The sequence below is a fragment of the Triticum urartu genome, chromosome 5A (genome assembly GCF_056163025.1).
Source record: "Triticum urartu cultivar PI428250 chromosome 5A, HENAU_Tu73, whole genome shotgun sequence".
Classification (NCBI taxonomy): Eukaryota; Viridiplantae; Streptophyta; class Magnoliopsida; order Poales; family Poaceae; genus Triticum; species Triticum urartu.
Genome location: NC_141877.1, coordinates 38,518,211 through 38,660,671, shown reverse-complemented (window position 1 = coordinate 38,660,671; position 142,461 = coordinate 38,518,211). Strand labels below are relative to the sequence as shown.

Here is a 142,461-nt window from a genome sequence, read left to right as displayed (position 1 = left end):
CGCCGGGAACCCTGGCGTCTGGCCCTGGAGTCCGAGAAGGACTCTTGCCTTTCGGGTGAAACCGACTTTGTGGAGGCTTTTACTCCAATTTTCGACCCCAAGGCTCAACATATAAATAGAGGGGTAGGGCTAGCACCCAAGAGACATCAAGAAACACCAAGCCGTGTGCCGGCAACCCTGTCCCCTCTAGTTTATCCTCCGTCCAAGTTTTCGTAGTGCTTAGGCGAAGCCCTGCGGAGATTGTTCTTCACCAACACTATCACCACGCCATCGTGCTGCCGGAACTCATCTACTACTTCACCCCTCTTGCTGGATCGAGAAGGCGAGGACGTCACCGAGCCGAACGTGTGCAGAACTCGGAGGTGTTGTGCTTTCGGTACTTGGATCGGTCGGATCGTGAAGACGTACGACTACATCAACCGCGTTGATATAACGCTTCCGCGAACGGTCTACGAGGGTACGTAGACAACACTCTCCCCTCTCGTTGCTATGCATCACCATGATCTTGCGTGTGGGTAGGATTGAAATTACTATGTTCCCCAACAATCTTTGTCTGGTGTTTGATCAGGCTACACCACTTAGATTATTATGGTGTTGTGCAGAGGAAAGAGAGTAAAGAAAATCCAAGTTTTGCATGGTTTGATGTTGCTTAACATTTGGCCTGGTACAAATCTATCTACACAGAGAAATAAAGAGCATCCATGCATGCATATTACTCCACCCCAAATCCCAAAATGACGCACGTTCAATCAGGGCAACCTTGCTGCGAATGCTTTCCAGGATAGACTGAGGATCTGCCGTGTCTTCTAATTTCTCTGTTTCTCGTTTTAAAAATGCTCTAGATATTGGGTGAATCTGCATGTCAAGCAAAGATTACAGATTGATAGTAAATGGATCAAATTTTTCATTAAATGTGTCAAGCACCTAGATCTACTGTAAATGGTTAAAAATCATTCTGCATAGAGAAACAATTCATGCATGCATCTTGCTACACCCCAAATCTCATTAGATATTACACTTCTGCTGGGTTTGGAACAACTCTCAGGTGTACACTTCTGTATCTGCGTACCGCTCCAAACTCATTGGTTCTGTCGCCCTCTTCAGATTTGACAAGCCTAGGTCGAGCTAAGTGCCACTTCTTCATGTGGCTTTAGCTTCATGCAACAGTTGGCGGTGCGTGGAATTTCCCAAAATGGCGCCCGCAACCTCTGTGCTATCTCTATGTGGCTACTTGTTGCAGATTAGTCAAATAATCCAGCTGTTGGGGAACGTAGTAATTTCAAAAAAATTCCTACACACACGCAAGATCATGGTGATGCATAGCAACAAGAGGGGAGAGTGTTGTCCATGTACCCTCGTAGACTGAAAGCGGAAGCGTTAGCACAACGCGGTTGATGTAGTCGCACGTCCTCACGATCCGACTGATCAAGTACCGAACGTACGGCACCTCCGAGTTCAGCACATGTTCAGCCCGATGACGTCCCTTGAACTCCGATCCAGCCGAGTGTTGGGGGAGAGTTCCGTCAGCACGACGGCGTGGTGACGATGATGATGTTCTACCAACGCGGGGCTTCGCCTAAGCACCGCTACAGTATTATCGAGGTGGACTATGGTGGAGGGGGGCAACGCACACGGCTAAAAGATCAAAACGATCAATTGTTGTGTCTATGGGGTGCCCCCTGCCCCCGTATATAAAGGAGCAAGGGGGTGCGGTCGGCCAGGGAGAGGGGGTGCCAGGAGGAGTCCTACTCCCACCGGGAGTAGGACTTCCCCCCTTTCCTAGTTGGAATAGGATTCGGGAGAAGGAAAGAGAGATGGGAAGAAGGAAAGAGGGGCCGGCCCCCCTTGCCCTAAACCAAATCGGTTTGGGCCTTGGGGAGGCGCCCCACACTCCCCTTGCTTCCCTCTATTTCCACTAAGGCCCATGTAGGCCCATTAAGCCCCCGGGGGTTCCGGTAACCTCCGGTACTCAGGTAAAATCCCGATTTCACCCGGAACACTTCAGACATCCAAATATAGGCTTTCAATATATCAATCTTTATGTCTCGACCATTTTGAGAATCCTCGTCATGTCCTTGATCACATCCGGGTCTCCGAACAACCTTCGGTACATCTAAACATATAAACTCATAATATAACTGTCATCGTAAGCGTGCAGACCCTACGAGTTCGAGAACTATGTAGACATGACTGAGACACGTCTCCGGTCAATAACCAATAGCGGAACCTGGATGCTCATATTGGCTCCTACATATTCTACGAAGATCTTTATCGATCAAACCGCATAACAACATACGTTGTTCCCTTTGTCATCGGTATGTTACTTGCCCGAGATTCGATGTCGGTATCTCAATACCTAGTTCAATCTCGTTACCGGCAAGTCTCTTTACTCGTTCCGTAATACATCATCCCGCAACTAACTCATTAGTTGCAATCCTTGCAAGGCTTATAGTGATGTGCATTACCGAGTGGGCCCAGAGATACCTCTCCGACAATCGGAGTGACAAATCCTAATCTCGAAATACGCCAACCCAACAAGTACCTTTGGAGACACCTGTAGAGCACCATTATAATCACCCAGTTATGTTGTGACGTTTGGTAGCACACAAAGTGTTCCTCCGATAAACGGGAGTTGCATAATCTCATAGTCATAGGAACATGTATAAGTCATGAAGAAAGCAATAGCAACAAACTAAACGATCAATTGCTAAGCTAACGAAATGGGTCAAGTCAATCACATCATTCTCCTAATGATGTGATCCCGTTAATCAAATGACAACCCATGTCAATGGTTAGGAAACTTAACCATCTTTGATCAACGAGCTAGTCAAGTAGAGGCATACTAGTGACACTCTGTTTGTCTTATGTATTCACACATGTATTATGTTTCCGGTTAATACAATTCTAGCATGAACAATAAACATTTATCATGATATAAGGAAATAAATAATAACTTTATTATTGTCTCTACACCATATTTCCTTCAGTCTCCCACTTGCACTAGAGTCAATAATCTAGATTACATAGTGATGATTCTAACACCCATGGAGCCTTGGTGCTGATCATGTTTTGCTCATGGAAGAGGCTTAGTCAACGGGTCTGCAACATTCAGATCCGTATGTATCTTTCAAATTTCTATGTCTCCCACCTGGACTAAATCCCCGGATGGAATTCAAGTGTCTCTTGATGTGCTTGGTTCTCTTGTGAAATCTGGATTCCTTCGCCAAGGCAATAGCTCCAGTATTGTCACAAAAGATTTTCATTGGACCCGATGCACTAGGTATGACACCTAGATCGGATATGAACTCCTTCATCCAGACTCCTTCATTTGCTGCTTCTGAAGCATCTATGTACTCTACTTCACATGTAGATCCCGCCACAACGCTTTATTTAGAACTGCACCAACTGACAGCTCCACCGTTCAATGTAAACACGTATCCGGTTTGCGATTTAGAATCGTCCGGATCAGTGTCAAAGCTTGCATCAACGTAACCGTTTACAATGATCTCTTTGTCACCTCCATAAATGAGAAACATATCCTTAGTCCTTTTCAGTTGTTTCAGGATGTTTTTGACCGCTGTCCAGTGATCCACTCCTGGATTACTTTGGTACCTCCCTGCTAGACTTATCGCAAGGCACACATCAGGTCTGGTACACAGCATTGCATACATGATAGAGCCTATGGTTGAAGCATAGGGAACATCTTTCATTTTCTCTCTATCTTCTGCAGTGGTCGGGCATTGAGTCTTACTCAACTTCACACCTTGTAACACAGGCAAGAACCCTTTCTTTGCTTGATCCATTTTGAACTTCGTCAAAACTTTGTCAAGGTATGTGCTTTGTGGAAGTCCAATTAAGCGTCTTGATCTATCTCTATAGATCTTGATGCCCAATATGTAAGCAGCTTCACCGAGGTCTTTCTTTGAAAAACTCTTATTCAAGTATCCCTTTGTGCTATCCAGAAATTCTATATCATTTCCAATCAACAATATGTCATCCACATATAATATTAGAAATGCTACAGAGCTCCCACTCACTTTCTTGTAAATACAGGCTTCTCCAAAAGTCTGTACAAAACCAAATGCTTTGATCACACTATCAAAGCGTTTATTCCAACTCCGAGAGGCTTGCACCAGTCCATAAATGGATCGCTGGAGCTTGCACACTTTGTTAGCTCCCTTTGGATCGACAAAACCTTCCGGTTGCATCATATACAACTCTTCTTCCAGAAATCCATTCAGGAATGCAGTTTTGACATCCATTTGCCAAATTTCATAATCATAAAATGCGGCAATTGATAACATGATTCAGACAGACTTAAGCATCGCTACAGGTGAGAAAGTCTCATCGTAGTCAATCCCTTGAACTTGTCGAAAACCTTTCGCAACAAGTCGAGCTTTGTAGACAGTAACATTACCGTCAGTGTCAGTCTTCTTCTTGAAGATCCATTTATTCTCAATTGCTTCCCGATCATCGAGCAAGTCAACCAAAGTCCATACTTTGTTCTCATACATGGATCCCATCTCAGATTTCATGGCCTTAAGCCATTTTGCGGAATTTGGGCTCACCATCACTTCTTCATAGTTCGTAGGTTCATCATGATCTAGTAGCATGACTTCCAGAACAGGATTACCGTACCACACTGGTGCGGATCTTACTCTGGTTGATCTATGAGGTTCAATAACAACTTGATCTGAAGTTTCATGATCATCATCATTAACTTCCTCACTAATTGGTGTAGGTGTCGTAGAAACTATTTTCTGTGATGAAATACTTTCCAATAAGGGAGCAGGTACGGTTACCTCATCAAGTTCTACTTTCCTCCCACTCACTTCTTTCGAGAGAAACTCCTTCTCCAGAAATGTTCCGAATTTAGCGACAAAAGTCTTGCCTTCGGATCTATGATAGAAGGTGTACCCAATAGTCTTCTTTGGGTATCCTATGAAGACACATTTCTCCGATTTAGGTTCGAGCTTATCAGGTTGAAGCTTTTTCACACAAGCATCGCAGCCCCAAACTTTAAGAAACGACAACTTTGGTTTCTTGCCAAACCACAGTTCATAAGGTGTCGTCTCAACGGATTTCGATGGTGCCCTATTTAACGTGAATGCGGCCGTCTCTAAAGCATAACCCCAAAATGATAGCGGTAAATCAGTAAGAGACATCATAGATCGCACCATATCTAGTAAAGTACAATTACGACGTTCGGACACACCATTACGTTGTGGTGTTCCGGGTGGCGTGAGTTGCGAAACTATTCCGCATTGTTTCAAATGAAGACCAAACTCATAACTCAAATATTCTCCTCCACGATCTGATCGTAGAAACTTTATTTTCTTGTTATGATGATTTTCAACTTCACTCTGAAATTCTTTGAACTTTTCAAATGTTTCAGACTTATATTTCATTAAGTAGATATACCCATATCTGCTTAAATCATCTGTGAAGGTGAGAAAATAACGATATCCGCCACGAGCTTCAATATTCATCGGACCACATACATCTGTATGTATGATCTCCAACAAATCTGTTGCTCTCTCCATAGTTCCATAGAACGGTGTTTCAGTCATCTTGCCCATGAGGCACGGTTCGCAAGTACCAAGTGATTCATAATCAAGTGGTTCCAAAAGTCCATCAGTATGGAGTTTCTTCATGCGCTTTACACCGATCTGACCTAAACGGCAGTGCCACAAATAAGTTGCACTATCATTATCAACTCTGCATCTTTTGGTTTCAATATTATGAATATGTGTATCACCACTATCGAGATTTAGCAAAAATAGACCACTCTTCAAGGGTGCATGACCATAAAAGATATTACTCATATAAATAGGACAGCCATTATTCTCTGATTTAAATGAATAACCATCTCGCATCAAACAAGATCCAGATATAATGTTCATGCTCAACGCTGGCACCAAATAACAATTATTTAGGTCTAATACTAATCCCAAGGTAGATGTAGAGGTAGCGTGTCGACCGCGATCACATCGACTTTGGAACCATTTCCCACGCGCATCGTCACCTTGTCCTTAGCCAATCTTCGCTTAATCCGTAGCCCCTGTTTTGAGTTGCAAATATTAGCAACAGAACCAATATCAAATACTCAGGTGCTACTGCGAGCATTAGTAAGGTACACATCAATAACATATATATCACATATACCTTTGTTCACGTTGCCATCCTTCTTATCCGCCAAATACTTGGGCCAGTTCCGTGTAGCGACCTGACCCGAATGGATCACGTCTGCTGTGCTACGGTGTCATCCCTGGATCAGTAATGCTGACACCACACAGTACATCGAGGTTTTATAACAGAGTTGCAATCACACACTTATTACATCGATGGCTCAAAAAGAACTTATTACAATAAATATGGCTGAAGGCCATCTAATAATGATAATAGCGGAAGACTTGGAAGATAAATGGGTCCATCAACTCCAGCGGCATCACTGAGTATAGGGCCACAACCTAAACGCACCTCAATCGTCGTCTGAAAAGTCTGCAACATTAACGTTGCAGCCCGAAAACGGGTCAGCACATGGAATATGCTGGCAAAGTAACACATAGAGAGTAATGGAATGAAACAGCTATACTATATGCATATATGGCTGGTGGAAAGCTCTATGGTTACAATTTTGCGTAAAGCCAATTTTTCCCTACTGCAAAGGAATAAATTTATTTAACTATTATGGTGGTTGTGAAACATTGAGAATGGTTGACAGCATTCTCAATCCCAATTAAGAATAATTAAAACCCAACAACATTAATTAGAAGTAACATGTTGAGATTCACAATGATATTCAAGTACTAGATATTCAAGTTGTCCATAACCGGGGACACGGCTAATCATGATTAGTTTGTACACTCTGCAGAGGTTTGCGCACTTTTCCCCACAAGACTCGATCGCCTCCGTTTGGTTTCTCGCACTACACGGTGTTTGAGAAGACTGATGACCGAGACACAGTCTTTCAGAAGCGCTAGCACCTTACATGTGGGGTAGACCGTACCACCTACAACCCCTACATCTGCTAGTCCACCCCGTAAGAGTTCGCACAACTTAGTCAACTATGCCAGAGCCCATAATGGCTTGTGGCTGCACACGGAAGTTTCTAGCATGAAAGATCTTATGATCCCTTTGAGCCTGGGTGGCGGTCCGAAAAAAAACAGGCAAGTCCTGATAGACATCAAGTGCCTCAATCCACCCAGATGTGTGTTTAAGTTGCCACCTTAGATAAACCATTAAAATTATCAACTCACATCTGTCATGGATATCACTCACCCAATCCACGTCTACTAGCATAGCATGGCATAATAAGCAAACGTAGAAGTAACTCCCAAAGGTTTCATAGTAATACAGGTGATAGGTACTACCTCATCTACTTCCCATCCCACAATTTAATTAGATCCTAATCATGCAATGTGAGAGGATTGATCTAATGCAATAAAACATGGGTTGTAGAAAAGGTATGATCAAAGTGTTACTTGCCTTGCTGATGATCCGCGAGTCCTAGGGTTTCGAAGTAACAAGCGGCGCAATCCGGGTAATCTATCGCAGACAAACAACAAGCATACAATAAGTACTCATCTAATGCACAGGTAAAACTCAAACAAGAGAACGAACCAGAAAGTTCAATTTAAGAACTCCGGTTGCAAAGAAAGAACGAATCGAACAAAGAAACAGAAAACAAACGGCAGAAGAAAACAACTCGGTTCTAGCAAGTTGAAACTAGGTCAAATTTTACCGGGGCAAAAACTTGTTTAAGTTGATTAGACGGAACGGCGGTTTCGAAACGAAACTCCAGGTGCTTGAATCACCTGATTCCGATAAACGAGCGAAAAGAAAGACTAGAAAGAAGATCGGATCTGAGATCGCGATCGCGGAAAAGACGCGGAATAAATCCGACGAGAAGAAGAAGAAGAACAGTTAAACGAACGGACGTTCGTTAACCTAGAAGAATCCGGTGATCACGTTCATTAAGACGAACGGTCCGGCGAACGGTCCAAAGGCAACTAAATCGGAGAAGAAAACGAATCCGATCTAGGGTTTCGGAGAAGAAAACCGAAACGAAAAACCGATCTAGAACACCGGAACGGTTTGGCGAAGAACCGGAAAGAAAACGAATCGGAAAAGAAGAATCGGAATGATTAGAAGAAAACGATCTGATGAAAAGAATAGATGTAGCGCGGGGCTACCTCCGGCGAGGGGCTCCGGCGGCGTGGGCGTGGGGCGGCGCGGCAAGGTGCGGCGGCGGCTAGGTGTAGCGGCTAAGGCGGCGGCGGCGGCGTAGGGCGCGGGCGGCGGCTTAGGGCGCGGGGTGCGGTGGAGTGCTTGGGGTTGAGAGAGGCTTGGAATTTGATGTGTTTAGAGGGGGGGTGCTTGGGTATTTATATTGGGGAGGGGAGGGGAGGGGTTTACTTGGGGTAGAGGGCAAGGAATTAGACTAGGAATAGGAATAGAAAATAGGGAAGGAAAAGATCTAGAAATAGAAAAGGAATATACGGAAGTAGGACCAAAGTCCTACTAGGATTCGGTACAGGAGAGAGGCGGTGGCGGCCTCCTGCGCCTGCGCCTGGCGCGCGGCTAGCGATGGCCTTGGCCGGCTGCTTGGCTTGCGGCGGCTTGCGCCTTTGGCCCGGCTGGCCTGCGAATAGTTTTTTTTTAACGGTTCAGTGCGCAGAGAAAAAAAAAGAGATCTAAACGAACTCCGAAAAATCTAAAGTAATTTTTTCCCGACTCCTAAAAATGAGCCGAACAAAATGAACTTTTCTCCGGACCTAAAATGCAATTTTCGAAAACGTGCATTTTTCCCTATCCAAATAAAATGCAAATAAAACTACGGCAAACAAAAATTGATCTATTTATTAAATCTTCATTTTCCTAAATTTTGGGAAAGTCATATTATTCCCTCTCTCATATTTTGACACCGGAAAATTTATTGAAGATAAAACAAATAAATCAAACGATCCTCTTTTCAAAATTTGAGAAACTCTCAAATATGAAAATAACGAAATCTCCAACTCTCTCCGGAGGTCCTTGAGTTGCGTGAAATTTCTAGGATCAACCAAAATGCAAGAAAATATGCTATGCATGATGATCTAGTGTATAACATTCCAAATTGGAAATTTGGGATGTTACATTCCGCTTCCAGTGACCAGTCTGTTTGTAGTAGAAGCACTCAGTCTCAGGCTTAGGTCTAGACTTGGGTTTCTTCTCCTGAGCAGCAACTTGTTTGCTATTCTTCTTGAAGTTCCCCTTCTTCTTCCCTTTGCCCTTTTTCTTGAAACTAGTGGTCTTTTGACCATCAACACTTGATGCTCCTTCTTGATGTCTACCTCCGCGGCCTTTAGCATCGCGAAGAGCTCGGGAATAGTCTTATTCATTCCTTGCATGTTATAGTTCATCACGAAGCTTTTGTAGCTTGGTGGCAGTGATTCAAGAACTCTTTCAATGACACTATCAACAGGAAGATTAACTCCCAGTTGAGTCAAGTGATTATGATACCCAGACATTTTGAGTATATGTTCACTGACAGAACTATTATCCTCCATCTTGCAGCTATAGAACTTATTGGAGACTTCATATCTCTCTATCCGGGCATTTGCTTGAAATATTAACTTCAACTCCTGGAACATCTCATATGCTCCATGACGTTCAAAACGTCGTTGAAGACCCGGTTCTAAGCCGTAAAGCATGGCACACTGAACTATCGAGTAGTCATCAGCTTTGCTCTGCCAGACGTTCATAACATCTGGTGTTGCTCCTGCAGCAGGCTTGGCACTTAGCGGTGCTTCCAGGACGTAATTCTTCTATGCAGCAATGAGGATAATCCTCAAGTTACGGACCCAGTCCGTGTAATTGCTACCATCATCTTTCAACTTTGCTTTCTCATGGAACGCATTAAAATTCAATTGAACAACATCACTGGCCATCTATCTACAATCAACATAGACAAGCAAGATACTATCAGGTACTAAGTTCATGATAAATTTAAGTTCAATTAATCATATTACCTAAGAACTCCCACTTAGATAGACATCCCTCTAATCCTCTAAGTGATCACGTGATCCAAATCAACTCAACCATGTCCGATCATCACGTGAGATGGAGTAGTTTCAATGGTGAACATCACTATGTTGATCATATCTACTATATGATTCACGCTCGACCTTTCGGTCTCCGTGTTCCGAGGCCATATCTGTTATATGGTAGGCTCGTCAAGTTTAACCTGAGTATTCCGTGTGTGCAACTGTTTTGCACCCGTTGTATTTGTACGTAGAGCCTATCACACCCGATCATCACATGGTGTCTTAGCACGAAGAACTTTTGCAACGGTGCATACTCAGGGAGAACACTTCTACCTTGATAATTTAGTGAGAGATCATCTTATAATGCTACCGTCAATCAAAGCAAGATAAGATGCATAAAAGATAAACATCACATGCAATCAATATAAGTGATATGATATGGACATCATCATCTTGTGCTTGTGATCTCCATCTTCGAAGCACCGTCATGATCATCATCATCACCGGCGCGACACCTTGATCTACATCGTAGCATCGTTGTCGTCTCGCCAATCTTATGCTTCCACGACTATCACTACCGCTTAGTGATAATGTAAAGCATTACAGGGTGCTCGCATTGCTTACAATAAAGCGACAACCATATGGCTCCTGCCAGTTGCCGATAACTCGGTTACAAAACATGATCATCTCATACAATAAAATTTAGCATCATGTCTTGACCATATCACATCACAACATGCCCTGCAAAAACAAGTTAGACGTCCTCTACTTTGTTGTTGCAAGTTTTACGTGGCTGCTACGGGCTTAGCAAGAACCGTTCTTACCTACGCATCAAAACCACAACGATAGTTTGTCAAGTTGGTGCTGTTTTAACCTTCGCAAGGACCGGGCGTAGCCACACTTGGTTCAACTAGAGTTGGAGAAACTGACACCCGCCAACCACCTGTGTGCAAAGCACGTCGGTAGAACCAGTCTCGCGTAAGCGTACGCGTAATGTCGGTCCGGGCCGCTTCATCCAACAATACCGCCGAACCAAAGTATGACATGCTGGTAAGCAGTATGACTTATATCACCCACAACTCACTTGTGTTCTACTCGTGCATATGACATCTACACATAAAACCTGGCTCGGATGCCACTGTTGGGAACGTAGTAATTTCAAAAAAATTCCTACGCACACGCAAGATCATGGTGATGCATAGCAACGAGAGGGGAGACCGAAAGCGGAAGCATTAGCACAACGCGGTTGATGTAGTCACACGTCCTCACGATCCGACTGATCAAGTACCGAACGTACGGCACCTCCGAGTTCAGCACATGTTCAGCCCGATGACGTCCCTTGAACTCCGGTCCAGCCGAGTGTTGGGGGAGAGTTTCGTCAGCACGACGGCGTGGTGACGATGATGATGTTCTACCGACGCAGGGCTTCGCCTAAGCACCGCTACAGTATTATCGAGGTGGACTATGGTGGAGGGGGCAACGCACACGGCTAAAAGATCAAAACGATCAATTGTTGTGTCTATGGGGTGCCCCCTGCCCCCGTATATAAAGGAGCAAGGGGGGGTGTGGCCGGCCAGGGAGAGGGCGTGCCAGGAGGAGTCCTACTCCCACCGGGAGTAGGACTTCCCCCCTTTCCTAGTTGGAATAAGATTCGGGAGAAGGAAAGAGAGATGGGAAGAAGGAAAGAGGGGCCGGCCCCCCTTGCCCTAAACCAATTCGGTTTGTGCCTTGGGGGGCGCGCCCCACACTCCCCTTTCTTCCGTCTATTTCCACTAAGGCCCATGTAGGCCCATTAAGTCCCCGGGGGGTTCCGGTAACCTCCCGGTACTCCGGTAAAATCCCGATTTCACCCGGAACACTTCCGACATCCAAATATAGGCTTCCAATATATCAATTTTTTATGTATCGACCATTTTGAGACTCCTCGTCATGTCCTTGATCACATCCTGGACTTCGAACAACCTCCGGTACATCAAAACATATAAACTCATAATATAATTGTCATCGTAACGTTAAGCGTGCGCACCCTACGGGTTCGAGAACTATGTAGACATGACTGAGACACGTCTCCGGTCAATAACCAATAGCGGAACCTGGATGCTCATATTGGCTCCTACATATTCTACGAAGATCTTTATCGGTCAAACCGCATAACAACATACGTTGTTCCCTTTGTCATCGGTATGTTACTTGCCCGAGATTCGATCGTAGGTATCTCAATACCTAGTTAAATCTCGTTACCGGCAAGTCTCTTTACTCATTCCATAATAAATCATCTTGCAACTAACTCATTAGCTGCAATGCTTGCAAGGCTTATGTGATGTGCATTACCGAGAGGGCCCAGAGATACCTCTTCGACAATCGGAGTGACAAATCCTAATCTCGAAATACGCCAACCCAACAAGTACCTTTGGAGACACCTGTAGAGCACCTTTATAATCACTCAGTTACGTTGTGACGTTTGGTAGCACACAAAGTGTTCCTCCGGTAAACGGGAGTTGCATAATCTCATAGTCATAGGAACATGTATAAGTCATGAAGAAAACAATAGCAACAAACTAAAAGATAAATTGTTAAGCTAACGGAATGGGTCAAGTCAATCACATCATTCTCCTAATGATGTGATCCCGTTAATCAAATGACAACCCATGTCAATGGTTAGGAAACTTAACCATCTTTGATCAACGAGCTAGTCAAGTAGAGGCATACTAGTGACACTCTGTTTGTCTTATGTATTCACACATGTATTATGTTTCCGGTTAATACAATTCTAGCACGAATAATAAACATTTATCATGATATAAGGAAATAAATAATAACTTTATTATTGCCTCTAGGGAATATTTCTTCACCAGCTGCACTGGCGGCTCACGCACAAGAGGCTATCTCTATCAAACAGTGGTGGAATGAGATGAACGCACTTGCATCATGGACAGAAAGGCTGTTGTTGTAGAAATCTACGCGGCTTGGAATCCATTGAAAGAGCCAATGTATTTTCTCATTTTTTGCCATGCATGCGTGCAATAAAACTAAGAACAACTCTAGCCGATCCCCTAAAAATAGAGAAGGAAACAGCGGAGTAAACTTTATCGGAGTATATTAACTCCGCTAGATATGGTCATTGAGTAAAAATCAAATTTAAATGTAAATGAACAAAGATTTGATAAACCACTCAAGCATAGTTTAATGATCACGGAAGCATAGTCTAATTCGACACATAATTTACATCTTAAACCACCGAAGCATAGTCTAAAACCTTAAACCACTTAGAGGGCGAGTTACTCCACCCGCGAAATCCCACCGTCCATGGGGTCTGGCCTTGTGTCGCCGTCGCCATAGTCGGGGAAGATCCTCGTCGGCGCCGCCGTCCTCCTTGCCGCTTGAGACGTCGATGACCCCCCCCCCCTACCTCTGTTGCATGCTCCCTGAAGATCTTGCGCTCCGCCACCGCGAGCTCGGGTACTGGTGGCGAAGGTCTGCCATGTACTCCTCGTCGGCGGCTCTGTCGCGTTCCGCTCCCTCGCCTCCCGGTCCTCCTTAGCCAGCGACGCACTCACCAGCCTTGAAATCGAGCTTTTTATAATAGATGAACCGACCAGTATCAAACTTTATTTACCTTGCAGTATTGGCTGCTGATATATGTAGATACGTGCTCAGCTGAAGATCTTCCTCCCCAAGCTGACACTGCTGCCTCGTCTTCCCCAGCACTGAAAGAGGTTCAGTTGAAGGTTCTTGCCTTCTGTTAGCTATTGCAGCAGATTTGTGAGTTGTAGAGAAATTGAGGCACCGTCATTTACCATAGGTTTTAACTTGTAAGTTCATATCCCCCCTGCAGAGTGTTAAAAAACATGTAAATTTAAATACTAGTTTTGAATTCAGTTTGTTCAGTGAAAGATCAATGTATTTCGTGTGCATTGGCCATCTTGCAATGCTGGCATTTTGCTGTGGGATCTTTGTCTGGTGATTGATCAGGGTACAACACTTAGATTATCATGTTGTTGTGCAGAGGAAACAGAGTAAAGAAAATCCAAGTTTTGCATGGTTTGATGTTGCTTCAAATTTGGGCTGGTACAAATCTTTCCTCACAGAGAAACAAAGAGCATTCATGCATGCATCTTACTCCACCCCAAATCCCAAAACGACGCACGTTTAGTCAGGGCAACCTTGCTGAGAATGCTTTCCAGGATAGACTCAGGATCTGCCGTGTCTTCTAATTTCTCTGTTTCTCTCTGGATATTGGGTGAATCTACATGTCAAGCAAAGATTACAGATTGATAGTAAATGGATCAAATTTGTGATTAAATGTGTCAAACACCTAGATCTACTAGATTGTTACAAATCATTCTGCACAGAGAAACAATTCATGCATGCATCTTGCTACACCCCAAATCCCGTCAGATATTACACTTCTGCTGGGTTTGGAACAACTCTCAGGTGTACACTTCTGTAACTGCGTACCGCTCCCAACTCATTGGTTCTGTCGCCCTCTTCAGATTTGACAAGCCTAGGTCGAGCTTGGCGGTGCGTGGAATTCCCCAAAATGGCGCCTGCAACCTCTGTGACCAATGCCCTCGCGCTATCTCTGTCTGGCTACTTGTTGCAGATTGGTCTGATAATCCAGCTGCACTTACCACTCACGCACAAGAGGCTATCTCTATCAGAGAGTGGTGGAATGAGATGAACGCACTTGCATCATGGACAGAAAGGTTGTTGCTGCACAAATCTACGCCTACGCAGCCAACTCTAGCTGATCCCTTAAAAATAGAGAAGGAAAACAGACAGAGTAAACTTTAATGAACTATATTTACTCCGCTAAATTTTGTCGGTTCTAGCCGATCTCCTATATTTAACAGAGTAAAAATCAAATTTAAAATATAAATGAACAAAGATTCGATAAACCGCCGAAGCATAGTCTAATTTGACACATAATTTACATCTTAAACCACCGAAGCATAGTCTCAAACCTCAATCTTCGGACTTGTAGAGGGCGAGCTACTCCACCCGCGAAATCCCACCACCCACGGGGTCCGGCCCTGTGCCATCGTCGCCACAGTCAGGGAAGATCCTCATCGGCGCCGCCGTCCTCCTTGCCGCTTGAGACGTCGATGACCACCCCCCCTCCCCCTTCCGTTGCGCGTTCCCTGAAGATCTTGTGCTCCGCCTCCACGAGCTCGGGTACTGGCGGCGAAGGTCCGCCATGTACTCCTCGTTGACGGTTCTGCCGTGATCCGCTCCCTCGCCTCCCGGTCCTCCCTATCCAGCAACGCACTCACTAGCCCTGGCGGCGGCCCCTTGCCCCACGAGAACTTGAGTCGAGGACGCGCCAGCGGTTCGCTCGTGGCGGCGCGGATCCGCGCTGCGGATGGGTGTCGGGGACCGGCGGCCATGAGATCCGGCCATTGGGGAGGAGGGGGGCGAGGTTGTTGCCGACAGCATGGAGGAGGGAGGAGGAGAGGCAGAGGAGGGTGGGGGTATTTACTCCGCCGACTAGCGGTGGAGTTAATATAGACGCGGATAAGCGATGGAGAAAAAATTATCCTCTATGGGTTTTAGGGGTTCGGCTAGGTCCTGATTAGAGGAGTATAATCAGATTTTTACTCCTCTAACCGGTTATAGGGGATCGGCTAGAGTTGGTCTAAGAAGAGTAAATCGATGTCATGGGTGCGTGCAATAAATTAGGAGCAATTAATTGAAGAGATCAAATGCAATTGATGTCGCTTGAATTTGGGCCGTTGGATTTGGTGACAGACCACGAAAGTCAAATGGACTCTTCGATACGATTAAATGCATTAGATCGTAGGGCGATGGTTGTCTTGTGCACACTAAATTTAATGGCTTAATAGAATTACAACTGGCGCTTTTATAAGCAATAATAAGTATAAATATAAATGTAAGTAAATAATACAAAAACATACTACTCCCTTCGTTCCTAAATATAAGTCTTTTTAGAGATTCCATCACAAACTACATACGGATATATATAGACATATTTTAGAGTATAGATTCATTCATTTTGCTCCGTATGTAATCCATAGTGTAATCCCTAGAAAAGACTTATATTTAGGAACGGAGGGAGTATTTATTAACATAAATTGAGTGGGGGATGACAGCCGTGAGATGTCTGATACTGGGGGAATGACAGCCGTGAGATTGAAATTGGATGGCTGATACTGGGGGGATGACAGCCGTGAGATTGAACTTGGATGGCTGATATCGCTGCTACCAAGGTGAGTGCAGAGGACATGGAGATAGCGTGGCGCCGCCGCCACCGTCGCCCTCCCTCGCAAACTTGGCAACAGGGAGAATCACAGACAAACCGTAATCGCCAAGGAAGACAACCGCCACCGGTCTCAACATATATATAGGGATAGGGCATACATACATAGCAACGCAGGTCCGCAGGCAGGGAAGCAACATACGGAGTAGCACACAACTTCTTCAGGATCTTCGTCTTCTCCATCTCCGGCGGCGGCGGCGGGTACGTATCTCTTCCTACTTACCCCGCTCCTCTCCTTGTACTCACATATGCATATGCTCTCCGATAAATCCGCTGAGGAACACATGGACTGGCTGGTATTCTGGGCGAGCAGAGAGAGCATGCCAAACTCGTGCACACCGAGTTGGACTTCGAGTGAATCTGATGATATTCAGTTTGGGTTTAGAAAAAAAAAACCGAATCACTTTCATGGTGATTAATCTGATGGACATGTGGTAATCTATTGTGTTTTGCTTTGTTATGACATTTTTACTCCCTGTAGCGAGTGCTCCAAATCATTCAGTTTCTTGCAAACTTTGCAGGGATGAAGAAATCAGTGTGTTCAAATTTGTTTTTTTTTTACGAAAAGAAATCAGTGTGTTCATTTATTTATTTCGGTGTTTTTGCGAAAACAATCAGTGTGCTCATTGAATATCCAGAATTAATTCCAGATTCGCAACTTGAAAAATCAAATCTCAATCGATGATGAAGAAATAAGTGTGTTCATTGATCATGCTTCATGCATGTGTATCCAGAATAAATTCCAACCTCTCAACTGATTGATGCCTGCAGGTGGTTGAAGGCAGCCCCCCTTCTGAACCGAATCGCGTGCTCTCCATCAAAAAAGGCTTCTCAAGATGTTCATCGTAGAAGACAAGGGCAGTGCCATTGCTCTCATGTGTGCCGCCCTCCTCTTCTTGGGCACATGGCCAGCATTGCTCACCCTCTTGGAGCGCAGGGGGCGGCTGCCGCAGCACACGTACCTCGATTACTCGATCACCAACCTCCTCGCCGCGGTCCTCATTGCGCTCACCTTGGGCCAGCTTGGGGAGAGCAAGCAAGACATGCCCAATTTCTTCACCCAGCTCAGTCAGGTTAGCTTAGCTTTCATTTATTTCCAGGAAATAAATAATCATTCATTTATTTATTTATGCAACAACTTCCTGATGATACAGATAATTTTTCATTCGGTTTGCTGACTCTGAATGTTTTTTTATGAAGGATAACTGGCCTTCGGTGCTGTTTGCAATGGCAGGGGGCCTTGTGCTCAGTATTGGGAACCTTTCTACACAATATGCTTGGGCATATGTGGGTCTCTCAGTTACTGAGGTTATCTGCGCAAGCATGGTTGTTGTAATAGGTAAGTTTGTGAACAGACTTGAAGATATGAGTACAGCTGGTATCTGAAAAAGAACATTTACGGTTAACTAAACCGATGCACCAATTTATCTGCGCAATCATCCTGTATCCTCAAAGAATTCCGCTCATTTTTAACGCGTGTTGTATTTTCAGGCACAACACTGAATTATTTCCTGGACAACCGCATCAACAGGGCAGATATTCTTTTCACTGGAGTGGCTTGCTTCCTTGTTGCAGTCATCCTTGGGACTGCTGTACACGCTTCCAATGCAGCTGATAATGAAGAGAAACTAAGTGAATCCACAAATGGCTACAACCTTGGGTAACATCTCACTTTCTTGCACATTTTTTCCGTCAGACCGAGTCAAATTATATCAGCTACATGCATTAGGCGTCAATATTTGGTAAACCATTTTACGTCTTTATGGTTGCTTCTCTGACCATTATTATAATGTCTAATTCAACAGGACAAATGGAGGTATGGAGCCAAGCAAACAAGGTATACATGATGCACTAGAGGTGGACATAGAGAATGGAGCTTGTGCAGAAGAGGTCACCAGAGCTGAAGCAGGAACTGCAGAGTACCTGATTGAGCTCGAAGGCCGGCGTTCGGTTAAGGTAAAATCGTACTAGGTGTCGCAAGTCATTTGAGAGAGCAAAAAAAATCAGATAGTATTGGATGGATTTTTGCAACACCAATGAAGTGAAGTGAAGTGATCTAATCAAACTTGTTCATCATTTTCCAGGTGTTTGGATCGAGCACCCTCAAGGGGCTTGGGCTGGTTTTCTTTGCCGGGGTGTGCCTCTCACTCTTCTCCCCGGCACTCAACCTCGCCACCAATGACCAGTGGCACACCCTGAAAGGCGGCGTCCCGCATCTGGTTGTGTACACCGCCTTCTTCTACTTCTCCATGTCGTGTTTTGTCATCGGTGTCGGGCTCAACATCTTGTTCCTCTACCGCCCGATGGCCGGCGTGCCAAAGTCGTCCTTCAAGGCCTATCTGAGTGACTGGGAAGGCAGGCAGTGGGCTCTCCTCGCCGGCTTGCTTTGTGGTTTTGGCAATGGCTTCCAGTTCATGGGTGGTCAGGCTGCTGGTTATGCTGCTGCTGATGCTGTTGAGGTTTGTTTGTTCAATCAATCTCTGCTCCTTTCTTATATGCACATGCTCGCATCCAGCACCGTAAAAAAAAACATGTTTACATTCTGTATATGATTCAAGATGTTAAAAAGAATACTATCCTGTGGTAGATAATAGTTTTAACTTTTAAATAAGATGCTAGCAACTTACAAGAAGGATATTCAGAGAGAAGAGGGCACTATGAATATGAATCTAACTGTTTCTGCATTTGTTCAATATCAGGCATTGCCACTTGTGAGCACATTCTGGGGCATCGTGCTATTCGGGGAGTACCGCAGGTCGTCCAAGAAAACCTACACTCTGCTCGTGTTGATGCTGCTCATGTTCGTCGCGGCTGTAGCAACGCTCATGGCTTCATCAGGTCGCAGGAGCACAAAGTGATCATTCTGGGGCATCTTGCTATTTTGGATCATGGAGTAGTGAAAGTTCGCTCTGCTCGTCGAGTTCATGCTGCTCATGTTGGCCGCCGGCTGTAGCCACGCTCATGACTTCATCTGGTCAAAGGCGCACAAAGTGATCGGCTATCTGTTCTTCTAGTTTGGTACTCCTCCTGCCACAAGGCATGGGAATGAAGGAAGACGGGGTGGCAAGGGAATTGATTCATCCGGGAAGCAGCAGGGCCTGCCATGACAAAGTGGATTTTATTCCTGATGTTTTTGTCTGAATGGAGTTGTTAGATGTAGCCGTACATAACCTGAAACAAGAGGTTTTTGCAGTTCAAAGAGAATTTGTAGGAATTTTGGAGCATTGGAATCATAGAAATACTTTCTGTAATCCATTTTGTATTGCAAAATTCCAATGAGTCCAATGAATCCATATTGTGCTTTGAGTTATTATATGATTTCGGCATGCCATATAGTTTTCTTATTGCTACTTTTTAACTCGTCTGCCAACCAAACCGCCGAAGGTAATCCTAGTTGGTGTTGATGCAAAACCATACAAAGGTAACTTTCCATAACACCATGAAAGACCGTTGCCAAATTATTATGTTTGATTCCATGTGAAATCAGAAGACAACACAATATATGATATGTTACTATGAATTTAAACAATCTATATACATGATAGCATATGCTACAAAAATAATCTGATGTTCCTAAACCTTAAGCCTCATGTGGCTCCCATCAATTGATCAGGTGGCATAGGCCACACCTGGTTTTTTTTGTGACCTTGTAATGTGATTATGTGATACTCGTTGGCCCTGTTGCTTGAATGGGATTGTACATTTGTTGACACAAGATTTTGACATGAAAAAAAGGAGCTAAGATGTTCTTCAAATCGCCGAAACGAACAACTTTGATATTTGGGTCATCTCCATCCGAAATCATATGCAACCTCGGAGGCCAAAAGAGTGTTGTGGAGCAGAGAAAACAACCCAGTCTAACCGGATCCGTTTTCCTAGTATAACTGGATCAAATCCGAGAAGAGCTAGATGTTAGCCCACTGTAACTGGGCCAGACCGGAGAAGATCCGACTGTTAGCTAGAATAACCGGGCCCAGCCCGTGAGTGGCCGATATATCGGCTGTTTCAACCGGGATTCTGTCCAATTTGTCCCAAAAATTTACATTGCCATCATGGGGCATTTTTCGGCATGGACGACCTCAAATTTAGCGGTAATGCTGGTGTATTTGCTTGTGTAGAAAACACTAAGCTAACTTTACCTATTTCTTCACTGTCCCCATGTTGTTCAATTTTAATCCTAACCAGATCAATCAAGTTACGGTTGCACCTACATTCCCTAGTCCTAGTATGAGTGTGCTTAATTTGTCACACCACCCATAAGCACAAGCATGTTTAGTCATCTATCAAATTATGGATCGGTGTCCACACCATAAGGTGTACCCTATCTAGTACTCATGTCGCTCCTATGCCATCACCAAGCATCTTTGTCTACCTCATTTTCAATTTTAGCCAAATTAAAGAAGAATTTGCACAAAATGTTTCGAGAAACTTTTTGAAACGAGCTGAAAGTAAGGAATCACGTGTATCAAAAGCTTTATCCGAACGATTCAATGCAGTTTTGTACCCTCAAGGTTATAAAATCCTTGATTTTAATAAATTTAGTGGTGAGGGTATAAATAACTTGGAACACATTAGTCAATATCTAGTACAGTTGGCTAAAACAAGTTCCATAAATGAATTGAAAGTATGTTCGTTTCTTTATTAAAGTAGTTGTCCTCTTTACACCTGGCTACTCAGCATCTACCGTAGGCATGATAACTGGCGCACCAGAGGTGCGACCTTCCCGGTCATCTCGTGCCAGGGAAAGGTCATGTTAGTCAGGGGTAATCCTCGTGCCATCCGGACCTCATATCCGACGTCACCCATCGACAAAATCGAGAAAGACCACATGATCTGCCGTCCTCGCACCTCTTCCCAAGCTTCATGCAAACCATCCTATCCTACGAGCCAACACCACCACCATGGGCAACAACCATCAGCCATCCCCGAACACAAACCACACTGCTCATCAACCACGATTATGGAGGCAACAAATATAAAGACTTTGAGTTTGTGCATCACCTTGACAACCTTGTTTCATAAACATTTTGTGGCCATCAATATGACGAATTTGCTAAAGTTCCTCTTAAAAGACAGCGCAATATGACGGTGGAGATGGAGAGGCCGGTTATAGTTTGTCCTTAACATGGGTTTTATGGCAAAATCGTACGATTACTGAAGATCCTAGCAAAAAGGCTACATTTACCTGCCTTGACGTACCAAAGTCGTCCTTCAAGGCCTATCTGAGTGACTGTGAAGGCAGGCAATGGGCTCTCCTCGCCGGCTTGCTTTGTGGCTTCGGCAATGGCTTCCAGTTCATGGGTGGCTGGTTATGCTGCTGCTGATGCTGTTGAGGTTTGATTGCTGAATCAATCTCTAGCCCTTTCTTATATGCATGCTAGCATCCAGCACCGTAAAAAAACATGTTTGCATTCTGTGTGATTCAGTCAAGATGTTAAATTAATATTATTGAATCTCTAAAAAATATCTTATCCTGTGGTGGATATAACTTTTAACTTTTAATTGATGTTAGCAACTTACAAGAAGGAAATTCAGAGAGACGAGGCACTATGAATATGAATCTAACTGTTTCTGCATTGTTGGCTGTTCATCAGGCATTGCCACTTGTGAGCACATTCTGGGGAATCGTGCTATTCAGCGAGTACCGCAAGTCGTCCAAGAATACGTACACTCTGCTCATTTTGATGCTGCTCATGTTCGTCGCGGCTGTAGCAACGCTCATGGCTTCAGCAGGTCGCAGGAGCACAAAGTGATCATTCTGGGCATCTTGCTATTCTGGATCATGGAGTAGCGAAAGTTCGCTCTGCTCGTCGAGTTCATGCTGCTCATGTTGGTCGCCGGCTGTAGCCATGCTCATGGCTTCGTCCGGTGAAAGGCGCACAAAGTGATCGGCTGTCCCATACTTTCATCTCTTCTTCTAGTTTGGAACTCCTCCTGCCACATGGCATAGGAATGAAGAGGGGAAGGCAAGTGACATTGATCCATCCGGGAAGCAAGCCATGCCATGACAAAGTGGATTTTATTCCTGATGTTTTGGTCTGAATGGAGTTGTTAGATGTAGCCGTACATAACCTGAAACAAGAGGTTTTGTAGTTGAAAGAGAATTTGTAGGAATTTTGGAGGATTGGAATCATACTTTCTACAATGCACTTTGTATTGCAAAATTCCAATGAGTCCAACCTCATGGAAACTCTTGTAGTCCCACCAAATGTTTTTGTGTTAGTTATTATAAGATTTCAACATGCCATATACTTTTCTTATTGCTACTTTTTTAATATGCGTAACACCAAACCACCAAAGGTAATCCTATTTAGAGTTGATGCAAAACCATACAAAGGTGACTCTCCATAACACCATGAAAGATCGTTGCCAAGTTATTATGTTTGATTCCATGTGAAATCAGAAGACAACACAATATTTGATTCTGTTACTGAAAATTAAAAATTCTATACAGGATAGTATATACTACAAAAATAATATGATTTTCCTAAACCTCAAGCCTCATTTGGCCCCCAATTGATCAGGTGGATCCTCATCATAATTTACCTTGGGTTGGAAGTACATATCTTTTATGGAGGACTAGATGATCTATCTAAGCGATGTAGATTTTGCATTCGGAGGAGCTTTTAGGAATATATTGTTACCTCACATGCTAATTGTGTCGGCCTCATGTGCAACCGCGCGCCCAACCTCATGCGGGAAAGGTAGTTACGTCGAGGACATGGCTCGCCCTTGCACGCCTACACACGCTAATGCTGGAACAGGTCACTATCCCTAAAACTATAATGGTCGCTAAATAGTCGTGTCTAAAATTTATATGCTACATAGAAACAAAGTCTGTCATGGGGTGTTAGAACAACTCTAGCAGAAGGATGACTAACTACAAGCATGTGAGCAATCAGAAGGGTGGGGTGCTAGGGGTGCTATAAGAGAAGGACGGAAGAAGCCAATGGAAGGAAAGCTACTAAGAGAGGATTCAGGTGACGGTGGAGTTGGTGTGGTTATCAGAGACCATAGAGGTGAGTGCATCAGTTGTGCCCCAATGCCATCTTTCGCATGTTGTCCATGCAGTCATGGCTAAAGCATTTGCTTTCGCTGAAAAAGGCTTTTGCCCCATTTTATATATAAAGCACCAAACAACAGCACCTGGTACAACGCACGCTCCCACAACACACACACCCAAGGCAGGATACATAGGCACCAAGGAAGCGCAACAACACCAACACTAGCACTATGTGAAGAGGTGAAGCCATATATGACGAACCGTGGGCTCCTAGGCGGTGCCTTCAGGAAGGGGACGACACCGGAGCGCCGCCACCGCCCGATCCAAGGATCAGAGTTTCCCATGGAGCAACACAATGGGCAATGAGGGCCGCGGCGACGCCTTCAGGAAGGGAACGAGCTTCGCCGCCGCCGGTCCGTCCGAAGATAGAGCAGGTTTTTACCCCGGCCACCATTCACCACCACCGAACGCCACACCCCGACTAACACGCCGTCCACACGGCCATGGCAACCGGGCAGCACCAAGCCACGGGCTCTGCCCATGAGCACCGCGGACCCACCACCAGGGTCGCCGCCCCCGCATCCAAGACCTTGACACCACCTCATCCGAGATCCGCCGCTACCCCAATCAAAGCCATGAGTGGAAAGGACCCGTCTTTCGCACCCCTAGGCTGCCCCCAGTGCCGAGGCCCGATAGGCCGGCCGAAACTGGCCTCCATCACCTCGTCCTGCGGCACCGGGCGCGAGACGAGCTCGGTCCTGCTACCGGGCATGAGATGAGCATGGTCCTGCTGTCGGGCGCGAGACGAGCTCAGTCCTGCTGCCGGGCGCGAGACAAGGTCGGTCCTGCTGCCGGGCGCGAGACGAGCTCGGTCCTGCTGCCGGGTGCGAGACGAGTGATGGATCGCAGCTGGGGAGGGCCAATCATTCGACGAAGGTTGCGCCCAGATGACGAGGAGAGAGCTCGAAGGTCGCAACGGGCCGCCTACAGACGAGCCGACACCAGAGATCCAGCCGTCGCCGTAACCGACCCGCCAAGGGCAGCATCCCCGCCGGGCCACTGCCCACCCGGCGAGCTCCAAACATCGGAGCTGCCGGGCACGCACCGCCGCACTACCACGCCGCTGCTACCTCCACCGAGCTGCGAGGAGGAAATAGCCGACCGTGGCCTAGGCCAAGCGCAGCCCGTGGCACCAAGGAACTCAGCCTGCAGCAAGAAACGCCTTCCGCTGCCGCCCCAGTCCACCCCACCACCACCGCCACCACAACTTACCCCTACCGGCGACTGGAGAGGCCGGCCGTGGCCAAAGCCGCCCACAGCCCCCGCCGAAGGACAAGCCGCCGGCGCCGAATCCGGATCTGGGCCGGGCCGCCCCACGCGCCACCACTTGGAGAAGATGACCCACCGCAGCCGCCGCGCGCCGTCCAGGCCCCAGGTCGCCGGTGCGCCGCCGCCGTCCCGCGCTCCCAGCGCCGCGCCAATAGGCCCGCGGCCACCCGACCCCCCCCCCCCCCCCCCCCCCCCCCCCCCGCGCGCTACGCACTATCCCGCGGCAGCAGCCGACCACGTCGAGGGGGAGAAACTCCCCGCCGCCACCCACGCCGGCCGGGCTTTGCCCGGCGGCTTGTCGCGGTGGCGGCGGGGGAGGGAGGCCGGGAGGAGGGGACGGGGAGGAGGCGGCTAGGGTTGCCCCCGAGGTCGCTCGCAGGAGCGGCTTGGGGAAGAGGCCAAGAGAATTTCCTTTCGCACTGTGGTCGCATCCGCGACAAGTAAATTCTGCATCAAAGCATTTGCTTTCAGAGAGGGTTTGCAAATTGCATGGCAAATAGATATCAACTCTTCCATAATTCACACTGATTGTGTTCGGGTCATTCTAACCATTAATGATAGAGGTTTCTCGGCTACTATGAGAAGTGCAATTTACACTGATTGTAATATTCTTTTCATTGGTTTTGATAATGTTTTTGTGGAATATTGTAATAGGGAGACCAATGTACGGGCTCATGAACTAGCTAGGAATGTCATGGCTATGTCCAAAACTTGTATTTGGCACGGTGATCCCCTAACTTTATTTTTGCGAGTTTGGTAAATGATGTAACTCTTTTATCTAATCAATAAAGCTTTTCATGATAGTTTTCACTAAAAAACTCGAGCAAAGTCGCCGTGTTGACCGAAAAGACACAAGCACCATACATGTCAGAATCGTCGTAATTTATGGAGTGCCCTTCATATCTGGCCTCCCAGCCTCCATATTTAACGTCTCAAGGCTAACTTAGGGCATGTACAATGATGGCATATGGATACATATGCCCCATGATAAAAAGTAATTTGAGGCATCCATATTTATTTTTTCTCCCCAATGCAAGCTACCACTAGTGGGCCTCATTAAAAAATAAAAAATAAAAACTTTAGTACACATGCATCTCTATTTTTCATTCCAACCTTTTCAGCTTTTGTCATTAGACCACACGTTTTCTCTTCAAGCACCCGTCTCCTGGAGAGGATCCAGCTTCCTTATCCGAACCTACTTTACGTCATATCCGATCCTACATGGCATGCGAGGCATCACCTTAAGGTTATGCATTATACACGCCCTTATGAAGTACAGTTTATATGACAGTTGCATGGGGCGAGAAGGAAGCTTCACGTGTTCCCCCCCTCACATGGGATGCCTGAGAGATTGAGGAAAAGGGAAGCCCCCATGGACAAGTGCGTACCACGTTTTTTGGGTAATCATGTATGTCATTAAACTAAAGTAACATTACATGAGCACACACACAAAGAAACTACTAGACATAGAGAGACATGACAGACCTGGAAACTTTGTGAAGAAGCCCATGAAGGAATAAAACTATTAAAAAATCCATTAAGCCTCTGCACAAACCAAAACCGTCGACCGTCTCGAACCCCCAACACCGTCGAGGCAATCGCCGAAGAGAGAGGAGAAGCGCCTCGTCTGTCGCCGTAGCTGGGAGAGCATCATCGCTGCCAGGGCTTTGTGAACCAAAGACCAGGTCTGTTGCACGCGCCAGGACACATAAACTAGTTATATGCTTTCAACAGTTATCCACTCCGCACCTAGGTACCCAACGTTTACCTAGGACACGATAACTGATACACAAAAGGTGCGTCCTTTCCGGTCCTCTCGTGTCGGAGAAAGGTCATGTCAGCCGAGGGTCATCCTCATGCCATCCGGACCTCATATCCAGCGTCACCCATCAACAAAATTGAGAAAGACCACATGATATGCCGTCCTCCCGCCTTTTCGCAAACTTCATGCAAACTATCTTATCCTACGAGCCAACATCACACCACCATGCCAGCATCCATCAGCCATCCTCGAACACGAACCACACTGCTCCTCAACCACGATTATGGAGTAAGCAAATATGAAGACTTCGAGTTTGTGCACCATCTCGACAATCTTGCTCTATAAGTATTTGGTGGCTATCAATATGACGACTTTTCTAGAGTTGCTCTTAAAAAGACAGCAAGACGATGGTGGGGCAAGAGTTGAAAGATGGAGAAGCCCAAATGGGTTTTACATGCGCTGCCCTGACGCTGTGACCCCACACAGCCTGCTCCGGCTCGTCGACCAGTGACCTGCCGCCCGCCGGCGGCACCCTCCGGCCATTTGCCGATCGCTTTCCTAACCACCAAACGCATTTCCTCCCGCGCACGCGAGCGGGCGCCATGGCTGGGCACCTAACCAAAAACCCATTGCTCCTCCTCGTCCAGCCCCGCCGCCTCTGCACCGCCGCCGCATCCTCCTCGGCCGCCGCGGGAGAACTCGCCCCCTCGCCCGTCGTCAAGGAGATACCCCACGACGATGACCTCGTGGAGGAGTCGCGCAGCCGCCTCGTGCGCGACACCTGCAAGCTGTTCGAGCTCCGCGGCTCGTGGACCCCGAAGCTGGAGGCGCAGCTCCGGAACCTGCTCCGGGTGATCTCCCCGCCGCAGGTCCGCGCCGTGCTCCGCGCGCAGGCGCAGACGGACGCCCGCGCCGCGTTCGAGTTCTTCCGCTGGGCCGACCGCCAGTGGTGCTACCGGCACGCCCCGGAGGTGTTCGACGAAATGCTGAGCCTCCTCGGCCGCACCAGGCTCCACGACCCCGCCCGACGCGTCATGCGCCTCATGATCCACCGCCGCATGAGGCGCGGGACGCAGCAGTTCGCGCATCTCATGCTCTCGTACAGCCGCGCGGGGAAGCTCCGCTCCGCCATGCGCGTGCTCCAGCTCATGCAGAAGGACGGGTGCGCACCTGACATATCAATATGTAACGTGGCAGTGAATGTGCTTGTTTTTGCCGGGCGCATTGACAAGGCGCTTGAGTTTAGCGACCGGATGCGACGTGTCGGGGTCGAGCCGGATGTAGTCACATACAATTGCCTTATTAAGGGGTTATGTAGCGTGCGGAGGGTTGTTGAGGCGCTAGAGATGATCGGTGTGATGCTGCAAAATGGGTGTCCACCTGATAAGATTACCTATTATACAGTGATGGGCTTCTTGTGCAAGGAGAAGAGGGTGGCAGAGGTGCGGGGTTTGCTTGGGAGGATGAGGAATGATGCGGGTCTATTTCCAGATCAGGTCACCTATAACATGCTCATCCATGTGTTTGCAAAGCATGGGCATGCAGATGAGGCGTTGGAGTTCTTGAGGGAGTTAGAGGGGAAAAGATTTCGTGTTGATGAGGTTGGATATAGTGCAGGTGTGCACTCTTTCTGCTTGAATGGGAGGATGGCCGAGGCAAAGGAGATTGTAGGTGAGATGATTTCAAAAGAATGTCACCCTGATGTTGTGACATACAGTGCAGTGGTGGATGGGTTCTGTCGGATCGAGGAAATTGATCAAGCAAGAAAGATGATGAAGCATATGCTGGAATTTAGTCTATATTGGAGGCAGCCCAATAACTATTTCAGAAATTTCTAATAAATCCTAGAGGCCTACTTAGCTCATTTGTACAAAGAAAGGGATACTACTAAAGTTTAGTCCCATATTACTAGTTTAGTGGGAGTTGGACCTCCTTATAAGGGAGGTTCTTTCCCCACTTGTATGAGCATGAGAACAAGAGGAACATCCACGCGCGCTCCTCCTCCGCCGCCCGCCGCACCGGGTTGCGGGAATGAGCCGAGCTGATGTCTAAATTTTTGCCATGCACTACGGCTATACGAAAGGTCACTCAGGAGCCGGAAAGTTTTTGTTGTAATGGATATTGAATACGAACGCTGCACCCTTCGGCTGCTGTCTGTTCGTTTCATCTCCCGCGTTCCCTTCAGCTCCCGGCGCAGCCTCTCGCCTCATTCTCTTGCGCCTATAAAAGGAAGGTCGTTCCTCTCAGAGAGACGCACCAGAACTTCTCCTTCCTCTCGCCACCGGTTCCAATCTCTGAGCTGCTGCTATCTTCCTCATCCCGGCTTGCGGCGTGCACCGCAGGTCGGGACAGTAGGCCTCCGAAACCGCACCTCTTTGAGTCCTGTACGGGAGAAGGGTGATAAGGTTTTTGGGGAGCGCTCTGCGTGACTACTGACTGACTCCTTCGTCACGGACGCCCCGGACTTCGACGACTACTTCCCCGACGACGACTTCTTCCCCGACGTCGACAACCTCCTCGACGACATGGCTGGCGAGGACACCGACCCCAAGTCCAGTGCTACTGCTGCTTTGTCCAGTATGTGTTCTTCTTTCTGTTGGATATCCTGCCACAGTTTCTCGTACTAGTACTTGCCCTAAATATGTTAGGTTCTATCTCATATATGCAACTAATTCTACTGTTTGCTATAGATATGATAGGCTACGGTTCATATATACAGAAGCTATTTACCTTCTCTCTGTCAGAACGTATGACTTGTTTTATCTCTACTATATTAGTCATGCTTTCTCTAGTATTTCTGTTAATAAAATCATTTGGTAAATTGCTCATATTTCCAACAGCATATGTATAAGAATGGCTGCAAGCCAAACATAGTCACGCATACTGCACTGTTAAATGGTCTCTGCAAAGCTGGGAAAACTTCAGAGGCTTTGGAATTGCTAAACAACAGTGGAGAGGAATGGTGGACTCCAAGTGATATCACATACAGTGTTGTAATGCATGGGTTTAGAAGAGAAGGGAAACTAAAGGAATCATGTGATGTCGTTGCCCAGATGTTGCAGAAGGGTTTCTTTCCCACTACTGTGGAGATTAACTTACTGATCCATGCGTTATGTAAGGAAGGAAAGCCGGCAGAGGCCAAAGACTTCATGGAGCAGTGCCAAAGCAAAGGCTGTACCATTAATGTTATTAACTTCACTACTGTAATTACGGCAGGGGGATTTGGAATCAGCGCTGTCTTTGTTGGATGACTTGTATCTCAGTAACAGGCATCCAGATGTTGTAACTTATACTGTTGTTGTCAATGCTTTGGGAAAGAAAGGTCGGCTGAAAGAAGCGACAGAGCTTGTGAAGAAAATGCTTAATAGAGGAATTGTCCCTACACTCGTTACATACAGGACAGTGATACATAGATACTGTGAGAAGGGTACAGTGGAAGAATTACTCGATCTGCTGGATAAGATGTTAGCGAGACAAGAGCTTAAGAGTGTATACAATCAGGTCAGAAGCTATGTGCATTAGGTAAAATAAATGAAGCTTACAGTCTCCTCAGCAAGGTACTGAGAACTGCCTCGCAGAGAGACGCTCAGACATGCCACATTCTGATGGAGAGTTTTCTTAATAGAGGTCTCGCAGTTCAGTCATACAATGTGGCGTGCCAGATGTTTCAGAGAAATTTAATTCCTGATATTAAATTGTGTCGAAAAGTTGACAATCAGCTGACCTTAGAGAAACAACCAGCTGCTGGGAAGCTTATAGTTAAGTTTGTAGAAAGAGGTCTTCTGAAACGTTGATGTATCATGTATTTATTGGCAAGAATGTTTAAGATTTGATCTGATTGTTAGAAACAGATACATTACATACTAGAAAGCTTACTCACTTTCTTCTACCTAAAACTGACAGATTTTAGTTTTGTGTTCAGATGGTAACGTTTGCTTCATGCTCATACCCCTGCACCTGTCACCAACTTATTCACAGCCAGCCAATAGACTGGTAGGTATGGAACCTGAAGGTTAGTTAGCTGCAACTACTGAACAGTACACATGTTTATGCATATATCAGCATCACAAGGGCTTGGTCCATAATGAACTAGACTGAGTGAAACACTTAAGTGGAGGAGACAATGAAGGGAGATGGCGACGCTGCGACGGTGCCGTTGCTGGACTTCATCGATGACCAGTCAGCCGCCTCGGAGGAGCTGCTGCGGCGGGAACCGGTGCCATTTGACGTGCTTTTTTTTTCCAACCGGGCTCGCACCCCTTTTCATTAATTTTACAATCAACAGAAATACAATGTTCCAGTAGTTTTATCAAGACAACCACACCCAAAATAAGACTGAAAGAGAAGGAGCGAGCTGGAGCATCGACAGGAAACCCACCGCAAGAGGACCCTAAAACAGATCAACTGCCATGGAACGAAAACCTGACGACACCGACTAGCCACTACCCTAACCATCAGCGAAAATAGTGCACAACCTGATAGACTACATAGTCTACTCAGGGTAGAAAGAAGTAACTCTCCAAAAGCACATAAGACTCCAGAACGGGCATCAAACCTCAGTGGACTGCAAACCAAGCAGATTAGCCGATCTGGATCCCCTCTCCATCATTCAGTCGCATCACACCTCGCGAGTGAGTCCTGTCCGCCAGAGCTGCTGCCACATACGCCAATCTCTTCACGCCCGCCTGAAACTTTGACCTATCTTCTTCTTTCAGTGGTCCTGCCCAGTACAACATAAAAGAATATGCACTGGAAACAGCCTCCAGCGGAGAACGAGCATTATAATTGTCAAAAATAACTTTGTTTCGAAGACACCATATCCCCCAACACAAAGCAGCAATGATCATCATGTAAAATTGTTTTCCACCAGGGAAAAACTTATACAACCACGCCCAGCTTTGCCAGAGGGATCGCGGGCAACAGGACGCTCCAGCCGTAAGTCCCAGGGTCCCCCAGACTGTTCGAGCAAGAGGACATGTAAAGAATAGATGGTTCGCAGTTTCCATGTTCGTGCAGAAAGAGCAAACAGGATTCCCGGGCCAATTCCTCTTCCTCAAATTATCCCGGGTAAGCACCGCATTTTGGAATAGCTGCCACAAGAATATTTTGATTTTCAATGGGATGCTAGCTTTCCAGATCCACTTATAGTTAGGACCAGCTAAATCCCTCTCCAACCACTTATACACTGATTTAGTGGTAAGTCTCTTGTTCTTGCACAGCTTCCAAGACACTGTATCAGGTATATTGTTCAAAGCATATTTTCTTGCCTCAGAAACTACCCACTCCCATTGATCATTGATCTCCCCAAACAGCCTGCGCCTGAAACCCAAGCTATAGTTTTTCGCCACAAAATCTGCAATAGTCCCATCCTGATCCTGACAAATACTGAACAGGATAGGGAATTTTTCGCATAGTGGCACAGCAGCTATCCATGGGTCATGCCAGACCCTAGCCAAGTTACCACTATTAACCTTAACGGCCCTCCCAGCCATATATGTCTCTTTAACTTTCATAATCGCTTTCCAACTAGGGGAGTCTGAAAAACGACTACGAATATTGGCCACCGTTTTATTCTTGAAATATCTGGCCCGAATAATTTGTTGCCACAACCCATCTTTAGTTTCAAGCTTCCACCACCACTTGGTTAACAGACTAATGTTCTGCTTGTGGAGGTCTTTGATCCCCAGCCCACCGATTCTTTTGGACCTACAAACCCTAGTCCATTTCACCATATGATACGCCCGTTTATTGTTCTTCCTTTTCCAGAAAAATCTTCTCCGGTGTTTATCCATTTTCTCAATAAAAGTCTTGTTGAATAGGAACATAGACATAAGATAAGAAGGTATTCCATCTAGGCTCGAGCCTAACAGGGTAAGCCTAGCACCAGAAGAGGCTGCATAGGCTATCCAGGCGTCTAATTTTTTAACCATCTTAGCATCCAGAAATTCCAACTCAACATTTTTTAAAGTGGAATAAGATATCGGTGTACCAAGATATTTCATAGGTAAAGATGAAGGAAATATGCCCTAGAGGCAATAATAAAGTTATTATTTATTTCCTTATATCATGATAAATGTTTATTATTCATGCTAGAATTGTATTAACCGGAAACATAATACATGTGTGAATACATAGACAAACAGAGTGTCACTAGTATGCCTCTACTTGACTGGCTCGTTAATCAAAGATGGTTATGTTTCCTAACCATGGACAAAGAGTTGTTATTTGATTAAAGGGATCACATCATTAGTTGAATGATGTGATTGACATGACCCATTCCATTAGCTTAGCACCCGATCGTTTAGTATGTTGCTATTGCTTTCTTCATGACTTATACATGTTCCTATGACTATGAGATTATGCAACTCCCGTTTGCCGGAGGAACACTTTGTGTGCTACCAAACGTCACAACGTAACTGGGTGATTATAAAGGAGCTCTACAGGTGTCTCCAAAGGTACATGTTGGGTTGGCGTATTTCGAGATTAGGATTTGTCACTCCGTTTGACGGAGAGATATCTCTGGGCCCTCTCGGTAATACACATCACATAAGCCTTGCAAGCATTGCAACTAATGTGTTAGTTGTGAGATGATGTATTACGGAACGAGTAAAGAGACTTGCCGATAACGAGATTGAACTAGGTATTGGATACCGACGATCGAATCTCGGGCAAGTAACATACCGATGACAAAGGGAACAACGTATGTAGTTATGCGGTCTGACCGATAAAGATCATCGTAGAATATGTAGGAGCCAATATGGGCATCCAGGTCCCGCTATTGGTTATTGACCGGAGACGTGTCTCGGTCATGTCTACATTGTTCTCGAACCGTAGGGTCCGCACGCTTAAAGTTACGATGACAGTTTCATTATGAGTTTATGCATTTTGATGTACCGAAGGTTGTTCAGAGTCCCGGATGTGATCACGGACATGACGAGGAGTCTCGAAATGGTCGAGACATAAAGATCGATATATTGGACGACTATATTCGAACACCGGAATTGTTCCGGGTGATTTCGGATAAAACCGGAGTGCCGGAGGGGTTACCGGAACCCCCCGGGGAAGTAATAGGCCTTATTGGGCCTGAGGGGAGAGAGAGGGCAGCAGCCCAGGAGGTGGCGCCCCCCCCCTCATGGGGAGTCCGAATAGGACTAGGAAGGGGGGCGCGGCCCCCTCTCCCTCTCTTTCCTTCCCCCTCCCTATTCCTAGTTGGACTAGGAAAGGGGAGTCCTACTCCCACTAGGAGAAGGACTCCCCCCCCTCTCCTTGGCGCACCCAAGGGCCGGCCGGCCTCCCCCTTGCTCCTTTATATACGGGGGCAGGGGGGCACCCTAGAACACACAAGTTGATCTTCATGATCATTCCTTAGCCGTGTGCGGTGCCCCCCTCCACGATATTACACCTCGATCATATTGTAGTGGTGCTTAGGCGAAGCCCTGCGATAGTTGAACATCAAGATCGTCACCACGCCGTCGTGCTGACGAAACTCCTCCCCGAAGCTTTGCTGGATCGGAGCCCGGGGTGCGTCATCGAGCTGTACGTGTGTCAAGAACTCGGAGGTGCCGGAGTAACGGTACTTGGATCGGTTGGACCGGGAAGACGTACGACTACTTCCTCTACGTTGCGTCAATGCTTCCGCTTCGGTCTACGAGGGTACGTAGACAACACTCTCCCCTCTCGTTGCTATGCATCACCATGATCTTGCGTGTGCGTAGGAAATTTTTTGAAATTACTACGTTCCCCAACAGTGGCATCCGAGCCTAGGTTTTATGTGTTGATGTTATATGCACGAGTAGAACACAAGTGAGTTGTGGGCGATATAAGTCATACTTGTTGGGGAACGTAGTAATTTCAAAAAATTTCCTACGCACACGCAAGATCATGGTGATGCACAGCAACGAGAGGGGAGAGTGTTGTCTACGTACCCACGCAGACCGACTGCGGAAGCGATCACACAACGTAGAGGAAGTAGTCGTACGTCTTCCCGATCCGACCGATCCAAGCACCGTTACTCCAGCACCTCCGAGTTCTTAGCACACGTACAGCTCGATGACGATCCCCGGGCTCCGATCCAGCAAAGCGTCGGGGAAGAGTTCCGTCAGCACGACGGCGTGGTGACGATCTTGATGTTCTGCCGTCGCAGGGCTTCGCCTAAGCACCGCTACAATATGATCGAGGTAGAATATGGTGGCAGGGGGCACCGCACACGGCTAAGGAACGATCTCAAGGATCAACTTGTGTGTTTAGGGGTGTCCCCTGCCTCAGTATATAAAGGAGCCAAGGGGGAGGGGTGCGGCCAGCCCTATGGAGGCGCAGGAGGAGTCCTACTCCTACCGGGAGTAGGACTCCCCCCCCAATCCTAGTTGGAATAGGAATCCTCGAGTGGGGAGAGAGAGAAGGGGGGCCGGCCAACTCTCCTAGTCCTAATAGGACTAGGGGAGGGGGGAGGCGCATAGCCCACCTTGGGCTGCCCCTTTCATCTTTCCACTAAAGCCCACTAAGGCCCATATGGTTTCCGCAGGGTTCCGGTAACCTCCCGGTACTCCGGTAAAATCCCGATTTCACCCGGAACACTTCCGATATCCAAACATAGGCTTCCAATATATCAATCTTTATGTCTCGACCATTTCGAGACTCCTCATCATGTCCGTGATCACATCCGGGACTCCGAACAACCTTCGGTACATCAAAATGCATAAACTCATAATAACTATCATCGTAACGTTAAGCGTGTGGACCCTACGGTTGGAGAACAATGTAGACATGACTGAGACACATCTCCGGTCAATAACCAATAGCGGGACCTGGATGCCCATATTGGCTCCTACATATTCTACAAAGATCTTTATCGGTCAGACCGCATAACAACATACGTTGTTCCCTTTGTCATCGGTATGTTACTTGCCCGAGATTTGATCGTCGGTATGCAATACCTAGTTCAATCTCGTTACTGGCAAGTCTCTTTACTCGTTCTGTAATACATCATCCCACAACTAACTCATTAGTTGCATTGCTTGCAAGGCTTATGTGATGTGCATTACCGAGAGGGCCCAGAGATACCTCTCCGACAATTGGAGTGACAAATCCTAATCTCGAAATACGCCAACCCAACATCTACCATTGAAGACACCTGTAGAGCTCCTTTATAATCACCCAGTTACGTTGTGACGTTTGGTAGCACACAAAGTGTTCCTCCGGCAAGCGGGAGTTGCATAATCTCATAGTCATAGGAACATGTATAAGTCATGAAGAAAGCAATAGCAACATACTAAACGATCGGGTGCTATGCTAATGGAATGGGTCATGTCAATCAGATCATTCAACTAATGATGTGACCTCGTTAATCAAATAACAACTCTTTGTTCATGGTTAGGAAACATAACCATCTTTGATTAACGAGCTAGTCAAGTAGAGGCATACTAGTGACACTCTGTTTGTCTATGTATTCACACATGTATTATGTTTCCGGTTAATACAATTCTAGCATGAATAATAAACATTTATCATGATATAAGGAAATAAATAATAACTTTATTATTGCCTCTAGGGCATATTTCCTTCAGTCTCCCACTTGCACTAGAGTCAATAATCTAGATTACACTGTAATGATCCTAACACCCATGGAGTCTTGGTGTTGATCATGTTTTGCTCGTGGAAGAGGCTTAGTCAACGGGTCTGCAACATTCAGATCCGTATGTATCTTGCAAATCTCTATGTCTCCCACCTGGACTAGATTCCGGATGGAATTGAAGCGTCTCTTGATGTGTTTGGTTCTTTTGTGAAATCTAGATTCCTTTGCCAAGGCAATTGCACCAGTATTGTCACAAAAGATTTTTCATTGGACCCGATGCACTAGGTATGACACCTAGATTGGATATGAACTCCTTCATCCAGACTCCTTCGTTCGCTGCTTCCGAAGCAGCTATGTACTCCGCTTCACATGTAGATCCCGCTACGACGCTTTGTTTAAAGCTGCACCAACTGACAGCTCCACCGTTTAATGTAAACACGTATCCGGTTTGCGATTTAGAATCGTCCGGATCAGTATCAAAGCTTGCATCAACGTAACCTCTTACGGTGAGCTCTTTGTCACCTCCATATACGAGAAACATATCCTTAGTCCTTTTCAGGTATTTCAGGATGTTCTTGACCGCTGTCCAGTGATCCACTCCTGGATTACTTTGGTACCTCCCTGCTAAACTTATAGCAAGGCACACATCAGGTCTGGTACACAGCATTGCATACATGATAGAGCCTATGGCTGAAGCATAGGGAACATCTTTCATTTTCTCTCTATCTTCTGCAGTGGTCGGGCATTGAGTCTGACTCAACTTCACACCTTGTAACACAGGCAAGAACCCTTTCTTTGCTTGATCCATTTTGAACTTCTTCAAAATCTTGTCAAGGTATGTGCTTTGTGAAAGTCCAATTAAGCGTCTTGATCTATCTCTATATATCTTTATGCCTAATATGTAAGCAGCTTCACCGAGGTCTTTCATTGAAAAACTCTTATTCAAGTATCCCTTTATGCTATCCAGAAATTCTATATCATTTCCAATCAGTAATATGTCATCCACATATAATATCCGAAATGCTACAGAGCTCCCACTCACTTTCTTGTAAATACAGGCTTCTCCGAAAGTCTGTATAAAACCAAATGCTTTGATCACACTATCAAAGCGTTTATTCCAACTCCGAGATGCTTGCACCAGTCCATAAATGGATCGCTGGAGCTTGCACACTTTGTTAGCTCCCTTTGGATCGACAAAACCTTCCGGTTGCATCATATACAACTCTTCTTCCAGAAATCCATTCAGGAATGCAGTTTTGACATCCATCTGCCAAATTTCATAATCATAAAATGCGGCAATTGCTAACATGATTCGGACAGACTTAAGCATCGCTATGGGTGAGAAGGTATCATCGTAGTCAACCCCTTGAACTTGTCGAAAACCTTTCGCGACAAGTCGAGCTTTGTAGACAATAACATTACCATCAGCGTCAGTCTTCTTCTTGAAGATCCATTTATTCTCAATTGCTTGCCGATCATCGGGCAAGTCAACCAAAGTCCATACTTTGTTCTCATACATGGATCCCATCTCAGATTTCATGGCTTCAAGCCATTTTGCGGAATCTGGGCTCACCATCGCTTCTTCATAGTTCGTAGGTTCATCATGATCTAGTAGAATGATTTCCAGAACAGGATTACCGTACCACTCTGGTGCGGATCTCGCTCTGGTTGATCTACGAGGTTCAGTAGTATCTTTTTGGGTTCGAGCTTATCAGGTTCGTAGGTTCAAAAAATTTCCTACGCACACGCAAGATCATGGTGATGCACAGCAACGAGAGGGGAGAGTGTTGTCTACGTACCCACGCAGACCGACTGCGGAAGCGATCACACAACGTAGAGGAAGTAGTCGTACGTCTTCCCGATCCGACCGACCCAAGCACCATTACTCCGGCACCTCCGAGTTCTTAGCACACATACAGCTCGATGACGATCCCCGGGCTCCGATCCAGCAAAGCGTCGGGGAAGAGTTCCGTCAGCACGACGGCGTGGTGACGATCTTGATGTTCTGCCGTGAAAGTGCAACTATCCCTAGGTGGTTTTGGTAATTCATAACAACATATAGCTCATTGAGCTAATGCTATTCCAAGATGATTATTTCAGGAAAGCTCAATGATTGGCATGGCATGGATGTGAAAGTGGAACCCTCAAAATGCTAAGGACAAAGAATTGGCTCAAGCTCAAAAGTTCAAGACTCTTCATTTTATATTTTAGTGATCCAAGATCACATTGAGTCTTTAGGAAAAGCCAATACTATCAAGGAGGGATGAGGTGTTGCTTAATGAGCCTCTTGCTTTATGTGCTTGGTGATATGCTCCAAAATCCTCAACCACTTTTTCATAGCCACAAATGACCTAAACCCTAAGCCCAACTCGGTCATACCGATTCTGCCAATCCGGCGCCACCGAGTTTCACTTGTCATTTGCCACTGCCAAACCCTAGCAATTCGGTCCTACCGATAAGGATCTCGGTCTCACCGAGATGGGGTTGCAAACTCTCTGTTTCCCTTTCGTAACTTTTCGGTCTCACCGAAAGGGCGAATCGGTCCCACCGAGTTTGCAATGTAAACTCTCTGTTTCCTTCTTGTAACTTTTCGGTCTCACCGAAAGAGCGAGTCGGTCCCACCGAGTTTACCTGACCAACTCTCTGGTTAGCAAATTGCCAAATTCGGTCTCACCGAGTTTGTGCAATCGGTCTCACCGAGATTACGTTATGCCCAAACCCTAACCGAATCGGTCCTACCGAGTTGCATGTCAGTCCCACCGAAATTCCTAACGGTCACTAGGTTTACTATTTCGGTCAGACCGAGTTTTCTGATTCGGTCCCACCGAGATTGGTAAATTGTGTGTAACGGTTGGATTTTGTGTGGAGGCTATAAATACCCCTCCACCTTCTCTTCATTCATGGAGAGAGCCATCAGAACACATACATCATTCCAACTCATATGTTCTGAGAGAGAACCACCTACTCGTGTGTTGAGACCAAGACATTCCATTCCTACCATATGAATCTTGATCTCTAGCCTTCCCCAAGTTGCTTTCCACTCAAATCTTCTTTCCATCAGATCCAAATCCTATGAGAGAGAGTTGAGTGTTGGGGAGACTATCATTTGAAGCACAAGAGCAAGGAGTTCATTACCTACACACCATTTGTTACTTCTTGGAGAGTGGTGTCTCCTAGATTGGCTAGGTGTCACTTGAGAGCCTCCGACAAGATTGTGGAGTTGAACCAAGGAGTTTGTAAGGGCAAGGAGATCGCCTACTTCATGAAGATCTACCGCTAGTGAGGCAAGTCCTTCGTGGGTGATGGCCATGGTGGGATAGACAAGGTTGCTTCTTCGTGGACCCTTCATGGGTGGAGCCCTCCGTGGACTCGCGCAACCGTTACCCTTCGTGGGTTGAAGTCTCCATCAACGTGGATGTAGGATAGCACCACCTATCCGAACCACGGGAAAAACGTCCGTGTCTCCAATTGCGTTTGAATCCTCCAAACCCTTCCCTTTACATTCTTGCAAGTTGCATGCTTTACTTTCCGCTTCCAATAAACTCTTTGCATACTTGCTTGAATTGTGTGATGATTGCTTGACTTGTCCTAAGATAGCTAAAATCTGCCAAGAACTAAAATTGGGAAAAGGCTAAGTTTTTATTTGGTCAAGTAGTCTAATCACCCCCCCTCTAGACATACTTTCGATCCTACAAGTGGTATCAGAGCTTTGGTCTCCATTTGCCTTGATCTCCATAGCTTTTGGTGGTCATAGCCTTGGTTTCACAACCTAGGAGAGTATGGCGTCTAGCGAGGGAAATTATCACCGTAGAGGTCCTTACTTTGATGGCACTAATTTTGCTAGTTGGAAGCATAAAATGAAAATGCATATTCTTGGACATAACCCAGCCGTATGGGCTATTGTTTGTGTTGGTTTGCAAGGTGAGTTCTTTGATGGGAGAGAACCAAACTGTGAAGCTACCGCGGATGAGTTGAAGATGTTGCAATACAATGCTCAAGCTTGTGATATTCTCTTCAACGGATTGTGCCCCGAAGAATTCAACAAAATCAGCCGCCTTGAGAATGCAAAGGAAATTTGGGACACTTTGATTGATATGCACGAAGGTACCGACTCCGTCAAGAAATCCAAGTTGGATGTGCTCCAAAGTCAACTTGACAAGTTCAAGATGAAGGATGGTGAAGGTGTCGCTGAAATGTACTCTAGGCTTGCTCTCATCACAAATGAGATTGCCGGCTTAGGAAGTGAAGAGATGACCGATAGATTCATCATCAAGATCCTAAGAGCCTTGGATGGGAAATATGATACCGTGTGCACATTAATCCAAATGATTCCCAATTACAAAGATCTCAAACCAACGGAAGTGATTGGAAGGATTGTTGCTCATGAGATGTCACTCAAGGATAAAGAGGAACTTCACAACAAATCAAGTGGTGCCTACAAAGCCTCATGTGAAGTCCCCACATCATCAAGTGAGAAACAAAACTTCAATGAAGAATTGAGCTTAATGGTGAAGAACTTCAACAAGTTCTACAAGAGTAGAAACAAAGATAGAAGCTTCATGTCAAGGTCCTACAATGACAAAAGATCTTCTAGTCGAGAGCGAAACTGCTACAATTGTGGAAGACCCGGACACTATTCCAATGAGTGTACGGCTCCCTACAAGAGAAGAGAAGATTCTCCAAAAAGAAGAAGCAAAGAATCACCACCAAGAGAGAGAAGGAGTAGAGATGATCGTTATGAACGGAGATACTCACGGAGAAGCAAGGATTCGGAAAGGAAGGAAAAATCATCCAGGAGCTACACAAAGCGAAGACATCAAGCTCATGTTGGTGAATGGGTATCCGGCTCCGACTCCGACAGCCACTCCGAGAGAAGTTATCACTCCGACTCCGAAGATACTCAAGATGAAGGTGTTGCCGGTCTAGCACTTGTGTCAACCAACTCCTACGACATATTTGACTCACCAAATGAAGGAATTGGAAGATGCTTCATGGCCAAAGGTCCTAAGGTAACACACCCCGAGTATGTTGACTTTAATAGTGATGAAGATGACTTGTTAGGTGATGATGATTTGCTTGTTGACAACTCTAGTGATGAATATTATGGTGAAATATCAATTAATCATGCTAAAACGAATGACAATGATAAGGAGAAGATTGAGGCTCTAACTAAAGAACTAAACATTCTTAAGTTAGCCCATGAAACTATCTTCGAAGATCATCGAGAACTTTTAAGAGCTCATGAGAAATTACGCTTTGAAAAGCTTAATCTTGAGCAAGAGCATGAGTTCTTAAAAGCAATCAATGATGATCTCCGCAAGAAAAGTTCTTCTCACATTGCCAAGCATTTACTTTTATCCACTTACATGCCTCAAGTCAAGACTAGTAACAAGAATAAGACAGATTCTTCCTCTAGTAGTAACAATGATCATGCTAAATCCAATGTTGTTGCTTCTAGTAGTTCTCTTGATTCCACTAATGATTCTCTTAGCCAAGTTACACTTGAGCAAGAAAATAGCTTATTGAAGGGAATTATAGAGAAAGGGGTGTACAAAAGCCTTGCCGGGAGTAAGCAATTCGAGGAAATTGTGCGCAAGCAAGGAATGCACCGGAAGAATCAAGGTGTTGGTTTTGAACGAAAGTTCAATGCCAATGGAGTTGAATGGGAAGAAGATCAATACCCCAAGACAAAGTTTGTTCCTCAACAAGAGAAGTATGACCCTTCCTTCAAAGGAACACAAGCCCAAGATGATCTTCCACCACAAGACTACAAGCAAAAAGGCAAGGACAAGCTTCAAGAGGAGATTGATGCATTTGAAGAAGCTCCTAAGACCTTAGTCAAGTGGATTCCCAAGACTACTTCAAGTTCCACTACATCAAGTATGACTACAACTCCAAGGATTCCCATCAAGATGGTGTGGATCCAAAAGAAGAAGAACTAGAGAGTTCTCGAGGGTGACTCCGCCAACATACCTCACTCTTATCATTTTGGCAAGAACAAGTGCAATCAACTTCCACATCTTGCACTAGTTCAAGGAGTCACAAACCCTCTTGTTGGTAAGACAAGGGACAAGGTAACCTAAAGTTTTCATGGACATCATCTTGTGTGTGCATCACTCTATGTCTATGGATATCCTTGTTTGTTCCTTGTGGGACTAACCCATGTAGGTATTGAAAGTGCAATTCACTCAAATGGATAGCTCCAAGTGATCTACATCAACATTGAGCATCCACATCTTCAACATCTACATGAAGTCATCATCGACAAAACCCAAGGTTAGTTCATCCCTCTTAGGGGGGATATCACATCTAGGGGGAGCTTTACTCTAAGACTTGAGCTAAAGCAACTCTAAAAGATGTGAGTACAACAATGCTTTATGTAAAAGTGGTAACCCCACTCGAGCTTAAACGATGAGTATGACCTACGATCAAGTGTTCTCACTTGACTCCTAAGTCAATATACTCATATATAGATGACCTAGTCATCGCAAATTGCTTGATAGATGCTAGAATTGGTTGTGCATGCTTTGCCACATATTTCATTTGCCATCTTATTGTGTGAGCATGTTGGTTGCATATTTTACTCATTCTAGGACATCCACTTGTTGTTTTGATTGTTTGGCTTCCTTCTTTCACCAAGTGGATGGACAAGAATGCCTAAGTACCTCCTCTAGCTATCTATGCTTTTCTCGTCTCAAACTCTATTCATGCTGCATCACAAAATTTGATCAAGTCAGATTCGAACCACTCTGTGTGAGGAGCGCTCGGAGTCCCCGATTCGTCATAGACTTAAACTTCCAAAACCTCTTTATGAATCTCGGTCTGACCGATACTCCACTTTCGGTCCTACCGAGTTCATTAAGCTGATCTAGGTTTTCGATCTCGGTGCAACCGATTTGAACTTTTCGGTCACACCGAGTTGCAATAACTGCACACAGTTTTGCATCTCGGTGCCACCGAGTTGTTCCACTCGGTCACACCGACAGGGTCGGGCTATATATAGTGACGGGCAAAATTTTGGAAATTTCTCCGAAACCTCTTCGCCCGCGCATAGCTCGCTCTGCCTCCTGGGTCTCCGGATCGTCTTCTCGCCGCCAGCAGCCTCTAGTCGCTGGTCTCCGTCGCCGTCAACGGGAATTCTGCCCCGCCGTTGCCGCCGTAGCGAGTCTCCGCCGAACTAGGGTATGGACTCGATCTTTGTGCTATTCTCCAATCCGATTCCTAGCACATTGTGATCATCATGATTCTTGCCACGTTTGATAAACTCCTATCCATTCAATGAACTCGTAGATTAGGTTTAATTCGAAAATTTTAGGGTTAGGTTTCCGCCGAAACCATCTCGGACCCACCGAGTTGAAAAACTCGGTCCCACCAATCTGGCTTATGCCATTGCACAAGTGAAACTCGATCTGACCGAGAGTCACTTATCGGTGCGACCGATTTTGGAATTCTGTGAAACCCTAGCAGTCTCGGTGCCACCGAACTGTAACTCGGTCTGACCGAGTTCACTAGTTCTGGTGCCAAAACTGCTTCGGTGTCACCGAGTTTGAAAATCGGTAGACCCGAGATGATTTCAGTGGGAAACTAAAACTAAGTTTTTGAATTAATCTTTTGCAAAAATCTCTGCTTTTTGTGATGCTCATCCACTCTATCTCATCTATAATCTATTCACAGGGTCAGCAGTCAGTTTGCAACATGTCTGATCAAAGTGATAGCCAGAATTTGTCTGAGCAGCAAGTTGTGATGAGTGAGGGCACTAGTCCCTCAAGTTCTTCAGATGATGGCAGCAGGAGTACCCCTAGCAATCTGCCTAAGGCTGCCACACGTCAAAGGAAGAAAAGAACTTCTGATTCTGAAGATGAGGACTATGTGGCAGAGGAAGAGGCCACATCAAAAAGAGTTGAGCCAGCTCAAGGCACAAAGCCAGGGCTAAAAGTCAAAAGGCCAGCAGGCAGGCAGCCCATGTCAAAGGCAAGGGTTTCAACTGAGAAGCCTGCACCTGCTCCCATTGAGCCCATTGCTGCTGAAGGCAAAAAGAGGAAAGAGAGGGTGAAGAAGACTGTGGCTAGAGTCCTTGGCAAGGCCTCCATCATGGAAGATGAGGAGGAAGAAGAAGAGGTTGCTGCACCAGCACCTAAGGCAGCCAAACTTATGGGAGATGCCATAAGGTCAGGAACAGCTGCATCTAAGCCCAAGGAAGCACCCAAGGCTGCATCTAAGCCAAAGAGTGCACCCAAGAGAAATACAAGGAGTATACCTGCTGCAGAAAAGAACAAGGCCCCAGTGCCTGAAACTACTGAAGAAGAGGAAGAGAGTGTCCTTAGAAAGCTCAAGCCCAAGATCCCATACCACAACGATGCTCATCCTGTGGCTGAGGATATGAAGCTTAGGAGAGATTCAGGGCTGAGGAAGTGGAGAGAAGCAGATCCGTATGCTTCTAGGAGAAGGACTGCCGTGGATTACAGATTTCACACCAAGGAGCAGCAAGATTTCTATGAGACTGTTTTGCTTGACAAGAAGCCAATAGTCTGTGACATGAGATGGGTCGAATGGACCTACATGAAGGAACATGAAGAGTACTTCCCCGAAGTGTACGACAGCTTTAGTGCGTGTGGAGTTGCAGACTTTGTTGGGCAGAAGCTCACAAAGTGGAACGAGGAGCTAATCATGCAATTCTACTCCACAGCACACTTCTACCCAGATGGGAGGATCACATGGATGTCTGAAGGTACAAGGTACCAATCCACTGTTGAGGAATGGGCGAAGTTGATCAATGCCCCAGAGGAACAAGCAGATGACTTGGACATTTATGCCAAGAAGAAGATGGATCATAACTCAATGTCCAACATGTACAAGGAGATCCCGAATGAAGTGCTCGACACGTTCAAGTTTGGCTTAGTGCATTACCTTCTCTCAGGACTGCCCACTATCAATTGGATACTAAGGCACACTCTGTTGCCTAAGTTTGGAGATCACAAGATGATCAGAGGTCACGCGATCAACTTGCTTCATGTCTTTGACGTGCCTCGGAAATTTAAGGTCATGAGCCTTATAGTGGAAACAATCAAGAGGACTGCAGCAGACCAGAAGAGGAGCTGTGGATATGCACCTCAGATTCAGGAGCTCATCAACTCAAAGATGGGCATGGGCGTATATTTATTGGATAAGGAACACATGCCCATCCGTCCAGATTTTGAAGATAACCAAGTGGTTATGACTGAGAATGAGCCCTCATCTGCCCATGCACAAGCTAAGAAGGAGAAGGCGAAGAAGGAGAAAGCTGCCAGGATGCCTACTCAAGAGGAGGCATCTGAATATTTTCTGAAAACCAAACAAGAGCAGCTTGGTTACCTGATTGCGTCCACCCTGCGGATTGAGCAAGGACTAGCCACCCTGACTCAGAACCAGGCAAGCTTGGAGAGAATCATGGAACAGAGGTTCTATGACTTGGACATCAAGGTGACTGAGATACAGACTGCCGTGGAGCAGCTCCAGGATGACATGAACGAGAGGAGAGGCAGGACCACGACTGATGCTTTTGCCAGGGTGCCACGAGGTCCGAGGTCGTCTGCACTGCCAGTTGCTGACACCAAAGCTACAACGTCTGCACCAGCTACAGCCTCAGTTCCACCAGCTCCAGCATCCACTTCAGCCTCAACTCCTACCACATCTACTGAAAGCTTCGTCCTTGGCGTGCTCCGGACTCCACCACCACCTGAAGATCAAGCCTGAGCGTCGACTTAGCACTATGCATTTTCTAGGAACTTTTTGGTAACTTGTTGCCAAAGGGGGAGAAAATGTATAGATCATAGGCTTCGAGAGAGAGTGTTGTTTTTTTTCTCTCTTGTTTTATTTGGTGGTTCTTCGAACTTTGTTTGCTTGTTTGTGAGATACTACGTCCTTATGCCTGTGAGACATCGATGATCATGTGTTTGATCATAAGCTACACTTAATGTTTGCTTAATGCTTGCTTAATGTTATCATTCCATCTATCTCTTGTGATCATTCACTATTCTTGGTGATGGGTGCATGTATTTCATTCTTATCATTTTAAGCGCTCCACCAAGATGTATGTGACATGGAAGAGTAACCCATAATTCTAACTCCTTGTGCATTTGCAGTCCAAAGCAAATTTTAAATATGCACAAATTTAGGGGGAGCTCTTACTTGTCACATACTTCTCAAAGCGACGATGTACTTCATGATTATTATAATTTGTCGAAGCTTTGATCTATATGTTGTCATCAATTACCAAAAAGGGGGAGATTGAAAGTGCAACTATCCCTAGGTGGTTTTGGTAATTCATAACAACATATAGCTCATTGAGCTAATGCTATTCCAAGATGATTATTTCAGGAAAGCTCAATGATTGGCATGGCATGGATGTGAAAGTGGAACCCTCAAAATGCTAAGGACAAAGAATTGGCTCAAGCTCAAAAGTTCAAGACTCTTCATTTTATATTTTAGTGATCCAAGATCACATTGAGTCTTTAGGAAAAGCCAATACTATCAAGGAGGGATGAGGTGTTGCTTAATGAGCCTCTTGCTTTATGTGCTTGGTGATATGCTCCAAAATCCTCAACCACTTTTTCATAGCCACAAATGACCTAAACCCTAAGCCCAACTCGGTCATACCGATTCTGCCAATCCGGCGCCACCGAGTTTCACTTGTCATTTGCCACTGCCAAACCCTAGCAATTCGGTCCTACCGATAAGGATCTCAGTCTCACCGAGATGGGGTTGCAAACTCTCTGTTTCCCTTTCGTAACTTTTCGGTCTCACCGAAAGAGCGAATCGGTCCCACCGAGTTTGCAACGTAAACTCTCTGTTTCCTTCTTGTAACTTTTCGGTCTCACCGAAAGAGCGAGTCGGTCCCACCGAGTTTACCTGACCAACTCTCTGGTTAGCAAATTGCCAAATTCGGTCTCACCGAGTTTGTGCAATCGGTCTCACCGAGATTACGTTATGCCCAAACCCTAACCGAATCGGTCCTACCGAGTTGCATGTCAGTCCCACCGAAATTCCTAACGGTCACTAGGTTTACTATTTCGGTCAGACCGAGTTTTCTGATTCGGTCCCACCGAGATTGGTAAATTGTGTGTAACGGTTGGATTTTTTGTGGAGGCTATAAATACCCCTCCACCTTCTCTTCATTCGTGGAGAGAGCCATCAGAACACATACATCATTCCAACTCATATGTTCTGAGAGAGAACCACCTACTCGTGTGTTGAGACCAAGACATTCCATTCCTACCATATGAATCTTGATCTCTAGCCTTCCCCAAGTTGCTTTCCACTCAAATCTTCTTTCCATCAGATCCAAATCCTATGAGAGAGAGTTGAGTGTTGGGGAGACTATCATTTGAAGCACAAGAGCAAGGAGTTCATTACCTACACACCATTTGTTACTTCTTGGAGAGTGGTGTCTCCTAGATTGGCTAGGTGTCACTTGGGAGCCTCCGACAAGATTGTGGAGTTGAACCAAGGAGTTTGTAAGGGCAAGGAGATCGCCTACTTCATGAAGATCTACCGCTAGTGAGGCAAGTCCTTCGTGGGCGATGGCCATGGTGGGATAGACAAGGTTGCTTCTTCGTGGACCCTTCGTGGGTGGAGCCCTCCGTGGACTCACGCAACCGTTACCCTTCGTGGGTTGAAGTCTCCATCAACGTGGATGTAGGATAGCACCACCTATCCAAACCACGGGAAAAACATCCGTGTCTCCAATTGCGTTTGAATCCTCCAAACCCTTCCCTTTACATTCTTGCAAGTTGCATGCTTTACTTTCCGCTGCCAATAAACTCTTTGCACGCTTGCTTGAATTGTGTGATGATTGCTTGACTTGTCCTGAGATAGCTAAAATCTGCCAAGAACTAAAATTGGGAAAAGGCTAAGTTTTTATTTGGTCAAGTAGTCTAATCACCCCCCCCTCTAGACATACTTTCGATCCTACATGCCGTCGCAGGGCTTCGCCTAAGCACCGCTACAATATGATCGAGGTGGAATATGGTGGCAGGGGGCACCGCACACGGCTAAGGAACGATCTCAAGGATCAACTTGTGTGTTTAGGGGTGTCCCCTGCCTCAGTATATAAAGGAGCCAAGGGGGAGGGGTGCGGCCAGCCCTATGGAGGCGCAGGAGGAGTCCTACTCCTACCAGGAGTAGGACTCCCCCCCCAATCCTAGTTGGAATAGGAATCCTCGAGTGGGGAGAGAGAGAAGGGGGGCCGGCCAACTCTCCTAGTCCTAATAGGACTAGGGGAGGGGGGAGGCGCATAGCCCACCTTGTGCTGCCCCTTTCATCTTTCCACTAAAGCCCACTAAGGCCCATATGGTTCCCGGGGGGTTCCGGTAACCTCCCGGTACTCCGGTAAAATCCTGATTTCACCCGGAACACTTCCGATATCCAAACATAGGCTTCCAATATATCAATCTTTATGTCTCGACCATTTCGATACTCCTCGTCATGTCCGTGATCACATCCGGGACTCCGAACAACCTTCGGTACATCAAAATGCATAAACTCATAATAACTGTCATCGTAACGTTAAGCATGCGGACCCTACGGTTCGAGAACAATGTAGACATGACTGAGACACATCTCCGGTCAATAACCAATAGCGGGACCTGGATGCCCATATTGGCTCCTACATATTCTACGAAGATCTTTATCGGTCAGACCGCATAACAACATACGTTTTTCCCTTTGTCATCGGTATGTTACTTGCCCGAGATTCGATCGTCGGTATCCAATACCTAGTTCAATCTCGTTACTGGCAAGTCTCTTTACTCGTTCTGTAATACATCATCCCGCAACTAACTCATTAGTTGCATTGCTTGCAAGGCTTATGTGATGTGCATTACCGAGAGGGCCCAGAGATACCTCTCCGACAATCGGAGTGACAAATCCTAATCTCGAAATACGCCAACCCAACATCTACCATTGGAGACACCTGTAGAGCTCCTTTATAATCACCCAGTTACGTTGTGACATTTGGTAGCACACAAAGTGTTCCTCCGGCAAACGGGAGTTGCATAATCTCATAGTCATAGGAACATGTATAAGTCATGAAGAAAGCAATAGCAACATACTAAACAATCAGGTGCTAAGCTAATGGAATGGGTCATGTCAATCAGATCATTCAACTAGTGATGTGACCTCGTTAATCAAATAACAACTCTTTGTTCATGGTTAGGAAACATAACCATCTTTGATTAACGAGCTAGTCAAGTAGAGGCATAGTAGTGACACTCTGTTTGTCTATGTATTCACACATGTATTATGTTTCCGGTTAATACAACTCTAGCATGAATAATAAACATTTATCATGATATAAGGAAATAAATAATAACTTTATTATTGCCTCTAGGGCATATTTCCTTCAATGCTGCTTACCAGCATGTCATACTTTGGTTCGGCGGTATTGTTGGACGAAGCGGCCCAGACCGACATTACGCGTACGCTTACGCGAGACCGGTTCTCCCGACGTGCTTTGCACATAGGTGGCTTGCGGGTGACAGTTTCTCCAACTTTAGTTGAACTGAGTGTGGCTACGCCCGGTCCTTGCGAAGGTTAAAACAGCACCAACTTGACAAACTATCATTGTGGTTTTGATGCGTAGGTAAGATTGGTTCTTGCTTAAGCCCGTAGCAGCCACGTAAAACTTGCAACAACAAAGTAGAGGACGTCTAACTTGTTTTTGCAGGGCATGTTGTGATGTGATATGGTCAAGACATGATGCTGAATTTTATTGTATGAGATGATCATGTTTTGTAACCAAGTTATCGGCAACTGGCAGGAGCCATATGGTTGTTGCTTTATTGTATGCAATGCAATCGCGCTGTAATGCTTTACTTTATCACTAAGCGGTAGCGATAGTCGTGGAATCATAAGATTGGCGAGACGACAACGATGCTACGATGGAGATCAAGGTGTCGCGCCGGTGACGATGGTGATCATGACGGTGCTTCGGAGATGGAGGTCACAGGCACAAGATGATGATGGCCATATCATATCACTTATATTGATTGCATGTGATGTTTATCTTTTATGCATATTATCTTGCTTTGATTGACGGTAGCATTTTAAGATGATCTCTCACTAATTATCAAGAAGTGTTCTCCCTGAGTATGCACCGTTGCAAAAGTTCTTCATGCTGAGACACCACGTTATGATCGGGTGTGATAGGCTCTACGTTCAAATACAACGGGTGCAAAACAGTTGCACACGCGGAATACTCAGGTTATACTTGACGAGCCAAGCATATACAGATATGGTCTCGGAACACGGAGACCGAAAGGTCGAGCGTGAATCATATAGTAGATATGATCAACATAGCGATGTTCACCAATGAAACTACTCCATCTCACGTGATGATCGGACATGGTTTAGTTGATTTGGATCACGTAATCACTTAGAGGATTAGAGGGATGTCTATCTAAGTGGGAGTTCTTAAGTAATATGATTAATTGAACTTAAATATATCATGAACTTAGTCCTGGTAGTATTTTGCAAATTAGGTTGTAGATCAATAGCTCGCGTTGTTGCTTCCCTGTGTTTATTTTGATATGTTCCTAGAGAAAATTGTGTTGGAAGATGTTAGTAGCAATGATGCGGATTGGATCCGTGATCTGAGGTTTATCCTCATTGCTGCACAGAAGAATTATGTCCTTGATGCACCGCTAGGTGACAGACCTATTGCAGGAGCAGATGCAGACGTTATGAACGTTTGGCTAGCTCAATATGATGACTACTTGATAGTTTAGTGCACCATGCTTAATGGCTTAGAATCGGGACTTCAAAGACGTTTTGAACATCATGGACCATATGAGATGTTCCAGGAGTTGAAGTTAATATTTCAAGCAAATACCCGAGTTGAGAGATATGGAGTCTCCAACAAGTTCTATAGCTAAAAGATGGAGGAGAATCGCTCAACTAGTGAGCATGTGCTTAGATTGTCTGGGTACTACAATCGCTTGAATCAAGTGGGAGTTAATCTTCCAGATAAAATAGTGATTGACAGAATTCTCTAGTCACCATCACCAAGTTAGTAGAACTTCGTGATGAACTATAATATGCAAGGGATAACGAAAGTAATTCCCAAGCTCTTCGTGATGCTGAAATCGACGAAGGTAGAAATCAAGAAAAACATCAAGTGTTGATGGTTAACAAGACCACTAGTTTCAAAAAAGGGCAAAGGGAAGAAGGGGAACTTCAAGAAGAACGGCAAGCAAGTTGCTGCTCAAGTGAAGAAGCCCAAGTCTGGTCCTAAGCCTGAGACTAAGTGCTTCTACTGCAAAGGGACTGGTCACTGGAAGTGGAACTGCCCCAAGTATTTGGCAGATAAGAAGGATGGCAAGGTAAACAAAGGTATATTGGATATACGTGTTATTGATGTGTACTTTACTAGTGTTTATAGCAACCCCTCGGCATTTGCTACTGGTTCAGTTGCTAAGATTAGTAACTCGAAACAGGAGTTGCAGAATAAACAGAGACTAGTTAAGGGTGAAGTGACGATGTGTGTTGGAAGTGGTTCCAAGATTGATACGATCATCATCGCACACTCCCTATAATTTCGGGATTAGTGTTGAACCTAAATAAGTGTTATTTGGTGTTTGCGTTGAGCATGAATATGATTTGATCATGTTTATTGTAATATGGTTACTCATTTAAGTAAGAGAATAAATTGTTGTTCTATTTACATGAATAAAACCTTATATGGTTACACACCCAATGAAAATAGTTCATTGGATCTCGATCGTAGTGATACACATAATCATAATATTGAACCAAAAGATGCAAAGTTAATAATGATAGTGCAACTTATTTGTGGCACTGCCATTTAGGTCATATTGGTGTAAAGCGCATGAAGAAACTCCATGCTGATGGGATTTTGGAATCACTTGATTATGAATCACTTGATGCTTGCGAACCATGCCTCATGGGCAAGATGACTAAGACTCCGTTCTCCGGAGCGAGCAACTGACTTATTGGAAATAATACATATTGATGTATGCGGTCCGATGAGTGTTAAGGCTCACGGCAAGTATCGTTATTTTCTGAACTTCACAGATGATTTGAGCAGATATGGGTATATCTACTTGATGAAACATAAGTCTGAAACATTTGAAAAGTTCAAAGAATTTCAGAGTGAAGTGGAAAATCATCGTGACAAGAAAATAAAGTACTACGATCTGATCGCGGAGACAAATATTTGAGTTACGAGTTTGGTCTTCAATTAAAACAATGTGGAATAGTTTCACAAACTCATGCCACCTGGAACACCACAGCATAATCGTGTGTCCGAATGTCATAACCGTACTTTATTAGATATGGTGCGATCTATGATGTCTCTTACCGATCTACCACTATCGTTTTGGGGATATGCATTAGAGACAGCTGCATTCACGTAAAATAGGGCACCATCTAAGTCCATTGAGACGACACAATCTGAATTGTGGTTTGGCAAGAAACCAAAGTTGTCGTTTCTTAAAGTTTGGGGTTGTGATGCTTATATGAAAAAGTTTCATCCTAATAAGCTCAAACCCAAATCGGAGAAATATGTCTTCATAGGATACCCAAAGGAGATTGTTGGGTACACCTTCTATCACAAATCCGAAGGCAAGACTTTTGTTGCTAAATTCGGAGTTTTTCTAGAGAAGGAGTTTCTCTCGAAAGAAGTGAGTGGGAGGAAAGTAGAACTTGATGAGGTAACTGTACCTGCTCCCTTATTGGAAAGTAGTTCGTCACAGAAATCTGTTCCTGTGACTACTACACCAATTAGTGAGGAAGCTAATGATGATGATCATGTAACTTCAGATCAAGTTACTACCAAATCTCGTAGGTAAACCAGAGTGAGATCCGCACCAGAGTGGTACGGTAATCCTATTCTGGAAGTCATGTTACTAGACCATGACGAACTTGCGAACTATGAGGAAGCGATGATGAGCCCAGATTCCGCGAAATGGTTTGAGGCCATGAAATCTGAGATCTGATCCATGTATGAGAACAAAGTATGGACTTTGATGGATTTTCCCGATGATCGGCAAGCCATAGAAAATAAATGGATCTTCAAGAGGAAGACGGACGCTGATAGTAGTGTTACTATCTACAAAGCTGGAATTGTCGCAAAAGGTTTTCGACAAGTTCAAGGTGTTGACTACGATGAGATTTTCTCACTCGTATCTATGCTTAAAGTCTGTCCGAATCATGTTAGCAATTGCAGCATTTTATGAAATCTGGCAAATGGATAAACAAAACTGCATTCCTTAATGGATTTACTAAAGAAGAGTTGTATACGATGCAACTAGAAGGTTTTGTCGATCCTAAAGGTGTTAACAAAATATGCAAGCTCCAGCGATCCATCTATGGACTGGTGCAAGAATCTCAGAGTTGGAATATACGCTTTGATAAGTTGATTAAAGCATATAGTTTTATACAGACTTGTGGTGAAGCCTGTATTTACAAGAAAGTGAGTGGGAGCACTACAGCATTTCTGATAAGTATATGTGTATGACATACTGTTGATCGGAAATAATGTAGAATTACTCTGCAAAGCATAAAGGAGTGTTTCAAGGAGTTTTTCAAAGAAAGACCTCGGTGAAGTTGCTTACATATTGAGCATCAAGATCTATAGAGATAGATCAAGACGCTTGATAAGTTTTTTCAATAAATACATACCTTGACAAGATTTTGAAGTAGTTCAAAATGGAACAGTCAAAGAAAGAGTTTCTTGCCTATGTTACAAGGTGTGAAATTGAGTAAGACTCAAAGCCCGACCACGGTAGAAGATAGAAAGCGAATGAATGTCATTCCCTATGCCTTGGCCATAGGTTCTATAAAGTATGTCATGTTGTGTACCAGATCTATTGTATACCCTACCACTAAGTTTGGCAAGGGAGTACAATAGTGATCTAGGAGTAGATCACTGGACAGCGGTCAAAATTATCCTTAGTGGAATAAGGATATGTTTCTCGATTACGGAGGTGACAAAAGGTTCATCGTAAAGGGTTACGTCGATGCAAGTTTTGACACTGATCCAGATGATTCTAAGTCTCAATCTGGATACATATTGAAAGTGGGAGCAATTAGCTAGAGTAGCTTCGTGTAGAGCATTGTAGACATAGAACTTGCAAAATACTTACGGATCTGAATGTGACAGACCTGTTGACTAAAATTATCTCACAAGCAAAACATGATCACACCTTAGTACTCTTTGGGTGTTAATCACATAGATATGTGAACTAGATTACTGACTCTAGTAAACCCTTTGAGTGTTGGTCACATGACGATGTGAACTATGGGTGTTAATCACATGGTGATGTGAACTATTGCTGTTAAATCACATGGCGATGTGAACTAGATTATTGACTCTAGTGCAAGTGGGAGACTGAAGGAAATATGCCCTAGAGGCAATAATAAAGTTATTATTTATTTCCTTATATCATGATAAATGTTTATTATTCATGCTAGAATTGTATTAACCGGAAACATAATACATGTGTGAATATATAGACAAACAGCGTGTCACTAGTATGCCTCTACTTGACTAGCTCGTTAATCAAAGATGGTTATGTTTCCTAACCATGGACAAAGAGTTGTTATTTGATTAACGGGATCACATCATTAGTTGAATGATGTGATTGACATGACCCATTCCATTAGCTTAGCACCCGATCGTTTAGTATGTTGCTATTGCTTTCTTCATGACTTATACATGTTCCTATGACTATGAGATTATGCAACTCCCGTTTGCCGGAGGAACACTTTGTGTGCTACCAAACGTCACAACGTAACTGGGTGATTATAAAGGAGCTCTACAGGTGTCTCCAAAGGTACATGTTGGGTTGGCGTATTTCGAGATTAGGATTTGTCACTCCGTTTGACAGAGAGGTATCTCTAGGCCCTCTCGGTAATACACATCACATAAGCCTTGCAAGCATTGCAACTAATGTGTTAGTTGTGAGATGATGTATTACGGAACGAGTAAAGAGACTTGCCGATAACGAGATTGAACTAGGTATTGGATACCAACGATCGAATCTCGGGCAAGTAACATACCGATGACAAAGGGAACAACGTATGTAGTTATGCAGTCTGACCGATAAAGATCTTCGTAGAATATGTAGGAGCCAATATGGGCATCCAGGTCCCGCTATTGGTTATTGACCGGAGACGTGTCTCGGTCATGTCTACATTGTTCTCGAACCTTAGGGTCCGCACGCTTAAAGTTACGATGACAGTTTCATTATGAGTTTATGCATTTTGATGTACCGAAGGTTGTTCGGAGTCCCGGATGTGATCACGGACATGACGAGGAGTCTCGAAATGGTCGAGACATAAAGATCGATATATTGGACGACTATATTCAGACACCGGAATTGTTCCGGGTGATTTCGGATAAAACCGGAGTGCCGGAGGGGTTACCGGAACCCCCCGGGGAAGTAATGGGCCTTATTGGGCCTGAGGGGAGAGAGAGGGCAGCAGCCCAGGAGGTGGCGCCCCCCTCCCCCTCATGGGGATTCCGAATAGGACTAGGAAGGGGGCGCGGCCCCCTTTCCCTCTCCCTCTCTTTCCTTCCCCCTCCCTATTCCTAGTTCGACTAGGAAAGGGGAGTCCTACTCCCACTAGGAGAAGGACTCCCCCCCTCTCCTTGGCGCACCCAAGGGACGGCCGGCCTCCCCCTTGCTCCTTTATATACGGGGGCAGGGGGCACCCTAGAACACACAAGTTGATCTTCGTGATCGTTCCTTAGCCGTGTACGGTGCCCCCCTCCACGATATTACACCTCAATCATATTGTAGTGGTGCTTAGGCGAAGCCCTGCGACAGTTGAACATCAAGATCGTCACCACGCCATCGTGCTGACGAAAATCCTCCCCGAAGCTTTGCTGGATCGGAGCCCGGGGTGCGTCATCGAGCTGTACGTGTGTCAAGAACTCGGAGGTGCCGAAGTAACGGTGCTTGGATCGGTTGGACCGGGAAGACGTACGACTACTTCCTCTATGTTGTGTCAACGCTTCCGCTTCGATCTACGAGGGTACGTAGACAACACTCTCCCCTCTCGTTGCTATGCATCACCATGATCTTGCGTGTGCGTAGGAATTTTTTTGAAATTACTACGTTCCCCAACAAAAGAACCCACCTGACACCCAAACATGTCAGCATATGCTATATCAGTCTCATTATCCCCTCCTATAATAATAATTTCGCTCTTGTCGAAATTGATTTTCAATCCGGACATGAGTTCAAACAAATAAAGCAGTAGTTTCACATTAACTGCTTTATCAATATCATGCTCGAAACAAATGACAGTATCATCTGCATATTGCAAGACCCCAACTCCGTCCTTTATAAGATCAGACGCCAACCCTTTGACGAGGCCATTTTTCTGGGCCGAGGTCATCATCTTAGCTAGGCATTCTGCCGCAAGATTAAACAGGAACGGAGAATGTGGATCGCCTTGCCTTACCCCTTTAGCACTTTGTATATAAGGTCCCATCTCGTCGTTGATTTTCACACTGACCGTCCCATTTCTCAGGATCTGGTTTACCCAACCACACCACTTTTGGTTAAAACCACGTTTAACATGACATTCTACTAAGAAGTCCCAACTGACTTTGTCATATGCCTTCTCAAAGTCAAGTTTGAGTATCACCCCTTTTTGTTTTTTGACATGAGTATAATGCATAATCTCATGCAAGGATAAAATGTTGTTTACTATATGCCTCCCTTTGATAAAAGCATTTTGCTGTATGCTAAACAGTTTATGTGCATATTTTCCAGCCTTGAGGTCCATGACCTTGGTAATAAGTTTGTATGGACAGTGTAGTAAAAAAATGGGTCTATATTGCTGTATCCTACTAGCATCATTTGATTTGGGCAGTAGGGTAATAATGCCATAGTTCAGCCTTTGTACATCTAGTTTTCCCTCATAGAATCATTCAAACATAGCAAATAAATCTGGAGCTACGACCTCCCAGCAATGTTGATAAAACTCAACCGGGATATTATCAGGCCCAGGTGCCCGATTAGATTTCATATCAAATAGAGCTTTTTTAATTTCTTCAATACAAAAAGGTTTAGTCAGTTCCTCATTGTCTTCAGAGGAAATATTTTCTTCAAGTGGACACAGATCCCCATCAATCTGACAAAGGTTTCCAGGAGCAGGTTGTAACGCCCTCGATGCGGCTATATCTCCTACGTGTCGAAGCACGACTTAGAGGCATAACCGCATTGAAAGCAATGTCGCAAGCAAGGTAATCTTCACAACAACCCATGTAAATAGATAAATAATAAGGGGAAAGGTACATAGTTGGCTTACACTCGCCACGTCACACAAAGTACATAAATAGCATTACATCAACCAATACACTCATGGTCCGACTACGGTACCAAAATAAAAGATCAACCCCAACATGCGACATGGTCCCGATCGCCCCAACTGGGCACCACTACTGATCATCAGGGAAAGACACATAGTAACGGCGTGATTCTTCGCCGAACTCCCACTTGAGCTCAAGCGCATCATCTGGAACGGAGTCATCGGGCCCTGCCACTAGTGCAGAACCGGGCAATAGCACCGGTTCGTAAGGCCCTTTAGTGCCGGTTCCATAACCGGCACTAAAGTGTGGGCACTAAAGCCCCCCCTTTAGTACCGGTTCAGCACGAACCGGTGCTAAAGGGAAACCACGTGGCACGAGCCAGCTCCGGGGGCCGGGAGCCCTTTAGTACCGGTTGGTAACACCAACCGGTACTAAATGTTTGTGGGTTTTTGTTTTATTTTGTATTTTTCAATTAAATTTGTGTTATCAATTTAATTTAGTATTGTTTTACGTTATAATGAGTTGTAGTCGTCATCATCATCATCATCATCATCATCGCATATTAATAAATAAACAAACTCTAGCTAGCTAAAAATCATCGTAGTCGTCTAATTACCACTATTTAATCATCATAGTCATTACCGCTAGCTATCTAATCATCACCAACACTTGCTAGCTTAAAGAGGAAACATTCACTTTGTAACAGAAGCAAAGATATCATCGAGTTCAACATAATCATCACCAACATCGAAGTTCAGGACACGGACATGAGACACTAATTAAGAGCATGAACTAGTGCTGCTCCCTCTCAGGTAGAATAGCATAGAACATGTATAGCTCTCTTGATTCATCATACTGGAGCATGCAGATGAATCTGTCTCCTAATCTTGGGTTGCGCTTCTCCTTGCTGCCCCCTAGTACTTCTCTACGATCGTTAACAATTTTGCTCCAATCATTCACTATTAAACATTCTTCGCTTTCAGAAATCCTGAATGCACTCATGTGCAATGTAGGATATCTTGGTCGTAAGCTAACCATTGACATGTCACCTTTAGTCTCGATCCACTGAGGCACAACTGTCATCGGAAGTCCCTGTTGAAGAACATCGTATAGTAATTAATATACTAAGCAATGAAAGTTTAGCTTAAAAAATAATGTATGCAAAAGATGCACTAATTAAGGACAAATAGTTAAAATCTTACCATCTTTCGATTATAGATGTGACCGTAGTTCAATACGATCACCATTGGTCGCACGTTTTGAGTACTAACATTTCTAAGTTCAGGAAAAAAAATTTGTCTTGACAGTATTAAGATCCTCAAGCCATGAAACATAATGACTTATCTCCTCGCAGTTTAGTTGAGCCCCGGGGCAGTATTTGGTCCTGTCTACCAAGCGTCGGACATGTTTGCTTGAACTGAAATAAGCTGACAATACAAATTAGTTGTCAACTATTTTTGAATAAACTGTATCAAAGACATAAACATATGCATGCATGGTTGAGAAAAACTCACATAATGGTAGAACTGGAGGCGTTTGCACATCGACCCAGATGTCTATATTACCTTCAATGTCATCTTCCGGACGAATATCAAAGGTGACAACCATAGCAGGCTCAAATGCATAAGCCTTGCATAGTCCTTGCCAAGTTTTGCATTCAAAATGGGTGTATGTGTCTCCATTATATAATTTGACGTTGAAAGTATACCCATGCTCCGTCTTCAAGTAAACTCTCTTTACCTCTATATCATCTATAGCACTAAAACCTATCTTATCCAAGACAAAAATTCTTGCATGGCAGGGGATGCGCTAGTAGAATAGTGAAAATTTAAAATTATAAGTTGAAGCAAATAAAGCATAAGTTTTGCATTCAAATAATAATTGACAAAGTGACTTACTGTATCAACTTCGAATGTCTCATCCAGCTTGATGTTGAAGCGCCTACCATCAACAAGGAAATTTCCGTCGCACAGGCCGTGCTGGTCTTCACAGTGTTCGCACATAATGAAATCTTTTTTGTCGTCAGATGACATTTCCTATGTTCATATAGGTGAAACATTAAACACCTATTACTATCTAACATTAATTAATATCTAGCCAAATATATATTCATCTAACATTTGACATTAATATATCTAACTATATTCATCTCTAACAATTGACATTACTATATATTTAACTTTTCTATCTAATTCATCTAACATTCGACATTAATCTAACATTTATATAAACTCAAAATATATAAAAAATTAAATAAACAGAAAAACTCATTAACAAATAATATTTTAATTAGATCATCAAATCTCAGATACCTAAATTTTCTTACTAAAAATAAACTAGTTATATTAATTATTGAACTAGTTCAAATCTCATATACCTAAATAAACTAGTTCGACAATTTTCTTACTAAAAATAAACTAGTTATATTAATTATTGAACTAGTTCAAATCTCATATACCTAAATAAACTAGTTCGATAATTTTCTTACTAAAAATAAACTAGTTATATTAATTATTCAACTAGTTCAAATCTCTAGTTCGACAATTTTCTATCTAGCTAATTCATCTAACATTCGACATTAATCAAACATTCGATCATCTAATTAACTTTTCTAAAAAAATAGAAAATAAGTAAAAAAAAATGTGTGTGTGTGTATGTGTGTGTAGTGTGTACGTATATATCCATGTGTGTGTATGTGTGTATGTGTGCGGCCCCGTACGCCGCCGCCCCGTACGTACGAGCGGGGGCGCCGGCGTACGTACGGGCGGGGGCGCCGTCGTATGGGCCGGGTGCGACGACGACGGACGGCGGCGCGGCGGGTATACGCGAGAGAGAGAGAGAGACGTACGGGACCGTGGCGGGACGACGACGGACGGCGGCGCGCGGCGTTCGGGGCGGCGGCGCGAGACGGCAACGACGACAGGCGGCGGCGGGGACAGCGACGACGACGACGGACGACGGGCGACGGGCGGCGAGGACGGGTTCGAGCGGCGCGCGAGAGGTTGGAGACGAAAGAAGTGAGGAGATCTAACTGAATTTTCGTAAGTGTTGTATATATAGGAGAGGCCTTTAGTACCAGTTGGAGCCACCAACCGGTACTAAAGGCCAACTTTAGCCAGGCCAAGAGGTGGGAAGAGCAGGCCTTTAGTACCGGTTGATGGTTCCAACCGGTACTAAAGGGTGGTCTTTAGTACCGGTTGGAGCCACCAACCGGTACTAAATGCCTCGCGCTGCCACCCCAAAGTTTAGTCCCACCTCGCTGGGCGAAGGGCAGCCGCACTGGTTTATAAACCCAGCCGCGGCTACCTCTTCGAACTCCCCTATATAGCAGGCTTCTGGGCCTAATTAATTAGGGCACGTTGCCCTGTGAGCCTGCTGGCCCTTCTGGGCCTGCATTTGCACACCCTAGGTCTGGCAGGCCCACTGGGCAGCGCACCAACAAATTTTTTATATAGTTTTTTCTTTTCTGCATTATTTATTTTCTTCTATTTATTTTTGAGTAGTTTTTTATATAGTTTTTTATTTTCTGCATTATTTATTTTCTTCTATTTATTTTTGAGTAATTTTTTTGTATAGTTTTTTTATTTTCTGCATTATTTCTTTTGTTCTATTTATTTTCTTCTGGAAATTGAATGCTACATACTGAACAATTAGGTAAATGACCGAAAAACAACAAATGATGTCAGAACATGTTGGAAATTGATGACATCGCTTTGAATGCTGCATACTGAACACAAAAGAAGTCCGGAGTTCAAATAAGTTATTAAAAATAAAAAAGAGGTGCAATGCTGGTTAATTTGCTTCAAGCCATTCGGAATAGTGTAGACTGCACTGCACATAGCTCAGTGCAATCTATGCTATTCCGCAAGGCTTGAAGCTAATCAACATGTAGGTGAGCATTGCAACTCTTCGTCATTGTCTGTGCACTCACGGCTTATAAACCGCTCATACTGCCTCTCTCTTGGCGAGGTGGGACTAAAAATCAGCTTACAAAGAAACTCTAGTACCGGTTCATGGCATGAACCGGTACTAAAGGTCTTCGTGGGGGCCCCAGACTGACCATAGCCTGACACAGCCTCATTAGTACCGGTTCGTGGCATGAACCGGTACTAAAGGTTACCCACGAACCGGTACTAATGATACCCGCCCGCCTAGCCGTTGGAACCGGCACTAATGGTCACATTAGTGCCGGCTCAAATTCAAACCGGCACTAATGTGCTTCACATTTGACCCTTTTTCTACTAGTGTGCATCTGGTTTGGAAGTAATCTGTGAGCCACGGGGACTCAGCAATCTCGCACCCTCGCGATCAACACTATTTAAGCTTATAGGTAAAGCAATGTAATATGTGGAGCTGCAGCAAGCGACTAGCATATATGGTGGCTAACCTGTTCGCAAAAGAGAGCGAGAAGAGAAGGCAAAGCGCGAACGAAGAACTAAAGAACAACCTACAGCAAACATTACTCCAACACCGTGTTCACTTCCCGGACTCTGCCGAGAAGAGACCATCACGGTTACACACACAATTGATTCATTTTAATTAAGTTAAGGTTCAAGTTATCTACAACCGGACATTAACAAATTCCCATCTGCCCATAACCGTGGGCACGGCTTTCGAAAGTTCAAATCCCTGCAGGGGAGTCCCAACTTAGCCCATGACAAGCTCTCACGGTCAACGAAGGATATACCTTCTCCCGAGATATTCCGATCAGACTCGGTCCCGGTTCTACAAGACAACTTCGACAAGTTAAAACAAATCCAGCAACACCGTCTGAATGTGCCGACAAATCCCGATAGGAGCTGCACATATCTCATTCTCAGGGCACACTCAGATTGTCTAAACTTCCGGTAGGCCAGCCCAGAGTTGCCCCTGGTGGCCACTGGTGGCTGACGAGGTGGACCAACACTCAGAGGAGCACTGGCCCGGGGGGTTTCAATAAGATGACCCTTGAGTCCGCGGAACCCAAGGGAAAAAGAGGCTAGGTGGCAAATGGTAAAACCAATGTTGGGCATTGCTGGAAGAGTTTTATTCAAGGCGAACTGTCAAGGGGTTCCCATTATCACCCAACCGCGTAAGGAACGCAAAATCCGGGAACATAACACCGATATGACGGAAACTATGGCGGCAAGAGTGGAACAAAACACTAGGCAAAAGGCCGAGCCTTCCACCCTTTACCAAGTATATAGATGCATTAATTAAACAAGAGATATTGTGATATCCCAACAAGTAAACATGTTCCAACAAGGAACAACATCTCCATGTTCCAACAAGGAACAAACTTTATCTTCACCTGCAACTAACAACGCTATAAGAGGGGATGAGCAAAGCGGTAACATAGCCAATCAACGGTTTGCTAGGACCAGGAGGGTTAGAGGTTTGACATGGCAATTTGGGAGGCATGATAAGCAAGTGGTAGGCATCGTAGCATAGGCATAGCAAAAGAGCGAGCATCTAGCAAGCAAAGATAGAAGTGATTTTGAGGGTATGATCATCTTGCCTGAAATCCCGCAAGGGAGAAGAACGAGTCCATGAAGAAGACAAACGGACGTTGTCGAACGAATCCTCACAACACCACGTTACCGGATTACCGAGAAGAAGTACACCGAAAAGAAAGCAAACAGCATAGTAAACAACCACCACATAAGCATGGCACGATGCGCAAACAAGTATGATGCATGTCCAGTTTAATGAGGCATGGCATGGCAAAGTGCACAAACAATCCTACAAATTAAGTGGAGCTCATTATGCAACAGAGTTGCATATTGAAGAAAACACCACATTCAAGTTATTTAGTTCGATCTTGTTTATGTACCCAACAATATTAAATGTTGTTAAACATGGCAAGAGGGTGAAGCAAAGTAAAACTACCTATCTAGTCAAGTTTAAATGAGGCCGGAAGCAACGAACAACAATTCCGGTAAATCCCCATATGCATATATTAGGTTTGGTACTGTTCTGCCCTAAACCATATTTTATAGTTATTAAACATGCAAGATGATGCCACCATGTTAAACTAGGCAAAATTCTACCCCATTTACATATAAAGTTTATTAAATTCGGAGTTACGGTTATTTAGTTATAAATTAAAGCATTTTAACATGGCATAGGAGCAAATTTAAACAAACATCATTTTAAATATTTTAAACCTGGATGAAAACGACAAATTATTAAACTAGATGAAAAACTAAGCAAGTTTCATATTAAGTTTGTTTTAATCCGATGCACGGCTGGGGAGTTATAAAATGCATGATGTTTAGGGGCTATACTATAAAACTGGCAAAACTCTGGGAAATTAGACAAATTCGCAATAGGGAAAAAATAGTCACGGGCCGAAACTACCTAGCCCAAACAAACACAGGAGAGAGGCTGTGCCCTGCAAACATGGGCCAAGGCCCGGTTCGGTGCTGGGCTGGATGCGGTAGGCGGCTGGGCCGGTCGCTGCAGGCTGAGGAGGCTCGCTGGGCCTTGTGCAAGGAGGCCCAGGCGCGGGCGAGGTGGAGGTCCAGCGGGAGCCGATGCAGGCCGAGGCGAGGCCGGCCCAGGCGAATGCAATGCAAGCGGGCGAGGCGCTCGATCTGTTGTAGGGGAAGCACAGGCCGTCGACGACGTGGACTTGCGGCGGCGCCGAGCTGCAGCGAGGTCATGGGGGCGCGGGACTTGGACGCGGGGCTCCGGGGCGGCACGTCGGGGGATCCAGGCGTGGGGAAGGAGGCAGGGGCGCGCGGCTCATCTGCTCGTCTCACCGGCGAGAGGATGCATCGACTGCTGCTGTGGACTGAAGAAAAGAGAGAGAGGTTCAGAGAAGGTTCAGGGGAAGGAAGCAAAGAGAGACGGCGGACAGGGGACTCCGGCGGGCAGGTGATGGTGACGAGGTGCAGCAGCGCCGCTCGCATAGCCTCCTCATGGTCGCGGGGTCTGAGCGAACCAGGGGCACGGGGACGAGGGGCTCCGTGGGCAGGAGCTGCGGCTTCGAAGGCTCCAACCAGCGAGGAGGCAGGAGGGAAGTGGGTGGAATTTTTTTTGATCTGGCTGGTGTTGTGTGGTTGGCTCGATGTGGACTCCGAGGAGGATTTAGAGAGAGGGTGGCGGCGGAAGAAGTGGATGGATGGGACAACTCTCCTCAAAATTAGGGTTGTTATCTATATATATGTTGTTGGATTAGGTTAGGGGGGCATTCGGTCCGTCCGATCATAATCGGGCAGTCGAGAATAAATCGGTTAGGGAGTCCAAATAACAAAACGGAGACGTTTTGTAGATGTTTGGGGATGATCCGGATCCAACGGTGACAACTGTTCGGGTCGGGTCCGGGACAATTTCGGACACGCATGCGAGAGGTCTATTGGAACTTGTGGGTTGTGCAGAAGGGCTCGAGCTGAGAGAAGAGAAGAGAGAGAGGCCTGGCGACTATTTCCGGAGACCGAAAACGTCCGACGTCTGCCCGGCTATAATGCCGCTATAGTTTAACGGTTGGGCTATCAAACGAACTCCGAATGCGATGAAACTTGACAGGCGGTCTATCTACACCATAATAAGACCACACGTCAACTCTCATCCCATTCCGAGAACATTCTCCGGCCACTTATAAAATACTATTTCGGACATGCCGCGGGCACGTGCAAGTGTGGTTGGGCTCAGAACGGACAACGGAGAGAACTCGGAGAACCCGGACGAATGCAAGTTTTAAAACATGATGATGCAATGCACATGATGACATGACAAGATGCAACACGCAAGCAAATGACATGGCAACGACGGCGAATAACTGGAAGACACCTGGCACACCGGTCTCGGGGCGTCACACAGGTCCGAAGAGATTTTTGTAATATTTAGTGGCATGCGCCAAGAGGTTTTTGGTCCCTTCAATAGTGACTGCACCGCACTCCAGTGAGATCATAGAATTTTTCCTCCGACGGCCATTTGCTACTTTATGGAAAAAGTTAGTATTATTATCACCTTTCAGAAGCCATCTCTAAGTAGAGAATTGGTGCCAATACAATTCCTCCTCCACATACATGTTATTGAGCTCTAACAAAATTTCCGGTTTCCTGGTATAGGCCTGTCCACATAATCCAACAGTCTCCTCAAGCCCTTCCAGCTCTTGCAGTTCGAACTTAATATTTTCTCTCCTAATCTTGTTGTGCCCAAAAATATTTGACCCCCACCCTTTAAAAAATTTCTTTATTCTCTTCAGTTTTATGTTCAGGATGTCAATAGGGTCTTTGGTATATACAGGTCTCGACCAAATATCAGCAACCAGAGGTAAAAACTCTGGATTATTAAGCCAATTGTTATCAAACCTAAAGCACCTACTACCTGATGCTCTAGAGGAAGACAAACCTCCATTCAAAAGCAAAGGATTATGATCTGATAATTCTCTCACTAGCTTACTAACTGAAACAAGAGGATACAAGTCCTCCCAGTCAGATGACATCAGTATCATGTCCAATTTCTCCAGGGTAGGGTTTTCCTGCTTGTTAGACCAGGTATAACATCCACATGACATACTGATCTCTCTCAGACCAAGTAGGTGGATGACATAATTGAATACCTCAGAAAAATGGGACATGGGAGTTTTCTTGTTCTTCTCTCTACTGTGTCTAAGGATATTAAAGTCTCCTCCCACCAAATAAGGAATGTGGGTACTATTACACATATTAGACAGTTTTGCAATAAATTCTGGTTTGTTTTCATCCTGGGCTGCTCCATACACAACCAGCAGAGCCCAGTTGCATTTCTTACCTTTATCAAAAAGATCCATTTGAAGGATATATTTTCCATGTTTAACATTAATAAGATCAAATTTGTCTGTATTGATACCGCCCAAAATACCCCCTGATTTACCCCTAGAAGGAATCCAATCCCATTTGAATTTACCTTCAGGGTCCAATTTCCTAAAATAGGAAGGATTATAAGTTTTTTTCATAGTTTCTTGAAGACCAATAAAGTCCACATTATTGGCACAAATGATATCAGTGAGGCAGGTAGACATGCCTTTCTTGCCTGCCCCCCTACAATTCCAAAGCAATCCTACCATTTATATCTTGCAGGTTTCCCCCTCTCCCTAGTAGGTCTGCCAGGATTCAGGGCAGACTTACCCTCCTTATTTTTCATCTGACTTCTCGTGACAGGTCTGTCCACATCGTGAGGGGACAGGACCTTCACTTTTTTTCGTTGTTGGGCATGTTTCTTTTTTTGACTAGACTGTACCAAGATATAAGGTTCATCATCGTCCACATTTCCATTATCCCAGGTTAATAACAAGGGAATATCATTACCCAGTCCATCATTTACAGTAATAGGAGCAGTGTTAGTTTCAACCCTCTTATCATGTAACAAGGTCCTAGATACCTTTAATTCCCGCAAAATATCTATCGTATCAAAGCTATCATCAGGAATATGCACTCCCATCATAGCAGCCCGAGCAATAATAGCAGTATCATCCAGTGCAGAAAATTGATTATTCGAGTAAGACATATTTTTACCTTCAGCATCGCGCTTCTTCAGTCTGTTGGTTGCCATCTCCTCCACACGCTCCAATTTTAGAAATTGCCTGCGTGAAGCCCGCCCTTCAGGAGCCATTTTTTCATGCATTGGCGATCCATAGGGTGATTCAACAGTGTAAACACTGCGATTATCCCCTCCTTCAGTTGACCCTTCATCAAGAGGCACAATATGAGGCAGAGATGGCCACACCACATAATCTGACAAGGGAGGAAATTTTTCTCCATAAGATTTATCAGCATGTTGCATAAACATCGGAGATGGAGGAATAGGAGTTTGGATAATATCCCAAGCACCTTTTTTCATGTTGCCAGCCGCAATAGGAGACCTCTCCATCTCACTTCCTGATATCTTATCATTTTTTTCCTCATGATCTTTTTCCACAGGTGATTCAGAATAAGTCATTTTATCAGTTGCATATTCCCTGGCCATAGATTCGAGCAAAAGCTCTGTATGATTCCCCTCATCACTTTCCCCTTCCTCCTCACTCTCAGCCACTGCAGATAATCTCTGCGACCCCTTATCATAGTTTTGAGAAGAAAAATTTCCCATCACAGATGCACTGGTTTCCCCTTGTCCATCAGAAGAGGCAGGATAGGAATTCATCCTGGCTTTCTTCGGAAAGGAAGGAGATACACTGCTATCCACAGTGACAGAGGTCTGATTTTTCTCTCCTCCCCCCGTCACAATTTTTTCAACCTCATAATAAAAATCATAGAACTGTTCTCCCAACATGCCCTCAGCGGTAGGGGGAATTTTTCTCACCTTCCTACAACCCAAGATAATTTTAACGTACTCAGGTTTATGCAGGGTAGATTCATCAATCTCAAGAGTGATGCCCACCAGTGCTCCTGCATATGCAGCATGTTCAGCACATCTCTTCTCTAAAGGAATATTACTAACTCTAACCCAAGCTTTTTCCATTTCCCCCTTAGCACCAACAGATGCAGACCAGGGTTTTAAATTGACCACCGCAGCCCCATCCTTCACAGGTAGGCGTTTCCCATAGCAACAGGCCCTCTCCACCTCACTAGCATTAGGAAATCTCATAACAAACTGATTATGGCCTATGGGACGAGCAGTACAACTCCATTTTTTCTTTCCGGGCTTATGAGCAAAGAACCCATTAAATTCAGATTCAATTTCTTTAGCTGTGGCACTCCCCTCCACAATAGTAATCACTACACTGTTCGTTTTCTCACTCTTCCTAGCAGCACACAGATCAGAGATATAGAAAAAACCCTACCCAGGAGATTGGAAACCACACATAAAAGGAATGCATTCCCATGGCCTCAGATTTTGACAAAGTTGCGCCATATGTCCTAGCTTATTGCATTTTTCACAGCGGATAGTAAGGCAGCGAGGAGCAAAATGACCTGGGAGATTGCAGTTGAGGCAGAGCTCGTCGTTGTCCTTGGCCGCTGGATCTGGAGTATCCACCGCAGCCGATGAAGCCGTCTGGGCCATCGACGTCGTCGTGTTCGCCCACGCCTTGGCATCTCCGCCCATCGCCCTTGCTGCAGCTTCCCATCGGTCGTCAGCACCTCCGCCAGATCTGGCTCCCCCAGATGGTGGCGGCGACGGATCTGGGCGCTGCACACCATGTGGCGAGAGGAAGTCGCCTGCGCCGTCTTGCGCCCCCGCCGAACCCACCGCGCGTCGAAGAATCGCGCCACCCGCCAGATCTGCCTCCTCCTCGATCCCCCATCGATGTGGATGAGGCACCGTGCCCACGCAAGCGAGTCCCCGCCACCTGAGCGAACGAGCGCTCATCGCCGCCCACCTTGCCTCGCCACCACCTGAAGGAATCTCGTGTAGGAGGAGAAGAGGAACGACAAACCCTAGATTTCTCCCATAGAGCCCGAAGAGCGGAGCGAGATGAGAATCGCAGCTCTCAATAATGGGGGTAGGTGGGGGTGGGGGATATGATGCATCTGCTCCCTCTCCGCACCCCGCGGCCCCTCCCTGATCTCTGGGCCCGCTATGGCGGTGAGACCGCCATGGATCCGCCTCTCCCGTGCTGCCAGATGTACCGCATCCAACCGCTGCATGGCTCCTCCCCTCCCCCACCGGCCTGCATGCCCGCACCTCGCGAGTCTCCGTGCATGGCGCACTATTCACCCTAGCTCGATGACACGGGAATGGAATTACCCGATCTGGCTCGATGCGCTTCCCCTCGTGTAGATATCGTGCATCCACCGTCACCCCCCGCGTGTCGACCAGTATCATCCAGAGCGCGCCGTGCCGGAGGACGATCTCGCCGGCGGCGGTGGTGAGAATGCGTGTCGCGACAAGGTCAGCAACGTATGTGACACGCTAGCGTGTCTCATGAGCCATTCGACGTGCTGTCGCGGCTGGCATTGTGGGAAGCCGGCAACCTGTGGCGCATCTCATGGGCGTCCATCCTCATCACACTCTTCAGCTTCACTCTTAGCCTCGTCACGCAGATGTTCGTTGGCCACCTTGGTGAGCTCGAGCTCGCCGGGGCCTCCATCACCAACATCGGCATCCAGGGCCTAGCCTACGACATCATGGTAACTAGCTGCGTTCGTTCTTGCACTATGTAGTATAGTCCTTTGTGCTGCTTAGAAACAACGTCTTCTCACTTTTATGCGGAATGCAGCTCGGCATGTCGACTGCAGTACAGACGGTGTGCGGCCAGGCCTACGGTGCGAGGAGGTACAGGGCGATGGGCGTTGTTTGCCAGAGAGCGCTCGTCCTCCAGTTCGTGACAGCCGTCGCCATCGCCTTCTTCTACTGGTACCAGTGGCGGAGCTTGGTGGGCGCCAACCTGGGCCATGGCCCCCCAGCTCATAAGAATTTTTTTGTATATAGCTTAGTATTGGGCCTGTTTGTCCCCTAAAAATCACCTCAAAACAATTACGTTTGCCCCTCCAACCCATGGCCCCCCCATGATTCCGTCTCAAGCTCCGCCACTGACTGGTACTCTGGCCCATTCCTGCGGCTCATTGGGCAGGCTGAGGACGTGGCTGTGGCGGGGCAGCTGTATGCTCGTGGGCTGGTGCCGCAGCTGCTCGCGTTTGCACTCTTCTGCCCGATGCAGAGGTTCCTGCAGGCTCAGAACATCGTCAACCCCGTGGCGTACATGGTGCTTGATGTGCTCGTCTTCCACATCCTCATCTCGTGGCTCGCTGTGTTCGTTCTCAGCTTTGGCCTTCTCGGCGCGGCTCTGACGCTGAGCTTCTCTTGGTGGGTGCTTGTGGCGTTGACATGGGCGTACATCATCTGGAGCCCGGCTTGTAAGGAGACGTGGACCGGGCTGTCCATGCTCGCTTTCAAAGGCCTCTGGGGATATGCCAAGCTCGCCTTCGCGTCGGCTGTTATGCTAGCGTGAGTAAATTTATCAGCCATTTCTAGTTAACTGTTTGGGTGTGAGTTGGGAGAGTTACCCTTCTCTTACCTGGGGATTCCAATCCATCATCGTAGGCTGACAAACAGAGAGTGGAAGTGTATCGAGGACCGATTTGAGAAGAAAATGAGTTGCTGGAAGGGTAAGCTCATGTCATACGTAGGCCGATTAATCCTGATTAATTCGGTGCTCACGAGTATGCCAATGTTTCTCCTATCGTTCTTTGAGGTCCCAGTTGGTGTTAGGAAGAGACCGGACTTCTATCGATCGCGTTTCTTTTGGCAGGGTGATGAGCTTAAAAGAAAATATCGGCTTGCCAAATGGGATATCATCTGTAGACCGAAAGACCAAGGGGGTCTAGGTATTGAGAATCTAGAAGTTAAGAATAAATGCCTTCTTAGCAAGTGGCTGTGGAAGCTCTCATCGGAGAATGATGCTATGTGGGCTCAAATCCTTCGCAGCAAGTACCTCCAGACAAAAACTTTGTCCCAGGTTACAGTCAGACCGACCGATTCACCTTTCTGGAAAGGCCTGATGAAAGTCAAACAGTCCTTGTTTAATAGGACGAAGTTTGTTATTGGAAACGACACGAGTACACGTTTCTGGGAGGATATTTGGCTCGGCGAGACACCCTTGGCCATCCAATATCCGTTTTTATACCGCATTGTTCAACGACGTGAGGTGTTCGTCGCATCGGTCTTTCAATCTACCCCCCTTAATATTCAGTTCTGACGAACGCTAGCGGGCAATCGTTGGGAAGAATGGCTCCGTCTAGTTAGGAGACTGATGGAGGTCCAGCTTTCACAACAACCCGATGAATTACGCTGGAAATTGACTAAGTCTGGAGTATTCACGGTTAAATCAATGTATATTGATGTTATTAATTCGAACTCCATTCCTACGTCCAAGCATATTTGGGATGTCAAAGTTCCTTTGAAAATAAAAGTGTTTATGTGGTTTGTCCATAAACAAGTTATTTTAACTAAGGACAACTTGATAAAGCGTAATTGGACAGGACCTACTAGGTGTAGTTTCTGCGATCGGGATGAGACTATCAAACACCTCTTTTTTGATTGCCCGTTGGCCAAGGTACTTTGGGATGGTCCACATTGCTTTTAATATCAATCCACCGAATTTTGTTAATGCGTTATTTGGGACATGGCTTAATGGGATTGAGCCTGACTTAGCGAGACATATTCGGGTTGGAGTTTGTGCTTTGCTGTGGACTATCTGTACTTGCAGAAATGATTTGGTTTTTAACAGAATATCATGTATACATTTTTTGCAGGTCATATTCCGAACTACGGCTCTGATCCGTTCATGGTCGCTACTCACCCAGACGGAGGCCAGGGAGCATTTGGTTACTGGGTCTTTCCGCTGGGAGATGGTAACTCGGGATATCTTCAACCGGTTTGGATGGCGGTCATGTAATAGGATAGGCAATTAGTTTCCCTATCTAGTTTTAGCCAGCCGGTTGTGGCGTCTTTTCTTGGCTAGTTGGTGTTTCTAGCCCTTATTGGCTTTGTGTGAGCTTTTTGTGCTTTTTTATTACTTTTGGAGACCTTTGAAACCATGTTGGCACTACTTTATTTGGTTAATAAGATGGCCGTATGCATCTTTCTGATGCAGAGGCCGGGGAATCCCCTTTTCAAAAAAAAAATTCTAGTTAACTGTTTGGTAGTTCTTGCTTGTTTATGTCTTGCATCGTTGTGTTCTTGCTCAGATTGGAGGTCTGGTGTACGTGCAAGGATTTGTGCTTCTGACTGGCTTCCTCCCCAACTCAGAGATTGCTCTTGATTCGCTCTCTATCTGGTACGCCACACCATGATTTAGCCCATGTTATAGTTACACACTGGTTGGAAGTTCTAATGTCTGATCGTATCTTCATATTCACACATAAGACATAACATGCATCGCTATCTCTTTGACTTGTTCCAGCATCAACTACTGGAACTGGGACTTCCAAATCATGCTTGGTTTAAGCTATGCGGCCAGGTCAGTGCAAACGACCGATACCTAGCAAGATGTAGACCAATTTCCGCTTGCTGATCAAACGTTTGCACACGCAGTATCCGTGTCGGCAACGAGCTTGGCGCTGGCCATCCAAAGGTGGCGAGGTTGTCGGTCCTGGTGGTCGTCACGGCGAGCATCGCCTTCAGCATTCTCGCCACGATCGTCGTCATGGCCCTCAGGTACCCGCTGAGCACCCTCTACACGAGTAGCACGACGGTGATTGAGGCCGTCATTGCACTGATGCCGTTGCTGGCCATCAGCATCTTCTTGAATGGGATCCAGCCAATCCTCTCAGGTACACGCGACGCTTGGCAGTAACACAACGTGCCTAGTTTGCACTGAACCAATTGACCTGAAATTTCTGCAGGAGTCGCCGTCGGGAGCGGGTGGCAAATCATAGTTGCCTATGTCAACGTTGGGGCTTACTACATCATCGGGCTGCCAATCGGATGCGTTCTGGGGTTCAAAACAAGCCTGGGAGCAGCTGTAAGTCAATTAGCTTCCCGCGCTAATTTCATCTTCAGTTAACCTCTATCTTGCAACATTTTGCCGGAGGTCTGATGATCATCTCTTTGTGGTAATTCAGGGGATCTGGCGGGGCTTGATCATAGGGGTGGCGGTGCAGACGGTGGCTCTGATCGTCATCACGGCCAGGACCAACTGAGACAGCGAGGTGAGCTCGCCCTTTTCCCATTCACGCGTGATCTCGGCTGAATCTTCTGCTCAGTTTCTGTTTGTCGTGATGCTCATGGAGACACGGCTATGTCATGTATGTGTGCAGGTGGAGAAGGCGATCCAGCGGCTGCGGCACACTGCCGCAGACGAGGGTGGCATGGTGGTTGACGGCGACGCCTAATGACCGGGCCCATGGATGTGTCTGGGGCTCTATTCAGTAAAAGTAATGCTACATGTACAAACAAGTTATAAGGTTTTATAAAGAGGGTTATTTGATTGGTCAATAGATGGGGAGGTGGCCCATCCCCCTGAAAATCAGGGGGGGGACAAGTTTATAATTGGTTAGTAGATGAAAAAAAATCCTAGTCAGTGTGTAATTGCGTGTAACTCTTTGTATGTTTAGCATTATTGATTGAGTAATGCTACACGTACAAATGGGTTACAAGGTTTTACAAAAAGAGTTAATTTGATTGGTCAATAGGTGGAGAGGCGGCCCACCCCTGAAAATCAGAGGGGGGACAAGTTTATGATTGGTTAGTAGATGAAGAAAATCCTAGTCAGCGTGTAATTGCATGTAACTCTTTGTATATCTAGTATTATTGGGCTCTATTTGGTGGCCCGTTGTTTGCTTTGCTAGGAGCACTCCCCATGAGGGAAGTAGTAGCTGGTGCCGAACTTTATTATCAAGAGGCTATGGTGCCTTTGGGTTTGTGCAATAAGTTGAAGTGAGATGATGGAAAGTTAAGCTTGGCTGCTGGACTAGAAATGGTTTGATTTCTTGAGCTCTTACGCTTTGAATTCTTTTTATAGAAGCTCTTACTCTTTGATGATGCCCCTAAATTAGTGTGGTCGAGGTGGGCCATGCTGGTCAGCGTGAGGTTGCGCCATGGGCCCGTTTGTCAACCCCAACAAATTATTATGGGTACATACATGATGCCTATTGCTTCAACGGCCTCCCGAGTTCAAAGCTAGGAAGCAATATACTGTAGATCAAAGCCTTCAAGCTTCTCGACCAGTTCAAAAATCCCATGTGTGTCCTAAAGCTACCAAAAGCTGGTCTTCAATAGTTTCCATTATGTTGCAGAAAATAAGAAAACGGTTAATTAACTGAACAAAAAATAGCACACCAGACTAGCATGTGTTCTATAGCTTCTGCAAAGAAACCTTAAATAAGGCACTTCCTACTCACATTTAACCATACAAGAAGAATTGATCAACGAAAGCACAACGTGAGCGGGTGAAGGAAATGAGAACGACAAACAAAAATGACAGTTAGATGTTACGGTTCGTGGAGGTGCCAAATGATGCTAGCATAAACAACATGGAGAGACAGGTTATCTTGGATACATCAAAAGTGGCAAGTTCATTGGTTACGCACTAGCCACTAGGCATACCATTCAACTGATTCCTGGACCAGGTTTGAATAGCATACATCGCAAAATGGCACAATTTGGCATCTTAATCAATCCACAGGTAAGTGACGTCTTCAGATACCGTGTGCTAGAAAACCCCATAACTTCACCATAAATTATTGAGGATTCATGTGCCAGAAAACCCATAACTTCACCAACCCATTTTATGCTTATAAAACAATTAGGTGTAGAGTTCTTAAAAAAGACTTCCCAACCCATTTTTTCTTATATTATTAGGATAAATAAAGAGCAGCATAAACATAGAGCTACCATTGATAATAAAATGTTGATTGTGCTCAGATATATAAGAGAAGTCCATAATCATCTCTCTAAAACTGAATTGTGTTTATCAAATGATGTCCAAACTGAAACAGAAAAGACATCCATTTCCGATGTTCAATCCATGTGTGTCCCAGTGAACCAAACTAGATGGATCGGATCAGAGCACCCCCCAGACCAAACCAAACTAGCTAGGGGAACATTAGAGCGCTGGAAAGCAAGGAAAAGAGGAAGTAAGGGTCGTCTTCTTACCACCGCCGTAGAACTTTTGATGTTGTAGTAGCCGACTTGGTGCTACTCGTGGTGAAGGGGCATGAGCTCGCCATCTCCATGGTCGTACGACATCTACAATATCTGATTTTCACTACCTCCGATGGTGCTGATGCTGGGCGGAGAAGAACCCCAAGCAGGCACGAGGCCGACCTTAGTGAGGCAGAGAATGGTGCTGATGTTGGTCCTGGATCCATCCACACGTGGCACGCCTCCTCTGCTGCTCGCAATAAAAGGAGTTATCAACTATATCAAATAACCATTTTTTTAGAAAATGTAGATAAACCAAGCTTCGGTTGAAACATAGCCAATTTGTTTTGAAGTAAATATGAGCTATAAACCAGTACCAGATTGGAAGGAAAATCAACTTTGCTATACCCATTAGAAGATTATATGTTAGAGTCAAGCCCACGGTTTCATTCACTCATCCCTTGAGACAACTAAATCCTCCGTATTCTTCTCTACAAATATAACAACCAGCACAAGTTTTTCATTTTCTGAAGCATATATAAAATATACTAGAGACAATAGGGGTGGGCATCTCATATTTTAAATGACTATAATAATGACCTTGCTTTTCTGGATGGAAAAGGTTGTCCATTTTAGATTGGCGATACAGACCTAAGAATCTTAGATATGGACGCAAACAACAATTCCAGTTTTTTCCTTGAACATCCTAACCGGTGATGTAAATGTATTTTTACATCAATTGGGTCACCCTAACGAAAAATTCTGACTACGCCACTGTCTCTAGCATATCTTCACTCAACGGCTTTAATACCAATAACCCACAGGGATATCAAGTCTGCTAATATACTTTTGGATGATACTCTAATAGCTAAGGCAACAGACTTTGGATCATCAAGGTACATTCCATTAGACAAATCAGGTTTAACAACAATGGCGCAAGGTACATTAGAATATTTGTATCATATGTACTTCTACACCAAGTGACTCATAGAGAAAAGTGATATTTACAACTTTGATGTTATGCTCATAGAATTGATGACTAAAAAGAAGTCGTTTTCCTATATGGATTCTGAAGGCGATGGCCTTGTGCACATTTTGCTACCATGTGTTGCTGAAGGCAATTTGTTATAGATATTAGATCCACGAGTTATTAACAAGGGTGGGGGGCAAAATTGAAGAAATTGCTGCAATTACAATAGCATGTATGGAATTAAGAGGGGAGGAACGCCCAACCATGAGACAAGTGGAATTGAGGCCGGAAGGAGCTCCAATTACATGTGGACCATGTTGCAGCAGTAGTGGAAGAATTTTATGGGAATGGCATTGTGATAAATTCTCAAGTAAATAGAGATGGAATAAGCCACCAAGAAGGCCTTACTAGGCATTATGGCATGGAAGAAGATTTCAAATTATCCATGGTGGTTGTGCTTACCTGTGAGCTAGCCACCGTTGGTTTCCGGCAATTTATGTGCATTCAGTTACATCGGTAAAGCTAAGTGGACAATGGCTAAGTTGTAAGGGCTTTGGTTGTGCTCGAATGCACCGATACGGATACGAGTATCAGTATCGGGCCAATACGGATACGTAAATTCGTCATTTTCAAAAAGTGTCAATATGGATACATTGTAGGTACTCAAAGCCATCTGGAGGAGATGAGAATGATAGATCTTCAGAGATCAGAGAAGAAAGAAGAGGAGATGAGCTTGGCTGGGCAGGAGAAATGGAGAACATAAGTGTCCATACATGGCTGTTGCGTGAGAGGGGACGTTGGTGAGTAGGAGGAGGAGCTCGTCGCCGGCTAGCCGCCACTGCTGCTAGCCCTGGGACCTGGGTGAGCAGCTGTTGGCAACACAACAGTCGCCTGGTGTGAGCATGGGAGGGAGGAAAGACGTTGTGAGGGAAAGGATGGGGCCATCAGGGCACTAGGGTTGCTGGTTGCTTCTTAACTGGGCTGAGCAGGCTCTTACCTGGGCTGGAAAAGTATCCAAAATGTACTGGCGAAGTATCCTTAGAGTATTGTAATTGTTTTAAATCATTTATTCTCGGATACGTATCGAGGGCGTATCGGAGGAGTATCGGTATCAGATACGGTATCCGATACGGATTCGCTGGTCGGCTGTAGTATCCGTGCATTCGAGAGTTGTGCACTGTGCGCGCCGGGGGCGGGGGGGGGGGGGGGGCATCTAAACACATAGCCCGGTGATGCAAATATATTATCTAACCCAAAATTCTGGCTATGCCACTGATTATGCTGACTACCATCGTCGGTCGTGTCGCATCGCTACAGACCAAAGGCGGTGGCCTTTGTCGGTCAGGGCAATCACCGTCGATGGACCACGCGGTGCATCCTCAATCTGTCTGTGAGGTGCGTACCTGACGCTGCACGAGCTGTCGGGGACAATGAGAATGTGAGTCGACGAGCTGTATAAGGAGGCCGTGCCCGAATTGATGGGGCCTGCACAAGCAATGGAGCATATGATTTAATTCGATACAACGTGATAAAGGGCTTTTTAAATTAGTGGTAGAGTAACCTCGTGCTAAGACGTAAGTCATTGGATCCGAATCTGATAGAGTACTTTTCCTATTAAATTGATTCACTTTTTTCTTTGTTTTTGGAAACTTTCTTTATATTTTTAGAGAATTTTACAACTTAGTGCGGGATGGATGCATTTTTGGTCTGAACACTAAATGAAGCACGAAATGGAAATTACAAAAAAAGAATTGACGCCATGGAGAAGTTGCGCGCGCTCTGCACCGGCGAGAAAGGCGTCACCAAGAGCAAGACGGCAACTACTCGCTTCAACCTCGCTTGGGGCCTTCTCGGCGCGGCTCTGACTCTAAGCTTCTTTTGGTGGGTGCTTGCGGCGTTGACCGGACTATCCATACTCGCTTTCACAGGCCTCTGAGAATATGCCAAGCTCGCCTTTATGTCAGCTCTGACTCTGATCTGGTTGTAATTTTTTTTTACCTCCAGTGTTCTACGTACTGCCGTGATTGTTGAATAGATTGAATTTTTTTTCGCAAAAAAACAAGTCCTTTTCACGCAATTTTTTCCTACATTTATGTAAAGATGTTGTTTATAAGACTCGAACGTGTGACCTCGTGGTCACAAGGAAACAACTTTACCACTGCTCCAAAGATCCCCTTCGTCTTAAGGATGAGGTTGTATTCCTGCAAAAAAAAATGACTCCTGACCATAACAAAAAACAGATTTTAAAAAAATATTTGAATTGTTTCTGAAAGTTGAAAGCATGGACACATTCAAGAGTTGGGAGTCCCCTGATATTTTGCCCGTCCGGACTGGACGCCGGCGCCACGCTCCAATACCGCATCCTCTGCTTCTCCTCCCACGGCCCTCCTCAAAGATGCCGCCACGGCTCTAGTCCAACCTCCCGCGCCCCACCGGCACCGCACCACCGCCCCATTCCACTCCCCACCACCGCCCCAACCCCCAAGCTCGGGCCTTTCCGCCGCCCCCACCGCCCCGCCGGCCATGGCCTCCCACCTCCGCCTCCACCTCGCCGCGCCGCCGCCCCCTGCCCTCCGCCACCAGCACCTCCCCCGCCTCCGCCTGCCCCGCCCGCCCAGACTGCCCCTCCTCGGCCTCCCGTCCCCGGCGGCGTCCTCCTCCCTGCCTCCCCGCGTCCTCTCCCCCGCCCCGGCCCGGGCGAGGGTCGGCGGCGCCGAGGCGGAGGACTCGGACGGCGAGGGGGATGCTGGTGGCCTCGTCGGGGAGGACTCGGCCGTGTTCCGGCTGGCCGACCAGCGGGTGGCCTCCTGGGCCTACTTCGCCGGGATACTCTCCGTGGTGCTCTACGGGCTCAACGTGCTCTGGATCGACCCCGCCACCGGGGTCGGCACCGGGTTCCTCGACGCCGTCGCCGCCCTCTCTGACAGCCCCGAGGTGCGTCTCCCCAGGAACCATTCCCTGCTACTCCCAGCCTGCCTATATTACATGGAGCAAATGATTCATTCACTCCGCTATGCTAAGTAATACTGTAGTACAGTAATACACTAACGATTACCTTGACCGATTGGGATGGTTTGGACACGTTCTTGCGTCGAGTGCTAGAATTTGTATGGGCTCGCACCGTGGTTTCTAAATTACTAGTAGAGCAACTAACATAAGTACCCCTTTGTTTTGAAAATTGGAACCCCTGTTTATTTAGTACGTATCGATGATCAAAATTACATCAGATAAAAGGAGGGGAACCAGCTCACTATAGGAAGGTTTTCCATCCACTAACAACTACTACCATACATTCTAGCCATCTTAGCAAGCTCGTCAGCAACTGAATTTTCCTCATAGTTCGCCTTGATTCCATATTTGACCATCTTGTTGCTCGCCTCCAAAGAGTGGCTTCGACTCCGAGGCTTCATCTTTGAGTGGCTTGACTTCAAAGCGGTCCGGCACAAGGTGCTGGGAGAATTTTCATGGAAATCCAAATGCCCTCAGGGCCGGCGACAAGCTTGTGCCGTGGCTGGAGAATGCTGCAAAAGTGCGACCGGGCTGATTGGTGAAAGGGTGCGCGCTCCCTGATCTCTTGGATGATATGACACATTTGGTGTCTTCGGAGCGGCTGCCACTTCAACAGAGCAAGGCAGGAGGTGAAGTCACGGGTTGATTTAATCCTGATGAAAACAGATGCCCCGAGGATTTTCCGCAACAAGCTCCGCCGCGTGATGTCTTTTGAGAAGCAGTAGGGTAGGAGTAATTTAGCTGTACAGTTTGTTTTGCGATCTTCTGCTTCTTCTTTTCTCTTTCCTGGCTGTTTCTGTTTTTTCCCTTTGTTTTCGGCCGTAAGTTTGACGTCACCTGGATGTTTTCTTCTAATACAAAATGATGCGCACTTAGGTGTGTATTCGGGAAAAGCATGAACCTTAGCATATGCAGGCCTTCGCTAGTTGACTTACCGTAGCAATTTTTAGTTCGATGTCACGTGACAGTTTAGATCATCAATGGTTTTCATTTTGACTAAAATCCAATTCTCGATAAATATCTCAGTGATGGCACGCCCTGCATTTTAACAATAACCAAGTAAAACATCTTTTGCTGGTTAATAAATGCACGCCTGGTATGAATTACACTTGCTTTGCTATATGTTTGAGAAAATCACACTTTATCCATATTTGTAAGACTAGTGTAAATCTAGTAAATGTATAGCTAACGAATCAAAATAAATAGTCTGTATGTGGTAATCCAAATTGATTTGTAATAACATGCTTCTGTTGGTATTTTTTCGCTGCATTGAGCAATTGTAGTGAAATACAGTACTTCTCAACATCAATCATATATGCTCTTTCTTTCCATGTTTACAAGGCCTATTAATCATGTCTGAATTCAAAATTGTTCAAGTTTGACCAAGTTCCTAGAAAAGATATCAACACCTGCGGTAATAGCATGCTTCTGTTGGTATTTTTTGGCTGCACTGAGCATTTGCAGTGAAATAATTTTCAACATCAATCATATATACTCCCTCTTTCCATGTTTACAAGGCCTATTGATCTTGTCTTAATTCAAAATTGTTCAACTTTGACCAAGTTCATAGAAAAGATATCAACACCTACGGTAACTAATAAAAATATATTTCATGATAGATCCAGTTATATTGATTTCATGTTGTACATGTTTGATATTTGTTTCTAGGAACTTGGTCAATCTTTAAAAGGTTTGACTTAAGACGAGATTAATAGGCCTGGTATAAATGGGAGGAGTGCTAAATTGCATTGCAATCATTTGTATGATCCGGTTCATTAGTCATTTCTTGCTAGTTTTCTTTATATTCACCTTTTACTGCTTGGGTTGTTTTTGTTATTGCTTTGATGGCATCATGATCCATAAAAATACATTTATACTCTACCAGCTATTTCTTAGCTTGGCAATTAATTGTAATCATGTAGCTAGATACATATCTTTACCATCTGTATCTCCGTTGCAGGTCGTTTTGTTGCTCCTTACCCTCATCTTTGCTTTAGTCCATAGTGGCATGGCAAGCTTACGTGAAACTGGTGAGAAAATAATAGGCGAGCGAGCTTACCGCGTGCTGTTTGCTGGAATATCACTACCTCTGGCGCTTAGCACTATTGTGAGTATTTTGTATTTTCTTTTTTTCTTTTTCTTTTGTTAGATGGTAAGCCTTCCTGTATCTTAGAAAGTTGTCCTATATAACTTGCAGGTCTACTTCATAAATCATCGTTACGGTGGTGTTCAGCTGTGGGATGTTAAAGGCGTCTCAGGCGTCCATGAGCTTGTTTGGCTGTCGAATTTTGTCTCATTCTTGTTTCTGTATCCATCTACTTTCAATCTTTTAGAAGTGGCAGCTGTGGACAAGCCAAAATTACACATGTGGGAAACTGGAATAATGCGCATCACGAGACATCCACAGGTAGTTTCCTCAAGGCCATGCTAGCTTATAAAGATATACTTATATGGGCCATGAAATCTTGTGCTAGGAGTTTGAAGCTCCTTTTCTGTATTGTGCATCATGTTAATACGTACTTTATCTAATCAACAGTTATCTTTTTAGTTTGTTGGGCAGGTAATCTGGTGCCTAGCTCACACGCTATGGATCGGCAACTCTGTTGCCGTCGCGGCCTCCGTCGGATTGATCGGCCACCATGCATTTGGCGTTTGGAACGGCGACAGGAGGCTGGCGTTGCGCTACGGCGAAGCCTTTGATGTCCTGAAGAAGAGGACCAGCGTCGTGCCGTTCGCTGCGATCGTTGATGGGCGGCAGAAACTACCTGATGATTATTACAAGGAGTTCATCCGGTTACCGTACATCACGATCGTGGCTCTGACCCTGGGCGCGTACTTTGCGCATCCGTTGATGCAGGCGGCCAGCTACCGGCTTCCCTGGTAACTAACGGTGAATGCAGGTTGATGATGTGTGTATGTCATTTTGTAGTGTTATGGAAACATGCCAACCAACAGAAACAAAAGAAATAGTGGTGCATTTGTAGTGTGTACGGTGCCCAATGAGCAGATGGATCAGCTTGCCGCACTTAGGATTGTAATACAACTACTGGCCTGTTTGTTCAGGCATTCATTTGTAAGTAAAAGAGGACTACACACCAAAAGAAATACTACTACTGATGCTGCAGTCTAAAGCTCAAGCCATGCTGCAGCTTGGGAAACATCTCATAAATTGTGCATGTACTCACTGGTTACCAAATCAACTGAAGTTCTATCTTTGCTCTGAGTCAGTTTTTCAAATGTATAGAAATACATATCAACACCTGGAACATCAAATTAGTTTCATTGCATACTTTATATAAAATATATCTTGTACTATGTATGTTTAATGTTGTAAATTTTGTCATATTTTTTTGATAAATTTGTTTTGAGGGAGGGAAAAAAAATTAGAACTTCAATTAATCTGGAATGGAGGGAGTAGAAGAACAAACAGTGCCGGCACACTGGACGTTGTTGGTACTGTTATCAGCACCCATTTGAGGGCATATACGATAATATTGTTGTATTTGTCTTCTAAAACGGAAACTTTGTTTTTGCCACTAGCTTTTACCCACTTTGCGTCTGCCACTAGATTTTTTATTTTTGCAAGAGAACTTCCAATTTATTCATCTTCAATCGTGGCAATACAACAAACACCAGAAATAACAAAAATTACATCCAGATAGATTCATAGACCACCTAGGGACGACTACAAGCACTGAAGTGAGCCAAAAGCTTGTCGCTATCATCGCCCCTCCCTCGCTAGAGCTATGCAAAACTTGTTGTAGTAGATAGTCGGGAAGTCGTCATGCTAATGCCCTACAGGATCAGCGCACCGGAAGAGCAACCACATGCATTGAAGAGTAGCATAGATTGAAAGAATTCAACCTAAAAATACAAGAACGTAGACGAACTACAACTAGATCCAAGCAAATCCATCAAGGACAGACACGTCGGAGACACACCTTCACACAGCCACCGACAATGCTAGATGCACCATGGAACGAGGGGATAGACCGGGAGAACCTTATCTCATTTTTAAGGAGCCGTCACCGTCTTGTCTTCCCGAGTAGGATACAAATTATAACAAAGCTCGAAGGAGCATCTAAAAATGGAGCCTTCCCGCTGGCAAGGGCCGGGATCCATCGCACTTTTGCCACCTTTAGCTTTTGACAATGTATCAAAAATGCCATTTTCGTAGCAAATGCAAGAAGAATCCTTTCACTTTTGTCACTCTTAGCTTTTGACAATGTATCACAATTGCCACTTTATTTTTTCCTTTTTTTTTTGCCACGGAATGATAATTGTGATGTATTGTCAAAATCTAAGAGTGGCAAAAGGGGAATTTCAAATTCTAAAGTAACATACACAAAGTGGACAAAAATTAGAGTGGCGAAAAACAAAGTTTTTTCCAAAACTTCTAAAATACCTTTTGTTTTTGGCCACATCCGCCCCACCAAATCATGGGCAGCCAAAATTTTGGCGGACGATTTGCCTGCGCAGTTGGCCATGGAGTTAGCGTGAAAACTGATGTTTATTTATTTATTCGGAAAAAAAATATAAGATGTTTTTGAAGTGTAAAACATCTTACATTTTCTTTTTTGTATATAGAGGTACAATTACTAAATCCCGTACTAAATCAGCGTCAATTAAATATAGGGCGGAGGGAGTATTATTTCTTAAAATCTGCTCTGTCACACACACATGAAAATCAACCAAAACACACAAATTCGCATAGTCCGAGTGGGGCCGGCCTGTCAGCGCCCGTACGTGGAGTTTCATCTCAGCCGTCCGTGCAACGCTCCTCGTGATTCGTGCAGCGATGGTGGCCATGTCCTGGCCCACAAGTCACCGCGAAACGACCAAACCCCAAACCCTTCTCCCCCTTCCTTCCCCAACCCTTCCGGCGGCGGCAGCGGCGGCGGCGCGTAGGCTCTCGCTCCCTCCCCTCCCCACCGTCTCCGATGGCCCTCGTCGCCGGCTCCTACGAGCGCTTCATCTGGGGCTTCTCCCTCAAGGCCCTGGCCGCCGCGCCCCCCTCCTCCGAGCCCCAGGCCCTCGCGCCGCTCTTCTCCTACCCGGCCCACGCGGGGCCCATCCGCTGCGTGGCGGCCGCGCCGCGGGCGGGGCTCGCGGCCTCCGGCGGCGCCGACGACTCCATCCGCCTCTACGACCTGCGCGCCGCCGCCGACCTCGGCCCGCTCCTCGACCCCTCCGCCGCCGTCTCCGCGCTCGCCTTCCACTCCATCGGCCCCGTGCCCCGCAACCTCCTCGCCGCCTCCGACGACGGCCTGCTCCACATCTACGACGCCGACGGCTTCGCGCTCCTCACCTCGCTCCGCGTCTTCCCGCGGGGCCGCGAGGCCGCCGACGCCCTCGCCGTGCACCCCTCGGGCCGGGTCGCGCTCGCCGTCGGCCGCGCCGGGGGCCTCTCCATGGTCAACCTCCTCCGCGGCCGCCGCAGCTTCACCTGCCGCCTCGAGCGCCCCGCCTCGGCCGTCGCGTACGCCCAGGACGCCGCCGGCGGTGACCGCTTCGTGATGGCCGCCGAGGAGAAGGTCACCGTGCATGACTCCGAGGACGCCAGGATCATCCATGAGATGCGCTGCGACAAGAGGATTCTCGCCTTAGCCCCATCAAAGGTATTTACTTTTGCTCCTGAATTCCTGATAAACCACCTACATAGTTGTTAATCATGTCATGATAATAGATTTCTCTTGGAAAAAGAACATGGTCATAAGAGTGCTTATATCGCTTGAATATTAGTAGTTTCTTACCTAGGATTTAAACGATTATGGCTCGTTAAGAGTGTACTGTGTAGGGCTTGGGAAGTTTTTGAAAACTGTTACCCTGTCAATGCAAATTTGTTACCCTGTCTGATGCAAATTTGACCTTTGGTCAGTCATATCACAGCCCATAAGACTCGTAGGTATAACTTAATGTTGTCGTCCATCTATCAGGACTCAGTTCTGTTTCCCCTTGTGAAGTCGGTGGATCTTCATATACTTACTGTCATAGCGCTTTAGCTTCACTTCCATTGCTTTTCTATTCTTTGTGCTATATAAATCTTTCTTCTAGAAATAGAAACACCACACGAATATGGGCGTATGCGTAATGTAACATTTTAGCTTCACTTCCGTTGCTTTTATATTCTTTTTGCTACAAATCTTTCTTCTAGAAGTAGAAACACCACACGAATATGGGCGTATGCTTAATGTCATAGCATTTTAGCTTCACTTCCATTGCTTTTATATTCTTTTTGCTACAAATCTTTCTTCTAGAAGTAGAAACACCACACAAATATGGGTGTATGCTTAATTTCATAGCATTTTAGCTTCACTTCCATTGCTTTTATATATTGCCCACTTCTTCATCATGTATGTGCAGAATGGAGCTCTTTACACCGGAGGAGAGGACCGTGGTATTACTGCTTGGGATCTGTCGAGCGGCAAGGTTTCATCGCGCATCGAGGGCGCTCATTCAACTCGTGTAAAAGGGATTGTCATTTTCGATAACCAGAACAACGGATCTGAATCGAGCACTTTAGTTGCCTCGGCTTCATCTGATGGCATCATAAGGATCTGGGATGTTCGGATGATTGGAAGCGAGAAGCCTACTCCATTGGCAGAGGCCAACACAAAAGCAAGGCTAACATGCCTTGCTGGGACATCATTGAAATGTAAGTCCATGGAAGCTTCATCTATACATACATAAAACAGAGCATATCATTGATTATTCTCAGAAAAATGAATCGTGATTGATGTTAAACCTGGTTTCATGAGTCATGTGTTGATACTTGAACAAAATGCCTTTTTTTTCATATGATCCTATTTGTCACTGGCATTTGTGTTCATTGGTGTCTCTTGATTCTGCAGGAGTTAATCAAGTGAGATGTTGAGTTTGAGTTAAACTATCGAAGAGAGGCTGGGCTACGAGTTTTGTGATGTTTAGTGTAGTCTATGTAGCGGGCTCTTACTGGTGATACGGACCGTGGAAACTCCAAGCTGGAAATCTTGAAGGCAGGCACTAGTTGGATGCATGGGAAATGTATGATATGAGAGCTAGTCATGGATTATACATCATCGTAGTTTGGCTTGAGGGCATGGACTGTTTAGATTAATGTCAAGGCGATTGCAAGATCCGGTTGTATCGATCACAAGTTTTCAGTGTGAACCATTTTGTTCTAATATTAAGCGTGCAGGTTGCCACAAATATGTAGCCCCCATGTATGAATTTCTACTCTCTTTTTTCCACCGTTCGATGATGTTCGCACCGACACCGAGTTTTCCAGTCATATACTGAATAATACTCGTACATGAACTGGTGTCTCACACTCAAACTGGAAACACTTGTCGACCTGATCATCACAAGAATGTTTTCAGTTGTGAAGATCTTTCTGTTCCTTTGGGGCAGGACATGTGGGTCGCCTGATGAATATTTAGCTTGAGATGCTCATGCTAATACCAAGGATCTTGATGATATCCTAATATAAACTACTACTCACTCCACTAGTACAAAAAACTAATGATACTGGGGGAGTAGTATGATGGATGAAAACAATCTATTTGAGGATCACCTCTGATAACAATCTCTTAAACAAAACCCACAGAAAACAAACAAATACATGTTGAGATTTATAACTAGCTCTCATTATCTCTCTTGGTTTACAATATGCTGAGATTTATTTTAAGACATGTTGCGGCTAGAGTTTCTTGAGCATGATGGGCGCGCCATGATCAGGCTGCAGGGTGGAGACCGGGAATGGGGCGTGCCTGTAGGACGGCGACAGCCCGAACTGGAAGCGCTGCAGTATCCTGCTCAGCGCCATCTTGGCCTCGATGAGCGCGAAGTTCTGGCCGACGCAGACCCGTGGGCCCCACCCGAACGGGAAGAACGCCGGCGACGACGAGCTCCCGGACGCCTTGGAGACGCCCTCGGCGAACCTCTCCGGCCTGAACTCGTCGGCGTCCTCTCCCCAGACGTCCGGGTCGTGGTGGAGGAACACGATGGGCAGCGAGAGGATCACCCCCGGCGGGTACCTGACGCCGCCCAGCTCCACCTCCGTGTACGTCTGCCGGTCGAACTGGATCACCGGCGGGTACAGCCTGAGCACCTCGTGCAGCACCATGGCCACCACCTTGAGCTGGTTTATGCCGTCCAGGTCCGGCTGGTCCTTGTCCCCGAAGACGCGCAGGACCTCCTCCCTCGCCCGGTCATGCCACTCGGGGTGCATGCTCAGCGCGACCAGCGTCCAGGTGAGAAGCACGGCGGTGGTGTCCATTCCGGCGAAGTAGAAGAGCTTGAGCTCCCCGATGATGTCGTCCATGGTCATGATGGGCTTGGTGCTCCCGGCTTCCTTGGTCTCCGCGGCGTTGCACTCCATCAGCACGCCCAGCAGGTCATCGTTGCTGGCGCTGCCTTCTCTCATGGCCATCTCCCTCTTGCCGATTATGCCTTTGAGCAGCGACTCGACCTCGCGCGCGTTCGCCTTCACCCGTCTGTTGAGCTGCATTGGTAAGAACCTACTCAAGGAAAAAAGAGCAATAATCACAAGCGGGTAATGTGCAAAAGTGACCAGAGAGAGACCAAGAGTCTAACGGGAGACTCACTTGAAACCTGGGAGGTATAGGGTGTTGAGCATCTTCACCACATTCTGGGCCTGCTCCGACTGTATCTGGAAAATCCTCCTCCCTTCGCTGAAGCTGCTGCCGAACGCCGCGCGGGAGATCACGTCGCCGGTGAGGTTCTGGAACTCCGGCCACACGTCAATCTCCTTGGCCTCATCGGATCCCACATGATCCTCCCACCTAGCTACCAGCTCATTGCAGCAGGCAACGAAAGCGGGCATCATTTTCTGCATCACAAGTTCACAACCAAAGGCAAATTGAACATTATTCAGACAAGCGAGCAAGCGGCGCCTTGGAGTTGCATGTTCTGACATGAAGAAGAAGAAACGATCGCGCGTGGTTTGGTTTTCGCGCTTGCCTTGAGTTTCTCAAGATGAAATGCGGGGTTGATGATCTTCCGGTGAGCGGCCCATTTCTCGCCGTCGTGGCTCACCAGCCCGTTGGCCAGCCGCCTGACGATGCCATTGCTGAACTTGCGCTTCCGGAAGTGCCCGGACTTGTTGGCTAGTATCTCCCGCACCAGTTTAGGATCGTTCACGATCACCCTCGGCGTCGGGCCGAACCAGGTCACGGAGATCTTCCCTGCAATTTTTTAGCTTTCTAGAGTTTCAGACACGCAAGTCTGAACAAGTGACCATCACAGCCATGTTCACTAATAACTTCTTTAATATGCAAAAAAAAAATTGTAATGATGGATTTAATTTATTTACCGTGCTCCTTGATCACGCTGTGGTACAGAGGGGCCACCCGCGCTGTGATATCGTGCGACGGCGGCAGCATGGGCTCCGACCGGGCCACGGCGACCAGCCGGGAAAACTCCTGCAGATCGCCGAACGGGAAGCGGTACGCCCTGCCGCCGAGGCCCTGAGCCCGGAGCGCTCGGCCCAGCCTCCGCGGGGTGACCCAGGCCAGCTCCAGCACCCTCCAGGCCCACCACAGAGCCACGAGCGCCGCAAGCGAGAGCAACAAGCTCCATTGTTGCGACAGCACAGCTCCGATCGCCATGGCTGATCCGAGCTCTGAAGCCTAGCTCACAGTTTGGTGTTGGGCATGGAATGCAAGAGGTGAGTGCTAGGAGGGAAGCTATGCTATGCAGAGAGGGAAGCCACTTATATATAATAAGCAGCAAACTCCTATGGATGTTATGATACTGTTTTGATGGAGTAACCAAAGCTGAATGGTGTTGATTTTGCTGACAAGCTTCTGCCATCAGTGCGTACGTATGTATCTAGTTGTCGGTGCAGGGAAACAAGGAGAAAGAAACAGAATGAAGAGTTTTGCAGCACTGAATGGAGGCAGTTATTTACCTTGGAGGAGGTCCTAATTACCATCCTCCGCAGTCCTGGACCGTACCTGGCTAGGGACTCGAGGGTGATCAGCTTCTGCTCAGCATGGTGTGACTGCAATTGTGTAATGGTTGGCTGGTGAAGTGTAAGGGAATAGATGGACACAGGGTTCGATCTACACTCTCTGTTGCAGTAGCAGGTTACAGTTCATCGGTACACGAATGGAGGAAGCACTCTCGAGAGGAGCCGAGGAGGAAGAAAGGTAAAAGGGGAAGTTGGCGTTGACTTGAACGACGTGGGGGGGGGGGGGGGGGGGGTAGCTGTGGGCGATGGCGGCCGAGTTGAAGGAGATGCTGAAGTAGTCATTGAAGCTGTCGACAGAGCCTTGCACGAAGCCGGCAACAACAGCGACGACACCCCACCTTCCTTGGAAATGTCCTTGATTGTAGCAGGAAGAGGACACCATACCACCCATGCCCGGTGCGCTCATGCTGATTACCATTGCCATTAGAATCTGCGACAGTTGAATATCAGAAGTCTGCCTTGTGACCCTCCCAGGATCGCATGACTTATGCACATCACCGGTAGGGTATTCGGTCGAAACGGCAACTGGAGCACTGGGAAGATCACATGAGTAATACCACCGTGGACACCCCTCGATTGTAGCTTGTATGTCTTCACGCCTGCAGGCATCCACATCAGGTTCAGGGAATGGCCAGTGCTGCTCACCCAACAGAGAAATAGAGTTGTCCAGCTTGCGATAAACAATAAGTGAGCGTAGAGCGACAAGCTTGCTGCATTATGAGCACCAATAGCTCGAATGCGCTCTCAATCCCATAGCTATTCTGCAGTTGCTGAGAAAGTAAGCGTGTCAGTGCACCTGCTGGTGTACTGAAAGCCGCCCACCCGAGACTGGCCAGTAACATTATCATCAGACACTTCTTTAGTTCCAGGAGCCCATAGCCTCTCAAACCGAACAAAGAAACGCCAATGACTATAGTTCCCAGAGGCACTGACTGCACATGAATTCAGATATGCAATGCACGTCTCCAACTCAATCAGTATCAACAAACTTCCCTCTGGTTTGGAGCCCAAAGCATGGACAATTGTTGCTCTTAAATTCTTTGCACTCCACTGTACTAGGCTGCCCTGCCCTCTTGTGAACAGTACGAATAAGATCTCCGATGGAATGCGCAAATAATTGAACCACCACCACGTACCTTGCAGGAGAACATGCTCCTGAGTACTGACATTGTCGTGATCCGCAGTGTCTCTGGCCTTTTTTTTAGGCTTAGGAAAACTACCTGCAGCAGCATGTTCAGAAAACTTCCAATGCCCCTGATCAAGAACAGTTGTAAACTGATGCTCAATAGGTTCCCATGAACAAACAACATTAACGGTGATAGTCACCAGTAAAGCAAAATTGTCAATAGTAGAATAGTATTCATCCGGAAGCTCACACTTGGGTAATTCTGGCCACACTGGTACTGCTCGGCCATTGCTTGAAAACGATGGCCTAGACGTGGGGCGGCAGGCTGATGTTGGCTGTCACGGGGATGTTGAGGCCGTGGAACCTGTCGTGGTGACCACAGGTGGCTACACCTATGGCCGCCGTGGTGTTGCAGAGGACGATGGCGAGCTCGGGGCCGAGCGCAGTTGTGGTGTTGCGAACCTCCGCTGCGACGGTGGCGGCGTCATGGGCTTGGTCGACGGCATCGACCTGGGTCGAGCACTCCGTCGAACAGGTGACGGGCACCATCGGGACGCAGACCGGGGTTGCATTGCATCATGGATCTCAAACTTGCGAGCGAATCTTTGGGTGGCTGTCGAAGAATTCAGCAAGATCGACCTCGGGAAAAGGCTCCCTCGCATCGGAACCACCACAGGACGCAATGTTCATCACCGGGTGCTGCCCCAGCTCCACTGGACACCACGCAGAGACAGCTGCTCGGACAAGATGCTATGCACGCTACCTGAAACGATGGAAGTAACATTAGACAAGACCGAAGTTCAGAATTGCCATGGATAGGGGCGCGGCGAGCGCGAGCGCGCGGGTGCCGGAGCCGACCAAGTCAAGGCGGCAGCGCTGGACACGTAGCCAGAGCACTGGCACTTGAGCAGAGTGAGGTCGGCGAGACTGGGGCACGCGGCGACGGCGCCGCCGACCGCGAGGCCGTCCAGAGACGCGCCGGAGATCTCCAGCACGCGAAGCCGCTCCGGGAGGCGCGCCAAGGAGAAGGGGCAGCAACAGGCCGCCCTTGTGTGGGTGGTGTGGTTGGCATAGCTGAAGAGAGAGATTGGCTCTAAGAGCATCTCCGACGGCCGCGTCAAAAGATGCGCGCACGCGGTAAATTGACTTTTTAGCGTATGCGGGATGTTTTTATGCACTCCAGCGGCGAGAAATGATTGCGCGCGCGGGAAAAGACGGCAACTCGCGCGCCTATAAATTGCAGCGCCCTCTGCCGCTCTCTTCATCTTTCCATCGCTCTCTGCCACCCTTTGCCGCCGACACACCACCGTAATGCCCACTCACACACTACCTAGGCCACGTACAGGCGCGGTGACCATGCACACGCGCCCACACACTCTGTATGCTAACATGTTGTTTATGCTAGCATCATTTGGCACCACCACGAACCATAACATCTAATTGTCATTTCTGTTTGTTGTTTCTCATTTCCTTCACCCGCTCACGTTGTGCTTTCGTTGATCAATTCTTCTTGTATGGTTGTTAAATGTGAATAGGAAGCGCCTTATTTTAAGGTTTCTTTGCAGAAGCTATAGAACACATGCTAGTCCGGTGTGCTATTTTTTTTGTTCAGTTAATTAACCGTTTTCTTAATTTTCTGCAACATAATGGAAATTCTTGAAGACCAGCTTTTGGTAGCTTTAGGACACACACGGCATTTTTGAACTGGTCGAGAAGCTTGAAGGCTTTGATCTACAGTATATTGCTTCCTACTCCCTCCGTTCCGAATTACTTGTCTTAGATTTGTCTAGATACGGAGGTATCTAGCATCAAAATGAGTCTAGATACATCCGTATCTAGACAAATCTAAGACAAGTAATTCAGAACTGAGGAAGCAGCTTTTAACTCGGGAGGCCGTTGAAGTCGGCCAAAGAAGCAATAGGCATCATGTACGTGTCCATAATAATTTGCTGGGCTGACAAACGGGCCCATGGCGCAACCTCACGCTGACCAGCATGGTCCACCTTGACCACAATAATTTGGGGGCGTCATCAAATAGTAAGAGCTTCTCTAAAATGAATTCAATGCGTAAGAGCTCAAGAAATCAAACCATTTCTAGTCCAGCAGCCAAGGTTAATTACCATTTAACTAGTACAAGTTCATCCTCGAAAAAAAAAGGAAAGGCATTTCAACTTTCCATCATCTCACTCAACTTATTGCACAAACCGAAAGGCACCATGGCCTCTTGATAATAAAGTTCGGCACCAGCTACTACTTCCCTCCTCATGGGGAGTGCTCCTAGCAAAGCAAACAATGGCCACCAAACAGAGCCCCAGACACATCCATGGGCCCGGTCATTAGACGTCGCCGTCGACCACCATGCCACCCTCGTCTGCGGCGGTGTGCCGCAGCCGCTGGATCGCCTTCTCCACCTGCACGCATACATGACATAGCCGTGTCGCCATGAGCACCGCGACAAACAGAAACTGAGCAGAAGCTTCAGCCGAGATCATGCGTGAATGTGAAAAGGGCGAGCTCACCTCGCTCTCCCAGTTGGTCCTGGCCGTGATGACGATCAGTGCCACCGTCTGCACTGCGACCCCTATGATCAAGCCCCACCAGATCCCCTGAGAATTACCACAAACATATGATCATCAGACCTCCGGCAAAATGTTGCAAGATAGAGGTTAACTGACTATGAAATTAGCGCGGGAAGCTAATTGACTTACAGCTGCTCCCAGGCTTGTTTTGAACCCTAGAACGCATCCGATTGGCAGACCGATGATGTAGTAAGCCCCGACATTGACATAGGCAACTATGACTTGCCACCCGCTCCCGACGGCCACTCCTGCAGATATTTCAGAACGAATTTTCAGTTCCTTTGGTTGAGTGCAAACTAGGCACGTTGTGTTACTGCCAAGTGTTGCGTGTACCTGAGAGGATTGGCTGGATCCCATTCAAGAAGATGCTGATGGCCAGCAACGGCATCAGTGCAATGACAGCCTCAATCACCGTCGTGCTACTCGTGTAGAGGGTGCTCAGCGGGTACCTGAGGGCCATGACGACGATCGTGGCGAGAATGCTGAAGGCGATGCTCGCCGTGACGACCACCAGGACCGACAACCTCGCGACCTTTGGATGGCCAGCGCCAAGCTCGTTGCCGACGCGGATACTGCGTGTGCAAACGTTTGATCAGCAAGCGGAAATTGGTCTACATCTTGGTAGGTATCGGTCGTTTGCACTGACCTGGCCGCATAGCTTAAACCAAGCATGATTTGGAAGTCCCAGTTCCAGTAGTTGATGCTGAAACAAGTAAAAGAGATAGCGACGCAAGTTATATGTGAATATGGATTAGACATTAGAACTTCCAACAAGGTGTGTAACTATAACATGAGCTGAATCATCGTGTGGCCTACCAGATAGAGAGTGAATCAAGAGCAATCTCCGAGTTGGGGAGGAAGCCAGTCAGAAGCACAAATCCTTGCACGTACCAGACCTCCAATCTGAGCAAGAACACAATGATGCAAGACATAAACAAGCAAGACCTACCAAACAGTTAGCAATGGCTGATAAATTTACTCACGCTAGCATAACAGCCGACGCAAAGGCGAGCTTGGCATATCCCCAGAGGCCTCTGAAAGCGAGCATGGACAACCCGGTCCACGTCTCCTTACAAGCCGGGCTCCAGATGATGTACGCCCATGTCAACGCCACAAGCACCCACCAAGAGAAGCTCAGCGTCAGAGCCGCGCCGAGAAGGCCAAAGCTGAGAACGAAGACAGCGAGCCACGAGATGAGGATGTGGAAGACAAGCACAGCAAGCACCATGTACGCCACGGGGTTGACGATGTTCTGAGCCTGCAGGAACCTCTGCATCGGGCAGAAGAGTGCAAACGCGAGCAGCTGCGGCACCAGCCCACGAGCATACAGCTGCCCCGCCACAGCCACGTCCTCAGCCTGCCCAATGAGCCGCAGGAATGGGCCAGAGTACCAGTAGAAGAAAGCGATGGCGACGGCCGTCACAAACTGGAGGAGGAGCGCTCTCTGGCAAACAACGCCCATCGCCCTGTACCTCCTCGCACCGTAGGCCTGGCCGCACACCGTCTGCACTGCAGTCGACATGCCGAGCTGCATTCCGCATACAAGTGAGAAGACGTCGTTTCTAAGCAGCACAAAGGACTATACTACATAGTGCAAGAACTGAGTGCAGCTAGTTACCATGATGCCATAGGCTAGGCCCTGGATGCCGATGTTGGTGATGGAGGCCCCGGCAAGCTCCAGCTCACCAAGGTGGCCAACGAACATCTGTGTGACGAGGCTGAGAGTGAAGCTGAAGAGCGTGATGAGGATGGACGCCCATGAGATGCGCCACAGGTTGCCGGCCTCCCACAATGCCAGCCGCGACAGCACGTTGAATGGCACCGGCTCCCGCCGCAGCAGCTCCTCCGAGGCAGCTGACCGGTCATTGATGAACTCCAGCAACGGCGCCGTCACAGTGTCGCCATCTCCCTCCATTGTCTCCTCCCCTTAAGTACTTCACTTGGTCTAGTTCATTATGGACCAAGCCTTTGTGATGCTAATATATGCACGAACATGTGTACTGTTCAGTAGCCCTTTGAGTGGCAGCTAACTAACATTCAGGTGCCATACCTACTAGTCTATTGGCTGGCAGCTAACTAAGCAGCACAACGTATGAAACGTTACCAACTGAACCCAAAACTATAAATCTGTCAGTTTTAGGTAGAAGAAATGAGTAAGCTTTCCAGCATGTAAACACATGATACATCAACATGTCAGATCAAATATTAAACATACTTGCCAGTTGCCAATAAACGCATGATATATCAACATGCCAGACAGCAATAGCTTACTTTTCTTGTTTCAGAAGACCTCTTTCTACAAACTTAACTATAAGCTTCCCAGCAGCTGGTTGTTTCTCTAAGGTCAGCTGATTGTCAACTTTTCGACACAATTTAATATCAGGAATTAAATTTCTCTGAAACATCTGGCACGCCACATTGTATGACTGAACTGCGAGACCTCTATTAAGAAAACTCTCCATCAGAATGTGGCATGTCTGAGCATCTCTCTGTGAGGCAGTTCTCAGTACCTTGCTGAGGAGACTGTAAGCTTCATTTATTTTACCTAATGCACATAGCTTCTCAATGACCTGATTGTATACACTCTTAAGCTCTTGTCTCGCTAACATCTTATCCAGCAGATCGAGTAATTCTTCCACTGTACCCTTCTCACAGTATCTATGTATCACTGTCCTGTATGTAACGAGTGTAGGGACAATTCCTCTATTAAGCATTTTCTTCACAAGCTCTGTCGCTTCTTTCAGCCGACCTTTCTTTCCCAAAGCATTGACAACAACAGTATAAGTTACAACATCTGGATGCCTGTTACTGAGATACAAGTCATCCAACAAAGACAGCGCTGATTCCAAATCCCCCTGCCGAGAAAATCCATGAATTACAGTAGTGAAGTTAATAACATTAATGGTACAACCTTTGCTTTGGCACTGCTCCATGAAGTCTTTGGCCTCTGCCGGCTTTCCTTCCTTACATAACGCATGGATCAGTAAGTTAATCTCCACAGTAGTGGGAAAGAAACCCTTCTGCAACATCTGGGCAACGACATCACATGATTCCTTTAGTTTCCCTTCTCTTCTAAACCCATGCATCACAACACTGTATGTGATATCACTTGGAGTCCACCACTCCTCTCCACTGTTGTTTAGCAATTCCCAAGCCTCTGAAGTTTTCCCAGCTTTGCAGAGACCATTTAACAGTGCAGTATGCGTGACTATGTTTGGCTTGCAGCCATTCTTATACATATGCTTCATCATCTTTCTTGCTTGATCAATTTCCCCGATCCGGCAGAACCCATCAACAACTGCGCTATATGTCACAACGTCAGGGTGACATTCTTTTGAGATCATCTCACCTACAACCCCCTTTGCCTCGGCCATCCTCCCATTCAAGCAGAAAGAGTGCACAACTGCACTATATCCAACCTCATCGACACGGAACCTTTTCCCCTCTGACTCCCTCAAGAATTCCAACGCCTCATCTGCATGCCCATGCTTTGCAAGCACATGGATGAGCATGTTATACGTGACCTGATCTGGAAATAGACCCGCATCATTCATCATCCTCCCAAGCAAACCCCGCACCTCTGCCACCCTCTTCTCCTTGCACAAGAAGCCCATCACTGTATAATAGGTAATCTTATCAGGTGGGCACCCATTTTGCAGCATCACATCAATCATCTCTAGTGCCTCAACAACCCTCCGCACGCTACATAACCCCTTGATAAGGCAATTGTATGTGACTACATCCGGCTCGACCCCAACACGTCGCATCCGGTCGCTAAACTCAAGCGCCTTGTCAATGCGCCCGGCAAAGACAAGCGCATTCACCGCCACATTGCATATCAATATGTCAGGCGCACACCCGTCCTTCTGCATGAGTTGGAGCACGCGCATGGCAGAGCGGAGCTTCCCCGCACGGCTGTACGAGAGCATGAGGTGCGCGAACTGCTGCGTCCCGCGCCTCATGCGGCGACGAATCATGAGGCGCATGACGCGCCGGGCGGGGTCGTGGAGCCTGGTGCGGCTGAGGAGGCTCAGCATTTCGTCGAACACCTCCGGGGCGTGCCGGTAGCGCCACTGGCGGTCGGCCCAGCGGAAGAACTCGAAGGCGGCGCGGGCGTCCGTCTGCGCCTGGGCGCGGAGCACGGCGCGGACCTGCGGCGGGGAGAGCACCCGGAGCAGGTGCCGGAGCTGCGCCTCCAGCTTCGGGGTCCACGAGCCGCGGAGCTCGAGCAGCTTGCAGGTGTCGCGCACGAGGCGGCTGTGCGACTCCTCCGCGAGGTCATCATCGTGGGGTATCTCCTTGACGACGGGCGCGGGGGCGAGTTCTCCCGCGGCGGCCGAGGAGGATGCGGCGGTGGTGCACAGGCGGCGAGGTTTGAGGAGGAGGAGAAATGGGTTTTTGGCTAGATGCCCGGCCATGGCGGCCGCTCGCGTGCGCGGGAGGAAATGGGTTTGGTGGTTAGGAAGGCGATTGGCAATGGCCCGCCGGATGGTGCCGCCGGCGGGCGGCGGCGGGCGGCAGGTCACTGGCCGACGATGGATGGGCCGGAGCAAGCTGTGTGGGATCACAGCGTCAGGGTAGCCCACATAGCCTTTTTGCTACGGTGTCCAGTAGTAGTACGATTTTGCAATACCAGGCTTCTCCATCTTCAACTCTTTCGTCTGGCTTCGCCCTCGTCTCGCGCTGTCTTTTAAGAGCAACTCTAGCAAAATCGTCATATTAACAGCCTCCAAATGCTTATGAAGCAAATCTGTCGAGATGGTGCGTAAACTTAGAGTCTTCATATGTATTGCCTTCATAATCGTGGTTGAGGAGCAGTGTGTTTTGTGTTCGCGGATGGCCGATGGTTGCTGCTCATGGTGGTGGTGATGGCTCGTGGAATAAGATAGTTAGCATGAGGCATGGAAAAAGGCGCAAGGACGGCATGACTGGTCATTCTCGATTTTGTCGATGGGCGGCGCTGGTTATGAGGTCTGGATGGCATGAGGACGACGCCTGACTAACATGACCTTTCCCTAGTACGAGAGGACCGGGAAGAACGTACCACTAGTGTACCAGTTATCGTGCCTACGGTAAATGTTGGGTAGCCAAGTACAGAGATGATAACTGTTAAAAGCATATAGCTAGTTTATGTGTGTTGGCGCGTGCGGCAGACCTTGTCTCACAAAGCTCTGACAACGATGATGCCCTCCCGACTATGATGATGAAGGAGGTACTTTTCCTCTCTCTCCGACGACTACCTCTATGGTGTTGGGGTTCAGAGACGGTTCATGGTTTTGGTTTGTGCAAGGAGTCCAATGAAATAGTTGCGCATGAGGCCAACACAATTAGTGCGTGGGGCAACAATATATTCCTAAAGGCTTCTCCGAATTTTAAATCTACATTGCTTAGATTGATCATCTAGTCCTCCATAGAAGATGTGTAATTCAAACCAAGGTAGTAAATTATGTTGAGGATAATTATCTAGTAAAGCATAAAGTATGGTACCTTTGTAGGCTTTGATAAGACTTCACCTAGTTTTTGTCTCACATATCATACATGTGGCTCCATAGGATTTCTACACTAGATAGCCTAGATAACTTTTTTCCAAGCATGAAAGGTATATACCTACATATTAAATTAATACCCAAGCTTTCGCTTTGCCAGCCAAAGATTGATCAAAGAGTTTAAGTTAATAACCAAACATTTTGAATTAATAACCAAATGGAAGTTGTTTTGTGATCGGTGACCGATTCATCATGTATTCCGATTAATTGATGTAAGATGTGACAATTTAAGCGCATTAGCGTTACTATAAAGGTGATCATGAATTTTTTTTCTTGTAGTTGCGACCATAGGTAAATAGAGCTATGGGTAAACAGCAAACCATGAAAATGTGATGCTAGTTAAAGATATAGAAAATAAATGTACTTTCTATTCATTAATCAAACCTGTTTGCACCCAACTGTGCTTGACTAATGTGTTTCCAAGTTATTTTCATACCATTACCACTAAATTCAGTAAAATCAGGAACTTTATAACCTTGAAGGTACAAAACTGCATTGAAGCGTTCAACATGAAGGCTTTTTACACATGGCTCCTTACTTTTAGCTTGTTTTCGAAATTTCTTCAAACATCTTATGCAAATCCCCCCTTAATTTGGCTAAAATTGAGTCCGAGGTAGACAAAGATGCTTGGTGATAGCATATGAGCAACATGTGTACTAGCTAGGGTGCACCTTGTGGTGTGGGCGCCCAATCATAATTCAATAGAAGACTAAAGGGTGTTGTGACAAATTGGAAGCACTCATAATAGAACTAGAGCATGTAGGTGCAACCACAGGTTGATTGGTCTGGTTAAGACAAAAGTTCAACGACATAGGGGCCCCCGTGAAATAGGTAAAGTTAGATTAGGGTTTTCTACACAACATTATCGCTAGATGATGGAGGCGTATTTTTCTGAGCATTTGTATTTGCTGCAAATAAACCACTCCCTCCGTCCCAAAAATTCTTGTCTTAGATTTGTCTGAATACGGATGTATCAAGTCACGTTTTAGTATTAGATACATCCATATCTAGACAAATCTAAGATAAAAAATTTTGGACGGAGGGAGTATATTTCATTGCATTACCCTTATTAACAAGACTTTCAATCACAACCATTTTCCCTGGAGAATTTTTTTTCACTCAAAATGATTTCATCTTGCTTGATGTGAAGAGGACGAAATCTTATATAATAACTGAAAAGACAAAACATTTGATACAAGAGTTTCCATCAAGTTGGACTCATTGGAATTTTGCAATACAAAATGGATTCCAGAAAGTATTTTCTATGATTCCGATCCTCCCAAATTCCTACAAACTCTCTTTCAACTACAAGATCTCTTGTTTCAGATTATGTACGGCTACATCTAACGACTCCATTCAGACCAAAACATCAGGAATAAAATCTACTTTGTCATGGCATGGCCTGCTTCCCAGTTGGATCAATGTCACTTGCCTTCCATTCTTACTTCATCCAATCATTCCTATGCCTTGTGGCAGGAGGAGTCCCAAACTAGAAGAAGAGATGAAAGTATGGGACAGCCGATCACTTTGTCCGGCTTTGACCACAGGCCCACAGCCGGCGGCCAACATTAGCAGCATGAACTCGACGAGCAGAGCGAACTTTCGCTATTCCATGATCCAGAATAGCAAGATGCCCCAGAATGATCACTTTGTGGCCCTGCGACCTGCTGAAGCCATGAGCGTTGCTACAGCCGCGACGAACATGAGCAGCATCAACACGAGGAGAGTGTACGTTTTCTTCGACGACTTGCGGTACTCCCCGAAAAGCACGATGCCCCAGAATGTGCTCACAAGTGGCAATGCCTGATGTTGAACAGCAATGCAGAAACAGTTAGATTCATATTCATAGGTGCAGACAAGTGTCCTCTTCTCTCTGAATATCCTTCTTGAAAGTTGCTAACATCTTATTTAAAAGTTAAAAATTATATCTACCACAGATAAGATACTCTTTAGAGATCCAATATTATTTTAACATCTTGATTGAATCACACAGAATGCAAACATGCTTTTTTTTACTGTGCTGGATGCGAGCATGCATATAAGAAAGAAGGAGCAGAGATTGATTGAACAAACAAACCTCAACAGCATCAGCAGCAGCATAACCAGCAGCCTGACCACCCATGAACTGGAAGCCATTGCCGAAGCCACAAAGCAAGCCGGCGAGGAGAGCCCACTGCCTGCCTTCCCAGTCACTCAGATAGGCCTTGAAGGACGACTTTGGCACGCCGGCCATCGGGCGGTAGAGGAACAAGATGTTGAGCCCGACACCGATGACAAAACACGACATGGAGAAGTAGAAGAAGGCGGTGTACACAACCAGATGCGGGACGCCGCCTTTCAGGGTGTGCCACTGGTCATTGGTGGCGAGGTTGAGTGCCGGGGAGAAGAGTGAGAGGCACACCCCGGCAAAGAAAACCAGCCCAAGCCCCTTGAGGGTGCTCGATCCAAACACCTGGAAAATGATGAACAAGTTTGATTAGATCACTTCACTTCACTTCATTGGTGTTGCAAAAATCCATCCAATACTATCTGATTTTTTTTGCTCTCTCAAATGACTTGCGACACCTAGTACGATTTTACCTTAACCGAACGCCGGCCTTCGAGCTCAATCAGGTACTCTGCAGTTCCTGCTTCAGCTCTGGTGACCTCTTCTGCACAAGCTCCATTCTCTATGTCCACCTCTAGTGCATCATGTATACCTTGTTTGCTTGGCTCCATACCTCCATTTGTCCTGTTGAATTAGACATTATAATAATGGTCAGAGAAGCAACCATAAAGACGTAAAATGGTTTACCAAATATTGACGCCTAATGCATGTAGCTGATATAATTTGACTCGGTCTGACGGAAAAAATGTGCAAGAAAGTGAGATGTTACCCAAGGTTGTAGCCATTTGTGGATTCACTTAGTTTCTCTTCATTATCAGCTGCATTGGAAGCGTGTACAGCAGTCCCAAGGATGACTGCAACAAGGAAGCAAGCCACTCCAGTGAAAAGAATATCTGCCCTGTTGATGCGGTTGTCCAGGAAATAATTCAGTGTTGTGCCTGAAAATACAACACGCGTTAAAAATGAGCGGAATTCTTTGAGGATACAGGATGATTGCGCAGATAAATTGGTGCATCGGTTTAGTTAACCGTAAATGTTCTTTTTCAGATACCAGCTGTACTCATATCTTCAAGTCTGTTCACAAACTTACCTATTACAACAACCATGCTTGCGCAGATAACCTCAGTAACTGAGAGACCCACATATGCCCAAGCATATTGTGTAGAAAGGTTCCCAATACTGAGCACAAGGCCCCCTGCCATTGCAAACAGCACCGAAGGCCAGTTATCCTTCATAAAAAAACATTCAGAGTCAGCAAACCGAATGAAAAATTATCTGTATCATCAGGAAGTTGTTGCATAAATAAATAAATGAATGATTATTTATTTCCTGGAAATAAATGAAAGCTAAGCTAACCTGACTGAGCTGGGTGAAGAAATTGGGCATGTCTTGCTTGCTCTCCCCAAGCTGGCCCAAGGTGAGCGCAATGAGGACCGCGGCGAGGAGGTTGGTGATCGAGTAATCGAGGTACGTGTGCTGCGGCAGCCGCCCCCTGCGCTCCAAGAGGGTGAGCAATGCTGGCCATGTGCCCAAGAAGAGGAGGGCGGCACACATGAGAGCAATGGCACTGCCCTTGTCTTCTACGATGAACATCTTGAGAAGCCTTTTTTGATGGAGAGCACGCGATTCGGTTCAGAAGGGGGGCTGCCTTCAACCACCTGCAGGCATCAATCAGTTGAGAGGTTGGAATTTATTCTGGATACACATGCATGAAGCATGATCAATGAACACACTTATTTCTTCATCATCGATTGAGATTTGATTTTTCAAGTTGCGAATCTGGAATTAATTCTGGATATTCAATGAGCACACTGATTGTTTTCGCAAAAACACCGAAATAAATAAATGAACACACTGATTTCTTTTCGTAAAAAAAAAACAAATTTGAACACACTGATTTCTTCATCCCTGCAAAGTTTGCAAGAAACTGAATGATTTGGAGCACTCGCTACAGGGAGTAAAAATGTCATAACAAAGCAAAACACAATAGATTACCACATGTCCATCAGATTAATCACCATGAAAGTGATTCGGTTTTTTTTTTCTAAACCCAAACTGAATATCATCAGATTCACTCGAAGTCCAACTCGGTGTGCACGAGTTTGGCATGCTCTCTCTGCTCGCCCAGAATACCAGCCAGTCCATGTGTTCCTCAGCGGATTTATCGGAGAGCATATGCATATGTGAGTACAAGGAGAGGAGCGGGGTAAGTAGGAAGAGATACGTACCCGCCGCCGCCGCCGGAGATGGAGAAGACGAAGATCCTGAAGAAGTTGTGTGCTACTCCGTATGTTGCTTCCCTGCCTGCGGACCTGCGTTGCTATGTATGTATGCCCTATCCCTATATATATGTTGAGACCGGTGGCGGTTGTCTTCCTTGGCGATTACGGTTTGTCTGTGATTCTCCCTGTTGCCAAGTTTGCGAGGGAGGGCGACGGTGGCGGCGGCGCCACGCTATCTCCATGTCCTCTGCACTCACCTTGGTAGCAGCGATATCAGCCATCCAAGTTCAATCTCACGGCTGTCATCCCCCCAGTATCAGCCATCCAATTTCAATCTCACGGCTGTCATTCCCCCAGTATCAGACATCTCACGGCTGTCATCCCCCACTCAATTTATGTTAATAAATACTCCCTCCGTTCCTAAATATAAGTCTTTTCTAGGGATTACACTATGGATTACATACGGAGCAAAATGAATGAATCTATACTCTAAAATATGTCTATATATATCCGTATGTAGTTTGTGATGGAATCTCTAAAAAGACTTATATTTAGGAACGAAGGGAGTAGTATGTTTTTGTATTATTTACTTACATTTATATTTATACTTATTATTGCTTATAAAAGCGCCAGTTGTAATTCTATTAAGCCATTAAATTTAGTGTGCACAAGACAACCATCGCCCTACGATCTAATGCATTTAATCGTATCGAAGAGTCCATTTGACTTTCGTGGTCTGTCACCAAATCCAACGGCCCAAATTCAAGCGACATCAATTGCATTTGATCTCTTCAATTAATTGCTCCTAATTTATTGCACGCACCCATGACATCGATTTACTCTTCTTAGACCAACTCTAGCCGATCCCCTATAACCGGTTAGAGGAGTAAAAATCTGATTATACTCCTCTAATCAGGACCTAGCCGAACCCCTAAAACCCATAGAGGATAATTTTTTCTCCATCGCTTATCCGCGTCTATATTAACTCCACCGCTAGTCGGCGGAGTAAATACCCCCACCCTCCTCTGCCTCTCCTCCTCCCTCCTCCATGCTGTCGGCAACAACCTCGCCCCCCTCCTCCCCAATGGCCGGATCTCATGGCCGCCGGTCCCCGACACCCATCCGCAGCGCGGATCCGCGCCGCCACGAGCGAACCGCTGGCGCGTCCTCGACTCAAGTTCTCGTGGGGCAAGGGGCCGCCGCCAGGGCTAGTGAGTGCGTTGCTGGATAGGGAGGACCGGGAGGCGAGGGAGCGGATCACGGCAGAACCGTCAACGAGGAGTACATGGCGGACCTTCGCCGCCAGTACCCGAGCTCGTGGAGGCGGAGCACAAGATCTTCAGGGAACGCGCAACGGAAGGGGGAGGGGGGGTGGTCATCGACGTCTCAAGCGGCAAGGAGGACGGCGGCGCCGACGAGGATCTTCCCTGACTGTGGCGACGATGGCACAGGGCCGGACCCCGTGGGTGGTGGGATTTCGCGGGTGGAGTAGCTCGCCCTCTACAAGTCCGAAGATTGAGGTTTGAGACTATGCTTCGGTGGTTTAAGATGTAAATTATGTGTCAAATTAGACTATGCTTCGGCGGTTTATCGAATCTTTGTTCATTTATATTTTAAATTTGATTTTTACTCTGTTAAATATAGGAGATCGGCTAGAACCGACAAAATTTAGCGGAGTAAATATAGTTCATTAAAGTTTACTCTGTCTGTTTTCCTTCTCTATTTTTAAGGGATCAGCTAGAGTTGGCTGCGTAGGCGTAGATTTGTGCAGCAACAACCTTTCTGTCCATGATGCAAGTGCGTTCATCTCATTCCACCACTCTCTGATAGAGATAGCCTCTTGTGCGTGAGTGGTAAGTGCAGCTGGATTATCAGACCAATCTGCAACAAGTAGCCAGACAGAGATAGCGCGAGGGCATTGGTCACAGAGGTTGCAGGCGCCATTTTGGGGAATTCCACGCACCGCCAAGCTCGACCTAGGCTTGTCAAATCTGAAGAGGGCGACAGAACCAATGAGTTGGGAGCGGTACGCAGTTACAGAAGTGTACACCTGAGAGTTGTTCCAAACCCAGCAGAAGTGTAATATCTGACGGGATTTGGGGTGTAGCAAGATGCATGCATGAATTGTTTCTCTGTGCAGAATGATTTGTAACAATCTAGTAGATCTAGGTGTTTGACACATTTAATCACAAATTTGATCCATTTACTATCAATCTGTAATCTTTGCTTGACATGTAGATTCACCCAATATCCAGAGAGAAACAGAGAAATTAGAAGACACGGCAGATCCTGAGTCTATCCTGGAAAGCATTCTCAGCAAGGTTGCCCTGACTAAACGTGCGTCGTTTTGGGATTTGGGGTGGAGTAAGATGCATGCATGAATGCTCTTTGTTTCTCTGTGAGGAAAGATTTGTACCAGCCCAAATTTGAAGCAACATCAAACCATGCAAAACTTGGATTTTCTTTACTCTGTTTCCTCTGCACAACAACATGATAATCTAAGTGTTGTACCCTGATCAATCACCAGACAAAGATCCCACAGCAAAATGCCAGCATTGCAAGATGGCCAATGCACACGAAATACATTGATCTTTCACTGAACAAACTGAATTCAAAACTAGTATTTAAATTTACATGTTTTTTAACACTCTGCAGGGGGGATATGAACTTACAAGTTAAAACCTATGGTAAATGACGGTGCCTCAATTTCTCTACAACTCACAAATCTGCTGCAATAGCTAACAGAAGGCAAGAACCTTCAACTGAACCTCTTTCAGTGCTGGGGAAGACGAGGCAGCAGTGTCAGCTTGGGGAGGAAGATCTTCAGCTGAGCACGTATCAACATATATCAGCAGCCAATACTGCAAGGTAAATAAAGTTTGATACTGGTCGGTTCATCTATTATAAAAAGCTCGATTTCAAAACGTCATATGAATCAGAATAACCACGAGGACTAAACTTAGAATACATCTCTAGCATTGGCTACTAGAAGGGACAAGTGTATAGAAGAAAGAAAACATTAGACAGGCTCACAGGCCAACCATCAGTTTTAAAAAGCTCGATTTTGTATTCCTCAAAGAAAATCCCAGGAATATCTTGTTTTAGCACCATTTGACCAGCCCATCAAAAAACATCACACAAGAGGAAGAGTCACTAGTCACTACTAAGATTCAGTGGGCTATGGATTTCTGACAGGCTGAGCTTCAATTTTAAAAAGCGGAATTTTGAAACATCAAGTGTGTGAGAATAAGCAGAAGAGTCCTCATTTGCTAGAAACATCTCCATTCTAAGTAAAATCAGATGTTGAACGACTAACCCTCAAAACATATTGCACAAAATAACACAAAAGCAAAATACACAAATAGGACCATGTAAGCAGAAATTTATGGATCAGATTTCTGGCTTGGAACCCTCTAATGAGGATTACATGTGCGCACAGTATAATCATAGTCGATCATTTGGGGAAAGGATCCTCACATCCATTCAATATTCAATTTCCGATAAACGAAAAAAAACAGGGTGGCAAACATAAACAAAGATGGATCCTATGGGATTACAGTTGCGCATAGTGTAATCCACCATTCAGGGAATCCTCACTACCATTAAGTTTACAAATCAGAACAGATAAACAAAGGAAAAATACAACAGAAAAAGAGGGCTAGAGAATGTTCGGTGAGATGGATCAGATTTATGGCTTGGAATCCTCTGATAAAGGATTACATTTGCGCACAATATAATCATAGTCGATCAGCTGGGGAAAGGATCCTCACTTCCATCTAAATGTTGGAAGCCAATGTTTAGACATAGCATATCCACCCAAACTATAAGAAGCTCGGAAATAAAACATCACCGGAAATTTGGACATTTTCTAATGTTACAAAATGTGCCAGAAGACAGGTAACACGACGCAGTTTGATAAAGCACCGTGTTGTTTAATGCTGGCTGGTGTTTTCGTTCATCTATGCTTCTCTCTACAGGATGACCAAACTGTTAACAACAGGCCATTCTTCCAGTTGTGAAGCAACAAACATAAAACTTTTGTTCAGTAATCAAGCATAAAAAGCACAAAATCCAGTTCTGGGGGATGAACAATATGATCAAATATATCCGCAGTTCAGGTCTCCAAATTGCTTCGGCACCGAGCCATCAGATGGCACATCAGAAGAACGAAAGTATTTAGTTTGATCATCATTGGACAATTTTAAACATCAGATCAATGAGAAAACCATCAAACCCGGAGGAACATTCATAATAAAGCATCAAGAAAACACGATACTACCAGCGTCATGGCATTGTACAAAAATTACGCAGCTAAGCTCTTCAAAAACTGGGTTGAAAGTTCAAACTCATGGGTGGCGTCAGATAATAAGCGGAGTTTTGTAAACATATCAAAGATTCAGTGTATAGCATAGCATATTTCACATCATTTGCCACCCTTGGTTTGCACAGGAAGATAAATAAATTCAAGGGGATAAAAGAAGAGACAGACAAATAGAGCACATTAATGCTATCTAATCATCAGTTGCCAGCAGTACGGCTCAATTTTTTTAAGAAAAACATCTGCAACGGGATATTTTGATTAGACCATTTGACTCTAGAGCAACAACAAATGGTGGTAAGTAAACCATCTCTTTCCTTTGGACCTTCCTCCACCACCACGTAGTCCATTCTCTGGATAGGGTGCTTTTGTCAAACGCTTGTATGATTGTCATTCTAATTTATATCTGTTCAGGTTGTTCGAATTGGAAAACGATACAAAGTCCAATCAAATTCATCAAAAGAGATAGCAACGTCCAATCACATCACAAGAAATTCCACACTGGATAGCGAGAGGAACATTTGCTTTCTGCCTAACATTTTCTCATTGTCCAAGAACCATATGGATAAGTTTAAAAGGCACAAATATGATGAAGAGAAGCATACGAAAAAATAATGCAGCAACAAATAAACTACTGACAGCAAAGATCCAAAATACAAAGACAACTCAGTCCCTTAGATGTTCTTTGACCATGTGATCATTTCCACAGGAGTCATCACAGGTCTGTAACTGTAAAATTGGCTCATCATGGTTGTCAAAATCAAAATACCAAGAAAGGCGTCAATGGGCATATCAATCTCTAAAATTTGAACATATACCACATCAGAATCACAGAACATAAAAGTTGTATTTTGGAGAAAATATGGTAGGTGGACATCAGAATCACACATTTCCACAGCATGGCACACAGAGTGCACCAATCAGTCCCGAAAGATGGTGTGTTTTGTTTGTGTATTTCATCACTGTCCAGCCATATTTTACTCGATGATACACAAAAGAAAATATACATGGTAAATAACAGAATCAAGAACAAACAGAATATCAGACTACATATCTAAAGAATTTTGGAAGTATTAAAAAACAAAAATAAAATCATAGACTAGGCAAAATATGGGCATATTCTTATATTCTTGTGTTAATAAATGTGCCAGAAGACAGGTAACACAACACGATTTGATATAATAAACACAACATTTTCGCGTTGCCAACTATAAGAGGAAAACATGATATAAACAACATTGTTTTGGGGCGGAAAGAAGACATAATAAAGAATTTCCTCAGTTCAAGTCTCCAAATTGCTTCCGCACCACGCCATGAGGTGGCGCATCAGAAGAACGAAAGTATTTAGTTTGGTCATCATTGGAAGGTGTTTAGGTTGCCTCCAGAGAACAAGATAGTAAAAAACAAGTAAATTTCCCAAGAGCAACCTCAGAACATTTGTATATTTGTATCAACAGATTGGTATTTTTCAGAGAAGGCTGCCAAATAGCAAAACACAAATAGAAAAGAAAAAAAAGAACAACACTCTTCGATCCATATGAAAGAAAACACCCTAGGAAAAAAAATTAAACTGACTATCCTCAGTTCAGGTCTCCACTTCTTCCAAATAGAGAATTTCAGAACAAGGAAAGTACCATGGTGAATGATGGTCGAGCTATCAGAGAATGCATTCTAGACAAATACATCTACATCAAGCAAAAGGATAGTACAACAAAAGTGAAGAAAGAACATCAAGGAACAATAGAAGATCATGGGTAGACCAGGAACAATAGAAGATCGAATCGGCGGTCCTCAGGGATTATGCTTATGATGTTCATTAACTAAGTAAACTCAGTTCTCAAAGATGTGCCATCACTGGACTCGCAGAACTGACTGACCTTAAGAGAAAAGGAACTTAAAACCATCAAACATACAACGATAAGAACGGGCAATTACAGTAGGCAAAGCAGATTCCATAAAGTATAGCCCTTTTGGAAAATTCAAGCCCGGTGAAATATAACAGAGGGATTGGATCATCAAGGAGACCGAGTCACATGATTCTGCACAAAAAGTGTTGTTCAACATGAGCTAACACTCAAAATCTGATAAATTTGTCCTCAGAGTTATGGAATGACAGCATGGACGCATAATGCAAGGAAGGAATAAGCAGCATCAGCTCTCAAGCCTGGCAAGGTAAAAGCTCTTAGGCGAAACAAAAAATGTTTTGAGAAACAAGCCTTAAATTTATCATCACTGCCATAAATTTCCCAGCAGCAAAACATCTACAAATATATCAGAGAGGCATTAAGTCCCAGGATCCGATCAGTGCCAGGAAACTGTTTAATGGCCCAATATGCTTGTAGCTACCAAAGAAGGACCATTAGGGACAGTTAGATTAATTCTAATGGTTTTGCTAAAGCACATCTAGATGTGCCATAAGTATAGCACATCTAAATTCCATGCCATTGATTTTAGGTGAAGAATCATGTGATATTTTATTTTCTCCCTTCCTATTTTATTTTATTCTTGCTTTGAGTTACTTAGATGTGCAATAACTAGGAAACATCTAGATGTGTTCTAGACAGATCCTAATTTTAATAAATACTCCCTCCGCTCCTAAATAGAAGTCTTTTTAGAGATTCCACTATGGACTACATAGTGAGCAAACTGAGTTAATCTACACTCTAAAATATGTATATACACATCCGTATGTAGTTTGTAGTGAAATCTCTAAAAAGACTTATATTTAGGAATGGAGGGAGTACTACAAGAACAAGCTAAGTCAGAGAGAATCCCTCAAAGACCCACAGAAAATCGCACACATTGTAGGAAGGGACTGACATGGGGATTCCAACCAAGACAAACTAACAAAAGTCATGTGAAGGAACACTTGCAGGTATGAGAAAATTGTTTTTAGTTGTTAAAACCTCATAAAGCCACATAAATTTTTGCCACTTCAAAATCTGACAGTAATTCCAACATGTAGGCTAGGCATAACCATGTAATGCACAGATAGCACAAACAAGACTAGTAACGGGTCATTGACAAGTAGGCCCTACCATACGAAGCAATTATACTGCTCTAAAACAGAAATCTCGCTGTGCATCCGAGCAAGTTGGCTATTCTTGGATTAAGAGAAAGCTAGGAGTAGTGAGAGTTGAAACAGTCAATTTTGCATGTGATCCAGTGTGATGTTTTTTATTGAAGACAAAAAGGCACACAGACGATTCATTGGAGACAAGCATGGTTCATGTTCACCATGGCAACCAATGTAATAGATAAACTATCGTACAAATTTCGGCGCAATTCCACAACAACTAAAAAGACGCCTAAGCCAATTTGTACCCACAAACATTGTCAGTAATCCTTCTGATACTGGAATGCAAGCTGTTCAGATTGGTTTTGACAGTCCCAATATTTGTTTATCGAATGTGATCAAAACATTATTTCCTTCTCGGCAAAGCCTTTACCCGCTGAAACACGATGGAGCATTTATTATTGGATTGATGAAATGCACTACAAAAAGCACATTGGAGGGAATCAGAAAGTGGGACTGAGATGCGATCAGAGCCTGTCGGGATGTATGCGTGTCTTCACCTTGTGACATCAGGGGATTGACAGACTATCATACATAACATCATCACCTCGCATCGAAATCAACCGATCCTCAAAACAAATCCAACATATCAATAATCATTCAGTTATCCCTGTTTTTACATATGATTTACATCCTGGAAACGCCACAATCATTTGATCATTTGTTCAGCCCATATTTTGCATGTGATACGAATGATCAAATTTTTACTTGAGAACCTCCTACTGTGAATTAAATTAAAGAATGAGTCATAATTTACAAAGAGTTTTTACATCCCCATGAGGTGGGGTGGGAAAGAGGACTATACTATTGAGGCTAAGATAGAGGGGATAGAGTTTTTATGCTTCTCCTTCACCCTATGAGTGAGGAGGGAGAAATCTTCCTTGAATCTTCTAAGCCACATGATTCCTTTGAGGGGACAATTTTCCTGAAGTGCTTGTTATTCCTCTCCTTCCAAATACTCCAAGCCGCGAGCAGAAAAGTTTCCATGAAGAGGGGTCGGTTCCAACTAAGTTTGGCCTCTGATATTCTTTGAAATGTTGTCGCCCCCTTGTCCAGGAAATGTGGAGGGCGGCCCAGCATTGAGTACTGAATTGACACTCAAAAAATAGATGTTCCAACGTTTCCTCATCGGTTGAGTCACATAGAAGACACCCATGACCCTCTCCGATATTATAGTGCCTTCTTTTAAGCATATTTCGAGTGTTTAACCAGTCAACCAGTAGAAGCCAACCGAAGACTTTGATTTTCATAGTGGCCCTTGATTTCCAAATCCACCTGAACGTGTCATGGGCATGCATGTCTCTAAAGTACACTAAAAAAAGGACACATCCATGACATTTTGGGCCGAACGAAATTTTTTTCTGTCATACTTATGACACTTCTATGACGATAATCGTGACAAAACCCGGTATCATCATAGATGTGGTGGGGTCCTACTTCTATGATAAAAAATCATGACAGAAAATGGGCTTTTCGTCCTGGGCGGGCCGGAGACGCAGCTGTATGACATTATTTGGGCCGTCCATGACGGAAAAAAACCGTGGTAGAAGCGAGGGCGAGGAAAATGTCGGGGTGTTCCCGGTTATGGTGGGTGACCGGGGCCGAGCGATGCATGGAGGTTTGCGCGTTTCTCTTGTACACGCACACGCGTGGGTGCGAGGCGTTGGGCTCTAACTGAACCCGAGCGAGGCGTTCGCCTACTGAACCCGAGCGATTGCACTGCAGGCTACGCGTCGCGTTACTGAACCCGAGCGATCGATTGATGGCTGTTAACTGAACCCGATCGAGTGATTCCTTCGCTACTGATGCTAACTGAAGCCGATCAATGCTACCTCTGGATGAACAGTGAGCGTTGCTGGGGGGGGGGGGTTGGATGAACAGTTCCCGGTGGGGGTGGATGAATAGGACCCCGTGGTGTTGCCTCTGAATGAACAGGACCCCGATCGATCGAGCCGGTTGGGGCTGGATGAAAAGGACCCGGTGGAGGGCGGATGAACAGGACCACCCCGTGGAGGGCTGGATGAACAGTAGACGGTGGATGGCTGGATGAACAGTAGCCCGTGGAGGGGTGGTTGAACAGGAGCCCGTGGAGAGGGCTGGTTGAACAGTAGCCGGTGGAGTAGCGCGCGGTGGAGGCAGGATGAACAGGAGCCCGTGGATGAACAGTCGCAGGTGGAGGCTGGAGGAGGTCGACGGTGGATGAACAGTAGCCCGTGGAGGTTGGAGGGGGTCGATGGTGGAGATGAACAGTATCCCGTGGAGTCCCGTTTTGCGGTACGCCACACCCCTCCCGATGAACATGACCCCCGTTTCGACCATAGCGCTCCAATACAAGTCCGTTTCCTCCGTTTTGTGATAAGCCACACCCCTCCCGATCAACAGGACCCCCGTTTCGACCGTAGAAGGTCCATTTCCTCCGTTTTGCGGTACGCCAGACCCCTCCCGATAAACAGGATCCCGTTTTGAACGTGGTCGGTCGAACACAAGGCCGTTTTCTCCGTTCTACGGTACGCCAGGCCTCCTTTCCATCGGGTGTTCCGTCCAAGCCCTCCCAATGAACACGACGACGCATTCCGTTCCGACCTAGCCGGTTGGCTCCCCATGAACACGACGACGATGCAGTTTCTCCGTTCCGACCCAGCCATGTACACGAGCCCTGGCCGTACGTATGCGCGAGTAGGCGTTCGAGACCCCGCCCGTATGTACGTACGTGGCCGTATTTTCTTTCTTGCACACTGGCCGCTATACGTACGTGTACATGCTACGTGCGCGCCTCTACTATGACACGTGCGCCTCTACATCGACCAGTATGTACGTACACGTTTGCGACCAGAATGACAACGCTACGTACGCTTCGACCAGGTGGGTCCCGACTATCAGGCACTTTCTTGCGTGCGAAGATGTAGCTGGTGCGTCCCAGCAGTTAGGGGGCGAATCGTTTTTTTGCTCGGACACACTTCCTTGCGTGCGCAGATGTAGCTAGTGGGTCTCAACAGTAAGGGGAAACTTTTTTTGCAAAATACGGTGGCCCGTCCGGTGGGTCCCCGCTGTCAGTGGAGGAATAATTATTTTGCGCGTAATAAGGAGGCACTTCCTTGATGCGGCCGTGGACCCAGCTGTCAACCTCTCCACGTACAGTCCACGTCCGATGGAAGCCGTTCCTTGACCACGTTGACCACGCCGCGCCGAGAGCACCAGGGCGGTGGACGACGGCGAGGCCTAGGAAGGGGACGACGCGGAGCCGGGGAAGACGCGGCAGTGGATGCCCACGCGTAGAGGAGTATGAGGGTTCACTGATTCGCTGCGGTGTGAGGCTACCATCGCCGCAGAATAATAGGGGGTGTGGGTGAGTAGAGGGATGGCCTGGCTAGCGGTGGGAGTAGTAGGGGGCGGTGAGGCCTCCGTCGCATCACAGCCGGCCATGGGAGGCAGGAGCACGAGGCACGACTGGCGCTGGTTTGGGTGGCTGGAGCAAGAAGGCCAGAGGTTGAAGAAGCACTACGGCCATTGGATGGACATCGTACGGTCACTGGAGTTAGAATCGTGCATATTGACTAAGTTGACAAAGCCCTCCGTCCCCGTCAAATTAGTAGGCCCACAAGTCAGCCTGCCACTATACTGGGTCCCAACTAGCAGGGGAGTATTCATTTTTTGTGCGTAATAAGGAGGCACTTCCTTGCGTGCGAAGATATAGCTGGTGGGTCTGAGCTGTCAGCGACGGTAACGTTGTTTTCGCGAAATACAGAGGCCGTTTCGGTGGGTCACAGATGTCAGGCGGAGGAATCATTATTTTGCGCGTAATAAGGAGGCATTTCCTTGCATGCGGCCATGGACCCAGCTGTCAGCCTCTCCACGTACAGTCCACTTCAGATGCATGTCGATCGTTGACCACGTTGACCAGGACGCGCCGAGAGCACCAGGGCGGTGGACGACGGCGAGGCCTAGGAAGGGGACGACACGGAGCCGGGGAAGACACGACAGTGGATGCCCACACATAGAGGAGTATGAGGGTTCACTGATTCGCTGCGGTGTGAGGCTGTCGTCGCCGCAGAATAACAGGGAGTGTGGGTGAGTAGAGGGATGGCCTGGCCAGCAGTGGGAGTAGTAGGGGGCGGTGAGGCCTCCGCGGCATCATAGCCGGCCACGGGAGGCAGGAACATGAGGCACGACCGGCGCTGGTTTGGGCGGCTGGAGCAAGAAGACCAGAGGTTGAAGAAGCACTACGACTGTTGGATGGACATCGTACGGTCACTGGAGCTAGAATCGTTCATATTGACTAAGTTTACAAAGCCCTCCGTCCCCGTCAACTTAGTTGGCCCACAAGTCAGCCTCCCACTATTGTGGGTCCCAGCTAGCAGGGAGAGTATTCATTTTTTTGTGCGTAATAAGGAGGCACTTCCTTGCGTGCAAAGATATAGCTGGTGGGTCCGAGCTGTCAGCGGCGGTAATGTTGTTTTCATTAAATACAAAGGCCCTTTCGGTGGGTCCCAGATGTCAGGTGGAGGAATCATTATTTTGCGCGTAATAAGGAGGCATTCCCTCGCGTGCGGCCGTGGACCCAGTTGTCAGCCTCTCCACATACAGTCTACTTCAGATGCATGTCAGTCGTTGACCACGTTGACCATGCTGCGCCAGGAGCACCAGGGCGGTGGACGATGGCGAGGCCTAGGAAGGGAACGACACGGAGGCAGGGAAGACTCTGACAGTTGTTTCTCACGCGGAGGGGAGTATGACTATACGAGGGTTTACTGGTTCGTCTGCCGTCGTCGGAGAATAACAACAGGTGTGGTGAGTAGAGGGATGACTAGGCCAGCGATGGGAGTACGGTGGAGCGGTGAGGCCTGCGCGGAAGCATAGCCGGCCGTGGGGAGGAGGGAGCAGGCAGTACCGTCGGCGCTTGTTTGAGCGCCTGGAGCAGGAAGAGCAGAGATTGAATAAGCACGACGGCCGTTGGATGGACATCCAACAGTCACTGCTTGTGCATCAACTTTTTTTTAGGAAAGCCTCAAATCCGTGAAAAACATCATACAACCCATCTGCCATTATTCTTAATAATTTACAACCCATTTGCTAATTCTTAAGGTTTTTTTGGAGCCCACATTTTTTTGTTAGCATTGTAGCCCATATTGTAGCCATGGTTAAAAATATATATGAAATTTTGCATATTTCGGTGCGGTCCAAACTGTTTTTAATATCGAAATTTCGAGTCACATTCAAACTGATTTTAAAAATAAATGTATATCAATATAAAATCCATCAAATTGTCCACGCATAAAAATCAATACAATTTAAAATCTCAAAATGATAAAAAAGAAATTTGAAACTAATTGCCGGTTTGATGTGTTTTAAAAATGTACGACTCATTTCTCATTACTGATAGGCCATTTTCTCGGCCAACCGAATGAAGCTCTCCTCGTCTTGAAATATTTGCAGCCCAACAGGCATGACAAAGCGACTTACATGGAAAATCACAAAAAACTGGGTTGTGGCTGTGGACCCAGCTGCGGCCGTGGACCCAACTGTCAGCCTCTCCACGTACAGTACTCTTCCGATGGAAGTCGGTCGTTGACCACATTGACCACGCCGCGCCGAGAGGACCAAGGCGGTGGACGACAGCGAGGCCTAGGAAGGGGACGACGCGGAACCGGGGAAGACGCGGCAGTGGATGCCCACGTGAAGAGGAGTACGAGGGTTCACTGGTTCGGCTGCGGTGTGGGGCTGCCGTCGCCACAGAGTAATAGGGGGTGTGGGTGAGTAGAGGGATGCCCTAGCCAGCCGTGGGAGTAGTAGGGGGCAGTGAGGCCTCCGCGGTATCACGGCCGGCCACGGGAGGCAGGAGCACGCGGCACGACCGGCGCTGGTTTGGGCGGCTGGAGCAAGAAGACCAGAGGTTGAAGAAGCACTATGACCGTTGGATGAACATCGTACGGTAACTGGAGCTAGAATCGTTCATATTGACTAAGTTGACAAAGCCCTCCGTCCCGGTCAATTTGGTAGGCCCACAAGTCAACCTCCCACTATGCTGGGTTCCAGCTGGCAGGGGGAGTATTCATTTTTTTGTGCGTAATAAGGAGGCACTTCATTGCGTGCGAAGATAGCTGGTGGGTCTGACCTGTCAGCGGGGGGCACGTTTTTTTCGTGAAATATAGAGGCCCTTCCGGTGGGTCCCAGATGTTAGGTGGAGGAATCAAAGACTTGAGAAGGCATACAGAACAAGCTAGTGTACCAGTAAAGAGACGTTGCTGAGTTTTAGAAAAAAGAGAGACGTGCTCCTGTAGCTGCTTCGAATCCAAACCTAGAGTATGACTATATATGGTGCTATGCTACTCTACAAGTAATAATGAAACTGACATATCCAACGTTCGGTTCTCCTCTTCTCTACTTACTCTGCCTAGCATCAGAAGCTCTGGCCGCAGCAACCATGTCCGCTGGCTGCTCGTCCACCTGCTCTTCAGCACACAACAACCAAATATGCGCCAAGTCGCCACCCATACCATCGCCTGTGGGTCTCATCACACCCCCGCCGGCACGCGCACCGCAGCCGGTTGCTCATCGCAACCCGCTGCCGTTGGCGTGGTGCCACTGCTGCAAATCACGCAGAGTCATCCGTCGCGTCTCAACCACAATCCTCAACCCTGGGCGAGTCTTCTACAAATGCCCGAATCATGGGGTAATAATATGTTTAAGTGTTGATCTGCTGCTTTCAATTGCTGATTTTTTAATAGTTTGGTTGATGAGCTTCCAATTTGATTCGTGCAGAAAAGGAAAGATTCGTGTGATTTGTATTTCTGGGAAGTTGCTGATGTGGGGGAGTGCAACTACATTGATTATTTGGTTAGCCGAGGAATCCCAATACCAGCAGGTTGGGGTGTTGAACAAGTACAAGTAACTGAAGGAACGACAGAAGAGGAAGATGTAGAGCAGAAGGTTAAAGATGCAGTTCCTCTGATCATGGCCAAGCAACAGCTGCTGAATGACCTTGACAGCAATGAGGAGATGAAAGAGCTTGTGAAGATAATGGGCAAAATCGATGTTCTCTGTAGGATGATTATTTGCAGTGTATGTAGCACTCGTGATGTATTCAGTGGCTATGATATGAACACTTTGCTAAAACTAGTAATAAATGAAGCCTGTGTAGCAGGCTCGGCGTAGTGTTGTGAACATCTAATGATTTCTATTAACGGAAATCAGGGGTATCCCCTTTTGCTCATAAATAAATAAATAGTAGAAACTCTTTTGGTAATAAATAAATAAATTAGCAGAGGCCCTGTCGGGTCAACTTTGTTCTCATTCAAAGACGTTGAGAAAATTGCAGTCCAACAGCAAACTATGTCATCAAATTCAAGTTTCACAGCCAAATATGAGTACAACTAAACAACAATGTCATCATGTTTTAGTCATCATACCAAACACAAATCAACATACATAACAAGTGATGTTCTCACAGGAAAATACTAAACACCATGTTCATCAGGTTTCAGTTGTCATAGCAAACACAATTTCACATAGTAGATAAGAAAACATCTTCTGACAGGCAAATACGACAAAAACAATGTAATCATCATCTGCAGCAGCATCAACATCTTCGCCATGTGTATCAGTCTGAATCGTAATTCCCCACGGTGTCATCTTCTTCTTCGTCCTCAACGTCCTCGAATGTTGGCTTCTTCTTGATCAACTCTTGCATGTCCACATCACGACAGACAATCTTTTCGCCGACGTCATTGACGTGATGGTTCTCAAAGATATTAGGAACATCTGTGTTATCTTGTACATCAGGAGCAGTGTAAACATCATCTTGTTGTGCAACTTCATTAAACGAATTCCTCTGCTCAAACCTTTGCAATACTCTCCAGTCATCGCTACGTGCAAATGTGTCTTCCAAGAAAAATATCTGTGTTGCTTGATTTGCCAAAATAAAAGGCTCGTTGGTCTGGTACGCCGCCTTGACATTGATGGATTTTAAATAACATCAGCTATGGGTTTTGCGATCCTGGAAAACAGGTTATACCAACAACATCACAACAGAACCACACACCAATGATCCTCGAAACTGGAGATATACTGCAACTGAACAATGTCTGTTATGTTAGCATACATTTCAGTTGTCTCTTTGTCATACGTATCCGTGCTCATGATGGCACTGTTTTGTGTCTTCGTGCCTTCGTCTCGTGCAAGGGTGTTGTAGCGCACATCTCCAACAACGCAAGATTCATAATGTCTTACCCGAGTATCAGGACCCATTGCTAGTGAGTAAAGGGCATCATCAACTGCCTGCCCATCCTCCCGCATCTTCTTAAGCTATGGTTAGAAAATAGATAAGCCGATCATCTTATGTACTCAATATATTACAAAAACTGACAGTGCAATTCAAAAGCTTACATGGCTCTTGAACCATTTTGCAAATCCCGCCATAACCAGTTTGTCAATGTTTATTGGATTTTGCGGCAATAACTCCTTTTTGTAGATGCTGCACAACATAGTGATCGCGTCAAACATCTAAATATATAGGAATGTGCTGCAAGTTTAGTAGATTACGATGTATAAGCTGCAGTACTTAGCACTTACTTGATATAAGGTAGTATCTCAGGACAGTTATTCAACACATACCAAACCATTTTGTCCAAATCTTTAGGTTTGTCCTCTTGTCGACTCTTCCCTGTAACTCGAATAGAATAATCGAAAACATTGAGCCAGGGATTGTCTTCATCCACCTCTTTGCTAAGCTGATCAGCTGTTTCAATGTATTTTGAGCAGAATGTCAAAGCTTCTGTAGCAATGTAGACCTCTGCAATGGAACCCTCGGGTCTAGCTCTGTTTCTAACACAACCCTTGAAAATGCCTAGCCGCCTTTCAATAGGGTACATCCAGCCATACTGTATTGGACCTCTAAGTAGTGCCTCATCAGGTAGATGAACAACCAAATGCACCATCACATCAAAGAAGGCTGGAGGATATATCTTCTCAAGGTTGCATAGGATAATTGGTATCTTGTCTCTAAGACGCTCCAAAGCATCTATCCTGATATTTCTACTGCAGAGTTCCCTGAAGAATTGTCCCAACTCTGCAACTGCTTTGTATAGGTCAGGGCGGCCCAATCCTATAAGGATAACAGGTAAAACCCTTTGAAGTAGGATGTGGCAATCATGAGTTTTCAACCCTTGTACCTTTTTTTCATCTGCACCGACTCTCCTTTCAGGGTTGGAAGCAAATCCATCTGGGAATCTCACACGTGACAGGACCTCACAGAATTCTTTTCTTTTTACCTTGTCCAAGACGTACACAGCTGGTGCCATATCCCGTGGTTTACCTCCATCTTGCACCTGCAAATCTTGTCTGATACCCAGGTGTGTCAAATCAATCCTAGATTTTAAGGTATCTTTCGTCTTGCCTTCAATATTAAGAAGTGTGCCGATAATGCTGTCACATATATTTTTCTCGATGTGCATCACATCAAGATTATGCCGCAGATCCAAATCTTTCCAATACTCCAAGCCCCACAAAGTGGACCCTGCGGGTAAATAATAATCTCTCTTCTTCCCTGCCACGCTTCCTTTTCCTGCTACCATTACCAGGATGGTTTCCTGGTGTAATATGCCTGACCTTCTCTAATTCCACTTGTAACTCATCAGCGGTGAGCCTCTTTGGCGCATCACGGTTTTCATGTTTTTCATTGAACACATGTCTTCGGTATTTTCTAGGATGCGGCTTGTCCTTGGCAAGGAAATGACGGTGTCCAATGTAACGGATCTTGCTAAGTATTGCGTATGACAGCGGATTCCTATCACAATGAACACATGCATTGTAACCATGTGTCATTCTCCCTGACATAGTGCCCAAAGCCGGATAATTATGGATGCACCAAATTATAATAGCACACAGAAAGAAATCAGCTGGTGGGCTGCTATAGAGGTCTCGAGTGAGAACACCCCTCCATAGCTGTTGAAGTTCCTCCACAAGAGGCTCCATGAACAAATCAAAATCCTTTCCAGGACTTTTTGGACCTGGGATGAGCAAGGCCATCATGTAGTTTGATTCTTTGGTGCATATATTTGGAGGCATGTTGTAAGGGATAACAAGCACTAGCCACATGCTATACGTGGCGCTCTGGTGGCCAAATGGGTTAAATCCATCTGAAGCTAAGCCAAGTCTAATGTTTCTCGGGTCAGCAGCAAACTTTTCTTGTTTCTGATTGAAGCTTTTCCACTCACTACAATGTGATGGATGGCTCATTACATTCTGATCTCTGTACTCCTGGTTCCTAGAATGCCACAGTACATCCTCTCTTGTTTCAGCATCATGAAACAACCTCTGCAATCTTGGTGTAATTGGAAAATGTCTCAGAACATTATGAGGAATCCTCTTCACAGCATCGCCATCTTTCCATCTTGATGATTTGCATTTCGGGCATTCACTTAAGTTGGCATAATCCTTCCGGAACAGAACACAATTATTCTTACAAACATGGATCATATCATATCCAATTCCAACTGCACGGAGGAAATTCTTCATTTTACTGTAGGTGTGTGGCAGCTCAGACGCATTTGGGAAAGCTTTGCGGAAAGCAGCCAACATCGCATCGAATGATTTGTTGGTCATCCGCTCAGATGTCTTCACCTGAAGAAAGGTGACCGTAGCTGAGAATACTGACAACTTATTTCCTGGGGTGACAGCCACAGTGCATTGTTCCAACATGCGGGGCCACCGCTTTTCTTTTGCAGGTGAAAGTTCACGGAATGCACGAACATTTGGTAGCATTGTTTCAATGTTGGTCAAACTCACTGGCTCCGCCACCACCTCCTCCTCCTCCTCTTCCACCTGAGCATCAGGCAGATCAAGATGGTGATCTGCTGCTTCCATGTAGTCAATAACATTAACGTTCAAAGCTTCACCATGATGAACCCACCTAGTATATGTGACCGACATCCCATACAATTGTAGATGATTTTGCATAGTTGACTGGGGTCTTGTAACTGAATTCATACAACTACTACACGGGCAAAGCACATATGATTTCGGACCACTGTACTCAGCTCTGATAAAGTTCATGAAGTTTTCAACCCCCTCGACATATGCAGCGGAGAATCTTTGAGCAGAAGTTATCCAAGTCTTGTCCATCTATTAGACATACAAATTAGTTCTTCTACTAGATGTTACCAGAAAAAGATATATGCTTTTTTATGAAGTCTAGAAAAAAAATACATAGGTCGATGTCTAAAGCTATGGCAAGATATTTGGACGAGCAGATCTAAGTAACGAAATATATGTAAAGCTAATTCAGCAAACAGATTTGAGTGCTAAATTAGGCAGGCTGTTTCAGTAGTCAATGAGGCCGAGCTCACATCCATCGAACTATCGAAGGCCATCACAGCAACAAAGATCGAGTATAAAATGGTGCAGAGCTATTTCACCTAATAGATTGGCTACTAGACCATGCCAATCTACGTCACAATAAATATATGGCAGGATATTTTAGCAACTAATCAGCCTTGGCACGCCATCTCAGCTAAGCAAATTGAGTGCAGAACAGGGCAAGGAAGCTTCTTAAGCAGAGCATATTGACTGTGAACTAGTACTTCGGCAAACAGTGAAATTAACAACGTCTATCAGCTAACATTCAGCGCTACACTGACATGCACGGGGCCTCAGTCTAGAATGCGCGTACCGTGGGAGAAGCTGACCACCGTGCGTCTCCACACGAACGTCACCAGCGGTGGCGGCGCTGACCGCCGTGCGCCTCTACAAGAACATCGCCAGCGGTGGTGGCGCGGCTAGAGGACGGCAGTCTACGAAAGCGTACTGTGGGAGCGAGAGGATCATTGTGCGTCCCCCTCGATGAACCGCAGCACCGACGTATTGGTGCGGTGGGGAGGGCGGCTTTGGCGGAGCGAATGGAGTGGAGGGGGACGGGGGGAGGGGGGTTTGGGGAATATTATTGGCTAGTTGGTCGAAGGGCAGTTGAATCTAGGATTTGGGGGGAATTTTTGGGTGGGGGGAGGATTTTCACGCAGTGGGCGGGGGGAGTTTGGCGCATGGCCGGTTTCTCCAAGTGTAGTCCCACGTGTCAGTCAAGAGGCAAGCCGAAGCGTGTTCCATTTGCGTGAGCCGTGTGCAGGACCGAACGTGTGTGGGGTGCAATGCGACCGCGACAGGGGTGCTGTGAGTGTACCTCCTTTTTTACTTTTAAACTAGGTACTTCGCTCCCTCAAAAAAAAACTTGTTTCTTCGCGCGATCCATCGATACTACTACTAGTAATCCAGTAATCCCGACTAAAATGGCGCGGCCGGGTCTTTTCCCGCGCGATATGCTGGGAGGTTGGTGATACGTCTCCAACGTATCTATAATTTTTGATTGTTCCATGCTATTATATTATCAACTTTGGATGTTTGTGGGCTTTATTATACACTTTTATATCATTTTTGGGACTAACCTATTAACCCAGAGCCTAGTGCCAGTTTCTGTTTTTACCTTGTTTTAGGGTTTCGAAGAAAAGGAAAATCAAACGGAGTCCAATTGACCTGAAACTTCACTGAACTCATTTTTGGAAGGAAAGAAGCCCAGAAGACTTGGAGTGCACGTCAGGGGACCTTCGAGGAGGCCACGAGGTAGGGGGCGCCCTCCACCCTCGTGGGCCCCTCGTGGCCCCCCTGACGTACTTCTTCTGCCTATATATCTCCATATACCCTAAAACTTCCAGGGAGCACAATAGATCGGGAGTTCCGCCGCCAGAAGCCTCCGTAGCCACCGAAAGCCAATCTAGACCCATTCCGGCACCCTGTCGGAGGGGGCAATCCCTCTCTGGTGGCCATCTTCATCATCCCGGTGCTCTCCATGACAAGGAGGGAGTAGTTCTCCCTCGGGGCTGAGGGTATGTACCAGTAGCTATGTGTTTGATCTCTCTCTCGTGTTCTTGAGATGATACGATCTTGATGTATCGCGAGCTTTGCTATTATATTTGGATCCTATGATGTTTTCTCCCCCCTCTACTCTCTTGTAATGAATTGAGTTTTCCCTTTGAAGTTATCTTATCGGATCGAGTCTATAAAGATTTGAGAACACTTGATGTATGTCTTTCCGTGCATATCTGTGGTGACAATGGGATATCACGTAATTCACTTGATGTATGTTTTGGTGATCAACTTGCAGGTTCTGCCCATGAACCTATGCATAGGGGTTGGCACACGTTTTCGTCATGATTCTCCGATAGGAACTTTGGGGCACTCTTTGAGGTTCTATGTGTTGGTTGAATAGATGAATCTGAGATTGTGTGATGCATATCGTATAATCGTACCCACGGATACTTGAGGTGACATTGGAGTATCTAGGTGACGTTAGGGTTTTGGTTGATGTGTGTCTTAAGGTGTTATTCTAGTACGAACTCTAGGGCTGTTTGTGACACTTATAGGAATAGCCCAACGGATTGATTGGAAAGAATAACTTTGAGGTGGTTTCGTACCCTACCATAATCTCTTCGTTCGTTCTCCGCTATTAGTGACTTTGGAGTGACTCTCTGTTGCATGTTGAGGGATAGTTATGTGATCCAATTATGTTATCATTGTTGAGGGAACTTACACTAGCGAAAGTATGAACCCTAGGCCTTGTTTCAACGCATTGCAATACCGTTTACGCTCACTTTTATCATTAGTTACCTTGATGTTTTTATATTTTCAGATTACAAAAACCATTATCTACCATCCATATACCACTTGTATCACCATCTCTCCGCTGAACTAGTGGACCTATACAATTTACCATTGTATTGGGTGTGTTGGGGACACAAGAGACTCTTTGTTATTTGGTTGCAGGGTTGCTTGAGAGAGACCATCTTCATCCTACGCCTCCTATGAATTGATAAACCTTAGGTCATCCACTTGAGGGAAATTTGCTACTGTCCTACAAACCTCTGCACTTGGAGGCCCAACAACGTCTACAAGAAAGAAGGTTGTGTAGTAGACATCAAGCTCTTTTCCCGGTGCCGTTGCCGGGGAGGTGAGTGCTTGAAGGTATATCTTTAGATCTTGCAGTCGAGTCTTTTAGTTTCTTGTTTTATCACTAGTTTAGTTTATAAAAGAAAACTATAAAAAATGGAATTGAGTTTGTCTCATACGCTTCACCTTTTTAATATCTTTCGTGAGTATGATGGAAAGGATAATTGTGCTCAAGTGCTAGAAGAAGAAATCTATAAAATGTTTGGCACTAAATATTTGAATGATGAGCATGATTGCAATGTTGTTAGTATGAATTCCTTGAATATCCATGATGCTAATGATATGCAAAGCCACAAGCTTGGGGAAGCTATGTTTGATGAAGATGATATTTTTTGTCCCCCAAGTTTTGATGAGCAAATTTATTATGATGAAAGCATGCCTCCTATTTATGATGATTATATTGATGAAAGTGGATTTGGAGAGGTCATGACTTTATTTTGTGATGAACCCACTATTCCGGAGGAGGTTCCAATTGATTATGAGAACAAAATTGCTATCTATGATGATTATTGTGATGAATTGTATGCTATTAAGAATAATGATAACCATGAAACTTGCAATCATGATTTTAGTTTTCAATTGGATTATGCCTCACATGATAGTTATTTTGTTGAGTTTCCTCCCACTACTATTCATGAGAAGAATTTTGCTTATGTGGAGAGTAATAAAATTTTCTACGCTTGTAGATCATGAAAAGAATGATTTATGTGATAGTTATATTGTTGAATTCATTCATTATGCTACTGAAAATTATTATGAGGGAGGAATATATGCTTGTAGGAATTGCAATAATATCAAGTTTCCTCTCTATGTGCTTAAAGTTTTGAAGTTATGCTTGTTTTACCTTCCTACGCTAGTTGATTATTGTTCCCACAAGTTGTGTGCTCACAAAATCCCCATGCATAGGAAGAGGGTTAGACTTAAATGTGCTAGTCATATTCGTCATGATGCTCTCTTTATATTTCAATTCTTATCTTTTATGTGAGCATCATTGAAATCATCATGCCTAGCTAGGGGCGTTAAACGATAGCGCTTGTTGGGAGGCAACCCAATTTTATTTTAGTTCCTTTCTTTTTACTCCTGCTTAGTAATAAATAATTCATCTAGCCTCTGTTTAGATGTGGTTTCACGCATTTAATTAGTGTTTGTGCCAAGTAGAACCTTTGGGAAGACTTGGGGGAAGTCTTTGCGATCATGCTGTAAAAAACAGAAACTTTAGCGCTCACGAGAATTGCTGCCATTTTTTATTGGAGAGTGATATTTAGTTAATTATTTTTGCAGATGATTAATATATAAATTACTCAGGTCCATAAATTTATTTTAGAATTTCATGTGTTCCAGAAGTATACGTTTGATCCAGATTACTACAGACTGTTCTGTTTTTGACAGATTCTGTTTTTCATGTGTTGTTTACTTATTTTGATGAATCAATGGCTAGTAAAAGAGTTTATAAACCATAGACAAGTTGTAATACAGTAGGTTTAACACCAATATAAATAAAGAATGAGTTCATTACAGTACCTTGAAGTGTTGTTTTGTTTTCTTTCGCTAACGGAGCTTACGAGTTTTCTGTTAAGTTTTGTGTTGTGAAGTTTTCAAGTTTTGGGTGAAGTTTCTATGGACTATGGAATAAGGAGTGGCAAGAGCCTAAGGTTGGGGATTCCCAAGGCACCCCAAGGTAATATTCAAGGATATCCAAGAGCCTAAGCTTGGGGATGCCCCGGAAGGCATCGCCTCTTTCGTCTTCGTTCATCGGTAACTTTACTTGGAGCTATATTTTTATTCGCCACATGATATGTGTTTTGCTTGGAGCATCAATTTATTTTGTTAGTATTTGCTTGATGTCATTTATAACAATGTTTTTCATCTTTTATTTCAATAAAAGTGGCATTGATAGCCTTTACTATGCCTATTTTAGAAGTCCACATGTTGCTGTTTGAAAACAGAAAGTTTACTGCTGTTGCAATAATTCCCTAGAAAAGTCAGAATGTGATACAATGTTGAAACCTTTTGCATATTAAGCTCTGATAAATTTACTACAGTGGGAATTTTCTTTCATAATTTTTGGAGCTAGGGAAGTATGGATGTTGCTGCATTCTTTACAGACTGTCCTGTTTAGGCAGATTGCTGTTATGTTTGCATTGTTTGCATATGTTTGCTTCTTTAATGATTGTATTTGAGGATATGACTATTAAATATGAAGAGGAATTTAGTACGCAATGTTGAATAATAATTTTAGTGAGTTGCTACAGTAGAGTATGATAAGGTTTTGGCAATGGTTTATACTAACTTATCTCACGAGTCCTTGTTGAGTTTTATGTGGATGAAGCTTTTGAGATTTAGGGAGACCGTGATATGAGAGGAATTAAGGAGGCACAAAAGCTCAAGCTTGGGGATGCCCAAGGCATCCCAAGATAATATTTCAAGAGGTCTCAAGCGTCTAAGCTTGGGGATGCCCGGTTGGCATCCCACCTTTCTTCTTCAACAACTATCGGTTAGTATCGGTTGATCATAAGTTTTTGCTTCTTCACATGATGTTTGCTATTCTTAGATGTAATTTTATTTTGTTTTTCTTTCTGTTTGAATAAAATACCAAGATCTAAAATTATTAAATGTTAGAGAGTCTCACATAGCTAAATAATTATTTAACTACTCATTGATCTTCACTTATATCTTTCGGAGTAGTTTGTCGTTTGATCTAGTGCTTCACTTATATCTTTTTAGAGCACGGTGGTGGTTTTATTTTATAGGAATTAATGAACTCTCATGCTTCACTTAGATTATTTTGAGAGTATTAATAGCATGATAATTTGCTTAAAATCCTAATATGCTAGGTATTCAAGATTAATAAAATTTTTCTTATGAGTGTGTTGAATACTAAGAGAAGTTGATGCTTGATGATTGTTTTGAGATATGGAGGTAATAATATCAAAGTCGTGCTAGTTGAGTAGTTATGAATTTGAGAAATGCTTGTGTTGAAGTTTGCAAGTCCGGTAGCATGCATGTATGGTAAACGTTGTGTAACAAATTTGAAACATGAGGTGTTATTTGATTGTCTTCCTTATGAGTGGCGGTCGGGGACGAGCGATGGTCTTTTCCTACCAATCTATCCCCCTAGGAGCATGCGCGTAGTGCCGAGGTTTTTGATGACTTGTAGATTTTTGCAATAAGTATGTGATTTCTTTATGACTAATGTTGAGTCCATGGATTATATGCACTCTCACCCTTCCATCCTTGCTAGCCTCTTCGGTATCATGCATTGCCCTTTCTCACATTGAGAGTTGGTGCAAACTTCGCCGGTGCATCCAAACCCCGTGATATGATACGCTCTATCACACATAAACCTCCTTATATCTTCCTCAAAACAGCCACCATACCTACCTATTATGGCATTTCCATAGCCATTCCGAGATATATTGCCATGCAACTTTCCAGCGTTCCGTTTATCATGACACATTCATCATTGTCATATTGCTTTGCATGATCATGTAGTTGACATCGTATTTGTGGCAAAGCCACCGTTCATAATTTTTCATACATGTCACTCTTAATTCATCGCAATCCCGGTACACCGCCGGAGGCATTCATATAGAGTCATACTTTGTTCTAGTATCGAGTTGTAATCATTGAGTTGTAAATAAATAGAAGTGTGATGATCATCATTTTCTAGAGCATTGTCCCATGTGAGGAATAAAAAAAAGAGAAAGGCCATAAAAAAAGAGAAGGCCCCCCCAAAAAAGAGAATGGTCATAAAAAAAGAGAAGGCCAAAAAAATGAAAAAAAAAATGAAAATGAGAGAAAAAGAGAGAAGGGACAATGCTACTATCCTTTGCCACACTTGTGCTTCAAAGTAGCACCATAATCTTCATGATAGAGAGTCTCTTGTTTTGTCACTTTCATATACTAGTGGGGAATTTTCATTACAGAACTTGGCTTGTACATTCCAACAATGGGCCTCCTCAAGTGCCCTAGGTCTTCGTGAGCAAGCAAGTTGGATTCACACCCACTTAGTTTCTTTTGTTGAGCTTTCATACATTTATAGCTCTAGTGCATCCGTTGCATGGCAATCCCTACTCCTTGCATTAACATCAATCGATGGGCATCTCCATAGCCCATTGATTAGCCTTGTTGATGTGAGACTTTCTCCTTTTTGTCTTCTCCACATAACCCCCTAATTATATTCTATTCCACCCATAGTGCTATGTCCATGGCTCGCGCTCATATATTGCGTGAAAGTTTATAGGTTTGATATTACTAAAGTATGAAACAATTGCTTGGCATGTCATCGGGGTTGTGCATGATGAGAGCATTCTTGTGTGACGAAAATGGAGCATGACTAAACTATATGATTTTGTAGGGATGAACTTTCTTTGGCCATGTTATTTTGAGAAGACATGATTGCTTAGTTAGTATGCTTGAAGTATTATTATTTTTATGTCAATATTAAACTTTTGTCTTGAATCTTATGGATCTGAATATCCTTGCCACAATAAAGAGAACTACATGGATAAATATGTTAGGTAGCATTCCACATCAAAAATTCTGTTTTTATCATTTACCTACTCGAGGACGAGCAGGAATTAAGCTTGGGGATGCTGATACGTCTCCAACGTATCTATAATTTTTGATTGTTCCATGCTATTATATTATCAACTTTGGATGTTTATGGGCTTTGTTATACACTTTTATATCATTTTTGGGACTAACCTATTAACCCAGAGCCCAGTGCCAGTTTCTGTTTTTACCTTGTTTTAGGGTTTCGAAGAAAAGGAAAATCAAACGGAGTCCAATTGACCTGAAACTTCATGGAACTCATTTTTGGAAGGAAAGAAGCCCAGAAGACTTGGAGTGCACATCAGGGGACCTTCGAGGAGGCCACGAGGTAGGGGGGCGCGCCCTCCACCCTCGTGGGCCCCTCATGGCCCCCCTGACGTACTTCTTCCGCCTATATATCTCCATATACACTAAAACATCCAGGGAGCACAATAAATCGGGAGTTCCGCCGCCAGAAGCCTCCGTAGCCACCGAAAGCCAATCTAGACCTGTTCCGGCACCCTGCCGGAGGTGGAAATCCCTCTCCGGTGGCCATCTTCATCATCCCGGTGCTCTCCATGACGAGGAGGGAGTAGTTCTCCCTCGGGGCTGAGGGTATGTACCAGTAGCTATGTGTTTGATCTCTCTCTCATGTTCTTGAGATGATACGATCTTGATGTATCGCGAGCTTTGCTATTATATTTGGATCCTATGATGTTTTCTCCCCCCTCTACTCTCTTGTAATGAATTGAGTTTTCCCTTTGAAGTTATCTTATCGGATTGAGTCTTTAAAGATTCGAGAACACTTGATGTATGTCTTGCCGTGCATATCTATGGTGACAATGGGATATCGCGTGATTCACTTGATGTATGTTTTGGTGATCAACTTGCGGGTTCTGCCCATGAACCTATGCATAGGGGTTGGCACACGTTTTCGTCATGATTCTCCGGTAGAAACTTTGGGGCACTCTTTGATGTTCTATGTGTTGGTTGAATAGATGAATCTGAGATTGTGTGATGCATATCGTATAATCATACCCACGGATACTTGAGGTGACATTGGAGTATCTAGGTGACATCAGGGTTTTGGTTGATGTGTGTCTTAAGGTGTTATTCTAGTACAAAATCTAGGGCTGTTTGTGACACTTATAGGAATAGCCCAACGGATTGATTGGAAAGAATAACTTTGAGGTGGTTTCGTACCTTACCATAATCTCTTCGTTCGTTCTCCGCTATTAGTGACTTTGGAGTGACTCTCTGTTGCATGTTGAGGGATAGTTATGTGACCCAATTATGTTATCATTGTTGAGGGAACTTACACTAGCGAAAGTATGAACCCTAGGCCTTGTTTCAACGCATTGCAATACCATTTACGCTCACTTTTATCATTAGTTACCTTGATGTTTTTATATTTTCAGATTACACAAACCATTATCTACCATCCATATACCACTTGTATCACCATCTCTTCGCTGAACTAGTGGACCTATACAATTTACCATTGTATTGGGTGTGTTGGGGACACAAGAGACTCTTTGTTATTTGGTTGCAGGGTTGCTTGAGAGAGACCATCTTCATCCTATGCCTCCTATGGATTGATAAACCTTAGGTCATCCACTTGAGGGAAATTTGCTACTGTCCTACAAACCTCTGCACTTGGAGGCCCAACAACGTCTACAAGAAAGAAGGTTGTGTAGTAGACATCAAGCTCTTTTCCCGGTGCCGTTGCCGGGGAGGTGAGTGCTTGAAGGTATATCTTTAGATCTTGCAGTCGAGTCTTTTAGTTTCTTGTTTTATCACTAGTTTAGTTTATAAAAGAAAACTATAAAAAATGGAATTGAGTTTGTCTCATACGCTTCACCTTTTTAATATCTTTCGTGAGTATGATGGAAAGGATAATTGTGCTCAAGTGCTAGAAGAAGAAATCTATAAAATGTTTGGCACTAAATATTTGAATGATGAGCATGATTGCAATGTTGTTAGTATGAATTCCTTGAATATCCATGATGCTAATGATATGCAAAGCCACAAGCTTGGGGAAGCTATGTTTGATGAAGATGATATTTTTTGTCCCCCAAGTTTTGATGAGCAAATTTATTATGATGAAAGCATGCCTCCTATTTATGATGATTATATTGATGAAAGTGGATTTGGAGAGGTCATGACTTTATTTTGTGATGAACCCACTATTCCGAAGGAGGTTCCAATTGATTATGAGAACAAAATTGCTATCTATGATGATTATTGTGATGACTTGTATGCTATTAAGAATAATGGTAACCATGAAACTTGTAATCATGATTTTAGTTTTCAATTGGATTATGCGTCACATGATAGTTATTTTGTTGAGTTTCCTCCCACTACTATTCATGAGAAGAATTTTGCTTATGTGGAGAGTGCTAAAATTTCTACGCTTGTAGATCATGAAAAGAATGATTTATGTGATAGTTATATTGTTGAATTCATTCATGATGCTACTGAAAATTATTATGAGGGAGGAATATATGCTTGTAGGAATTGCAATAATATCAAGTTTCCTCTCTATGTGCTTAAAGTTTTGAAGTTATGCTTGTTTTACCTTCCTACGCTAGTTGATTATTGTTCGTACAAGTTGTTTGCTCACAAAATCCCCATGCATAGGAAGAGGGTTAGACTTAAATGTTCTAGTCATATTCTTCATGATGCTCTCTTTATATTTCAATTCTTATCTTTTATGTGAGCATCATTGAAATCATCATGCCTAGCTAGGGGCGTTAAAAGATAGCGCTTGTTGGGAGGCAACCCAATTTTATTTTAGTTCCTTGCTTTTTACTCCTGCTTAGTAATAAATAATTCATCTAGCCTCTGTTTAGATGTGGTTTTATGCATTTAATTAGTGTTTGTGCCAAGTAGAACCTTTGGGAAGACTTGGGGGAAGTCTTTGCGATCATGCTGTAAAAAACAGAAACTTTAGCGCTCACGAGAATTGCTGCCATTTTTTATTGGAGAGTGATATTTAGTTAATTATTTTTGCAGATGATTAATATATAAATTACTCAGGTCCATAAATTTATTTTAGAATTTCATGTGTTCCAGAAGTATACGTTTGATCCAGATTACTACAGACTGTTCTGTTTTTGACAGATTCTGTTTTTCATGTGTTGTTTACTTATTTTGATGAATCAATGGCTAGTAAAAGAGTTTATAAACCATAGACAAGTTGTAATACAGTAGGTTTAACACCAATATAAATAAAGAATGAGTTCATTACAGTACCTTGAAGTGTTGTTTTGTTTTCTTTCGCTAACGGAGCTTACGAGTTTTCTGTTAAGTTTTGTGTTGTGAAGTTTTCAAGTTTTGGGTGAAGTTTCTATGGACTATGGAATAAGGAGTGGCAAGAGCCTAAGGTTGGGGATTCCCAAGGCACCCCAAGGTAATATTCAAGGATATCCAAGAGCCTAAGCTTGGGGATGCCCCGGAAGGCATCGCCTCTTTCGTCTTCGTTCATCGGTAACTTTACTTGGAGCTATATTTTTATTCGCCACATGATATGTGTTTTGCTTGGAGCATCAATTTATTTTGTTAGTATTTGCTTGATGTCATTTATAACAATGTTTTTCATCTTTTATTTCAATAAAAGTGGCATTGATAGCCTTTACTATGCCTATTTTAGAAGTCCACATGTTGCTGTTTGAAAACAGAAAGTTTACTGCTGTTGCAATAATTCCCTAGAAAAGTCAGAATGTGATACAATGTTGAAACCTTTTGCATATTAAGCTCTGATAAATTTACTACAGTGGGAATTTTCTTTCATAATTTTTGGAGCTAGGGAAGTATGGATGTTGCTGCATTCTTTACAGACTGTCCTGTTTAGGCAGATTGCTGTTATGTTTGCATTGTTTGCATATGTTTGCTTCTTTAATGATTGTATTTGAGGATATGACTATTAAATATGAAGAGGAATTTAGTACGCAATGTTGAATAATAATTTTAGTGAGTTGCTACAGTAGAGTATGATAAGGTTTTGGCAATGGTTTATACTAACTTATCTCACGAGTCCTTGTTGAGTTTTATGTGGATGAAGCTTTTGAGATTTAGGGAGACCGTGATATGAGAGGAATTAAGGAGGCACAAAAGCTCAAGCTTGGGGATGCCCAAGGCATCCCAAGATAATATTTCAAGAGGTCTCAAGCGTCTAAGCTTGGGGATGCCCGGTTGGCATCCCACCTTTCTTCTTCAACAACTATCGGTTAGTATCGGTTGATCATAAGTTTTTGCTTCTTCACATGATGTTTGCTATTCTTAGATGTCATTTTATTTTGTTTTGCTTTATGTTTGAATAAAATACCAAGATCTGAAATTATTAAATGTTAGAGAGTCTCACATAGCTAAATAATTATTTAACTACTCATTGATCTTCACTTATATCTTTCGGAGTAGTTTGTCGTTTGCTCTAGTGCTTCACTTATATCTTTTTAGAGCATGGTGGTGGTTTTATTTTATAGGAATTAATGAACTCTCATGCTTCACTTAGATTATTTTGAGAGTATTAATAGCATGATAATTTGCTTAAAATCCTAATATGCTAGGTATTCAAGATTAATAAAATTTTCTTATGAGTGTGTTGAATACTAAGAGAAGTTGATGCTTGATGATTGTTTTGAGATATGGAGGTAATAATATCAAAGTCGTGCTAGTTGAGTAGTTATGAATTTGAGAAATGCTTGTGTTTAAGTTTGCAAGTCCGGTAGCATGCATGTATGGTAAACGTTGTGTAACAAATTTGAAACATGAGGTGTTATTTGATTGTCTTCCTTATGAGTGGCGGTCGGGGACGAGCGATGGTCTTTTCCTACCAATCTATCCCCCTAGGAGCATGCGCGTAGTGCCGAGGTTTTTGATGACTTGTAGATTTTTGCAATAAGTATGTGATTTCTTTATGACTAATGTTGAGTCCATGGATTATACGCACTCTCACCCTTCCATCCTTGCTAGCCTCTTCGGTATCATGCATTGCCCTTTCTCACAGTGAGAGTTGGTGCAAACTTCGCTGGTGCATCCAAACCCCGTGATATGATACGCTCTATCACACATAAACCTCCTTATATCTTCCTCAAAACAGCCACCATACCTACCTATTATGGCATTTCCATAGCCATTCCGAGATATATTGCCATGCAACTTTCCAGCGTTCCGTTTATCATGACACATTCATCATTGTCATATTGCTTTGCATGCTCATGTAGTTGACATCGTATTTTTGGAAAAGCCACCGTTCATAATTTTTCATACATGTCACTCTTGATTCATCGCAATCCCGGTACACCGCCGGAGGCATTCATATAGAGTCATACTTTGTTCTAGTATCGAGTTGTAATCATTGAGTTGTAGATAAATAGAAGTGTGATGATGATCATTTTCTACAGCATTGTCCCACGTCAGGAATAAAAAAAAGAGAAAGGCCATAAAAAAAGAGAAGGCCCCCCAAAAAAGAGAATGGTCATAAAAAAAGAGAAGGCCAAAAAAATGAAAAAAATGAAAAAGAGAGAAAAAGAGAGAAGGGACAATGCTACTATCCTTTGCCACACTTGTGCTTCAAAGTAGCACCATAATCTTCATGATAGAGAGTCTCTTGTTTTGTCACTTTCATATACTAGTGGGGAATTTTCATTATAGAACTTGGCTTGTACATTCCAACAATGGGCCTCCTCAAGTGCCCTAGGTCTTCGTGAGCAAGCAAGTTGGATTCACACCCACTTAGTTTCTTTTGTTGAGCTTTCATACATTTATAGCTCTAGTGCATCCGTTGCATGGCAATCCCTACTCCTTGCATTAACATCAATCGATGGGCATCTCCATAGCCCATTGATTAGCCTTGTTGATCTGAGACTTTCTCCTTTTTGTCTTCTCCACATATCCCCCTAATTATATTCTATTCCACCCATAGTGCTATGTCCATGGCTCGCGCTCATATATTGCGTGAAAGTTTATAGGTTTGATATTACTAAAGTATGAAACAATTTCTTGGCTTGTCATCGGGGTTGTGCATGATGAGAGCATTCTTGTGTGATGAAAATGGAGCATGACTAAACTATATGATTTTGTAGGGATGAACTTTCTTTGGCCATGTTATTTTGAGAAGACATGATTGCTTAGTTAGTATGCTTGAAGTATTATTATTTTTATGTCAATATTAAACTTTTGTCTTGAATCTTATGGATCTGAATATTCTTGCCACAATAAATAGAACTACATGGATAAATATGTTAGGTAGCATTCCACATCAAAAATTCTGTTTTTATCATTTACCTACTTGAGGACGAGCAGGAATTAAGCTTGGGGATGCTGATACGTCTCCAATGTATCTATAATTTTTGATTGTTCCATGCTATTATATTATCATCTTTGGATGTTTATGGGCTTTGTTATACACTTTTATATCATTTTTGGGACTAACCTATTAACCCAGAGCCCAGTGCCAGTTTCTGTTTTTAACTTGTTTTAGGGTTTCGAAGAAAAGGAAAATCAAACGGAGTCCAATTGACCTGAAACTTCATGGAACTCATTTTTGGAAGGAAAGAAGCCCAGAAGACTTGGAGTGCACATCAGGGGACCTTCGAGGAGGCCACGAGGTAGGGGGGCGCGCCCACCCCCCTAGGGGGCACCCTCCACCCTCGTGGGCCCCTCATGCCCCCCTGACGTACTTCTTCCGCCTATATATCTCCATATACACTAAAACTTCCAGGGAGCACAATAAATCGGGAGTTCCGCCGCCAGAAGCCTCCGTAGCCACCGAAAGCCAATCTAGACCTGTTCCGGCACCCTGCCAGAGGGGGAAATCCCACTTCGGTGGCCATCTTCATCATCCCGGTGCTCTCCATGACGAGGAGGGAGTAGTTCTCCCTCGGGGCTGAGGGTATGTACCAGTAGCTATGTGTTTGATCTCTCTCTCATGTTCTTGAGATGATACGATCTTGATGTATCGCGAGCTTTGCTATTATATTTGGATCCTATGATGTTTTCTCCCCCCTCTACTCTCTTGTAATGAATTGAGTTTTCCCTTTGAAGTTATCTTATCGGATTGAGTCTTTAAAGATTCGAGAACACTTGATGTATGTCTTGCCGTGCATATCTATGGTGACAATGGGATATCGCGTGATTCACTTGATGTATGTTTTGGTGATCAACTTGCGGGTTCTGCCCATGAACCTATGCATAGGGGTTGGCACACGTTTTCGTCATGATTCTCCGGTAGAAACTTTGGGGCACTCTTTGATGTTCTATGTGTTGGTTGAATAGATGAATCTGAGATTGTGTGATGCATATCGTATAATCATACCCACGGATACTTGAGGTGACATTGGAGTATCTAGGTGACATCAGGGTTTTGGTTGATGTGTGTCTTAAGGTGTTATTCTAGTACGAAATCTAGGGCTGTTTGTGACACTTATAGGAATAGCCCAACGGATTGATTGGAAAGAATAACTTTGAGGTGGTTTCGTACCTTACCATAATCTCTTCGTTTGTTCTCCGCTATTAGTGACTTTGGAGTGACTCTCTGTTGCATGTTGAGGGATAGTTATGTGACCCAATTATGTTATCATTGTTGAGGGAACTTACACTAGCGAAAGTATGAACCCTAGGCCTTGTTTCAACACATTGCAATACCGTTTACGCTCACTTTTATCATTAGTTACCTTGATGTTTTTATATTTTCAGATTACACAAACCATTATCTACCATCCATATACCACTTGTATCACCATCTCTTCGCTGAACTAGTGGACCTATACAATTTACCATTGTATTGGGTGTGTTGGGGACACAAGAGACTCTTTGTTATTTGGTTGCAGGGTTGCTTGAGAGAGACCATCTTCATCCTATGCCTCCTATGGATTGATAAACCTTAGGTCATCCACTTGAGGGAAATTTGCTACTGTCCTACAAACCTCTGCACTTGGAGGCCCAACAACGTCTACAAGAAAGAAGGTTGTGTAGTAGACATCAAGCTCTTTTCCCGGTGCCGTTGCCGGGGAGGTGAGTGCTTGAAGGTATATCTTTAGATCTTGCAGTCGAGTCTTTTAGTTTCTTGTTTTATCACTAGTTTAGTTTATAAAAGAAAACTATAAAAAATGGAATTGAGTTTGTCTCATACGCTTCACCTTTTTAATATCTTTCGTGAGTATGATGGAAAGGATAATTGTGCTCAAGTGCTAGAAGAAGAAATCTATAAAATGTTTGGCACTAAATATTTGAATGATGAGCATGATTGCAATGTTGTTAGTATGAATTCCTTGAATATCCATGATGCTAATGATATGCAAAGCCACAAGCTTGGGGAAGCTATGTTTGATGAAGATGATATTTTTTGTCCCCCAAGTTTTGATGAGCAAATTTATTATGATGAAAGCATGCCTCCTATTTATGATGATTATATTGATGAAAGTGGATTTGGAGAGGTCATGACTTTATTTTGTGATGAACCCACTATTCCGAAGGAGGTTCCAATTGATTATGAGAACAAAATTGCTATCTATGATGATTATTGTGATGACTTGTATGCTATTAAGAATAATGGTAACCATGAAACTTGTAATCATGATTTTAGTTTTCAATTGGATTATGCGTCACATGATAGTTATTTTGTTGAGTTTCCTCCCACTACTATTCATGAGAAGAATTTTGCTTATGTGGAGAGTGCTAAAATTTCTACGCTTGTAGATCATGAAAAGAATGATTTATGTGATAGTTATATTGTTGAATTCATTCATGATGCTACTGAAAATTATTATGAGGGAGGAATATATGCTTGTAGGAATTGCAATAATATCAAGTTTCCTCTCTATGTGCTTAAAGTTTTGAAGTTATGCTTGTTTTACCTTCCTACGCTAGTTGATTATTGTTCGTACAAGTTGTTTGCTCACAAAATCCCCATGCATAGGAAGAGGGTTAGACTTAAATGTTCTAGTCATATTCTTCATGATGCTCTCTTTATATTTCAATTCTTATCTTTTATGTGAGCATCATTGAAATCATCATGCCTAGCTAGGGGCGTTAAAAGATAGCGCTTGTTGGGAGGCAACCCAATTTTATTTTAGTTCCTTGCTTTTTACTCCTGCTTAGTAATAAATAATTCATCTAGCCTCTGTTTAGATGTGGTTTTATGCATTTAATTAGTGTTTGTGCCAAGTAGAACCTTTGGGAAGACTTGGGGGAAGTCTTTGCGATCATGCTGTAAAAAACAGAAACTTTAGCGCTCACGAGAATTGCTGCCATTTTTTATTGGAGAGTGATATTTAGTTAATTATTTTTGCAGATGATTAATATATAAATTACTCAGGTCCATAAATTTATTTTAGAATTTCATGTGTTCCAGAAGTATACGTTTGATCCAGATTACTACAGACTGTTCTGTTTTTGACAGATTCTGTTTTTCATGTGTTGTTTACTTATTTTGATGAATCAATGGCTAGTAAAAGAGTTTATAAACCATAGACAAGTTGTAATACAGTAGGTTTAACACCAATATAAATAAAGAATGAGTTCATTACAGTACCTTGAAGTGTTGTTTTGTTTTCTTTCGCTAACGGAGCTTACGAGTTTTCTGTTAAGTTTTGTGTTGTGAAGTTTTCAAGTTTTGGGTGAAGTTTCTATGGACTATGGAATAAGGAGTGGCAAGAGCCTAAGGTTGGGGATTCCCAAGGCACCCCAAGGTAATATTCAAGGATATCCAAGAGCCTAAGCTTGGGGATGCCCCGGAAGGCATCGCCTCTTTCGTCTTCGTTCATCGGTAACTTTACTTGGAGCTATATTTTTATTCGCCACATGATATGTGTTTTGCTTGGAGCATCAATTTATTTTGTTAGTATTTGCTTGATGTCATTTATAACAATGTTTTTCATCTTTTATTTCAATAAAAGTGGCATTGATAGCCTTTACTATGCCTATTTTAGAAGTCCACATGTTGCTGTTTGAAAACAGAAAGTTTACTGCTGTTGCAATAATTCCCTAGAAAAGTCAGAATGTGATACAATGTTGAAACCTTTTGCATATTAAGCTCTGATAAATTTACTACAGTGGGAATTTTCTTTCATAATTTTTGGAGCTAGGGAAGTATGGATGTTGCTGCATTCTTTACAGACTGTCCTGTTTAGGCAGATTGCTGTTATGTTTGCATTGTTTGCATATGTTTGCTTCTTTAATGATTGTATTTGAGGATATGACTATTAAATATGAAGAGGAATTTAGTACGCAATGTTGAATAATAATTTTAGTGAGTTGCTACAGTAGAGTATGATAAGGTTTTGGCAATGGTTTATACTAACTTATCTCACGAGTCCTTGTTGAGTTTTATGTGGATGAAGCTTTTGAGATTTAGGGAGACCGTGATATGAGAGGAATTAAGGAGGCACAAAAGCTCAAGCTTGGGGATGCCCAAGGCATCCCAAGATAATATTTCAAGAGGTCTCAAGCGTCTAAGCTTGGGGATGCCCGGTTGGCATCCCACCTTTCTTCTTCAACAACTATCGGTTAGTATCGGTTGATCATAAGTTTTTGCTTCTTCACATGATGTTTGCTATTCTTAGATGTCATTTTATTTTGTTTTGCTTTATGTTTGAATAAAATACCAAGATCTGAAATTATTAAATGTCAGAGAGTCTCACATAGCTAAATAATTATTTAACTACTCATTGATCTTCACTTATATCTTTCGGAGTAGTTTGTCGTTTGCTCTAGTGCTTCACTTATATCTTTTTAGAGCATGGTGGTGGTTTTATTTTATAGGAATTAATGAACTCTCATGCTTCACTTAGATTATTTTGAGAGTATTAATAGCATGATAATTTGCTTAAAATCCTAATATGCTAGGTATTCAAGATTAATAAAATTTTCTTATGAGTGTGTTGAATACTAAGAGAAGTTGATGCTTGATGATTGTTTTGAGATATGGAGGTAATAATATCAAAGTCGTGCTAGTTGAGTAGTTATGAATTTGAGAAATGCTTGTGTTTAAGTTTGCAAGTCCGGTAGCATGCATGTATGGTAAACGTTGTGTAACAAATTTGAAACATGAGGTGTTATTTGATTGTCTTCCTTATGAGTGGCGGTCGGGGACGAGCGATGGTCTTTTCCTACCAATCTATCCCCCTAGGAGCATGCGCGTAGTGCCGAGGTTTTTGATGACTTGTAGATTTTTGCAATAAGTATGTGATTTCTTTATGACTAATGTTGAGTCCATGGATTATACGCACTCTCACCCTTCCATCCTTGCTAGCCTCTTCGGTATCATGCATTGCCCTTTCTCACAGTGAGAGTTGGTGCAAACTTCGCTGGTGCATCCAAACCCCGTGATATGATACGCTCTATCACACATAAACCTCCTTATATCTTCCTCAAAACAGCCACCATACCTACCTATTATGGCATTTCCATAGCCATTCCGAGATATATTGCCATGCAACTTTCCAGCGTTCCGTTTATCATGACACATTCATCATTGTCATATTGCTTTGCATGCTCATGTAGTTGACATCGTATTTTTGGAAAAGCCACCGTTCATAATTTTTCATACATGTCACTCTTGATTCATCGCAATCCCGGTACACCGCCGGAGGCATTCATATAGAGTCATACTTTGTTCTAGTATCGAGTTGTAATCATTGAGTTGTAGATAAATAGAAGTGTGATGATGATCATTTTCTACAGCATTGTCCCACGTCAGGAATAAAAAAAAGAGAAAGGCCATAAAAAAAGAGAAGGCCCCCCAAAAAAGAGAATGGTCATAAAAAAAGAGAAGGCCAAAAAAATGAAAAAAATGAAAAAGAGAGAAAAAGAGAGAAGGGACAATGCTACTATCCTTTGCCACACTTGTGCTTCAAAGTAGCACCATAATCTTCATGATAGAGAGTCTCTTGTTTTGTCACTTTCATATACTAGTGGGGAATTTTCATTATAGAACTTGGCTTGTACATTCCAACAATGGGCCTCCTCAAGTGCCCTAGGTCTTCGTGAGCAAGCAAGTTGGATTCACACCCACTTAGTTTCTTTTGTTGAGCTTTCATACATTTATAGCTCTAGTGCATCCGTTGCATGGCAATCCCTACTCCTTGCATTAACATCAATCGATGGGCATCTCCATAGCCCATTGATTAGCCTTGTTGATCTGAGACTTTCTCCTTTTTGTCTTCTCCACATAACCCCCTAATTATATTCTATTCCACCCATAGTGCTATGTCCATGGCTCGCGCTCATATATTGCGTGAAAGTTTATAGGTTTGATATTACTAAAGTATGAAACAATTTCTTGGCTTGTCATCGGGGTTGTGCATGATGAGAGCATTCTTGTGTGATGAAAATGGAGCATGACTAAACTATATGATTTTGTAGGGATGAACTTTCTTTGGCCATGTTATTTTGAGAAGACATGATTGCTTAGTTAGTATGCTTGAAGTATTATTATTTTTATGTCAATATTAAACTTTTGTCTTGAATCTTATGGATCTGAATATTCTTGCCACAATAAATAGAACTACATGGATAAATATGTTAGGTAGCATTCCACATCAAAAATTCTGTTTTTATCATTTACCTACTTGAGGACGAGCAGGAATTAAGCTTGGGGATGCTGATACGTCTCCAATGTATCTATAATTTTTGATTGTTCCATGCTATTATATTATCATCTTTGGATGTTTATGGGCTTTGTTATACACTTTTATATCATTTTTGGGACTAACCTATTAACCCAGAGCCCAGTGCCAGTTTCTGTTTTTAACTTGTTTTAGGGTTTCGAAGAAAAGGAAAATCAAACGGAGTCCAATTGACCTGAAACTTCATGGAACTCATTTTTGGAAGGAAAGAAGCCCAGAAGACTTGGAGTGCACATCAGGGGACCTTCGAGGAGGCCACGAGGTAGGGGGGCGCGCCCACCCCCCTAGGGGGCACCCTCCACCCTCGTGGGCCCCTCATGCCCCCCTGACGTACTTCTTCCGCCTATATATCTCCATATACACTAAAACTTCCAGGGAGCACAATAAATCGGGAGTTCCGCCGCCAGAAGCCTCCGTAGCCACCGAAAGCCAATCTAGACCTGTTCCGGCACCCTGCCAGAGGGGGAAATCCCACTTCGGTGGCCATCTTCATCATCCCGGTGCTCTCCATGACGAGGAGGGAGTAGTTCTCCCTCGGGGCTGAGGGTATGTACCAGTAGCTATGTGTTTGATCTCTCTCTCATGTTCTTGAGATGATACGATCTTGATGTATCGCGAGCTTTGCTATTATATTTGGATCCTATGATGTTTTCTCCCCCCTCTACTCTCTTGTAATGAATTGAGTTTTCCCTTTGAAGTTATCTTATCGGATTGAGTCTTTAAAGATTCGAGAACACTTGATGTATGTCTTGCCGTGCATATCTATGGTGACAATGGGATATCGCGTGATTCACTTGATGTATGTTTTGGTGATCAACTTGCGGGTTCTGCCCATGAACCTATGCATAGGGGTTGGCACACGTTTTCGTCATGATTCTCCGGTAGAAACTTTGGGGCACTCTTTGATGTTCTATGTGTTGGTTGAATAGATGAATCTGAGATTGTGTGATGCATATCGTATAATCATACCCACGGATACTTGAGGTGACATTGGAGTATCTAGGTGACATCAGGGTTTTGGTTGATGTGTGTCTTAAGGTGTTATTCTAGTACGAAATCTAGGGCTGTTTGTGACACTTATAGGAATAGCCCAACGGATTGATTGGAAAGAATAACTTTGAGGTGGTTTCGTACCTTACCATAATCTCTTCGTTCGTTCTCCGCTATTAGTGACTTTGGAGTGACTCTCTGTTGCATGTTGAGGGATAGTTATGTGACCCAATTATGTTATCATTGTTGAGGGAACTTACACTAGCGAAAGTATGAACCCTAGGCCTTGTTTCAACACATTGCAATACCGTTTACGCTCACTTTTATCATTAGTTACCTTGATGTTTTTATATTTTCAGATTACACAAACCATTATCTACCATCCATATACCACTTGTATCACCATCTCTTCGCTGAACTAGTGGACCTATACAATTTACCATTGTATTGGGTGTGTTGGGGACACAAGAGACTCTTTGTTATTTGGTTGCAGGGTTGCTTGAGAGAGACCATCTTCATCCTATGCCTCCTATGGATTGATAAACCTTAGGTCATCCACTTGAGGGAAATTTGCTACTGTCCTACAAACCTCTGCACTTGGAGGCCCAACAACGT

At 44.9% G+C, this 142,461-nt stretch overlaps 8 protein-coding genes, 1 long non-coding RNA gene, 8 other non-coding genes and 6 pseudogenes across 21 annotated transcripts; 6 read left to right on the top strand and 17 right to left on the bottom strand.

Annotated features, from left to right (window-relative positions):
- The first annotated feature begins 16,309 nt into the window (after positions 1-16,309).
- LOC125555529 (ureide permease 1-like) lies at positions 16,310-19,603 on the top strand. Of its 2 annotated transcripts, XM_048718443.2 has the most exons (7): positions 16,310-16,506; positions 17,077-17,378; positions 17,506-17,644; positions 17,797-17,965; positions 18,111-18,261; positions 18,390-18,764; positions 19,005-19,593. In XM_048718443.2, exons 2-7 carry the CDS (start codon positions 17,142-17,144, stop codon positions 19,161-19,163), a joined length of 1,230 nt encoding a protein of 409 aa, XP_048574400.2. In that variant the 5' UTR covers positions 16,310-16,506; positions 17,077-17,141; the 3' UTR covers positions 19,164-19,593. The 2 variants fall into 2 exon arrangements, with proteins under 2 accessions (XP_048574400.2, XP_087381523.1); XM_087525397.1 differs by lacking the exon at positions 16,310-16,506 and having other exon boundaries at positions 17,113-17,378; positions 19,005-19,603.
- Positions 19,604-26,826: 7,223 nt separating this feature from the next.
- Positions 26,827-30,193, top strand: LOC125506694 (uncharacterized; annotated as a pseudogene).
- A 329-nt stretch (positions 30,194-30,522) lies between these two features.
- Positions 30,523-73,029, top strand: LOC125506693 (protein DETOXIFICATION 41-like; annotated as a pseudogene).
- LOC147967812 (uncharacterized) lies at positions 30,980-68,312 on the bottom strand. Its single transcript, XM_087522557.1, has 3 exons — positions 67,087-68,312; positions 66,772-66,990; positions 30,980-31,119 (listed from the first exon to the last, which is right to left on the bottom strand). Exons 1-3 carry the CDS (start codon positions 67,838-67,840, stop codon positions 30,980-30,982), a joined length of 1,113 nt encoding a protein of 370 aa, XP_087378683.1. The 5' UTR covers positions 67,841-68,312.
- Positions 73,030-78,135: 5,106 nt separating the features above from the next.
- Positions 78,136-81,985, top strand: Z-ISO (15-cis-zeta-carotene isomerase). Its single transcript, XM_048672212.2, has 4 exons — positions 78,136-78,683; positions 80,719-80,865; positions 80,956-81,165; positions 81,307-81,985. Exons 1-4 carry the CDS (start codon positions 78,273-78,275, stop codon positions 81,640-81,642), a joined length of 1,104 nt encoding a protein of 367 aa, XP_048528169.1. The 5' UTR covers positions 78,136-78,272; the 3' UTR covers positions 81,643-81,985.
- Positions 81,986-83,589: 1,604 nt separating this feature from the next.
- Positions 83,590-86,007, top strand: LOC125507719 (Transducin/WD40 repeat-like superfamily protein). Its single transcript, XM_048672211.2, has 3 exons — positions 83,590-84,376; positions 85,122-85,413; positions 85,610-86,007. Coding segments are annotated over exons 1-3 (972 nt in total). The 5' UTR covers positions 83,590-83,698; the 3' UTR covers positions 85,612-86,007.
- Positions 86,008-86,278: 271 nt separating this feature from the next.
- Positions 86,279-88,827, bottom strand: LOC125507718 (cytochrome P450 CYP72A616). The gene is made up of 4 exons (XM_087525396.1): positions 88,072-88,827; positions 87,720-87,943; positions 87,344-87,588; positions 86,279-87,256 (listed from the first exon to the last, which is right to left on the bottom strand). The coding sequence occupies exons 1-4, from the start codon at positions 88,364-88,366 to the stop codon at positions 86,437-86,439; spliced, it is 1,584 nt and encodes a 527-aa protein (XP_087381522.1). The 5' UTR covers positions 88,367-88,827; the 3' UTR covers positions 86,279-86,436.
- A 3,098-nt stretch (positions 88,828-91,925) lies between these two features.
- LOC125507717 (protein DETOXIFICATION 41-like) lies at positions 91,926-94,639 on the bottom strand. Its single transcript, XM_048672207.2, has 8 exons — positions 94,055-94,639; positions 93,420-93,964; positions 93,253-93,339; positions 93,083-93,139; positions 92,770-93,008; positions 92,566-92,684; positions 92,377-92,463; positions 91,926-92,268 (listed from the first exon to the last, which is right to left on the bottom strand). The coding sequence occupies exons 1-8, from the start codon at positions 94,349-94,351 to the stop codon at positions 92,194-92,196; spliced, it is 1,506 nt and encodes a 501-aa protein (XP_048528164.2). The 5' UTR covers positions 94,352-94,639; the 3' UTR covers positions 91,926-92,193.
- Positions 94,640-94,678: 39 nt separating this feature from the next.
- Positions 94,679-97,065, bottom strand: LOC125507716 (uncharacterized). The gene has a single exon (XM_048672206.2). It carries the CDS (start codon positions 96,852-96,854, stop codon positions 94,704-94,706), a length of 2,151 nt encoding a protein of 716 aa, XP_048528163.2. The 5' UTR covers positions 96,855-97,065; the 3' UTR covers positions 94,679-94,703.
- Positions 97,066-99,118: 2,053 nt separating this feature from the next.
- Positions 99,119-102,510, bottom strand: LOC125507715 (ureide permease 1-like). The gene is made up of 7 exons (XM_048672204.2): positions 102,318-102,510; positions 101,446-101,747; positions 101,180-101,318; positions 100,859-101,027; positions 100,563-100,713; positions 100,060-100,434; positions 99,119-99,785 (listed from the first exon to the last, which is right to left on the bottom strand). The coding sequence occupies exons 2-7, from the start codon at positions 101,680-101,682 to the stop codon at positions 99,627-99,629; spliced, it is 1,230 nt and encodes a 409-aa protein (XP_048528161.2). The 5' UTR covers positions 101,683-101,747; positions 102,318-102,510; the 3' UTR covers positions 99,119-99,626.
- Positions 102,511-103,327: 817 nt separating this feature from the next.
- On the top strand, positions 103,328-121,583 carry LOC147967811 (uncharacterized). 4 transcript variants are annotated; one of them, XR_015603881.1, is made up of 4 exons: positions 103,328-103,831; positions 104,967-104,998; positions 105,089-105,179; positions 116,465-121,583. It is a non-coding gene; the product is annotated as an uncharacterized LOC147967811 (long non-coding RNA). The 4 variants fall into 4 exon arrangements; XR_015603882.1 differs by lacking the exon at positions 116,465-121,583 and adding an exon at positions 108,730-108,808; XR_015603880.1 differs by lacking the exon at positions 116,465-121,583 and having other exon boundaries at positions 105,089-108,808.
- On the bottom strand, positions 105,350-105,427 carry LOC125511714 (small nucleolar RNA SNORD36). The gene has a single exon (XR_007285072.1). It is a non-coding gene; the product is annotated as a small nucleolar RNA SNORD36 (small nucleolar RNA).
- Positions 105,697-105,794, bottom strand: LOC125511754 (small nucleolar RNA Z103). Its single transcript, XR_007285105.1, has one exon. It is a non-coding gene; the product is annotated as a small nucleolar RNA Z103 (small nucleolar RNA).
- On the bottom strand, positions 105,989-106,087 carry LOC125511757 (small nucleolar RNA Z103). The gene has a single exon (XR_007285108.1). It is a non-coding gene; the product is annotated as a small nucleolar RNA Z103 (small nucleolar RNA).
- Positions 106,191-106,336, bottom strand: LOC125511893 (small nucleolar RNA snoR137). The gene has a single exon (XR_007285164.1). It is a non-coding gene; the product is annotated as a small nucleolar RNA snoR137 (small nucleolar RNA).
- LOC125511768 (small nucleolar RNA Z159/U59) lies at positions 106,415-106,510 on the bottom strand (annotated as a pseudogene).
- LOC125511791 (small nucleolar RNA R16) lies at positions 106,663-106,746 on the bottom strand. The gene has a single exon (XR_007285117.1). It is a non-coding gene; the product is annotated as a small nucleolar RNA R16 (small nucleolar RNA).
- Positions 107,290-107,385, bottom strand: LOC125511720 (small nucleolar RNA SNORD25; annotated as a pseudogene).
- On the bottom strand, positions 107,501-107,597 carry LOC125511725 (small nucleolar RNA SNORD96 family). Its single transcript, XR_007285080.1, has one exon. It is a non-coding gene; the product is annotated as a small nucleolar RNA SNORD96 family (small nucleolar RNA).
- On the bottom strand, positions 107,901-107,996 carry LOC125511767 (small nucleolar RNA Z159/U59; annotated as a pseudogene).
- LOC125511773 (small nucleolar RNA Z159/U59) lies at positions 108,206-108,280 on the bottom strand (annotated as a pseudogene).
- Positions 108,417-108,488, bottom strand: LOC125511776 (small nucleolar RNA R66). The gene has a single exon (XR_007285115.1). It is a non-coding gene; the product is annotated as a small nucleolar RNA R66 (small nucleolar RNA).
- Positions 110,169-110,257, bottom strand: LOC125511882 (small nucleolar RNA snoR14). Its single transcript, XR_007285153.1, has one exon. It is a non-coding gene; the product is annotated as a small nucleolar RNA snoR14 (small nucleolar RNA).
- Positions 121,584-142,461: the final 20,878 nt, after the last annotated feature.

Coding starts and splice junctions, on each gene's coding strand:
- LOC125507718 (XM_087525396.1), bottom strand. CDS start 88,366: ATGGCGATCGGAGCTGTGCTGTCGCAACAATGGAGCTTGTTGCTCTCG. Junction 87,944..88,071: donor CAGCGTGATCAAGGAGCACG/GTAAATAAATTA, acceptor AAAAAATTGCAG/GGAAGATCTCCGTGACCTGG. Junction 87,589..87,719: donor TTCATCTTGAGAAACTCAAG/GCAAGCGCGAAA, acceptor CTTGTGATGCAG/AAAATGATGCCCGCTTTCGT.
- LOC147967812 (XM_087522557.1), bottom strand. CDS start 67,840: ATGAGATTTCCTAATGCTAGTGAGGTGGAGAGGGCCTGTTGCTATGGG. Junction 66,991..67,086: donor GGCTGGCAACATGAAAAAAG/GTGCTTGGGATA, acceptor CTCCCTTGTCAG/ATTATGTGGTGTGGCCATCT. Junction 31,120..66,771: donor GAAGAAGCGCGATGCTGAAG/GTAAAAATATGT, acceptor TGTACTGGGCAG/GACCACTGAAAGAAGAAGAT.
- LOC125507717 (XM_048672207.2), bottom strand. CDS start 94,351: ATGGAGGGAGATGGCGACACTGTGACGGCGCCGTTGCTGGAGTTCATC. Junction 93,340..93,419: donor GCGTCGGCTGTTATGCTAGC/GTGAGTAAATTT, acceptor GTTCTTGCTCAG/ATTGGAGGTCTGGTACGTGC. Junction 92,685..92,769: donor GATCCAGCCAATCCTCTCAG/GTACACGCAACA, acceptor AAATATCTGCAG/GAGTGGCCGTCGGGAGCGGG.
- LOC125507715 (XM_048672204.2), bottom strand. CDS start 101,682: ATGTTCATCGTAGAAGACAAGGGCAGTGCCATTGCTCTCATGTGTGCC. Junction 100,714..100,858: donor ACAAATGGCTACAACCTTGG/GTAACATCTCAC, acceptor CTAATTCAACAG/GACAAATGGAGGTATGGAGC. Junction 99,786..100,059: donor CTGCTGCTGATGCTGTTGAG/GTTTGTTTGTTC, acceptor GTTCAACATCAG/GCATTGCCACTTGTGAGCAC.
- LOC125507719 (XM_048672211.2), top strand. CDS start 83,699: ATGGCCCTCGTCGCCGGCTCCTACGAGCGCTTCATCTGGGGCTTCTCC. Junction 84,377..85,121: donor TCGCCTTAGCCCCATCAAAG/GTATTTACTTTT, acceptor ATGTATGTGCAG/AATGGAGCTCTTTACACCGG.
- LOC125555529 (XM_087525397.1), top strand. CDS start 17,142: ATGTTCATCGTAGAAGACAAGGGCAGTGCCATTGCTCTCATGTGTGCC. Junction 17,645..17,796: donor AAGCATGGTTGTTGTAATAG/GTAAGTTTGTGA, acceptor TTGTATTTTCAG/GCACAACACTGAATTATTTC. Junction 18,765..19,004: donor CTGCTGCTGATGCTGTTGAG/GTTTGTTTGTTC, acceptor GTTCAATATCAG/GCATTGCCACTTGTGAGCAC.
- LOC125507716 (XM_048672206.2), bottom strand. CDS start 96,854: ATGGCCGGGCATCTAGCCAAAAACCCATTTCTCCTCCTCCTCAAACCT.
- Z-ISO (XM_048672212.2), top strand. CDS start 78,273: ATGGCCTCCCACCTCCGCCTCCACCTCGCCGCGCCGCCGCCCCCTGCC. Junction 80,866..80,955: donor CTCTGGCGCTTAGCACTATT/GTGAGTATTTTG, acceptor TATAACTTGCAG/GTCTACTTCATAAATCATCG. Junction 81,166..81,306: donor GCATCACGAGACATCCACAG/GTAGTTTCCTCA, acceptor TTATCTTTTTAG/TTTGTTGGGCAGGTAATCTG.